Here is a 144,179-nt window from a genome sequence, read left to right as displayed (position 1 = left end):
ACATCCTTTAGGATGTCTTTCACTATGAAAGATGTGCTATAAATAATCATGTCAATTCTCTAACAAGTACACCTTAAAATCATCATCTACATCAAGGGTTGTGTCCAGTGCTGAGTTATGTGGGGACATGTCCCTTATAAGTTTTTGAATCTTCGGAGGGGGGGGGGGGTAGAAGCTAAATTTTATTTATATTAAAAGGAAGATAAACCATACATTAATGATATTATTAGCAAAAGTAGGCAATGATACTAGATTTTTTCTGTATCTAGGGCATTTGTAAATAGTATTTTTGTATTTCTTTTAGGTGTTATGGCAGCCAGTTTCACAGCCTATTTGAAACATGTCTAGAATATCTGCCTGTGCAATATTATTGAAATTGTTCTACACATGATTGTCAAGAGTCAAGGAAATAGGGCACTGCTTTCATTTTTATGCAGTCAAGTAATGTAATTTATTCACCTCTGTATTCAGTGCTGAAAAGGTTAAAGTGAAGTGTGGAATTCTATTAGAGGTTCAGAATCAAAATGAATGTTAAAATTGACAGTATTTCTCACCCTTATGAATAAAAAGGTCAAGTTGTTTGAGGATGATGATCAAAATGACAGAGGAGATGAATGAAGGAAAGAAGTGTGGGAATGAAATAGTATGTACTGGAACTGTGCTATTCAAGTGTGAGCCTACTTCTGTAAATAGTGTTGACTAATCTTCCTGACTGTTGGACAATGAAACAGAAATTGGAATGCAGAGCTTGGGAGAAAGTTGGGACACTGGGACTAAAGAAAGGGAACCAAGGAAAGAATATTTACCAACCGTGGTTAACCATTTCAGTGTCATTATTTGGAGAAAGTAAAGCAGGATAGATGACATCTCCCTGAAAGAAAATCTCTTAACACAATGGAAATTCAGCCCATAAAACTGAACTGACAGTATTATCCACAACAAGTATAAAATTTTTGAAACCTATCTGTTTTAAAGCATTGGAGAATGGAAAATCAGTAGCAGCTAATGTTTACAGAACTGCCTACAAAGTTTCCAAAAGGAATCACCATTAAATGATTCTGAGCAAGAAACTAATGTTCAGAAATCAAATAGTGTGGACATGGGATGCATTCTTCATTCCAGGCTTGCATGTGTCAATATGTTATGACATACTTTTGTTGCTGCAGAAATGAAAGCCAGAGTCATCAAAAATATGAGAGAATGCTGAAAAGTAATACCTCCAAATTTCTTTAAGTGCAAACTTGCTAAGCCTTTTAAATAAAAACAAATGTTATTCACATTCTACATCTTTATTCTTCATGTCTATCTATTTGCAGCCCTTTGCTGCCTAGAGGGCTCAGAATTGTAGCATGTAACTTAACTATGACTCTGCATGAGAAATAGTGCTGTATTTTGGATCTGGGTTTAATGTGTGTTGCACTAGAGGGGTTGTCAGACCATAGTTTAGAACTGGATGGTCACAATATCAGTCTTTACTTCGTTAGGGGAAAAAACCCCTTAGTGTTTAGAAAGAGGAAGGTAAACAGAGGATCACATTATATCAAATATTTCAAACAATTACAGTTCATGGGAATTTCTATTCAGACATAAATGACAAGAGGTGTACTGATACGCCCAGTTACATTGACCCAACGTAATTTGATGAAAGGTTATGCAAGAAAATGGAAGACTGATTGTTAAGGGATGAAAATGATATTTCTTGATACAAAATGGTTAAAATGGCTCTCAGCACTATGGGACTTAACATCTTAGGTCATCAGTCCCCTTTCTTGATACACAAAAGCACTAGATTATTCTCAGTGGCCTGACAAACCTGCAGTAACTTTTGGTGTAAAAAGTTGTGGCAACACTGACTTGCCATAACATCTCTGGTCCGCAAAAACTCTTAGGGCCAAGGTGGCCATTATGTTCTGTCTATGTGATACTTTTGATGTGTAATGATGTATGACGTGAAGTGTGACAATAAAAATGTGCTCATTGTTTTAACAAGTGGATCAGCGGGTTGTTATTTGTAATTTTTTTTTTTTTTTTTTTTTGTGGTTTTAGGGCGCAAAACTGCTATGGTCATTAGCGCCCAGCCCGTGACTTAAGACAGTAAAAAACCGAAATTGAAAACCAGCAGCAATGGAAACAAACTCATAAAATTGGAGAAACTAAAAGTAGAAATAATGCTTAAAAATCCACTACAGAAAGGGGGTGGTTGTCCCCAAAAAAAGCTTCAAATGACTGACGTCATTTCACTGTCACTAATAAACTGGAGAACGCGGTCGGCTGAGCGCGTGTCATCTGCTAAAATCGACGATAGATCAGGCGATAGCTGTAGATGGGAGCGTAACGGATTAAAATAGGGGCATTCAATTAAAAGGTGTCTGACCGTCCACAGCTGAGAGCAGTGGGGACAGAGTGGAGGAGGATCACCGCTTAAAAGATGTCTATGGCTAAAAAGACAGTGCCCTATCCGGAGTCGAGCTAAAATTACCTCCTCCCGACGACGCGTTCGGGAGGAAGAAGTCCAAGCGCAAGGAAGGGCTTTCACTTCCCGCAATTTATTACGGGGAAGTGTTGACCAATGCGCATGCCATAAATGAGCAACTTGGCGACATAAACCGCGCCGTAGATCGGTGAAGGGAAGCGACTGAATAGCTGGCCGAGGAAGAGAGACTGCAGCCTTGGCCGCCATATCGGCCGCCTCATTCCCACAGATACCAGCGTGTCCCGGGAGCCAGAGGAACGCCACCGAGACGCCCCCCAGGTGGAGCAAGCGCAGACAGTCCTGAATCCGGTGGACCAGAGGGTGCACAGGGTAAAGAGCTTGGAGACTGAGGAGAGAGCTGAGAGAATCTGAGCAGATAACGTACCGTATCCGCTGATGGCGGCGGATGTAGTGGACAGCCTGGAGAACAGCGTAAAGCTCCGCAGTATAAACCGAACACTGGTCGGGAAGTCGAAAGCGATTTGGGTGTCGCCAACAATATAGGCGCTCCCTACACCTAATGATGTTTTCGAGCCGTCGGTGTAAATAAACGTGGCGTCTGTCATTTGTGCACATAGAGCAGCAAATGCCCGACGATAAACAAGTGTAGGGGTACCATCCTTGGGAAATTGACAAAGGTCACGGAGCAGGCAGATCCGGGGACGGAGCCAAGGCGGTGCTGTACCCCAAGTTGTCAAAAAGGTTTTCGGAAAGCGGCAGGAAAGAGAATCGAGCAATTGACGGAAGCGGACTCCCGGGGGTAGTAGGGAGGAGGAGCGGCCTGCATACCCTACATCAAAGGAGGCGTCGAAAAAAAGGTCATGGGCTGGATTAGCAGGCACGGAAGACAGATGGCTAGCATAGCAACTCAGGAGGACTGCTCGCCGATTGGACAGCGGAGGTTCAGCAGTCTCAGCATAAAGGCTTTCCACAGGGCTAGTGTAAAAAGCTCCAGACACTAAACGTAATCCACGGTGGTGGATAGAGTCGAGACGCCGAAGAATAGACGGCCGAGCAGAGGAGTAGACTACGCTTCCGTAATCCAATTTTGAGCGCACTAAGGCGCGATAGAGGCGGAGAAGGACCACTCGGTCCGCTCCCCAGGAGGTACCATTCAGGACACGGAGGGTGTTAAGCGATCGCAGACAGCGAGCCGAAAGATAGGAGACGTGGGAGGACCAGCACAGTTTTCTGTCAAACATAAGACCCAAGAATTTAGCGATGTCTGAAAACGGAAGGTTGACAGGACCTAGATGTAAGGAGGGTGGAAGAAACTCCTTACGTCGCCAAAAATTGACACAAACGGTCTTACTGGGTGAGAAACGGAAGCCGGTTTCGATGCTCCACGAGTGGAGGCGATCAAGACATCCTTGAAGACATCGTTCAAGAAGGCTGGTCCGTTGAGAGCTGTAGTAGATCGCAAAATCGTCCACAAAGAGGGAGCCTGAGACATCAGGAAGGAGACAATCCATAATTGGATTTATGGTGATGGCAAACAGTACAACACTCAGCACGGATCCCTGGGGTACCCCGTTTTCTTGGGAGAAAGTACTGGAGAGAGTAGTGTTCACCCACACCCTAAAAGTGCGCTCTGCCATAAATTCGCGAAGAAAAAGGGGCAGCCGGCCTCGAAAGCCCCAAGAGAACAGTGTGCGGAGGATGCCTGTCCTCCAACAGGTATCGTATGCTCTCTCCAGATCGAAAAATATTGCTACCGTTTGGCGTTTCCGGAGAAAATTGTTCATGATATGAGTGGAGAGAGCAACAAGATGGTCAACTGCAGAACGATGCTTCCGGAATCCGCATTGGGCTGGTGTTAAAAGACTGCGGGATTCCAGCCACCAAGCTACACGGTAATTCAACATACGCTCCAAAACCTTACAGACACTACTCGTGAGAGAAATGGGGCGATAGCTAGAGGGGAGATGTTTGTCCTTTCCAGGTTTCGGAACAGGATCGACAATAGCTTCCCGCCACCGTTTGGGAAAGGTACTGTCGGTCCAAATTCGATTATAAAGGCGAAGGAGGTAACGCAGACTAGGGGTTGATAAATGCAGCAACATTTGGACATGGATACCATCCGGTCCCGGGGCGGAGGAGCGAGAAGATGAGAGGGCATGTTGGAGTTCCCGCATGGAGAAAACAGTATTGTAGCTTTCGTGATTTTGAGAGGAGAAAGCAAGAGGTCGCACTTCCGCTGCACGTTTCTTCGGGAGAAACGCTGGTGGGTAATTTGAAGAGCTCGAAATCTCAGCAAAGTGCTGACCCAACGAGTTAGAAATTGCAACGGGGTCCACTAAGGTATCATGCGCGACAGTGAGCCCAGAGACCGGGGAGAAACTAGGCGCGCCTGAGAACCGTCGAAGCCAACTCCAAACTTCCGAGGAGGGAGTGAAGGTGTTAAATGAGCTAATAAAGAATTTCCAGCTTGCCTTCTTGCTATCGCGGATGACGCGACGGCATCGCGCACGGAGCTGCTTATAGCGGATACAGTTGGCCAAAGTAGGATGGTGACGGAAAATGCGAAGAGCACGTCGCCGCTCACGTATTGCATCACGGGCTGCCTCGTTCCACCAAGGAACTGGGGGGCGCCGGGGCAATTCGGAGGTGCGTGGTATTGAACGTTCCGCAGCTGTAAGAATAATGTCGGTAATATGTGTGACCTCATCGTCGACGCTGGGAAAGCGACGGTCATCGAATGTCGCGAGAGACGAAAAAAGTGTCCAATCGGCTTGGGCAAACTTCCAGCGTCGCGGGCGCATATATGGCAGTTGAGGCTGCAATCTGAGGACACATGGAAAGTGGTCACTCGAGTGTGTATCATCAAGGGCGAACCATTCGAAGCGCCGAGCTAGCGGAACAGTACCGACCGCAAGGTCCAAATGAGATAAGGTTGTCGTGGAGGCAGACAAAAATGTGGGGACCCCAGTGTTGAGGCAAACTAGATCCACTTGGTGGAAGACGTCTAGCAATATGGAGCCACGTGGACAAGGATGTGGAGATCCCCAAAGCGGGTGGTGGGCATTGAAGTCCCCAACCAGCAAATAGGGGGGTGGAAGCTGACCAAGAAGATGAAGGAGATCAGCTCGTGCCATTGGTGTGGACGATGGAATGTATACAGTACAAAGAGAGAACGTGTGTCCGGAAAGGGACAGACGGACGGCGACAGCTTGGAAGGAAGTGTTTAAGGGGATTGGGTGATAATGGAGAGTATCATGGAGAAGAATCATGAGTCCTCCATGGGCTAGAGTGCCTTCAACAGAGGGGAGGTCATATCGGACGGACTGAAAGTGAGGGAGAACAAAGCGGTCATGGGGACGCAGCTTTGTTTCCTGAAGACAGAAGATGACCGGCGAGTAGGAGCGTAAGAGGACCGACAATTCATCCCGATTGGCTCGAATGCCGCGGATATTCCAGTGGATAATGGACATGAGGTGAAAAGAAAATGGAGGAATGTGACCAAAGTTGCTGTCAACTCAAAGACTGCTCGGAGCTAGCAACCGACAGCATGGAATGGCATTCAGCCGAAGGCAGAAGATCCTGATCCATAGGTTGGTCAGGAGCAGTCCCTGCCACCAGCGATCGGCCGGTTGACCGGCCACCAGCAGTGCGCCTCGGCGACACAGAAGATGGCCGAGGGCGATTTCCGCCAGGTGGTGCTGTAGAGGGGGCACGCCTTGGCGGAGAAGGAGAGGAACTGGGTTTCTTCGTAGCCTTCTTGGAAGAATGTTGTTTAGATGAAGAAGGAACCGATGGTTGTGAAGTTGCGGTACGTAAAAACTCTTCACGAGTATGCTCTTTTTTCGAAGACTTTGCGTCCGACTTTTGGGCTCGAGATGTAGCAGAACCCGACGAAGGGTGAGCCATAGAGTGGGCAGGCGAAAGTGGTGAGGTTGAACGAGCGATATTTGCGCTGGCCGATCTGACGACCGTGGTACTAAAGGTGAGGTCGCAAGTCTGCGTGGCCGCCTCCTTTGTTGGCCGAGGAGAAGCAAGGACAGTGCTGTATTTTCCTGTCTGAGGCACGGTGGGCTTGCGACTGGCGAATAATTTTCGAGCAGCAAAGGTCGACACCTTTTCCTTCACCCTTATTTCCTGGATGAGCTTCTCGTCCTTAAAAACGGGGCAATCTCGAGAGGAAGCAGCGTGGTCACCCATACAGTTGATGCAGCGAGGGGATGGAGGTGGACAAGCACCCTCATGGGCATCCTTGCCACACGTAACACATTTGGCTGGATTGGAACAGGACTGGCTGGTGTGATTGAACCGCTGACATCGATAGCAACGCGTAGGGTTTGGGACGTAAGGGCGAACGGAAATAATCTCATAGCCTGCTTTGATTTTCGATGGGAGTTGAACTGTGTCAAATGTCAAGAAGACAGTGCGGGTTGGAATGATGTTCGTGTCAACCCGTTTCATTACTCTATGAACTGCCGTTACGCCCTGGTCAGACAGATAGTGCTGAATTTCTTCGTCAGACAATCCATCGAGGGAGCGTGTATAAACGACTCCACGCGAGGAATTTAAGGTACGGTGCGGTTCCACCCGGACAGGGAAGGTGTGGAGCAGAGAAGTATGCAGCAATTTTTGTGCCTGGAGGGCACTGTGTGTTTCTAACAACAGGGTGCCATTCCGTAATCTGGAACAAGACTTTACAGGACCTGCTATTGCGTCGACACCTTTCTGAATAATGAAAAGGTTGACCGTGGAGAAGTCGTGACCTTCATCAGACCGAGAAACAACAAGGAACTGTGGCAACGATGGAAGAACCGTCTGTGGCTGAGACTCAGTATACTTACGTTTGTGAGCAGACTTAGTGGAAGGTGAGGAAACCATTGCGGAAGAATCCCCCATGATTACCGGCGTCTCCGATGGCGCGCTCCTCCCTTGTGGGGGCCCTCTCTGAGGGCACTCCCGCCTTAGGTGATTGTTCACACCTCAGGTCACACCTCCCGACAAACGGACGGAGGGACCAATCGGCATTTTCGGAAGGTATCAGCTCGGGTAATCACCCCTCCCTGGGCCTGGCCGTTACCAGGGGGTACGTACGTGTCCTACCTGTCTACCCGGGGCGGGGAATTACGCGTTACCCCGTCACCGGCTACGCACGAAGGGCGTGGGTCGGCCTTCAGACACGCACAGGGAGGAAGAAAGAGAAAGGGAAAGGAAGGAAGAGAGGTCTCAAACGCCGCAGCGGAGAAAAGGGAAAGAGAAGAGGTAAGGAAAAGAGAAGGACAAAGGAAGAAAGAAGACATAAAAGCAAGGAAGGCAAAGAATGCAGTACATTTACGAGCGTCCGTCTCCGGATGTAGGCACAAACCATACTCCCAGGTGGGGAGAAAGGGAAGGAAAGAGCCAGTGGTGAGGGGAGGAGGGGCGAAGATAGGGATGGGGAAGGATGCGGAATGGGAAGGTATGCAGCCCGGAAAGGAAGGAAGGCCACATTAGCTCGGGGTCCCGTGCTCGCTACGCACGTATCCACAAAAGAGTTGTGGACCCCCTGGGGGGATTGTTTGTTATTTGTAATGATAAGGATCCAAGTTCCCACATTGGTGACCCCGATGACAGTTTGTGACGCTCTTCCCATGTTCTACGGGAGTTCAATAACAATAAAAATTGTGTGTGTATGAGTGAACCACCTGTATAGGCATGTGGCCTACGCAACGAGGTGTACCGCTGTACAATTTCTACCATCAGAATCCGACCATGCCACCCACCTGCACTACACATGGACTCTATACATCAAACATTTCGAGGCCCTCTGACCTGTGAGTGGATTGCAGTACCACAACACTCACAGACAATGCATATGTACCGCCCGCCATCTTGCCTCAAGATTGTTCTTTCGAACATACAGGACAAAGTGTGAAAAGAGATCCGGGCATTCCACTGCTAACGTGACACGCTCAGGGGTGTGCAACCCCCTCAGAACTTTGCACCAACTTTTGGAGCAGTGCCACTACACGGCTGCTACATCTTCTGAGCCACGAATTGGTTCCACACCTGGCTATGCACAGCCTCAATTTTCTGATCGAACTGAACAGTGTATAGTGAATGTGACCTCTCCTAGTACCTCGCCCACTTTTGCTAGACATCAGACAGCAATAACAACTGATCCAATAACACTGATTGGGACTATGGTGACGACTTCACACTCTTGCACCTGTGGATTTGCTACCCGATACAGCATTATGGTCGATGTGGCTCATCAAAATGCTGGAAGCATTACAACTACAGCTCCTGCTGCTCACCAACAGCACCTTGGATGAGAAGCTTTCGGTCATGGATCGAGCTTTTAGGATTATTAACAGGCACGCGCACAGCATGAAGAGTGGGGGTAGTGATCTGAACAGCACGCCAACCCCCCTTCCCCCTCCAGAATTCAGGTGAGCTTGCTTCCTCAGTGCTCAAGCTATGACAGCAGTGACATCTGCCTGCCGTCGCGGGGAACCAGATACAGCCTCCATGACATCCGCCATGACAACCGACACTGCACTGCAGCACTCCAAAACGGACACAGCCAACACCAGGAGCTCTACAGCACCCTTGCCTAACACAGCCTGGCTGCTGTGTTGTTTCCACGCAACTTCGGCGACGCGGCCAGGAAATGTCACAGCTCTTGCATGGCGGGAAATGCAGCTCGCGAGGCGCCATAGGCGCAGCGTCTTGTGCACAGAAAAAAAGACGCCTTACGACAGCAACAGCATCTAACATGATAAGCGCCGACGGTTGTCTATTCGCTCTTGACCTCATCTCAGGAACTGAATTCCTCGTTGACAGTGGTGCTGATACGAGTGTAATACTGCCATACCTACCGTGTTAACTTCCTCGTTCAGACTGTTACGCGTGGCTAATGACTCATATCAAAGTGCTAGGTACGGCACCTTTAACACTCAAACTGTCAAAAGACTTGAAGCTTTCATGGGCTTTTCATGTGGCACTGGTGACCTGTCCAGTCGTAGGCATTGACTTCCTGCGACACCACAAATTTTCGCTAGACATTCTGTGAAGTACATTAGTCCACCAACCTTCGCAAAAGACTATTACCCTTACGGCCACTGCATCTGTATCACCCATTTGGTCAACAAACATTGACATTTCACTATTGCAGACTGAATGTGCTCTTCTTGCAGCCAAGTTAACTAGTAAAAGTTGCGACGTGCTACTACAACAACAAGAAATCAGTGAACTCAAGCAAACGCAGGCCAAGTTCACCTCCCTTATCGAGCGTACCAAACAGACATTACAGAGCACATAATCTGAACTCGCCTCACTTCGATGTATTCGCTCTTCACACAAACCGGTGTGCGCTCAAATCTTTGACTCATTGCACGAGTGTTCGAACGCTAATGACGCACCCCGCGTGCATAGCATATTATCAATCATGAGCGGCACATGTCACAAACTCAATACAACTGAGGGCCCTCTGGTCAGACACCGACCATGATGTCTGAATCCACACAAACTCAAAGCAGTGAAAGAAATAATCTTGGACCAACAAAAGCAGGCATTGTACGCCCATCTTCCAGTGACTGGTTCTTACTGATTCATCTCAAACTGAAGAAGGATGGTTCTTACAGATTCTATGGCTACTATAGACGTCAATGACCGCACAATCATGGACAATTATCCAGTACTGAACATTCAGGACTTCGCTTCTCAGTTGGCAGGCGCTAAAATTTTCAGTGTGGTGGACTGTGAGAAACCATATCACCAAATTCCAATGTACAAACAAGATATCCCTAAAACAGCCATCACCACACCCTTCAGCCTCATCGAATATGTTTACATGCCTTACGGATTGAAAAATGCCGCCCAAACCTGGCAGAGTTTCTTAGATACAGTGTTACGACCCCTGCCTTTCTGCTACGTGTATCTGGACGACATTTTGATCTTTTCTTCCTCTCGGGAGGAACACAAGCTTCACATCCAGACGCTGTTTGACACATTACAATCCCACGGTGTGATCATCAACAAAGACAAATGCAAACTGAGATAGGATTCTGTTGCTTTTCTGGGCCACACAGTTTCAGCCGATTGTATCCAGCCCACACAAGAAAAAATAGACATTATCAAACAGCTGCCGATACCAGAAACATACCATGAACTCCGCCAGCTCTTAGGAATGATCAATTTTTTCCACCGCCACATTCCAAGAGCCGCTGAACTACAGGTGCCCCTCACAGACGCACTGCGCGGGCAACAAATGTCAGGCGACAGGCGCGTGCTGTGAACAGAGACATGCGTGCATCTTTCAAAAAACTCAAAACTGCACTCGCGGAAGCCACCACGCTTGCCCATCCACACCCGGGTGCAACACTTTCACTCACCATGGACACTAGCAAAATATCTATCGGCGCAGTACTTCAACAACACAAAGGAGAGGTGGTGCAACCTCTCAAGTTCTTTTCAAAAAACTTTCTCCCTATCAGTGCAAATGGACTGCTTTCGACAAAGAGCTCTTAGTTGTCTATGAAGCCATTAGATATTTCCATGAAGACATCGAGGGACGCCCCCTCATGATCTTTACAGACCACAAACCTCTCGCCCAAGCACTCACAAACACTCCAGCTGACCTGCCTCCTAGGAGGTTCCGTTATTTCGACCTCATTTCACAATATACAACTAATGTCCAATATGTTCGAGGATCTGACAATATAGCCGCTGATTATTTCTCCCGGATCTCGGGCATATCTTCCTCAATTGACTTCGATGCTCTTGCTCGAGCACAAACAAATGGTGACTCCTTGGCAAGCCTTTTATCTGAAAATAATCACTCGCTGCACCTGGCGTGCAAGACGATCCCCAGCACAAGCTCAGAGCTATGGTGTGACACTTCCAATGGCGTGCCAACCCCCCCTCGTCCCCTCCTCTTTGCGTCGCTCAGTGTTTGACGCACTGCACAGTCTCACCCACCCAAGCATTCGTGCAACTACGTGCATCATCGCCAAGCGTTTTGTATGGCCTTCATTTTGCAAAGACTGTCACGACTGGTGTCACACTTGTATTTTGTGCCAGTGGTCCAAAGTCTGATGCCACTGCATGTTCCCCCTCAAGCGTCTTCCGCTCTCCTTCTGGCAGACTCCGCCACATTCACATCGACATTGTTGGTCCCCTTCCCCAGGTGGATGGTTACCGATACTTGCTTACTTTTATCTACAGAACAACTAGATGGGTCGAGGCAACACCTCTAGCCGATATTTCGGCCGAAACAGTTGCCAATGCTGTCCTCTCCACATGGGTCACATGTTTCGGCTGCCCCGAAACCATTACTACAGACCAAGGCCGTCAATTCGAGGCTGTCCTCTTCACAAAAATGTGCAAGCTCTTCGGCATCGGCCACATTCGCACGACAGCCTACCACACCCAATCAAACAGCTTAGTGGAATGATGGCACCGCACATTAAAGACAGTGCTAATGTGTCACGAGGAACGGTGGTTACACGCCCTCCCGTGGGTACTGCTAGGCCTCTGTTCTGTATACAAAGATGACCTTCCGAGTTTGTCGAGCCTTGACCGCTCCAAGATACCATCCAATACCCTGTGCTAATCTAGAACATACGACAGATGATACGAGCACAGAGAGCACCCACTTCGAAAGCACACACTCTACCTAAAACATTCGTGCACCAGTGGTTAGACAATGTGAAGCTGTGATGCTTAGGGATGATACAGTGCGTGCTGCCCTGCAACCCCCATACACAGGCCCTTACAGGGTATTTAGGTGCTCGTCGAATACATTCAACATCTGTATCAAAGGAAAACCCTCGACAGTGACAGTGTTTCGACTCAAGCCGGTGTGGATCACTGCAGACGATGACAACTCCAGCGACCCGACACCACCGACCACGATGGACGACGACCTCCACACCGCCGCCTGCTCCTCAAGGGACGACACGCCGGCCACGCCCCCTTCCCCAGTGCTGGGAACCCTCACTGGGCAAAGTCCAAGGTCCATGCCCTTCACCCCACCCTCTCTTGCTACGCCCATCACACACTTCTCACCCGACATTCAACAACTCGCTATCGTCTCCGTCTCACACTTTTCACCGTCTGACATCTGTATAACTACCACAAATGATTCTCTCTTAGTCATACACACTCCCCCCTGCTCCGCTGACGATGACACCTTTCAACTTTCCATTCTCCACTCCTCACCGATCCCCAATTCCTTACATCCTTCCCTCATTCAATCTTTCATTGACGCCACGGTGTCACTGTACGTGTTGTACCTCGTGTCTCCGTCTATTCCCCCCACCCCCTCTGTCACCTCATGAACAGGTCACCACATACTCCCACCGGTGTGGCACCGTGATTACATTTTTCCATCCAAAAGGGCTCGAACCCTGGCACTGCCCCGCCCAGTTCCCCCTCCGGACGAAGATGGCATGAGACCTGCATCCTCCCCCCTACAATTCACCAGTAATTTGAGAGGCGACTTTTGCAAATGAACCTTCTTCCAACTCCATTAAGAACATCATTGTATCTGAAGACTGTTGCCAACTTAATGTTCATCAAACAGGTAGTACCGCCTTTACAGCTGTTCAACGAATCTGTTTATGTGGGGACCTTGTTCCTGAAGGGAACCTGGCTACAGACAGCAAAAGTAAGGAGAGGAAGGAGAGGAAGGAGAGAAATATGGTTGTGATATTCTGATGCCAATTTGGAACCTGCTTTAAACAAGCAGATTCATCTGCAAGCTATCTCTTTTAGACTTAGCTGTAGACATTATACTGCATATAAATCTGTATTATCTGCTCCCTTTAAGGTATATGTTAAAACAATGAAATTATTTATTACAACAATAATTTGTGATCATTAGGCATTGGCAATACATTACCAGTAGTAACTTTACTTTTTTTTCCTTCAGAAAAATCGGCAATAAAGATTTTATGCAATTTAATTTAGTGCAGTTTACAATGAGGTTAGTATATTTAATTTATTAAATGACAAACTCTGATGAGGGTTTGTATTATTTTCTACTGGGTGGTAGTAGTAATGATAATAATAATAATAATAATGATGAAGACTAATATAAAAACATATATACTTACCTGTTGTAGCTTGAGATAGTAGCTATTAAGAAGCAAACCAAAATGACACACGTTTTAAATAATGATAATTAATTAATGATGCTGTGCTCAGTGTATAGTCATATATGAATGAGAAATATGTTTATTGTCTGAGTTAATTAAATTAGGAAAATGTAACACTTACACATTTGTGTATTGAGGGTACAGAAATTTTGCAGAATTAAATATGGTGTATTTCCTTAAAAGTTAGGTGAGGAGTTTTCTGTATTCTTGTGATCTATAAATGAGTAAATGTGTTATCAATGTTATGTTAAAGGATATGATTTAAACACACACACTTTTGTCTGAATTTTTGCAGATGATATGTTAGTACAAATATATATTTGTATTTTAATATTAATTGTTTGAGATACTCCTTGGGCAACATGTGGCAGTTGGAGTTTATCAGCAGATGCCTTTACTTCAAAGTGAGTGATGAAGCTTCCAACACTGTATGGACCACTTAACAGGAGCCTCAGAGTAAGCAACATTAAGCTTTGTCACTGAATATATTATTCAACAACACAACTGTGAAGACATAAATATCTGAGAATCATTTTTCCGCACTGAAAACATGGAACATGGACATGTAATAAATGTTCATGGTTATACAACCCAGTGGAAACTTAATTTAAAAATACAGTAGAAAAGTAAATAACTAATATATTGAAATTTAAATCTGCATCGAAACTATTATGATTTTGCCACCAAGAACCCTCTCAATAGGCAACGATATCCCCACCTGATTAGCTGATCAGAATAGCTAGGAATGAGCCAGAGGCAACTCTCATAGACATCACTTATGGAAGACAGCACCATATGGTGGTAGTGAATAAGTAGTTAGCTGGCTGCATGTTACACCATTTAAGCGAGAGTGTGCGTGGTAGCCATTGTAACTCATGTTGTGTCCCTATTTAAAATGTGTGACAAGTACCCCTACTTGAAATGTGTGAGACAAGTACATGCAGCAAATAAAATTTTGTTTTGCTATGTTGTTTCTCAGATTTACAAAATGTGCACTAAATAAAGGGCGTTGTTTACATAAATATTTGTGGCCTTTGTAATTTTTAATGAACACCTATTAGTACGCAAAAAATGTAATTTGTTTTGGAAATTGTTAACAATATTTATCAGTTTTAGTGTTGGTGCATCTTACATTTATCTATTCAATGTAAGAATAATTTATGTTTGTTTACACTAACAATTTTTTAATTTGAGCATCTGAGAAAATATGTTTGTTGACTGTCTTATAATTTTGTTGTGAGGTGTATTTTTATGAATCCTAAATGCATTTCTATAACTGAATGTTGACATTTCTTTATTTAAAATTTGGTGGTTTCTTATGTATAAACATTTGAAAATTTAGAGGGAACAGTTTTGGAACATCGTGTGAAATGTAATTTTGATTTTGTACTTTTTGTAATGTTATTTATATTATGAAAACTTTTCAAATACTGACACGTTGAGGTGTCAGAGTTCTGGCAGGTAGCAGTGTCACCCATTCACACTATTTCAGCAGTATTACTTGTCTTCATCAGGTGCCACCTGTGACTGTTTGTCAAGTGGAATGGGTCCAATAATTGTACCTACTACCTTCCCCAGGATCAGTTCCAAGAGCTCCATCTGTGATCCCTTCCCACTAAAAACATCTGGCAGATCTGTTTCTGTCAAGATGAACAGGATTCTCAAGAAGTGTAACATCTAGCATATGTTACGTCTGTCCTACCAAAATAACAGCGCTAATGGGAAGTGTGAAAGATGACATTGTTTTACAAAAAGCAGGAATTTATAATATAGCTTACCAATGTGGCAAGTTGTATACTGACCAGACAAATAGGGCAGTGGGAATCAGAGATCAAGATCAGATGCACACCTGATCTATACAGATGATCATGTCAGCCATTACTGACCACTGACTGGAACTTAATCATACCATGATCTATGAAGAAATGGGGGTTCTGGTCCAAATGCCCAGATACTGGGACAGTGTTACAAAAGTGTCAATAGAGATAGAGGTGGCAAAACCCCACAGTCATGACACTGGGTATCAGCTCAACAAAGTCTGGGATTGTGCACTGGTATTGCTAAAAGCACAATTGTTACAACAGCAGAACTCAACAAAAAGAAGAACTGAGAATGTGCATACAGGAAACAAGGCCCTCAGAAATAGCAACAGTTACACCATACTGAGAGCAGAATGTCAGATCGCAGTCAAGTGCACCAAACCAAAAACTAAAGCCAACTCATGGCCAGGCAAACCACACCGAAAATGAAACATCTCATGGTGTTTCTAGTGCAAATGAACCAAAAATGGAGCCCTTTGAACTGACCACAGAGAGGTTAGGCAGTAAGTATAAGTACTGGGTCCATTCCTCTGTATGAGCAGTCTCAGGTAACAACTGATGAAGATAAGGAGGCACATTGTCAAAACACTGTTCATGGATGACAGTGATACCCAGCGGAACACCAGACATCTCAAGATGTCAACAGATTGCTCGGAAAGCCTGAAGAATTCCATTTGGGAATACTATTGTAAAATGAATGGATGGATATGGATAGAAGCACATTGTGAATGTTTTGAGATATTCATGAAAATTTCTCAGTGCACTATTGAGAGTAAAGGGAGTCATTGCTGTTTGTAACTTTTAGGGTTTTTTCTCAGGGTTTTTTTCTTTCTAGAGGTTTTTGTAAGTGGTTCTGAGTACAGAGAGATTTTTCTTTATTTTTCCCCAAAAAATATTTGATGCTATTTCAGAAAAACTTTAGTGTGTGGACATAAGAGTAGATATATCTATACTGCCACTACATATTGAATCTTGATGTTATCTGTGGTGGTAAGTTCCTAAGGGACCAAACTGCTGAGGTCATTGGTTGCTAGGCTTACACACTACTTAATCTAATTTAAACTATCTTACACTAAGGATGCATGCCCAAGGGAGGACTCAAACCTCCACTCTTATCTGTCTCTCAGGACCAAAGATCCCATGTGATGGGAGGATGCCCTATCAGCTAGGGAGAGGTGGGGGTGAACGTTCAGTGCCTGCACAAAAAGGCTTTTAAATAAGCAGCCTGTGGAGTGTGATCACAGAGTGAATACATATGAGCCAAGCTGCAGCCCTGTTAGTGTACATATTATTGCACACACTGGACTGTTTGTGGTGATGGTGTGTGGCATTTAATGTTGAAACTGTAACAACCTTTATGGTTCTTTTTGATGAAATATCTTTTAAGCTATTTTAGTATTATTCAAATGTATAACTGCAGCGCCATATTATGATAAAAGTGACAAATTATACTTTGCTTGTAGCAAAATGATATTCAAAACAGAACTGGCTACATTCAGCAAACAAACTGCAATGCATCCACTGTTCCACTTGAAAGTGAGGGTAAGCCCTTGAAACAGGTTGCAGAGGGGGGAAGGGAAGAGGAATAAAAATGACCAACAGAGATAATTGTTTTAATTTATATTTTAGGACTGAAGATATAATCAACTCGGTATTGCTTACAAACTGTCTAATTTCAAGAGCCTATTTACCATCATATGTCTAATGAGAGAGAGATACTGAAGAGATTCAATCAGGGTCTTAAAGACATGTATGACAGGTGCATACACCCATAGCAAGAAAGATCTAGTGATACATGTACTTGACGAGTAAATTTTTCTGGTAACATTGTCTATATACATCCTGACGTGAAATCAAAATAACCGCAAATAATAGGTAATGTAAAAGAATGTTAAAATAATATCATTGAACTAACCAGATATCTTACTGTCTTGAAGTGCTATTTCAGATTCTTCTTGACTTATTGTATCTAACAACTGATCTTCATTTATTTCTTCTTCTCTTTCCATAATACTGCCTTAAAGTTCCCTTGTATAGACCCTCTATATATGGTGCCCCAGGAGGAGTAGACCATGTTCACGGATGTGATAAGAATGATCATTTGAAGCATGAAGTCTAATAAGCTTTGGCTTCAAAATGCTTACCTTAAGAGCTATGAGCATTTGTTCATCTTCACTATTATGAAACATTTCTTCTGTGGAAGAAGTGTGCATAGCTCTTGAAGTATGCATTTTAGAGCCCAAATTTTCTAGTATTTTTCCTTCAAATGACTGTTCCTGTCATATCCTTGAATACCGACCATTCCTCCTGGGATACCCTGCATATTCCATCTACTTCTAAGGTTTCCTTTCTTTGCTTAGTACTGGCACATAGTTGCTTATCTTTAACTCAATGGGGTGTGTAATTTTCCTATAGGTGGCATCTGTCTTCCCCTAGTTATGCAGGTTTCTTCAGCCTTAATTTGGCATTTAGCCATTCCTGTTTAGTCATTTTCCATTTCCAGTCAATCTCATTTTATACACATCTCTCTGTATTCCCTTTCACCTAATTTGCTGCATTTTCATATTTTCTTCTTTTTGACAAACTCTCCAGAGCTATTCAAGGATTTCTACTGGGAATTGTCTTTTTACATATTTGATCCTCTGCTGCCTTCACTATTTCATCTCTCAAAGCTACCTTTTCATTGTCTGTTGCATTCCTTTCCTGTGTCTCAATCCATCATTACTGTGAAACTCTCAACAAGCTATGGTTCTTTCAGTTTATCCAGGGCTGAACTCCTTAATTTCCTATCTTTTTGCAATCTTTTCAGTTTTCATCTACAGTTCATCACCAATAAACTGTGGTTGGAGTCTGTATCTGCCACTGGGAATATTTTTCATTTTAAAATCTAAATTTTAAAACTTTCACACCATTATGTAATCATTCTGAAACCTTCCAATTTCTCCAGGTCTCTTCTGCACACATGGCCTCCTTATGTAATCCTTAAACCAAGTTTTAGACACTAGGTTGCACACAACTGTACTAATAGCCAGTGTGCATATGTGGTGCACTTTTATGTGACTTGGTGGTGAAACTAAACAACTTTAGCTTGTTTCAAATTTGGTGACACTGGGTGCACAAGTATTGAGGTTAGGTCTGTCAGTAGAGTGTAAACAAATTGAAATATGAAGTGGGGTACATTTGGGTTTTGGTTATCTTTGCTATGCATAGGTGTCTGTGGGATTAAAGTGATGTTGACTACAAAAACAAGCAGTGCCATGCTCCTACATGTGAGGCCGTGGTATGCAATCTGAACATGGATGGGTTCACAATATCTGAGGAAAAATTCATTCAATTAGGAGAAAATATACAAATTAAGAAACATACAGGCAAGCAAAACATCTGGATGTAGAACAGCCCACACCTATGATACTGAAATGCCACAGTTCAAGTTGGCCAATTCTACTTTAAGAAAAACTGTTGTCAGGAGTAAAGGCTTCACAAATCATAAAGCTGAATTCTTTATCCAGTATTCATTTATTTAAAATGTTACAGTAATGTTTCCCATTCATAAATTGCAGTACATATGCTTAAACTTCAAAGTTTTGCTCCTGTACAGACCCTCCTACAGAAAAGTAGTCTGCAAACCATTCTCTACTAAATGAGAACTTTCCTATTATTATTACTACTACTACTGGACTGCAGTTTTAGATCTATCAGCCCACCCAGCATTTATGCTTCTCCATGTTCCTGGCTGGTATACTCTATTACCAACATGCTCCTAAAATATAAGCTATGGCTGTCAAAATTTGAGAAATTTTTGCTTTGCCACTTATGAATTGTGTGTGTAGCTCTGACAATTTTTACAACTATCTGTTGTAGTCACATAACTGGCTTTTCATACAAGTGAAATTAGGACATGAGAATCCCAATGCATTTCCCACAACAAAGGCTTAATTAAATGTGATGTTAATAGACATATATCACCACTAACTAAAATCTCATCATCTAGCTGACCAAGAGATCTGGAGTCTATTGCATGCAACATGATTTGTAATTTCATTTATGGCAACAATGTTTCTGGCATTATAATATCTTTCTTCCTTCTTACCTCCTTAACTCTATTTAGAAGGAACACTAACTGTTCTGATGTCATTCTAAGTTAATCAAAATAGCTTCTATGGTCTTCCACTGAAATTTCTTTCATCAATGTTGCAGAGCCACTGAGCCGATGTCATTTCTTTATCCAGTCATAAACCCAATATGTTTCTCATTTCTTTTCTTATGCAAAAATTTCACCTAACCTAACATTAACTCCACCGTAACTTATGCAGCTGCCAAAACTTTCATTTTAGAAATGACTACAGCACTCTTGAAAAGACAAAAATGAAGTTCACAGAGGTGATGCCATGTGTATAGTCATGTGCAAAACCATTTGTGTGCAACTCATTCAATGTATTAAGTCGTGCAACTCAGAGTCATGTAAACTAGCCTTTATGCTCTATGCAAAATTCTATCAGAAAGCTACCTATTACAGCATTATTCCTACCTACCCAAACACCCACCCATCCACCCACCCAATTAAGGGATCTAAACTTCCAAGCACTGACCCATGGAATGCCCATTTTGTATTCTCTGATGATGACAAGCTCCTGAGTAGTTCCCATCCAGAGATCAAAATGGGATACTGCTTTGTCTTTGGAATATTTTACCCACGAGGATGTCATAATCATTTAACAATGTTCTAAAGCTGCACGTCCTCAGGAAATGTGGCAGCAGTAGTTCCTCCTTGCCTTCAGCCATTTGCATTATGAGTTACAGCAACATATTCACTAATGTTCAAGGGCAGGGTAATTATCCAAAATTTTATCCTTTCAACTACTGAAAAGGATACTGCCTCCCTCCAGGAATTTTAGGTTAGCCTGGCCTCTTCACAGGTAAACCTCCATTATGATTGCACCTATCTGTATCAATAAGGCATGCAAGCCACTCCACTTTGGCAAGGTCCATGCTCTATGCAGTTATTGGGAATGTTAACAACTCAATCCATGAAATTGGCCTGTAGTTTCTTAAAACAAATTGTTTCTCTGCTTGAAGACTGGCTTTCCTTCACTTATTTTAATCATTTAGAAAAATATGTTCCCCTGTTTCAGTATTTAATGTGTGTATTAAGTCTTTAGTTACCTGTCATTGCGTTTCCTCATGAGATACAATGTAGCGGGCTATCCATGGCAACAAATGAATGTCATATTTTGTTATTTTAGTTTGTTTGAAACCCATATCAGTAATAGTTGTGAAAGAGAGAGAGGATAAATAAGCTGGATATGTTTCATATCAGTGCACACTCCGCTGCAGAGTGAAAATCTCATTCTGGAAGCTGGATTTATTTATTCATTCATTTATTTTTTGCAGTGTATTCAATTCGTCTGCTTAAATTTGTGTTCTGGGTTTATATGCGATAGTTAAAAAATATCTGTTTAATGAGATTGCTGTGTCTTTGGAACCTACATGATAGATCAGAAATTCCATGCATTTTTTCTCCTTTACCTGTTGTTCCTCTCACAAAGAAAATATTTCCTTTGCTGGTGAATCTACATTGCTCTTTCCTTTGTATATCATGCAGATTATTGTATGTCCAAGTGTGTGTCTGTTTAGAGAGACCACAGTACAAGAGAAGTATGTGTCCAGTGACCCCATTTTCTGCATCTGGCACTTTTTATTAGCATTTCTTGTGTAGTAAATCTACTGTTACAGCAATAAGTAAATAATGGGAGAAATGAAATGGGAGATATGATATTGCATGAAGAATTTGATAAAGCACTGAAAGATGTAAGTCAAAACAAGGCCCTGGGAGTAGCCAACATTTCATTAGAATTACTAATAGTGTTGGGAGAGCCAGCCATGACAAAACTCTTCCATCTGGTGATTATTATTATTATTATTATTATTATTATTATTATTATTATTATTACTATTATTATTATCTTTTTGACTTTTTTTTTCTCAGACTTAAGTCTGGTTAAAAATGGAACGTGACGCGGACCTCGGTCAAGCGTGACTTCCTTGTAACTGTATGGTATATGTTATATTGCATTTAGGAACTTTCGGGTAATTGAACATGTATCAATAATTACAGATTTTTGTAGTTGTATATATATGTTTGGATGTAGCTGTATTGCATTGATGTACTGGTGAATATTGTGAGGTATGACTCCTGTAGTTGATAGTATAATTGGGATAATGTCGACTTTATCCTGATGCCACATGTCCTTGACTTCCTCAGCCAGTTGGATGTATTTTTCAATTTTTTCTCCTGTTTTCTTCTGTATATTTGTTGTGTTAGGTATGGATATTTCAATTAGTTGTGTTAATTTCTTCTTTTTATTGGTGAGTATGATGTCAGGTTTGTTATGTGTTGTTGTTTTATCTGTTATAATCGTTCTGTTCCAGTATAATTTGTATTCATCATTCTCCAGTACATTTTGTGGCGCATACTTGTATGTGGGAACGTGTTGTTTTATTAGTTTATGTTTTATGGCAAGTTGTTGATGTATTATTTTTGCTACATTGTCATGTCTTCTGGGGTATTCTGTATTTGCTAGTATTGTACATCCGCTTGTTATGTGATCTACTGTTTCTATTTGTTGTTTGCAAAGTCTGCATTTATCTGTTGTGGTATTGGGATCTTTAATAATATGCTTGCTGTAATATCTGGTGTTTATTGTTTGATCCTGTATTGCGATCATGAATCCTTCCGTCTCACTGTATATATTGCCGTTTCTTAGCCATGTGTTGGATGCGTCTTGATCGATGTGTGGCTGTGTTAGATGATACGGGTGCTTGCCGTGTAGTGTTTTCTTTTTCCAATTTACTTTCTTTGTATCTGTTGATGTTATGTGATCTAAAGGGTTGTAGAAGTGGTTATGAAATTGCAATGGTGTAGCTGATGTATTTATATGAGTGATTGCTTTGTGTATTTTGCTAGTTTCTGCTCGTTCTAGAAAGAATTTTCTTAAATTGTCTACCTGTCCATAATGTAGGTTTTTTATATCTATAAATCCCCTTCCACCTTCCTTTCTGCTTAATGTGAATCTTTCTGTTGCTGAATGTATGTGATGTATTCTATATTTGTGGCATTGTGATCATGTAAGTGTATTGAGTGCTTCTAGGTCTGTGTCACTCCATTTCACTACTCCAAATGAGTAGGTCAATACTGGTATAGCATAAGTATTTATAGCTTTTGTCTTGTTTCTTGCTGTCAATTCTGTTTTCAGTATTTTTGTTAGTCTTTGTTTATATTTTTCTTTTAGTTCTTCTTTAATATTTGTATTATCTATTCCTATTTTTTGTCTGTATCCTAGGTATTTATAGGCATCTGTTTTTTCCATCGCTTCTATGCAGTCGCTGTGGTTATCCAATATGTAATCTTCTTGTTTAGTGTGTTTGCCCTTGACTATGCTATTTTTCTTACATTTGTCTGTTCCAAAAGACATATTTATATCATTGCTGAATACTTCTGTTATCTTTAGTAATTGGTTGAGTTGCTGATTTGTTGCTGCCAGTAGTTTTAGATCATCCATGTATAGCAAATGTGTGATTTTGTGTGGGTATGTTCCAGTAATATTGTATCCATAATTTGTATTATTTAGCATGTTGGATAGTGGGTTCAGAGCAAGACAGAACCAGAAAGGACTTAATGAGTCTCCTTGGTATATTCCACGTTTAATCTGTATTGGCTGTGATGTGATGTTATCTGAATTTGTTTGGATATTAAGTGTGGTTTTCCAATTTTTCATTACTGTGTTTAGAAACTGTATCAATTTAGGATCTACTTTGTATATTTTCAAAATCTGTAGTAACCATGAGTGGGGTACACTATCAAAGGCTTTTTGGTAATCAATGTATGCGTAGTGTAGGGACCTTTGTTTAGTTTTAGCTTGATATGTCACCTCTGTATCTATTATCAGTTGCTCTTTACATCCTCATGCTCCTTTGCAGCAGCCTTTTTGTTCTTCATTTATAATTTTGTTCTGTGTTGTATGTGTCATTAATTTCTGTGTGATGACTGAAGTTAATATTTTGTATATTGTTGGTAGGCATGTTATGGGGCGATATTTAGCTGGGTTTGCTGTGTCTGCTTGATCTTTAGGTTTCAGATAGGTTATTCCATGTGCAAGTGTATCAGGGAAAGTGTATGGGTCTGCAATGTAACTGTTAAATAATTTAGTTAGATGTGAATGTGTTGAGGTGAACTTCTTTAGCCAGTAATTTGCTATTTTATCATTTCCAGGGGCTTTCCAATTGTGTGTAGAATTAATTGCTCGGGTGACTTCATGTTGCAAAATTATCACTTCAGGCATTTGTGGTATCATCTTGTATGTGTCTGTTTCTGCTTGTATCCACCGTGCATGCCTGTTATGTTGTACCGGGTTTGACCATATGTTGCTCCAGAAGTGTTCCATGTCTGTTATGTTTGGTGGATTGTCTATTTTAATGTGTGTGTTATCCATTGTTTGGTAAAATCTCTTTTGGTTTGTGTTGAATGTTTGGTTTTGTTTCCTTCTATTTTCACTTTTTTTGTATCTTCTAAGTCGTTTGGCCAATGCTTGCAATTTCTGCTTTTTTTTCATCTAATTGCTCTATTGCTTCTTGTTGTGAGATTTTACCTAACCTTTTTCGTTTTTTGTCTGATATTTCATTTCTTATAAATTGTGTTAACTGTCCGATGTCTTTTCTCAGTTTTTCTATTCTGATCTGTAACCTGTGTTGCCATGCTGGTTTTGTGGGTTTCTTCTGTGTGTTGGTTTGTTCTGATCTCTGCCTGGTGTGTATATTTAGTGTAGTGAGTGCTCCTATATTAACCAGTAGTTGTAACTCTTCCATAGTTGTGTTTTCATTTATTTTGTTGTGTATGATTGTGCTGATAGTTTTTATTATTGTTTCGACTTGTGGGTTATTTGGCGGTCTATGCAAGAATGGTCTAATGTCTGTATTTGTGTCTTTGTATTCTATATATGTCAGCTGAAATTTCTCTTCTATATCTAACACGTGTCTCTCTTCGTGTTCTATTTGTGCTTGTTCTGGTGGCTGTCTTAAGATTTCGTTTTCCTCTGATTGTTTAATTGATGCGTGTTGGTCTTTGTTTGTTTGCTCTGGGATGTTTGAGTCCATTACTGTGTTTTCTTCCTCTTCTGATTGCACATTATTTTGTTCCAGTATTTGTTGTACTTGTTGTTTGATGTTTTCTAATTCTGACTGGGGTATCCTGTTATTTTTGATTATTACACGGATCTGATCAGGTAGTCGTTGTTCTGTGGGGCACTCAACTGTGTGGTCATCAGTGCATGTACAAAGTCCCACTTTTTACACACTCCAATTTTTACACAGTCCAATCTAGTCACTGTCAAAAACGATGATGATGATGATGATGATGATGATGATGATGATGATGGCAACACATATACCCAGTCCCTGGACAGAGAAAAATCACCAACTCATCTGGGAATCGAACCCAGGACCCCGTGATCCAGAGGCAGCAACACTAGTCACTAGACCACGAGTTGCGGACTCTCCCATCTGGTGGGCAAGAGGTATGAGACAGGTAAAATAACCTCAGACTTCAAGAAGAATATAATAATTCCAATCCCAAAGAAAGCAGGTGTTGACAGGTTTCGGAATTACCAAACTATCAGTTTACTAAGTCACAGTTGCAAAATCCTAACACGAATTTCTTACAGACAAATGGAAAAGCTGACCTTGGCGAAGATCAGTTTGGATTCCATAGAAATGTTGGAACACACAAGGCAATACTGACCCTATGACTTATCTTAGAAAATAGATTAAGGAAAGGTAAACCTATGTTTATAGCATTTGTAGAATTAGAGAAAGCTTTTGACAATGTTGACTGGAATACTCACTTTTGAATTCTGAAGGTGACAGGGGTAAAATATAGGCAGAGAAAGGCTATTTACAATTTGTACAGAAAACAGATGGCAGTTACATGTGAACAGACATGAATGGCAAGCAGTGATTGAGAAGCAAGTGAGGCAGGTTTGTAGCCTATCCCTCAATCAGTATATTGAGTGGACAGTAAAGGAAACAAAAGAAAAATTTGGAGCAGGAATTAAAATCCATGAAGACAAAATAAAAACTTTGTGGTTTGCTGCCTCTGGCAAAATTGCAATGTTGTTGGCAAAGGACCTGGAAGAGCAGTTGAGTGGAAGGGGCAGTTCCTCGGCAGACAATGTAAGAGAGGATATAAGATGAACATCAACAAAAGCAAAATGAGGATAATGGAATGTAGTCTAATTAAATCAGGTGATGCTGAAGGAATTAGATTAGGAAATGGGATGCTTAAAGTAGTAGATGAGTTTTGCTATTTGGAAAGCAAAATAACTGATGATGATTGAAGTAGAGTGGATATAAACTGTAGGCATTTCTCAAGAAGAGAAATTTGTTAACATTGAATATAGACTGAAGTGTCAGGAAGTCTTTTCTGAAAGTATTTGTGTGGAGTGTAGCCACATATGGAAGTGAAACACAGATGATAAATAGTTTGGACAAGACGTTAATAGAAGCTTTCAAAATGTGGTGCTACGGAAGAATGCTGAATATTAGATGGGTAGATCACATAATTAATGAGGTGGTACTGAATAGAATTGGGGAGAAGAGGAATTTGTGGCACAACTTGACTAGAAGAAAGGATCAGTTCATAGGACACATTCTGAGGCATCAAGAGATCACCAATTAACTATTGGAGGGAAGCGTGGAGGGTAAAAATCAGAGGGAGACCAAGAGATGAATACACTAAGCAGATTTGGAAGGATGTAGGTTGCAGTAGTTACTCAGAGATGAAGAGGCTTGCACAAGATATAGTAGCATGGAGAGCTCCATCAATGCACACTTTGGACTGAAGACCACCACCACCACCACAAAATAACTGTAAAATTTGAATCATTGTCTTGATGTGGTGATTCTCCTTTTCCAGGCTGCAACATGTCTGTTTTGTTTCCCCCATCATTTCCTGCACTTAGTAAGTTAGGCAAAAATAAATTAGGAAGAACACACAATTTTTAGCAATAAACTGTAGTTTTACAGTTGGTTCATTCAAATTTGTGATTTAGAAAAATCTATGAAAAATCAGTAATTCTGTGTGTGTTGACGTATATCATTTTACTTGAAACTGCCTTGTTTGTAAGTCCTCATTTTCTGATCATCAGAGTGTATTTCTGTGTGAGGGAGAAAAATTGGAGGCATTTGTACTTTTACTCACTTGATACGAGCAGGATTCTTTCACACTCTACTCTCTCACGTGATGATATAAACTCTTTTGACTGCTCACAAACATCAAGTGCTTTGCTTGCTTGAATAATTATTGACATATGTATGTCTGCCTGTAAAAATAATTAAATTAATTATACACAAACGAGTAATTTCAACTGAACTTTATTATTCAGATATAATAATGGTGAATAAGCAAACCTTTGAAAGTAGTGACTGCACTGCAGCTTGCACCTGTTTTTCTGTGGGTGATGTATGTGCATCAGAAATGCACATTCTCACTGATGATAAATGTGGTCTTATTTTCTGCAATTTTTAAAATAAAAATAATCCACTTTTTATGCAATTAGTGCTTTTTCTTAAAAGAACTTTTGTTTGTTGTAGTTTTAAATGGTAAAACTAGAAACATTACATTAATATCCACATCCCTTCCCCCTCATCCTCTGAAACACCAAATTCCTTTTCATCTGCTTTATCATCAGTGCTATACCTTGCAATATATAAAAGCACGAACTACATCACAATGGAGTCAATTTTCAGTATTTAAATTTATTTGGTATTTTTTCTTGTTTTGAAAGATCATATAAAAGTATCCAGTGATTTGTATTTTTTTCCTTCTTCACTACATTCACGAATGCCCATAGGGAAAATTACTGTGCTCAGACTTCACACACAAAGGGGACACTTTGAAGCCTCTGGTTAACTATTACCCCCAAAAGTCTAGACTGCCATTCAAACAAAATAAACAATAGGTCATTTAAATAGGGATCATTTTCTCTCATTGTTTGAAGGATGGTAGTGGCTGTCATGATCTCCTGATCCTTCATGTAGTATTCCAAAGTGTTCTAGTACCCAAAAAGGTAAGATCATGATGGATAGCTTTGTGGGGAGTAATATGGATGGACTGCTTACTAACTTTTACTATGGATACCATTTGAAGTTAGTGTCTAGAACTGTTTTCACTGGAATGCTTCAAGAGTCATGCAAAGACTAATTTACTGGCAGTCTTTCTGCTCTCAAATGATTGCATTGATCCCCCCATTAGTTAAGCCCACAGTGTGGAGTGATATTACTATGACCATAAATTAGTGCTCTTCATATGTATTGTGTTACTATTCAGGACTAATCAGGCTAATTCACCACACAGTGTTGTATGAAGGCCTTATTACCTTGCGTAAGTCTATGAGATGTAGGCATTCTGGTAATGGTGAAAAGATGATGATATGGGTTCAGTTTTGTGACAAAGACAAGGACCCTCAGTTCTACTGTCCAAAGATTCAATTGTACACGCATGACAATGATATGATACAGGTATTACAATAATTGACACTTCCTCCAAAAATAAAAAAGTGAGTACTGAATTTCACATGGATTTAATCTTTTGCACTCCAGTTCTTTCGTGCAGCATCTCGAGTCAAACCCCATCCAGTGGCTTGGTTAATAGATCAGCTATCTGGTTGGTCCTGTCAATGTGTTCTAATTCAAGATCCTCATTCAAGAATCTTTCCCTGATGTGGAAGTGATGAACTTTTATGTGCTTTGATTTTCAATGATATGTGGGGTATTTGGACAGTTTTACTGTACTTGCATTGTCAACGTACAGTTTAGAAGGTTTCACTTGTCTGGAAGTTGCAATCAATCCATACAGCAACCTTTTTAACCAGATCTGCTCCTTTGCTCCTTTACTGGCTGATATTATTTCTACTTCCACAGTAGATGTTGCCACTGTCTTTTATAATTGACTGATCTGTGATGCAGTCCCATGACTGATAGTTGCAACAACACCTGTTGTTGAATGTCTCATGCCCTTGTCACCAGCATAATCATTGTAGACTTTCAATCTCACTTCGTTGTTGTAGGTAATTCCATAGTGCACTGTATTCTTCAAGTACCAAAAATTCATTTTACTTGATTCTAGTCTTGAACTGTAGGGTCTCCCATTGCTTTAGCTGTTTTGCTCACTGTGAAAGCAATGTCCTTTGTGAGACTGTTTCCAAATTCATCAGACAACCCATTGTCTCTTGATATGGAACTTTGGCTGTGATCTTCTCTTTGACATTATTTTCTTTGTGTCCAATTGGAGTAGAAACTCCATTAGACTCAGCCATTCCATACAATTTCAGAATTTCCTTTGTGTAGTCTTCTTGGAGCACTGCTACTGGCCCATCTTTATTTTGCTGTATCCTCATACCGAAGAAATTGTTGAGACACACTCTGGTTGTAAGAAACTCCCACTTCAACATTTTCAAGAACTCTTCAATATCTGCTCTGTTGCTGCACACAACTAAACCATCATCAACATAGATTGCAATATATAGACAGTTCTTGTTGCTCCGATGGTAGAAGAGACATATAGATCAGCATCACTGTTTGTAAATCCAGCCTGCATTGTGAAGTCTAGGAAATGTTTGTTCCAACATTGTGGTGCCTGTTTGAGACCATACAGACTTTTCTTCAGCAAATAAGCTAACCCAGTACCCTCTCAAAAACCTTCTGGTTATTCCATGTATACACCTTTTTCAAGTACACCATTTAGCAAAAGAGTTTTGACATCAAACTGATTAAGCTTCAAATTCTGTGCAGCAGCCCAAGCCAACAGTGTTTGAATTGTATCTTTACACATGACAGGGCTGAATATTTCTTCATAGTCAATTCCTTGTTCTTGTATGTGTCCTTTGGCCACAAGTTGACACTTGAAGTGAACTATCTCATTTTCTGCAGTTTTCTTCCACAAGACCCACTGATTTTGCAAAATCCATACACCACTTGGATGGTAAACTCATATCCAAGTATTATTCTCTTTCAGGGACTTTAATTGTTCGTGCATGGCCTCCAGCCACTGAATTTTATTGCTAGAGTGCAAAGCTTCTGCATGTGATGTTGGATCCTTGTCCTTGATGTTCCAGCCATGTACACAATCTCCACTGGTCATCCATTATGGTTTCTTCTTCTTGTATTTGCTTCTTTGTTTCTCACTCAAAACTTTGTGCCCACCAGAACTTGATAACATATGCACATCTTCTTCCTCCTCATTACTTCCCCCAGAACTTGACATTGTCTCCAAGTCTTCTTCCACTTTACTTACTCTTTCTGTTCTCTCATCATGGCTGACAGCTTTGCTTCCGATTCCTTTTTCTCATCAGAAGTCTGATTAGGCTGACTCTGAAGTTGCTGGTGAAGACATTGTTCTAGAAATTCAGTAGCACTGGTGTGCAGATTGCATACAACTTCAAGCTTGAATTTTACATCATAACTTAGTACAACTTTTCTTTGAGATGGAAACCAAACTGTGAAGCCATCTCTGTCATTTACATACACCTTCAGATGTCCAAGCACAACTTTGTCATCAAATTTTGAATAAAAATTCTTGTTGTTGTTGTTGTTGTGGTCTTCAGTCCTGAGACTGGTTTGATGCAGCTCTCCATGCTACTCTATCCTGTGCAAGCTTCTTCATCTCCCAGTATCTACTGCAACCTACATCCTTCTGAATCTGCTTAGTGTATTCATCTCTTGGTCTCCCTCTACGATTTTTACCCTCCACACTGCCCTCCAATGCTAAATTTGTGATCCCTTGATGCCTCAGAACATGTCCTACCAACCGATCCCTTCTTCTAGTCAAGTTGTGCCACAAACTTCTCTTCTCCTCAATCCTATTCAATACCTCCTCATTAGTTACGTGATCTACCCACCTTATCTTCAGCATTCTTCTGTAGCACCACATTTCGAAAGCTTCTATTCTCTTCTTGTCCAAACTAGTTATCGTCCATGTTTCACTTCCATACATGGCTAAACTCCATACAAATACTTTCAGAAACGACTTCCTGACACTTAAATCTATACTCGATGTTAACAAATTCCTCTTCTTGAGAAACGCTTTCCTTGCCATTGCCAGTCTACATTTTATATCCTCTCTACTTCGACCATCATCGGTTATTTTACTCCCTAAATAGCAAAACTCCTTTACTACTTTAAGTGTCTCATTTCCTAATCTAATTCCCTCAGCATCACCAGACTTAATTTGACTACATTCCATTATCCTCGTTTTGCTTTTGTTGACGTTCATCTTATATCCTCCTTTCAAGACACTGTCCGTTCCGTTCAACTGCTCTTCCAAGTCCTTTGCTGTCTCTGACAGAATTATAATGTCATCGGCAAACCTCAAAGTTTTTACTTCTTCTCCATGAATTTTAATACCTACTCCGAATTTTTCTTTTGTTTCCTTTACTGCTTGCTCTTATTCACATGCAAATAACATTCTTTTCCAAAGAATCTCAGGTGGTCCAAGTTATCTACTAGTCATCCACACCACAGTTAGTATGGAGGTTTGTTCTCAGTAGAGGCCTTCACAGTGAAATTTAAAAAAAATTATGCAGCAGTATTGTACATTTCTGCCCATAGTCCCTTTGGAAATTTACTGGGGTTCAAGATAGAATGTGCACACTCCACAAGAGTGCAGTTCTCTCTTTCTGCAACACCATTTTGCTGTGGTGTGTAAGGCAGAGTGATGCCATGATCTATGCCTCTGCTTGCCAGCAATTCCAAGGCTCTCTTGTTATCAAACACTCTTCTTCCATCACAGCTGAACTGTTTGACAACATGACCATTTGTATTGGCTTCATTCAAAAACTGTTCCAGGACTGTGCTGACTTCACTTTTCTGCTTAAGAAAGAAAATTTTACAAAACTTGCTAAAATCATCTTTGAAACATATGTAATAGTGAGCGTTTCTGAGAGACTCTAAACGTAGATCCATTTACATCAGGATGGATTTGTTCACCTGTAACCATTCATTGATTCATTCTATTCCTGAATGGAAGTCTATGCATTTTTCTAAGTGTACATTCATCACAGAATTGTTCTTTGCATCCATCCACATTGATGTTCATCTGCTTCAAGAGGCGTTTCACATGGTGTTTGTGCTGATGTCCAAATCTCTCATGGTAAATGTACGATTCGCTGAATAGGTCAGGAGTGCGTTACACATAAGATACTGATATCCAGGTAGCTGACTGTATGTGGGATGCATAGAAGTCTTTTTATAGATTACACAACTTTCCATTCAGTGCAGATAATGATAGTTGTAGGAGAGCTGGAAGTATCATTGGAAGATCCAATTACATGCCTCCACAGATGGAAGTACACTGAAGTGACAAAAATCGTCTGATAGCAATATTCACATATGGCAGTAGTATCATATACACGTAATAGAAAAGGGCAGTGGTTTGGCGGAGCTGTCATTTGTACTCAGGTGATTGCTGTGAAAAGGTTCCTGACATGACTATGGATGCGTGATGGAAATTAACAGACACAATGTGGAGTGCTAGTGGGAGCAAGGTGCATGGGACATTCCATTTTGGAAATCATTACGGAATTGGAGTACTTTGGGATCCACAGTGTCAAGAGTGCCGAAAACACTAAATTTCAGGCATTATCTCTCACAATAGGCAATGCAGAGGCAAAGTGCCTTCACTTAATAACTGGGAACAGTGGCATTTGTGTAGTTATCTGTGCTAACAGATGAGCAACACTGCATGAAGTAATGACAGGAATCAATGTAGGAAGAATGATTAGCCCATGCAATAGGACAGTATGGCAAAATTTGGCATTAACAGGCTATGGCAATGAACAGTCCATGCAAGTGCTTTTTCTAAGAGCACAACATTGCCTGCAGTGCCTCTCCTGGACTCATGGCTATATTGGTTGGACCCTAGCAGACTAATCTTTCCCAAAACCCAAAGAAATTCTTGCCATATGTGAAAGCTGTTGGTGGTACCAAAGTTAGTGTCCAGAAACTCATAGACCAGACATAAAAAGAAATTTGTGACAGCAAAGCAAAAGTAGACATGCTGAACTGCATTTTCAAATATTCCTTTCCATAGAAAAACCCAGGAGTATTGCCAGCTTTAAGTCTTCTACTACTCCAAAGGTGAGTGAAAGAGACATTAGAGTTCAGTGACAGTGAGAAACAATGAAGTTGTTGAAACTTAAAGTTCTAGGGACTGATGAAACCTGTACCAGATTCTGTACTGAATACATTAAAGTAATGAGGTACATCGTCCATGTCAATCAGCATAGAGTCCAAAACCAACTCATGCTTTTATTGCGTAACATCCTGAAAGTCATGGATCAAGGTAGTCAGTTAGGTACAGTTTTATTGACTTCCAAAAGATATTTGACTCATTACCACACTTAAGCTTATTATCAAAAAAAGAGGGAGGACACAGCATGTCATCTTGAATGGAGAATAACTGACAGATGAAGTAACTTCAGTTGCTCCAGGAAGTGTGTTGGCACCTTCCTGTTCATGTTTTATATTAATGACCTTGGAGGCAACATTAACTTAATTGTAACCTCAGACTTTGCACTGACAATGCAGTTATCTTTAATGAAATACTGGCCCAAAAAAGCTGCACAAATATTCAGTCATAGTGATGTAACTACTGGCAACTTGCATTTAATGGTCAGAACTGAAAATGTGTGTACTTCACAAAATGAAAAAAAGAAGTATCCCATGACTATCAGTGACTCACAGCAGGAATCAGTTAACTCATATGAACTTTGATTGTTGCTCCTGAAGGATACTGTTTAACACTATGGGGATGACCGAGTCGACTGCAGAACTGCTGGGTCAGCCCTATTGCCACCAGCAAGTGAACATCTAGATCAGTGGCTCTGCCACTGTCATGGTTTGCCTACACCCTCCATAACTATGTTCTGGATTATTCTGCTGCAATAACCATATCAGATCCTCCGCATCCTTTTCAGTGCCTGCTGGTAGGGATACTTGAGTCAGTATCATGACATGCCTATAAAGGTTGATTGTCTCTATGTCAAATTGGGCCAGTAGTTTAAAAGACTCCTTGAAAAGGCACTGTTAAAAGGAGTGTTGAAGCTCATCAAGCTATTGGTATCTTTAATCTTAAAGTTGTTAAGGTGTCCAACAAAAACCATGGTGGTGTGAATGTGGCGCAGATACTTCCTGAAATGAGGTCTATACATATCCGTCATGTATTTAGCAAGCTTGCAAATGAGTACATCAGGGTACCAAAATTGCTAACAATGGGGCATAAAGGCATACTATCTTTTTGAGCTTCCAGCAGTCCATGAAGTCCCAGTGGGACTGGTGCTCTCTGTTGTGGCTTTTTAAGACTGTTTTTTGGCAAGCTGGATTATTTGGGAAGTTCAAGTCTTCCCCTCCATCCTCTTGGTAGGGTCAGTTCCTGTCTTCCTATAACCATGGTCTTCTAGCCATCCCTGTATTTTCTCTATGTAATACTGGTGAGATAGGAACACAGTTGTGTTTCCTTCATTGAGCAGTAAGGTCACACTAACTGGATCTTCCCACAGTTTCCATATGGCGCCTGCCCTCTCCTTGCAAGAGGCATTTGGTTTCATACATTTTGTTCACACAAGTGGATCACAGGTTTTGCAGTTTACCACTTCAACCACTTTAAGTGGAAAACTGCCTGCTGACCATTCTATATATCAGCTATACAGTGAATCATTATCTACATTCCTTGCAATCTTTGTATTCCACCCACAATGTTTTAGTATCATAATAATGTCAAATCAGATTTCACAAATGCAAGAATAACTAAATAAACTAGGCACAACAAACATACGAAATAATATGAATACCACATACTTGAAGGACAATGTTTTGTAGTTTTCTTATTGTTTGCATTTTCCATGTAATGAACTGAGTGTGCATCTTATATTTTACCAGCAAGTGGAAATGTTAAAATCTCATGAAAGTAGAATCAAGACATAACAGAGAAAAATAGCTGAATGTGGTGTGTTGTCAGAGAATTCAGATAACATGTTAGAGGTGGCCAATGCTGAATTCAGATTGTTTTCCTCTGTGGCATTATGAAGAAGCGAGTTACACCTTACCAACAGGGTTTTATATATCAGAATGTGTAAATAACTTTGAAACATTCTATCAAACCTGTCTTTTGAGGTTGGTTAACATTCGGTAACTGCTAACTGTGTGGAATAATGGTTCTCCATGGTTAGATGCACAGTATTCCTCAGGAAAATCTGGCTTTATGACTTGGCCATCATGACTGTCAGTGCAAATGGAGATGTCCATTTCATCACCAAGAGCATCCCTCAGAAACCAGTCTACATTGTATGTGGTTGCATCAACCAGCTGTGAAGAAGGAAAATAGAAAAGCAAGTAAAAGAAACTTAAATTTTTTGTGTAATATTACTTACAAAGGCTGAATTAACAATAAAATTCAAGGAAGTAACTTCTTGTTTTAGTATTTTCCACCTATACACAATATATGTCAAAATTTGTAAACTACAAACGAGGGGGAGCGAGGAAAAGATGTGGTGGAGATGGATGTGGGAGAGGGGTTGGCTAGCTTTTCCATATAGCTTTGTTTACCTGTGTCACATTCTCTTCCATGTTCTCTCTCTCATTTACTTCAGCAGCATGCAGAACCATAGCCTCCAGATCCTTATATTCCTGTGTTTCTGAAAGAGATGCACAATCAGTTTGTTTATCAGGTATTGTTGAAATGGATTCCATTGATGTTCCATTTTCCTCTTGTTCATGCCTCTCTTGCTGTGAAACTAGAAACTCAGTAGTTACAGATACTTCAAGTTCAGGTGATGATGACCTTAGAGGACTTTTGAATCTTTTACATGGTCTCAATTTAGATCTTTGCAGATCTCTTGTGATAAAATCTCTTTCTCTTAGTACAAATGAAGTCAGATGCTCCTGGTCACAGCCCCAGGTATTAGTAGATTTATCACTGGATACACTAACTGGGGCTTTTTCTGGAGAGTCCATTTGAGCAGATATTGCTTTCTTCCATTTACGCAAGTCCTTATGAACCAACATAGCATTGCAATGGAAACAATCAGAAAATTCAGTATTTCCCGTCTTATCGACACTGGTATTTCCATTTGGACTTGTGATGGAAGAATCTGTCCTTGAACATTTGTGTTCAGTGTTAAGATCTTCTAAACTACTTTCATTACTCCTTGGGGAATATTCAGTGATGGATTCTTTAAAATTTTGTGATGTCTTCTGTGTAGCATGATGGACTGGAAAACCTGTAGAAAAAGAAAGGCTGAATTTTTGCTCTTTTTAGTGAAGGAAAACATTTATTTATATGGTTAGTACTTACTAACAATACTAGATTGTTCCTTTTCAACTTCCTCAACAGAACAGATATGCTCAGTCAATGAAAAAGACAATCTATTCCATGGAAAGACACAATGAAAATTTTTGTCTTCATAATTAATTCTTTGAGAGACCAAGCACTGTGGATGTTTTGCAGTGCAGGAACCTGAAACTTCTGAAAAGATAAATCAAAATGAAATGCAAGAGCAATTTGATAAATTACAAATATACAGTAGCAAAATTCAAACACATTTTCAGGCAGTTATCACAATGTAACATCTCTTAAGGAATATTCTATTCATTGTGTAACAGGTTCACTTCTCATTTCTAGAAAATTGTTTGTTAGAAGGAGTAAGGATGTGTTTAAGGGGGATGTAATGGATTTTGTTACAAAAAATCAATTTTTCAATAATATTATTTTCTTGATCTACACAGTTTAATCTATGTTGTGTGTGAATTTTATCATGATAGCAGCTTTAGAAATGCCTTTAAATTGCTAAACTGTAACTCTGCACTGGCAGCCACTCACACCTTTACTGAAATTGGGGAAACTGCTTGTTTCAGTGGAATTTGTCAGTGTAAAGGCTATTTTCTTTTGATACCTTTGGCTGTCATCTATATCTCTGGCTGACACCTATTTCTTTGACTGAAAACTTTCTTGCATGTGGTTTATTTATTTTTTTGTCAATACTAACACATATCAGTAGGTGGAAGGTTGAATTCACAAACCTTTATGTGAAAGTCAAGATTTATGCATAATGGGTGGTGGAAAAAGTGTGTTTATGAAATGGAGGTTTCATGGAAATTGGTTTATCAACAAAAAAAGAGGCAGCAGCTTGAAATGAAGAACATAAGCTCTCAGCTTCAGCATCGAAACTTGGGACAGCAGAATTTTACAGGTGCATGAATTATGTTGATATGGATTTCACTGGATTCAGACTTCTGATATTGAGCTTGTCTGCCAGGCTATAAAGTTTTCATGCTCATGTGTTAGCTGTAAAAATACAGAATGCTTGATTGTTGTTGAAGAAAGAAGAGGGGGAATAGCTTATGATTTTAAATTAATTTGTAATTCGTGTGGCTATGAATTTTCATTTTCCTCCTCCAAAAATCTGACACTGGTACCTATGAAAGCAATTTTAGGCTAGAATATGCTCTGTGATGCCTTGGACAGGGCAAGGAAGGAGGTAATTTATTGTGTGGTTTCCTGAACATGCCTCCACCTTGTGCAAGGTTTGAAAAAATAAATAAACAAATATCTGATGCTGTATGTGATACTGCCAAAGTTTCTATGAAGAAAGCAGTGGAGTAATTGGTGGAAATAAATCAAAAGGAAAGAGATCCTGGCATGGATATTCATGGCAGTGAATCTCCTACAAATGTTACTGACCTGTGTGCATCTGTAGATGGGGTCTGGATGAAAAGGGGTCAAACATCTCTGTTGGACTTACATCTGTTATTGGTGCTGACTCAGGTAAAGTTTTGGATGTAGAAATTATGTCTAAATACTGCCACCAGTGTGCAACAAGGAAAATGTCCAACAATGAAGACAGTGAGAAACTGTGGCAAGAAAAGCATGCAGTAGCAAGCTCTAAAAATTATAGTGGCTCAAGTGGGGCACGGAGACTGCTGAAGTTGTGAGGATGTTCTGTGGACCAGTATGACCTTAGATTTACTAAATACCTTGGTGATAGGGACTCCTCTTTGTTCACAATTGTAACAGATAAAAATCCATACAGTTCAACAGAAAAGTTGGAATGTGTTGGTCACATCTGAAAGAGGCTTTGTGGTGGGCTTCATCACTTGCTGAAAGAAGAAAAGTGAAGTACTTCAGTATGGAAAACCACTAGGAGGAAAAGGCAGGTTTACCCCAAAAGAAATTTATGCTCTTCAGTTATTTTATTGGAGAGCTATCAGGAAACACACACAATTTAGAGGAAATGATGCGTGCTATGTGGGCAATTTTTTTCAACAAACTATCCACTGGCCGAACACCAATGTAAAATCTGTGTACGAAAGACGATTGGTGTAGGTTTGACAACAGAATTGGGATGTATTCACAGAAACACTCATTACCAGAACTTGTTATGAATGCAGTTAAGCCCACATTCAGGTTACTTACAAAGCCTGATTTATTGAGGAAGTGTCCTCATGAAAAAACACAAAATGCAAATGAAAGCCTCAGTAATTTGGAGTAGATGCTCCAAAAGTACATTCCATGAAATTTAAGTACTCAAAATAGGTGTCTATGATGCAGTTTTATGTTACAATAATGGAAATAATGGAGAATTGAAGTGCTGAAGAGAGTTGGTATAGATCCTGGTGTGTTTACAACAAAAGCATTTTACACCATCGACGAGAGCAGGATCAAGAAAGCTAACAGATCAGTGCGTTACCTGCAAATACATGCCAGGCAGATTCAAAGAGAAGAGAAGAGAAACCTGTAGGACGAGGAGTATCAGTATGGAGGATTTTAAAATTGAGGTAAGCTAATTACATGTGGAAGTACGAGAAGAAAATCTTCAAACCTCATTTTCCCTGTTTTACATTTTTTGTTGTTGTTAGAAGCATTTTCTGAAAAAGGCTATGTGCTAATGCTATGAAAATTTCAGGAGCTATTTGCAATGTGTTTATGGTTGCTGTCTCCCTGGAATTAAAAAATACAAGATCCTGCAGTTACATTCTGATTTTTAGATGGTTGTACATAGAAAAAAAGTTAATTTTGGATGTGCAAAATTAAAAACTCCATTAATGATACAATTTGTACCATAAATTAATAACTTAAGTTTAGTGGTCTTACAACCTTCTCAGGACACTACAATCAAATTCACACATTAATTGCACGATTAGTATTTGAATTATGGCTTTTTATAAAAAAAAGAGACAATAAAAAAATTAAAAATTAAATCCTGCATATTTTATTATGTTTTTCCGTTAAAGCAAAGCTCTTTTGCTTTACATGTGCAAAACTTTAGATTTGCACATTTATAAATCTGGCTGTAGTAGTTTTTAAATAAATGTTTACTTTTTCCATTACTTCCCCCCTCAAAAGTGTTCGTGCAGCAACGCATATTACATTAGCCAAGTAGACACCAAAAAGTAGATTAACCAAATTATGAATAAATTGGTTGGCAGTTGCGGCATCATTAGTCCAAAGACTGTTTTGCTGCGGCTTTCCAAGATGTTCTATGCTGTGCAAGCCTCGTCGTCTCTGAGTAACTACTGCAGCCTACATCATCCCAAATCTGCTTACTGTATTCATACCTTGATCTCCCTCTATGATTTTAACCCCCACAGTTCCATCCAGTAGTAAACTGGTGATCTCTTTACGTCTTAGAAAGTGGCCTATCAACTGATCCCTTATTTTGGTCAAGTTGTGGCACAAATTTCTTGTCTCCCCAATTCTGTTCATTACCTCCAGATTAGTTACGTGATCAACCTATCTAATTTCAGCATTCCTCTGTAGCATCACATTTCAAAAGCTTCTATTCTCTTCCTGTTTAAACTGTTTATTCTCTATGTTTAACTTCCATACATGGCTACACTTCACACAAATACTTTCAGAAACATATTCCTGACACTTAAATCTATACTTGATGTTAAATTTCTCTTTGTCAGTAATGATAAGATGGATAGTTTTTATGATGCACTCACTCAGTGATGTAGTTGTTAGAGTAAAGGACAAGGACAGTGTTCTGCTCATGGGTGATTTTAATGCCAGGATTGGAAATTGAACAGAAGGGTATGAGAAAAGGTTATGGGTAAATTTGGAGAGGATATGGAGGCCAGTATGGGCTTAGTAATCACAAACTCCTTTTTTAAACATAAGAACATTCTCCGGTATACTTGGGAAGGCAGGGGAACCAAATCTGTCATTGACTATATAATAACAGATCAGGAATTCAGGAAGGCTGTGAGGGACACACGTGTATTCAGGGGATTCTTTGATGACAATGATCACTATTTAATCTGCAGTGAAATTGGTACTGTGAGGCCAAAAGCGCAGAAGGTCAGGTCCATATGTAGGAGGATAAGAGTGGAGAAACTTCAGGGTAAGGCAATCAGGCATAAGTACATAACAGAAAGGTACCAGTTAGTTGAATGTAGTCAATTACAGTCATTGGAAAAGGAATGGACAATGTACAGGGACACAGTACTAGAAGTGGCTAAATAATGTCTTTGAACAGTAGTGCATAAAGGTAGGATGAAGCAAACAGCTTGGTGGAATGACACAGTCAAGGCAGCCCGTAAAAGGAAAAAGAAGGTGTATCAAAAATGGCTACATACTAGAACTCAAGTAGACAGAGAAAGTTATGTTGAAGAAAGAAACAAAGCCAAACAGATAATTGCAGCATCCAAGAAGAAATCTTGGGAAGACTTTGGAAACAGGTTGGAGACTTTGGGTCAAGCTGCTGTTAAACCATTCTGGAGTGTAATTAGCAGCCTTCGAAAGGGAGGTAAGAAGGAAATGACAAGTATTTTGGACAGGTCAGGCAAACTGCTGGTTAATCATGTTGATGCCTTGGGCGGATGGAGGGAATATTTTAAAGAGGTGCTCAATGTAGGTAAAAATACGATCAATAGTGTTTCAGATTTCAATGTACAGTGGGATAGAAATGATGATGGAAATAGGATCACACTTGAGAAAGTGGAGAAAATGGTCAATAGATTGCAGTGCAATAAAGCGGCTGGGGTGGATAAAATTAAAATGGAACTCATCAAATACAGTGGAATGTCAGGTGTTAAATGGCTACACAGGATAATTGAAATGGTGTGGGAGTTGGGACAGGTTCCATCAGACTGGACAAAAGCAGTAATCACACCAATCTTTAAACATGGAAACAGAAAAGATTGTAACAACTACAGAGGTATCTCTTTAATCAGCGTTGTGGGTAAAATCTTCTCAGGTATTGTTGAAAGGAAAGTGCGAGTATTAGTTGAGGACAAATTGGATGAAAATCAGTGTGGGTTTAGGCCTCTTAGAGGTTGTCAGGACCAGATCTTTAGCTTACGGCATGTAATGGAGAAGTGTTATGAGTGGAACAGGGAATTGTATCTATGCTTTATAGATGTAGAAAAGGTATATGACTACATTCCTAGGAGGAAGTTATTGTCTGTTCCACGAGATTATGGAATAGGAGGCAAACTTTTGCAAGCAATTAAAGGTCTGTACATAGATAGTCAGGCAGCAGTTAGAGTTGACAGTAAATTGAGTTCATGGTTCAGAGTAGTTTCAGGGGTAAGACAAGGCTGCAACCTGTCTCCATTGTTGTTCATATTATTTATGGATCATATGTTGAAAACAATATACTGTCTGGGTGAGATTAAGAAATGTGAACGCAAAATAAGCAGTCTCGATTGTGAGTATAACTTAGTTGTGATGGCAGATTCGATTGAAAGTTTGCAAAGTAATATTTCAGAGCTAGATCAGAAATGTAAGGACTATGGTATGAAGATTAGCATCTCCAAAACGAAAGTAATGTCAGTGGGAAAGAGAGATAAATGGACTGAGTGCCAAATAGGAGGAACAAAGTTAGAACAGGTGGACGGTTTCAAGTACTTAGGATGCATATTCTCACAGGATGGCAACATAGTGAAAGAACTGGAAGCGAGGTGTAGCAAAGCTAATGTAGTGAGCGCTCAGCTACGATCTACTCTCTTCTGCAAGAAGGAAGTCAGTACCAAGACTAAGTTACCTGTGCACCGTTCAATCTTTCAACCAACTTTGTTGTATGGGAGTGAAAGCTGGGTGGATTCAGGCTACCTTACCAATAAGGTTGAGGTTACGGATATGGAAGTAGCTAGGATAATTGCAGGTACTAGTAGATGGGAACAATGGCAGGAGGGTGTCCACAACGAGGAAATCGAAGAAAAACTGGGAATGAACTCTATAGATGTAGCAGTCAGGGTGAACAGGCTTAGATGGTGGGGTCATGTTACACGCATGGGAGAATCAAGGTTACCCAAGAGACTCATGGGTTCAGCAGTAGAGGGTAGGAGGAATTGGGGTAGACAAAGAAGAAGATACCTGGATTCGGTTAAGAATGATTTTGAAGTAATAGGCTTAACATCAGAAGAGGCACCAATGTTAGCACTGAATAGGGGGATCATGGAGGAATTTTATAAGGGGGACTATGCTCCAGACTGAACCCTGAAAGGCATAATCAGCATTAAAAGATGATGACAATGACGACGACGACGACGACGACGACAATGACGACGACGACGACGACGACGACGACGACAATGACGACGACAATGACGACGACAATGACGACGACGACGACGACAATGACGACGACGACGACGACGACAATGACGACGACGACGACGACGACGACGACAATGACGACGACGACGACAATGACGACGACGACGACGACGACGACGACAATGACGACGACGACGACGACGACGACAATGACGACGACGACGACGACAATGACGACGACGACGACGACAATGACGACGACGACAATGACGACGACGACGACGACAATGACGACGACGACGACGACAATGACGACGACGACGACGACAATGACGACGACGACGACGACAATGACGACGACGACGACGACAATGACGACGACGACGACGACAATGACGACGACGACGACGACAATGACGACGACGACGACGACGACAATGACGACGACGACGACGACAATGACGACAATGACGACGACGACGACAATGACGACGACGACGACGACAATGACGACGACGACGACGACAATGACGACGACGACGACGACGACGACAATGACGACGACGACGACGACGACGACGACGACGACGACGACGACGACAATGACGACGACGACGACGACGACGACAATGACGACGACGACGACGACGACGACGACAATGACGACGACGACAATGACGACGACGACAATGACGACGACGACGACGACAATGACGACGACGACGACGACGACGACGACAATGACGACGACGACGACGACGACAATGACGACGACGACGACGACAATGACGACGACGACGACGACAATGACGACGACGACGACGACAATGACGACGACGACGACGACAATGACGACGACGACGACGACAATGACGACGACGACGACGACGACGACGACAATGACGACGACGACGACGACAATGACGACGACGACGACGACAATGACGACGACGACGACGACAATGACGACGATGACGACGACAATGACGACGATGACGACGACAATGACGACGACGACGACGACAATGACGACGATGACGACGACAATGACGACGACGACGACGACGACGACGACAATGACGACGACGACGACGACGACGACGACAATGACGACGACGACAATGACGACGACGACGACGACGACAATGACGACGACGACGACGACGACAATGACGACGACGACGACGACGACAATGACGACGACGACGACGACGACAATGACGACGACGACGACAATGACGACGACGACGACAATGACGACGACGACGACAATGACGACGACGACGACAATGACGACGACGACGACAATGACGACGACGACGACAATGACGACGACGACGACGACGACGACAATGACGACGACGACGACAATGACGACGACGACGACGACGACAATGACGACGACGACAATGACGACGACGACGACGACGACAATGACGACGACAATGACGACGACGACGACGACAATGACGACGACGACGACGACAATGACGACGACGACGACGACGACAATGATGAATGCTTTCCTTGCCACAGCCATTCTACATTTTATATCTTCTCTATTTTGACAATCAGCAGTTATTTTGCTTCCCAAATAGCAAAACTTGTCTAGTACTTTAAGTGTCTCATTTCCTAATCTAATTCCTCACCATCACCTGATTTTATTTTACTACATTCCATTATCATTGTCTTGCTTTTGTTGATGTCCATCGTACATCATCCTCACACACAGCTACTGCACCCAAGCCAGTTACGCTGCAGAGCTATGGACAGGGAGTGACAGTTTCTGACAAACAGTTACGCCAAGACTCCCTGATCTGCGATATTGTGGCTTTGCCTCCCTATTTGGACAAATATGCATTTGCCCAATGCACCATCCTCGAGCCCCTATCCAGATCTACAGAGGAAGCTATCTGCCCAATCATCAGTCATGAGTTGCTGAATTCCAGATCCCTCTCATATCTCTGGCATCATCTCTGTTATATGATTGAGACGCATCATATGCCAGACGCTACACTTTGGACCATCTGGTTGCTCAAACTTCCTACAGAAGTTCTAATTCACTTTCTCCATTTAACTTCAGCCCCACTGGATGATAAACTGAAGATCGCAGACCAGGTTTACAACATCCTGCTATCCCTGCGTGCCCTGTTTCATTTGACCTGGGGTGATAAAACAATGTTTCAGTTGGGTGCGAGCATGTGTGGCTTGTCAACATGCAAAAGTAGGATGTCATGCAGTTCACCAAGGGTACATTTGATGTGACAAAAAGAAGATTTCAACATAAATACATTGATATCGTCTGGCCCTTACTCCCTCAGGCCACATTCGTTAAATACTGTCTGCCATTGACAGGTTTACCCACTGGGTAGAGGTAATTCTACCTCACTACTATCACACCTGATGTAGTGGCCCTTGCCCATTTATTAATTTGGATCTCGCGCTTCAGCTGCCCAGCTTTTATCACCATTGACCAGGGGTGCCAGTTTGAGTCCACCCTCTTTCAGGAGCTTTGTGAACTGTGTGGGGTGAAACTATTTAGGACAACAGCATACCACCCCCCAAAGCAAAAGGCTTATCGAATGCTGGCGGTGAATGCTTAAATCTTCACTGATGTGCCATGGAGGTGAGTGAGCCGATGCCTTACCATGGGCAATGTTAGGCATTCAGGCCGCATACAAAGAGGAGCTTCACACATCTCTGGCAGAAGTACTATACAGAGAACCCCTCACATTCCCAGCAGAGCTAGTCGAGCCTTCACTCCCTCCAGACCTAATCTGCGACTTGACATTTGTCAGGCATGTTAAGGAGCTAATCACTAACATTTGCATGCTCCCTCCTCGGTCGCACTCACTTCCTCCCATATTCCTGCATAAGCACTTGGCGGCATGCACTCACGTCATGATCTGCGATGACACCATCTGACCGGCACTCAGCCCTCCACACTCAGGCCTGCACAGAGTCATATTGAACCGTAACAACATGTTCAAAGTGATCATTAACCGCACAACTCAAACTGTATCTGTCTGTCACCTCAAACCGGCATGGTCTCTGGGAGAACTGCCCAATACCCCATCCAGTCAGCCCCCTACCTCTGTTACATTTGCTTTTAGGAAGCTTTATTTTTCGAGTGCTCTTAATAGTGTTCCATAGATTCCGTGTTTGTTTTGAATACAGTCAGAGAGAGTCCCTGTAGTCAACCATAGTGCCACTAGTGCTAGAGTTTGTTTTCAATACAGTCCAGAGACAGGTAGTGCTATTTTCATTGTTTTCTACAAGAAGTGGCTAGCAACCACAGTTTAGTGAATAAGCAGCCGCCTTTAGTGAATTAGCAGTCTAGTTAAAGGTTGATTAACTCTCTTCAGTAAATTGTTTCCTTAGGATGGATAGGATGTGTGACTGCTGTGTACGGACGCAGGAGGAGCTGGCCACTGTTCGCGAACAGCTGAGCGTGTTGATGGCCGCGGTCAGCCGTCTTCAGGCTGCTGCCTCTGAGTGTAGCGGCAGTGGGGAGTCTGGTGCATCGCAAGGTACACCACAGGTGTTACATGCTTCACCCACTGTCCCTGCTGTCGAGACATTTTCGCGGGTACCGGGCGCGGTTGGGCCACCCTCTCCCCAAGGGGAGTGGCAGGTTCAGCGGCGTTCGCGGCGCACGAGGCGGAAGGTCAATGTGGAGGCTGGCCGTGTGGCATCGCCCGCTCTGCCTGTGAGGGGACATGTGGCTGCTCCTTCAGCAAGGTCCGAGCAGGCACACGGGGGGAGGGGTTTATTAGTTATTGGGAGCTCCAACGTTAGGCGGGTGATGGAGCCCCTTAGGGAAATAGCGAGAAGGTCGGGGAAGAAGGCCAGTGTTCACTCTGTCTGCTTGCCGGGGGGTCTCATCCGAGATGTGGAGGAGGCCCTACCGGCGGCGATAGAGAGCACTGGGTGCACTCAACTGCAAATTGTTGCTCATGTCGGCACCAATGACTCCTGCCGTCTGGGTTCAGAGGTCATCCTCAGTTCGTACAGGCGGTTGGCGGAATTGGTGAAGACGGAAAGCCTCGCTCGCGGGGTGGAATCAGAGCTAACTATTTGTAGTATCGTTCCCAGAACCGATCGCGGTCCTCTGGTTTGGAGCCGAGTGGAAGGCTTAAACCAGAGGCTCAGACGATTCTGCGGAGATCTGGGGTGCAAATTTCTCGACCTCCGCTATCGGGTGGAGAAATGTAGGGTCCCCCTGAATAGGTCAGGCGTGCACTATACGCCGGAAGCGGCTACAAGGGTAGCGGAGTACGTGTGGAGTGCACAGGGGGGTTTTTTAGGTTAGAGAATCCCCTCCCTAGGCCCGACAAGACGCCTCCTGAGACGCGGCAAGATAGGAGTAGGCAAAATGCAACAGGGAATAACAATATTAATGTGCTAATAGTAAACTGCAGGAGCGTCTATAGAAAGGTCCCAGAACTGCTCTCATTAATAAATGATCACAACGCCCATATAGTACTAGGGACAGAAAGTTGGCTGAAACCAGACGTAAACAGTAACGAAATCCTAAACTCAGATTGGAATGTATACCGCAGAGACAGGCTGAACAGTGAAGGGGGAGGCGTGTTTATAGCGGTAAGAAGTGCAATAGTATCTAAGGAAATTGACGGAGATCCGAAATGTGAAATGATTTGGGTGAAGGTCGCGGTTAAAGCAGGCTCAGACATGGTAATTGGATGTCTCTATAGGCCCCCTGGCTCAGCAGCTGTTGTGGCTGAGCACCTGAAGGATAATTTGGAAAATATTTCGAGTAGATTTACCCACCATGTTATAGTTCTGGGTGGAGATTTTAATTTGCCGGATATAGACTGGGAGACTCAGACGTTCATAACGGGTGGCAGGGACAAAGAATCCAGTGAAATTTTTTTAAGTGCTTTATCTGAAAACTACCTTGAGCAGTTAAACAGAGAACCGACTCGTGGCGATAACATATTAGACCTTCTGGTGACAAACAGACCCGAACTATTTGAAAAAGTTAACGCAGAACAGGGAATCAGCGATCATAAAGCGGTTACGGCATCGATGATTTCAGCCGTAAATAGGAATATTAAAAAGGGTAGGAAGATTTTTCTGTTTAGAAAAAGTGACAAAAAGCAGATTTCAGAGTACCTGTTGGCTCAACACAAAAGTTTTGTCTCAAGTACTGATAGTGTTGAGGATCAGTGGACAAAGTTCAAAACCATCGTACAATATGCGTTAGATGAGTATGTGCCAAGCAAGATCGTAAGAGATGGAAAAGAGCTACCGTGGTTCAACAACCGAGTTAGAAAACTGCTGCGGAAGTAAAGGGAACTTCACAGCAAACATAAACATAGCCAAAGCCTTGCAGACAAACAAAAATTACGTGAAGCGAAATGTAGTGTGAAGAGAGCTATGCGAGAGGCATTCAATGAATTCGAAAGTAAAGTTCTATGTACTGACTTGGCAGAAAATCCTAAGAAATTTTGGTCTTATGTCAAAGCGGTAGGTGGATCAAAACAAAATGTCCAGACACTCTGTGACCAAAATGGTACTGAAACAGAGGATGACAGACTAAAGGCCGAAATACTAAATGTCTTTTTCCAAAGTTGTTTCACAGAGGAAGATTGCACTGTAGTTCCTTCTCTAGACTGTCGCACAGATGACAAAATGGTAGATATCGAAATAGACGACAGAGGGATAGAGAAACAATTAAAATCGCTCAAAAGAGGAAAGGCCTCTGGACCTGATGGGATACCAGTTCAATTTTACACAGAGTACGCGAAGGAACTTGCCCCCCTTCTTGCAGCGGTGTACTGTAGGTCTCTAGAAGAGCGTAGCGTTCCAAAGGATTGGAAAAGGGCACAGGTCATCCCCGTTTTCAAAAAGGGACGTCGAACAGATGTGCAGAACTATAGACCTATATCTCTAACGTCAATCAGTTGTAGAATTTTGGAACACGTATTGTGTTCGAGTATAATGACTTTTCTGGAGACTAGAAATCTACTCTGTAGGAATCAGCATGGATTTCGAAAAAGACTGTCATGTGAAACCCAGCTCGCGCTATTCGTCCACGAGACTCAGAGGGCCATAGACACGGGTTCACAGGTAGATGCCGTGTTTCTTGACTTCCGCAAGGCGTTCGATACAGTTCCCCACAGTCGTTTATTGAACAAAGTAAGAGCATATGGACTATCAGACCAATTGTGTGATTGGATTGAGGAGTTCCTAGATAACAGGACGCAGCATGTTATTCTCAATGGAGAGAAGTCTTCTGAAGTAAGAGTAATTTCAGGTGTGCCGCAGGGGAGTGTCATAGGACCGTTGCTATTCACAATATACATAAATGACCTGGTGGATGACATCGGAAGTTCACTGAGGCTTTTTGCAGATGATACTGTGGTGTATCGAGAGGTTGTAACAGTGGAAAATTGTACTGAAATGCAGGAGGATCTGCAGCGAATTGATGCATGGTGCAGGGAATGGCAACTGAATCTCAATGTAGACAAGTGTAATGTGCTGCGAATACACAGAAAGATAGATCCTTTATCATTTAGCTACAAAATAGCAGGTCAGCAACTGGAAGCAGTTAATACCATAAATTATCTGGGAGTACGCATTAGGAGTGATTTAAAATGGAATGATCATATAATGTTGATTGTCGGTAAAGCAGATGCCAGACAGATTCATTGGAAGAATCCTAAGGAAATGCAATCCGAAAACAAAGGAAGTAGGTTACAGTACGCTTGTTCGCCCACTGCTTGAATACTGCTCAGCAGTGTGGGATCCGTACCAGATAGGGTTGATACAAGACAGAGAGAAGATCCAACGGAGAGCAGCGCGCTTCGTTACAGGATCATTTAGTAATCGCGAAAGTGTTACGGAGATGATAGATAAACTCCAGTGGAAGACTCTGCAGGAGAGACGCTCAGTAGCTCGGTACGGGCTTTTGTCAAAGTTTCGAGAACATACCTTCACCGAAGAGTGAAGCAGTATATTGCTCCCTCCTACGTATATCTCGCGAAGAGACCATGAGGATAAAATCAGAGAGATTAGAGCCCACACAGAGGCATCTTCTTTCCACGAACAATACGAGACTGGAATAGAAGGGAGAACCGATAGAGGTACTGAAGGTACCCTCCGCCACACACCGTCAAGTGGCTTGCGGAGTATGGATGTAGATGTAGATGTAGATGTACACATGCCGTGCACGAACCATCTCCTGATGGTCTGTGGGTGAGTGACAACCATTCCTGCATGTGTGACGTTACCTACTCCCAGTCATGTGACAGGGCTACAGGTGTGTGTGACATCCCCCTACAGAGTGATGCATGTGATGCATGTGATGACTGCCCCCTCCTACTGTCAGCTCCTCCCCCCCCTCCCCCTCACCTCTCCACTGTTAGGATTTAGTGACATATCAGGGGCCAGCCTTGGAATGTGTGGCATTGCCGACGATGACTCGTGTGGAGATTCTGTCAACCCCTATACAGAAGTGGTCGTTAATGTCAACACTGATATCATTTGTAGTTCAAAAGTGTTTTTGTTGTGCATCATGATAACGTGTTTGTATTTTACAAACAAGCCACCTTCCCCAATGACAACTTGACCCACATTCACCTTCTCCAATATGTCCCCTTGCCTGTTGGTACTGACCCATTAGTGGTGAAAATTCTTCATACCACTACAGGCATTCAGGTTCACTACGCTGGCTTCTCACAATCCACCGCCCCCTCCCTGGACTCCTTCACTGCTGTACGAGGATTCACCCGGACCATCCGGACGCCCTCGCTGGCTTTACTAATGTAATGTGATGTAATGTATTGTTTCTGTTTAAACCCCTCTCCCTCTCCCCCTCCCCCCTGGGTGCTTTGTATACCCTCATATTTGTGTTTGTTCTCCACACTTAAAAGGGGGGGGGGGGTGGTTCTAAGTTGCTGGTAACATCTTTGTTTGGCAAACTCTTTGTGAGCAGTCTATGGTTGCATGTGAAATGGAAAACAGGTGTACCAAGAATCAAGAGATGTATATATCTGTATATGTGCTCTTTGGACCAATAAAATAGTGCTTATTACATGTGGTATAATCTACATCATTGGATCCAGCAATCCTACAACACTAAACACATACATACATACATACATACATACATACATTTTTATAGCATGTGTGGTTACCTTTGTTTTGTGAGCCAATTTTAAATAAATAAAGCTTATTATGCTGACCAAATATATACTCAAGTTACCTATGAAAACCATGTGTAAATTTGTCTAGTAGTTTTGGAGATTAGTGTGTTTACATATAGACAGTGGTTTTACAGATTCATTATTAGTGTATATAGTTTTGATCAAGGGCCTCTAGAGCTACTGATACCCTGCTTTTGTTTACACCATCAGTAACATTCCCAACAAGAATAGGAGATATTGCAACAACAATTGATGAATTATTTTTTAATTGAATTGTCTTTTGCAAAAGATTTATAAGGACCATAATATATAGTACATTTGACTATGACTGGCACGCAGGAGTAACCAGGCACCCCAGTAAATCCACTTTAATTAAGGAGGAAAGGTAAATTTCATAGAATCTTAATTGCTGACTCACTCTCTCAAATCAAGGATGAAAAATGTCAAGAAATTCACTGAGACACACAGTAGATGAGAAATTTAATCATATCCTAAAAAAATTCTTACCACACTTTGAATCCAGTTTTCCTATTCAATGAGTCAGAGATAATTATAGTAGAAGCAGATAGAAAGAATGGTTAATGCATGGGATTAAAGTTTCATGTGTTAGGAGGAGAGAACTTTAACACAGAGGACTACTGCTAATAAGACTTAAAAAGGCATTACAAGCAGTATTGCAACATTCTTGAACAGGTCATCAAAAACCCAACAACCATGCAGTACACACAAAAGGAGTCCAAAAACAAAGATAATTAGGAGTACTATTAAGCATGAAATGAATAAAATAAGCAAGGCAAATGATAATCAATTCAAATTACTGGCCTCTAAATTCAACGATTTTGATGTGGATAGTGGAGGTTTGCTAAAAAAGAGATTAATAGAGCTGTGTATGAAATTATTTTATTAATTAACATAACTGGCTTTCTTTACAATGGCTGACTTTTCACATACAACAAAATTGGTTACAAAGAATACTATTACTGCGCTCACATAAATAAACTCTATGCACTAGTGATCAGAATGTGAGCATAAACAAGAACTGCGAACCCATGCAGATGCAACTATGCAAAACCTTTCTAACAGAACACTCCCCAACAGTAGCTGATGAACTATGGTCCATCAAAGGTAGACTCATTAGATTTACTTTAACAGGCATTGCATACTCCACCAATAGATACCAGTTTTGCCAAATTGCCTATTAGACACATCACAAAATCATGAGGTCACTAAAAAACAGTAACTCTTCTATCTATGATGTCATTTCAAATACAGTATTAGAATTTTGTGCAGATTTGGCAACACACTACTTGCATCATCTTACTTACCAAGTGACAAATCTTTTCTGGGAGACTGAATATTTAATAGAAACACCCATTTACAAAACTCACAATAAGGAATTGATTTAATGTTGTGCTTTGGGGCATACTGTCCTGTATACCTGGAAGCACACCATTATTTAATCACGCCAAGAAAAACTGGGATGTTGCAATTGATTTCTAAATATAGGCTCAAAATTGTTTTGAGAAAGTAGTTTACAATGTAGTGTCTAACCACTTCAGTTTGGTTACATGAAGGCTACTCTGTGGACACATTTATTTATAATTTCACAAAAATTGATCTGGTAGAAATGAACAAGAAAAATTACCTATGGGTCTTTCTGTGATGCCATCTTATTTTTATAACTCCGCCTGGGGTCAGTTGCCTTGTAACAGCCACTGCCGGTCCCAAGCCCGGATAGAGGAGGGGGGTTGGGCATTGGGCTAACAACCCAGTCCTGTAAAAAAGTCTGTTACGAAAAACATACTTGCCTCTGACGTGGATGGATACAATGGAATACGAAAATTGCAAAGGACAAACAGCACACGATTTAGAAATTTTAATTTTGGATCTTGGAATGTTCAGAGCCTGTATAGACCAGGAACCATCCAGACTATGGTCTCAGAAATTAGCTGATATAAACTGGACCTGGCGGCAGTACAAGAGACAAGATGGCTAGGAGAAGGAACTCGCAGAGAGGATGGATACACACTATTCTACGGCGGACATGTAGATAAACACACATTTGGCACTGGTTTTGTAATACACAAAAAAGCAGCAAATTCAGTGAAGGAATTCAAAGCTGTTAACAAGAGAATATCCTACATAGTACTTTGAAACCAAATGTCAGATGTCACATTCATCAATGTTCATGCCCCAACTGAAGATAAAACAGATGAGGAAAAGGAAGAGTTCTATGACCAACTAGAACAAACAACTGAGAGCACACCAACTAGAAATATCAGGATAGTGCTGGGAGATTTTAATGGAAAAGCAGGAAAAGAATAATTCTACATACCAACTATAGGAAGGCACAGTTTGCATGATGAGACCAATGAGAATGATCAGAGAATGATCACCTTAGTTATCTCAAGGAACCTGAGAGTAAGTTAGACTTACTTCAAACACAAGACAATACATAAAGGAACAGGGTGTTCACTGGATGGAAGAACCACCAACCAGATAGATCACATCTTGGTTGACCAGCGCTATAGCCATAGAGTCATGGATGTCAGGTCGTATAGAGGAGCCGACTGTGCGTCAGACCACTTCCTCATTGTGCGCAAGCTTAAACTCATGTTCACCTATATGCATAAGAAGAAGGGGACACTAGAACCTGCTTTGAATGCTGAGAAACTACAAAAAAGTGCCATTAAAGAACAATATGCTATAGAAATCAAAAACCGTTTTGAGATCCTAGAGACCCTAGAACCAAGAGAGAACATGGAGGAAAGGTGGAAAGAAATAAAGTCCACGGTACTAAGTGTAGCGGAGGATATATTGGGAAGAAAGAAGATAATGAAGAAGAGGAAATTGTTCAACGAGACATGCCAGAAGGCTACAGAAAAGTGAAGGAAGATGAGAGAGAAGTGGCTAGCTGGCAGGAAGAATGAGCAGACAAGGGAACATTTTATCAACATCAGAAGGGAGGCAAAGCGAATCCTAAGAGCAGAGAAGAGAAGAGAATATATCTAACCAGTTTGCTAGAACAAGTTGAGGCAGAGAGCCAATACAAGAACTCAAGGCAATTCTTCCAATACATAAAAAATCGGAAATGTGGATTTCAGAGCCCAACTTTTTTCATTAGAGATAAGAATGGCAACATGATAAATGACAAGGAAACAATTGTAAAAGAAGGAAAGAATACTTCTCAGAACTGTTGAATCGCCCAGACCAAGATGAGATATTACCTGCAAACACTACGGAAGAAAGGAAAGATGAAGAATGGGAAGTTAGTGAAGAAGACGTGAAAATCGCAATCAAAGGACTCAGAAACAACAAAGCCCCAGGGGAGGACAGAATAACTTCAGAATTAATCAAGGAGGGTGGTGAGACTTTACACTTGGAGATATATAAACTGACCAGTTGATATGGGAGAAGGAGACATTGCCAGAAGAATGGAAATTGGCTATAATACACCCAATATACAAGAAGGGAAGCAAAATGGACTGTGGTAACTACACAGGAATCAGCTTGTTGTATGTAACATATAAGGTGCTGTCCATCATTGTCCTCAGAAAATTGCGACCATTCATAGAGAACAACATACAGGAGTTTGGCTTTCGATCAAACCGACTGACAATAGATCATGTTTTCACACTAAGACAATTGTATGAAAAACATTGGGAATATGATAAAGATATCTACAGCCTGTTCGTTGATTTTTAACGTGCATATGACAGCATCCATAGGAATAGTCTATACAATGCAATGTGGGACTTCAGAATCCCTGAGAAGCTAGTGAGCATGTTGCAAGCTTGTATGGAAGGGTCAAAGGCAGCAGTACGTTTCCGAGGAGCCACATCAGAAACATTTGAGATTGAGACAGGCCTCAGACATGTGTTCTGTTCAATCTCGTCTTAGAGAAAGTAATAGAAGAGTGTAGGCAACAGACGTGGGCTGGAGTAGAGATGGACGGTAACTTCAATTGTCACACATATGCAGGTGATATAGTACTATTCAGTGAATCAAAGAATGAGTTGAAAGAAATGTACCAGAAAATGGACAGTTATGCACAGAAGGTAGGACTCAATGTGAATCGAGACAAAACAGAGTTCATGCAATTAGGAAGAAGACAAGAGCAGATAGAATTTCTTGAGATAGATGGCAAGAGGTTCAAGAGAGTAGACCAGTTCAGATACTTGGGATCATGGTTTACCACAGACAACAACATAATAATTAACATGTAGGAAAGAATAGCAGTGGGAATGAAATGTATGCATACCCTCAGAGAGACACTTGGCTCTAAATCAATCTTGGTAACCACTAAAATGAAAATCTACAACACAGTGATATGCCCAGCAGTAATGTATGGTTCAAAACACGGAGCATGACTAAGCGAGAAAGGGAAAAACTATTAATATTTAAAAGAAGAGTAATGAAGATATGGGGACCAGTTTTAGATAATGGAGGAGGAAAATGAAATTTGCCTTCTTATGCAACAACCAACAATGCTACAGAAGATAAAGAGCAAAAGGATACAATGGGTGGGCCATGTAGCCCGTATGCCAGATGGAAGACAGGCAAAGATGGCACTAGTGGGGAAACCAAACACCCCATTGGACGACCAAGGCAGTGCTGGATGGATGACCTGGTGAAGGACCTAGCAGACCAGAGAACTGAAGACACCTGGTGGAACTGGGCACAAAACAGCGAGGCATGGAGGCAGTAGATGGAAGCAGTGTGTGGTCTGTAGGGCCTGTGATCGCTGAATATCTGTCTGTCAATCAATCATCTTATCTTTATAGTGGTAAACAGAGCGTCACAAACACAACAGGAATAAAGTTTAGAAATTTCTCTCACTAAGCTGACCCACAGACAATATTGCTAGCATACACTGAATTTTTCACTCACTCCTGTCCTATGGTTTAATATTTTTTGGAAAGGCTGGTAAGGTCAAAGAAATATTTGTTCTAGAGATGCATGCAATACAGTAAGAATATTGGATAAAGTTGTTATCTGAACGTTTTGCAAAAGCCTCTACAGAAACCAATGGATTCTTACACTTTCATGTTCATACATCATCTCCCCAATTGTATTTGTGATCAATAACAAGGGAAATTTGCAATGAAGAGTGAATTTGAGAACTAAAATACCAGGAGTAAAAATAATCTGCATATAACATGGTTCAGAGGAAACTTATATATTCTGGTACAAATGTCTATACCACATTGCTGGTAGAAGCCTGACAGCAAATCTAAAATTTCTGGATATTAAAAAATATTTCATTAACACACACACACACACACACACACACACACACACACACACACACACACACACACACACACACACAGACAGACAGACAGAGTATTTTCATTGTGCCTGTCCGCAACTCAATGTATCATCTTTTTGGTGAGAAGTAATCTATTTTTTCCTTATATTGTTAATACAACATAATATATGGACTTTCAGGACTCCACTTTTTCTCCATTACTGAAGCATAATAAAATTAAACACCTGCAGCCATTGTTTTGATAATATTTTATTATATTTCAGTTAGTTTTGGTGACTCAATGCACCACTTTTGGGCCTTAGCTGACACCGAGGGAATGAGCTAGAATCGTATACATGATTCCATCAACTGCCTTCTGCAGAATGCTGTAAAAGCTTTTTCCACTATTCTACGGAAGACGGTTAATAGATATAGGCCTCTAAGGGGATTGCTTTTTGATCTGAGTCCACCCCCATCCTCATCAGTTAAGGCCTGAAGATGGTGCATTCAGCTACCAAAATGGGCTGTACTATAATAAAATATCAAAACAATGGCTGTAGATGTTTCATTTTAGTACATGTGTGAATGGCCAAAGTCCCATAAGTCATAATGTGTGGTCAGTATGCTCTACAGAATTAGCTAGCAATACCAGCTTCTGCTGGTCACGTACAACTTTACTTGTTTCATGTCCCTGAAAACTATTTCATAGAACCTATGGAACTACAAGTAAGAATGAAAAGTGTTCTGCAAAATGTTCATTGAAACTATGGCTCTATACAATGAAAAATGATGAATTGTCTGTGAAAAAAATTTAAGATGTTCAATCTGCTGAGAAAGAATAAGTAAAAATAATGATGATGCTATGGTATCCAAGAGACCCAAGTAAAAACAGAAATATTGTGCAGCAATTATCTGAAATTAAGATTTCATGAAATATCGCATTTTAATGACAATACAAAACTGTCATTACCCAGATTCTTAACTTCTATTCTTTGGAAAAAAAATTAAATTAACTTTACTTTAAACAGGAAAAAATTCATTAAGGCTGAAATATGTTAAGTGTTACTTAAAAATATTGATATAAGACAAACTAAATGTATGATAATATATGCAACTGAAATGCTTCTTGTTACCTGAACAGATATGATTAGCAGCAACAGCATTTAAAATCACTGCCCTCTCTTCATCTCTGTCACTATTTGCTGCTGCATTGCTTCTTAGGTTATTGCTTCTTTGTATCATTCTCTGCAAATTAAGCATTACTTGATAACTCATGGTTTGATAGAAAGGTGACAAGCAAACACAGGAAAGCCGAGAAATGAAAGTACAGACACTGAGTAATGTGACGTGATAGATAATGTTAACGACAGGAATGACTGGGTTGGTGGTGGTGGTCGAGGCAGGGGAGGGGGAGGGGGGGGGGAGAGGAGGGAAACTGTTGTGCAGAATCAAACAATGGAAAATCCAGGGTGGAATAACAATGGTATTGAAAGGACAGAGTCCTACTCACCCCAATAGAGGCACTGAGTCACAGTGCCTTATTAATATCACAACAAAATATAAAATACAGCCTTGTTTCCAATTTATTTTATAAAATCAAAATAGTGTCTCTTATGAGAAATTTCAAATATTTAATTTACTAACTTATATTGTGCTCATTTTATGACATGGCTCAACATCTATATTTTTGAAAAACAGTTAATTTTTTGTCACTTTTGTAAACATATTTTACTTCCATAATATTTTTGAAGTATTGTCCTGTGTAAAAGACATGAACTAATTTTGTTCAAATACAAAATTAAAGTGTGAATAGTATTCAATTGAATTATCAAATGTTCTGGATATACTCTGATATTCTGGGACCAGTATTTATTACTGTGCTCAAGTACAGATCATGAAACATTGTTATGAATGGTCTGAACAAAATGTTTCTATGTACAAAGTTTTGTTTTGCAAATGTTTGTGATATGTCCACTAAATTGGAAGAAATGCAAATAAAAGGTTTATATGAAAAAATTAATGAATTATATTTCAGTCACAACTGAAGACAGCCTTGTACCAACTTCTACTTTCATTGAAGTTATCAACTTGACAACAACTCTAGATGCTGATGCCAACTGCAAGGTAAACAAATTAAGCTTCAATATAAAGTTATCTTCTTAACACATTTCTATAATATCGCAGTATAGTGTTGCTCACTTATGTGCAATAACTTTGGACTTTTAACACAGAGTACTGATTATTATGGGGGAAGTTTGTAAACTACAAGACAGTGACTTATACTGTGTTCAGTTTAGAGCTTTACATCAACAGAAACAACCTTTGCTTTTTATGAAAAATGAAAGTAACTTTTTTGAGAAGTGCTGGTGGTGTTGACAACGTCCCTCTGATATCTGACAATGTTCTCTGACTCCCAGTCTTCTGGGTGACTGGTAATAAATACAGCCTGTTCACATAAAAGTAAGATTCCATTCAACATACTGTCACACAGACACAGTGGAATGTTATTCAATTTCATAACATATACTGCACTGAGTGCAGTTCCACTGAACCGGTTTGCATCATCGTGTGGAGTCTGGTCAGGCCATGCATGAACAGTTTCCCTCTACATCACATTCAGTACGTAAGAGCTCATCCATCATAGCTCTCAGATCAGTAGTGTCACATAAATACCAAAATTTTGATGATAATTATTTTCACCCCAGCTCACAGGCTATCACCCTTTTGGTATGAGCAACCAGCTACGTAGTTTTCTATCACAGATTATTCTACACAACCATGGAATTTCCAATGGTAACTCCAAGTTAATCACATTACTGAGCCATCTTTATGAACACACCGACACCACTAGTGACATTTTTCTGTCAACCTCAGCCACTAACAAACATTACATGGCAAAGACAGTATCACTCCAGTGACTAGCTGAGACACTGGAATGGCAGCTGTGTCCAGTTATTTATGATGAATGTCTAGGCACCAGGATACCTTCTCAACTCTTGAGATGCCTCCAAACATTCAATGATGCCAACCTCATGCCTGATCACACCCTTGGACACTGGATCATGGAGGTACTACTTCAGCTGCAACTAGCAATGACGTTGTATGAGAATGAGACATTAGAACGAACTAATTTTGGAAGAGACTTCTAGCCATGTTATATCAACAGTGCTCTATACCTTGGACAAAAATGAACAGCTCTGCCTCAGTCACAGATCATGTCATGACATGCAGCAAGCAGCTCAAGCAAACAAAGTTAGCATGGACACCGTCAAGTATGATGTCACTCACAACTGTCTGAGTAGAGACCTCCAAACAGTCAAAACAAACATCTGGCCAGCTGTCTACACTTCTTGCTCAGACAACATATGGCCACACATCTATTGTGTTTCATGTGCATTTTGACAAACATGCTACTGTACAGCTCCTTGTGAACACCCAAACAAGAAGAACAATCCATGATAGGTGCACTGGATTGCTGCACTAGTGCAAGCCATCTGCCGCCTCAGCACAAGCCAAGCCAGCTGCACATCAACCCCATCTGAGGGCAGTAGACTCTACATCCTAGGTCATATGTGCAATCAATATTTTCTTGTTGACACAGGGTCCGAAGTGAGTAGCAAGACCTCATGTGCAAACACCATCAGACTGATTGATTGAGAGGGGTATGAACCAAACGGTGATCAGTCCCGAGATTCCAAAGCGAGTTACAGAAGAAAAAAATGTGGTGTCACCGCCAGACACCACACTTGCTAGGTGGTAGCCTTTAAATCGTCCGCGGTCCGTTAGTATACTTCGGACCCACATGTCGCCACTGTCAGTGATTGCAGACCGAGCGCCGCCACACGGCAGGTCTAGAGACACTTCCTAGCACTCATCCCAGTTGTACAGCAGACTTTGCTAGCGATGCTACACTGAAAAATACGCTCTCATTTGCAGAGACGATAGTTAGCATAGCCTTCAGCTACGTCATTTGCTATGACCTAGCAAGGCGCCATTACCAGTGTATATTGAGATTGCACTTATGTATCATCAAGAGCGATGTACAACAATTATGGATTAAAGTTAAGTATTCCAGCAACTACGTTCTTTTCTTACTAGACTCAACTACTTTACTGTTCCAGACCTCACGCCACAGTCTGCGTGAGATTAACGCGTGCTTTTCGGCATCCTCGCATAGTGACTTGGCTGTCTTGCCAAGTCACAACAAAAAAGGTCTGCTAAAGAGAACATATCCAGTCAGGAGAGTCAAATTATAAAGTAATGAACATAAAACACACACAGTAAAAGCATAAAAGGTGAGGCCAAATCTAAAAACTGGAAAACGGGGGGTGTCATGAGGTCACAGACTGAGAATACTATAAAAGAAGTCTCAGCGACAACCAACCCACCCCTGCTCCAAGACTAAAGGAGAACCTTATATCTGGAAATAAACACCACATTCACGGAGGAAACCGAGGACCAGTTCGAACATTTGTATAACATCTGCTAATATTAAATTTCAGGAATCAGGAAGACTATACGTAGCACAAAGGGCCAAAAGAAGGGGACATTCCACCAATATGTGAGACATCGTCAGCCTGGCTCCACAACCACATTGTTGTGGTGGATTGTTGTATCGGAGGAAACTGGTTGAGCCAGGTATGACCAATGTGTAAAGGGCATGAAACCTTGGACTCCTCCTGAGAGGAGTGGAAAGAAGAGTGCCAAACTGTAGTAGACTCCTTGATTGTGCAGAGTTTACTAGTATGAGCCAGTAGCACTCCAGATGGCATTCCACTGTTGGGCAAAGAGAGATTTGATGTAGATCCCCATATCCACAGCTGGAATCATGAAAGGAAATTGGGGGGTAAGTATCTGCTTCTCTAACCAAACAGACAGCCAATTCATTCCCTGGGATGCCCACATGACTTGGGACCCAGAGAAAGATGACTGAACAGGCAGAGAGAAGGTCATGGATAGCAGAGACCAAAAGATGATGAGAGTAGCATCGATCAATAGGCTGAAGGCTACTCATGGAGTCTGAACAAATTACGACACTGTGGAGGGACGCCTGAGAAACAAAAATGAGGGCCCTGTGAATGGCTAGAAGCTCTGCTGTGAACACACTACATGATCATGGCAATAAATGGTGCTCGAAGCCAGTAGGAGATGTGAAAGTGTATCCCACCATATCAATCGTCTTAAACCCATCTGTGTAAAAGATGGTGTCACCCTGGAACTCTGCAAGAATGGCACATACAAGACGCTGATAAACCATACGAGCAACAGAGACCTTAGGACCCCGGAATAGATTGGTTCTAATCCATGGTCTAGGCATCATCCAAGGGGGGAGGGGGTGGGGGTAAGGGAGGAAAGACACGGGGTGCAGTCCAGTGAGTGAAGATGGAGATCCGATGGGGGGTAGTGAGACGCATGGCAACCAGCAATCCCATCCATGGGTGGGTGTTAGGAGGGAGACATCCCTCATTGGCAAAGATCACAGGGTACACAGGATGGTTAGGGAATTCATGAATAGTGATTGTGTAAGAAACAAGGAGTTGGCTCCATCAGATGTGTAGAGGGCAAATACAAACTTCTGTGAGGAGACTGTCAACAGGACTAGTGCAAAAGGCACCACTAGCCAGACACACCCCTTGAAGACAGACAGGGTCAAGGAGTTTCAAAGTGGAAGGAGCTGCTGAGCCATAAACCTGACGACCATAATCTAGTCTGGACAAGACCAGGGCACAGTTAAGATGGAGAAGAGTGGAACAGTCTGCACTCGGAGAGGTGTGGGCCAGGAGGTGGAGAGCGTTAAGCTGCTTCTTACCTATAGTCTTTAGGTGGCAAATGTGGGGCAGCCACGTCAGCTTGTTATCAAAAATAAGGGCCAAGAAACGGGACTGGGCTACAACATCGAGGAACTGGTTGCCTAAAAAAAAGTTCTGGATCAGGGTGTACTGTGGATTGACAACAAAAATGCACAATTCCCATTTTGGAGGGATAAAACTGGAAGCAATTAACAGTGGCCCCATGCAGAGGCCTGTCAAATGGCACCTTCGAGTCGGTGCTCAGCACACACTACCGAGTGGGAGCTGCACCAGATACAAGAATTGTCAATGTACAATGCTGGTTGGTTGGTTGGTTGGTTGGTTGATTGATTGATTGATTGGTGTTAAAGGGACCAAACAGCAAGGTCATCAGTCCCTTGTCTCAAATGTGGTCCATTCAGATAGTGTGACATTTCAGAAAAGTCAGAACAATAAAAGGGGAAAAGGCTAAAAAACGTAGAAGTGCAGTCATGTCGTCAATGGTGAAAACAGAATTAGATAAGTCAGCAAGAGAGTGATCCCAACGCTATGCTAGAGGCAGGAAATATCCCACCTCTGAAGCAGTAGAGGCAAGACCACCTGCGACTTAAAAGCGTGCAACTGCTAAAATGTAGAAGTGCGTATGGGAAAAGGAGACTAACCAATCCTAAAAAGTGATAAAAAAAGAGTAAAAGTGGATGAAAAGAGGATCTTGGCCAGGGAGGGGAGTCGGGAATCTCCAAACACAGCTTACAGTGGGAGATACCTCAACGCTCACCGCCCTGCCCCAACACCAAAGTGAGATTAAAAACCTTAAAACTAAGAATAGAAACCACTTTCCCGGAGGAAACCGAGAACCAGTTCGACCATCCGAGAATTGTCAGCCAACATCAAAGGTAGCGTGTAGGGGAGTCTGTACTTAGCACACAGAGCCAAAAGAAGGGGGCATTCAACCAAAATGTGGGCTACTGACTGGAAGGCTCCACAACCACAAAGTGGGGGTGGCTCATCACACAAAAGAAAACCATGGGTCAGCCTGGTACGGCCAATGCGGAGATGACACAGTGTGGTAGAGTCCTTTCGGGAGAGGCGAAAGGAAGAATGCCACGGGCCTGGTGTCACCTTAATTGCACGAAGTTTATTAGACAGGGAGGTAGCCTGCCAAGAGTTGGCCCATGATTGTGCGAAGGGGATTTGATGTGAAGCCATAAATCCACTGCAAGAGGTGTTATAGAAAACGGGGGTAAGTGACTGCTCCACCAGCCAACTGATCAGCAAGCTCATTACCTGGGATACCCATATGGCCAGGGACCCAAAGGAAGTCAACAGAACAAGCAGCACTGTGAAGATCAGCGAGATGATCATGGATGGCAGAGACCAAGGGATGGTGCGAGAAACACCAGTCAATAGCCAGAAGGCCACTCATTAAGTCCGTACATAACAAAACGCAGTTGTGTTGGGACTGTTTAATAAAGGTAAGGGCCTGGGAAATTGCCATCAATTCCGCAGGAAACACCCCACATATAGGTGGCAGCAGATGATTTTCTGTTCCATCAGAGGACGTGAAGGCATATACCACATGGTCAGCAGATTTAGTGCCATCGGTGTAAAAAACGACAGCATCCCGAAACTCCCATAAAATTCGGCGGAAAAGGAATGGAACACCATCAGGGGGATGGAATCTTTCGGACCTCGCAGAGATCCATCCGAATTCGGGGCCATGGAACTAACCGAGGGGGGTGGGGGGGGGGAGGGAGCGTGGAAGACAGGACAAAGGAGGAAGCTGAAAATCACGGTGAAGAGACGCAAGGCAGAGCCCAACCATAAAGCTGCCTGAGGGCGAGAATCAGGTGGGTGACGTCCATGGTCTTGGAACAGGATATAATAGGAAGGATGAGTGGGAAAGGAAGGGACAGTGATTGCATAAGACACCAGAAGCTATGGCCGCCGAACAGAAAAGGGGAGGGGGAGATCCCAGCTTCAACCAGGAGACTAACAGGGCTAGTAGGGAAGGCACTGGTGGCCAAACGTATATCACGATGGTGGACTGGATCCAGCAGGTGAAGTGGGGAAGGAACAGTCGAACCATAAACTTGACAACCATAGTCCAAGCGAGACAGAACCAAAACACGATAAAGGTGGAGAAGGAGGGAGCGGTCCGCACCCCAAGAGGTGTGGGTAAGGAAGCGAAGGACATTAAGTTTACGGAAACATCCTACCTTCCGAAGTCTGATATGGGACAGCCAAGTGAGATTGTTGTCGAAAAGAAGACCCAGGAAATGAAACTGTGGGACCACAGGCAATCGTTGTGCATCAAGGTAGAGCTCTGGATCAGGGTGGATCGTAGTACAGCGACAGAAGTGGACCAATCAAGATTTTAAAGGAGAGAATCTAAATCCGTGTGAGAGGGCCCATGCAGAGGCACGTCATAGATGGTTGGTTGGTTGGTTGGTTGTTTGAGGTTTAAGGGACCAAACAGCAAGGTCATCAGTCCCTTGTTTCAAATAGGCTCCATTCCGCTAATGGGACTTCGCAGTAAAGTCAGAAAAATAAAACGGAAAAAGGTAAAAACGTAAAAGGGTAGTCATGTTGTCATTGGTAAAAAACAAAATGAGGGAAGTCGGCAAGAGAACGAACCCAGCATAGGCAAGTAGTAGTAGTAGTAGTAGTAGTAGTAGTAGTAGTAGTAGAAGGGTTTTGTGGGTGCACGACAGCAAGGTCTTCAGCGCCCGTGCAGTATCATAGTGAGACGGGTGTCAAGAAAAAAACTCAGAACATTTACATCATACAGAACATAAAACACAGGGAACAATCATGGAAAAATATGTGCTCACCCACACCGAAGCGTGGGATGAAGCAGGGCGTCAGCAGTAAAACATGGACAACACAGGAAGAAAAAGGTAGAGGGAGCTAAAACAATGGAGCAGATGGAAGTGGCTGGCTGACTGCAAGGAAAAAAGGAGGAGTCAGCCACTCTGCAATACACTAAAACCGCCAGCCTAAAAGTTTAGGCCAGAGTCCAGACACATCACAAAACTTAAAAGCCCGAGACACACACGTCTCATCGTTAGCTAAAACACAGGGCAGATCCCCATCAACTTGTGCTTCTGCCCTTGCATCACGGTATAAAACGCAGTCTGTTAAAATGTGCCGGACAGAGATGTGCACACCACAAGCAGCACAAAACGGAGGATCCTCCCGCCGTAATAAATAGCTATGTGTCAGAGGACAGTGCCCGATCCGAAGACGTGTGAGCGCCACCTCTTCCCGCCTGAGCAGCCGGCAGGAGGAACGCCACGGCCGAGTGGTTGACTTTACCGACCGCAGTTTATTGGCCGTCACCGCCAGCCATTCGTCCTCCCACAACTCCATGCACTTCCTGTGGAGTGCAGCGATGACTGACTGCAAGGGGATAGGACACTGGACCACATCCTACTCTCTGCAGGCCTCCTTGGCAGCCCGATCAGCCTGTTCATTGCCCCATATGCCGACATGACCAGGCACCCAGCAGAAGGGTACCTCTTTACCCCGCCGGTGGAGCAAGTACAGTTGGTCATGTGTCAGCTAGACCATCTCTTCAGTCGGGTACAGGTTCTGCAGTGACTGTAAGGCACTAAGAGAATCAGAGCAGAGAAGAAATCGATCGCCCCGAACACGATGCATCTGCTCCAGTGCCATCAGGATCGCATGGAGCTCCGCTGCGTAAACGGTATATTCTGCAGGAAGGCGAATCCGGGTAACATGATCAGGGAACACCACAGAACAGCCAAGGAAAGTCTCCTGTTTGGAGCCATCAGTATAAACGACAGTGAAACCGTGATGTACATCTAAAACGTTAAAAAACAGAGATTGGAACGTAAAATCTGGTGTGCCAGCTTTCTTAAAATTAGTCAAATCTAAAATAAGTTTGGGTCTCCGGAGGAGCCAAGGTGGAGATCTGCTCCAACCGCGACGTAAAACACGAAGACCAGCTATATACATCGCACCGAGGCAATCCTGTGCGCGAATCCCATAGGGCTGCGTCGCACGTTGCCGGTTATGAAACAATCGTGCCAGAGGAGGCTGAGCAACGGTATGGTATGCAGGGGTGTATGGTGTGGACAAAGTTTTATACGCCTGGCGCACTGTAAGTAGCCTTCGCCGCATATGAAGTGGCGGTTCACCAGCCTCTGCGCAGAGGCTGGGTATGGGGCTAGTTCGGAATGCCCCAGTGGCCAACCGAATTCCTTCATGGTGCACAACGTCCAACATTTTTAAGTAAGAAGGCCTCGCAGACCCATACACTGTGCACCCATAATCGAGCCGAGATCGCACAAACGCCCTGTAAAACTGGTGCAGACAATCCCCATGTACTGTGGCTAAGACATTTTAAAATACTTAAAGCCTTAAGTGACCGCCGTTTCAGGTCTTTAAGATGAGGTAACCATGTGAGCTTCGAGTCAAAAATGAGCCCGAGAAATCTCACCGTGTCTTTAAAAGTAAGAATAGCGTCCCTCATCCTCAACTCAGGAAAGGTTAAAATCGAACGAGAACGGTTAAGAAGAACACATACAGACTTCTCGGTGGAAAACTTAAAACCACTCTTCTGCGCCCAGTCATCCAAACGCCTAATCGTAAGTTGCAACTGACGAGTTGTCGTTGCAAGGCTTGAAGAAGAGCAAAACAAGGAGAAATCATCCACAAACAAAGAACACTGGACAGGACTTTTCACTATGGACGTAATGCTATTAATAGCGATGGCAAAGAGAGTCACACTTAAAACGCTACCCTGAGGGACACCGTTCTCCTGCTCAAAGCGATCAGACAGGACGTCACCAATCCGGTATCTAAAATATCGTGGCGAGAGGAAAGAGTGAATAAAAAGAGGAAGACAACCACGAAAACCCCATTCGTGAAGCTGCTCCAGGATGAGACGCCTCCAAGTAGTATCGTAGGCCTTCTCGATGTCGAAAAATACACCTAGAAGGTGATGACGGCGTAGGAAAGCTTGTTGTATAGCCGCCTCCAGGAGGGCAAGGTTATCGAAGGTGGAACGAAACCTCCTGAACCCACACTGAAAGCGACTAAGGAGTTGCCGGGATTCTAACATCCACACAAGGCGGCGGTTGACCATCCGCTCCAAGGTCTTCCCTATGCAACTAGTGAGGGCAATACTACGGTAGCTACTTGGGCTCGTGCGGTCTTTCCCAGGTTTTAAAAAAGGGATTAAAACTGCCTCACGCCACGCGTCAGGAAAGTGACCCGACGCCCAAATGGCATTAAAAAGTGCGAGGAGGAGTTCTCTGTTGCGCATTGTGACGTGCCGTAGCATACTGTAATGGATCCTGTCGTGACCAGGGGATGTGTCACGAGCCCCAGACAATGCAGAATCCAGCTCCCACATAGAAAATGGGCAGTTGTAAACTTCATGAGAGGTGGACTGGAAGTCCAGTCTACATCTCTCAGCAACCGCACTATGGCACTGGAAACCGGGATCCTGACTGGTTGTTGCAGTAACTGTGGCAAAATACGCTGCCATAGTCTGGGCAATGTCTCGCAGATCCGTGTGGAGAATGTCGTTAGTCATTACAGCAGCTATGGGGCACCTCCCTCCTCTGCCAGAAATTCTCCTGATGGTCTCCCACACAATGGAACTTTTGGTGGAACGATTAATGGTGTTCAGGAACGTTTGCCACGACCTCTTCTTACTCTCACGAATAATGCGGCGACATCTTGCCCTCGCCACCCGAAAGGCTGCAAGATTCTCAGCAGTCGGCCGACACTTGAACCGACGCAGAGCCACACGCCTGGTCCTGATTGCAGAGCAGCATTCGGCACTCCACCAAGGCACAGGTGGCCTCTTCCGGTGGCCTGTGGACTGTGGAATGGATGCTGCAGCGGCGTGGTGGACCGTTTTGGTAATATGATCCACCCACACCTCAACATTCGCACAGTGTTCGAATTGGGCCAACTGGCTATAAAGTGTCCAGTCAGCTCCACTGAGCACCCATCGTTGTGGTCTCCTTTCGGGGCCCACGCCATCTGGCAGGTGAATCCAGATTGGGAAATGATCACTGCCGTGCAAGTCAGCGACCACTTCCCAGTGAGCACTGGCGGCAAGAGCTGGAGAGCAAAGCGAGAGATCAGTGGCAGAGAACGACCCAGTCGCTGTGGAGAAATGAGTACTCTGTCCTCCATTGAGCAAGTAGGCACAGGATGACAGGAGAAGCCTCTCAATTGCTCTACCCCTGGGGCAGGTAATTGCAGAGCCCCAAAGCACATTGTGGGCATTAAAATCACCACAAATAATGAATGGCTGGGGGAGCTGGGTAAGAAGGTCGGTGAGGGCTGCTTCATCAAGAGCATCATTTGGGGGCAAGTAAAGTGAACATACAGTCAATGGATGACGCACGTGCATGGACACAGCGACGGCCTGTAAAGTCGTCATAAGTGAGAGAGGCGAGGAGTGGTAGTCCGTCCTGACGAAAATACCTATGCCTCCTCTAGCTCTCTCTCCACGCAGGTCGTCCTTTTTGTGGAGTGTGTAGCCTCGTATCTCAGGGCAGTATGATGCATGGAAATACGTCTCCTGGAGACAGAGACACAGTGGTCTACCCTGAGAGAGTAGACGAAGTTCCTCCACATGCGTCCTGAACCCTTGCAAGTTCCACTGGAGTATGGGAGCCATCTATGTTGGGGGTAGCACCTTCATCCTGTCTCTCTGACGGGGCGGGGAGACCGCAGCAGGTTAAGGGGCAGGCGTGGGACGAGATGATTGCCCCACACATACATCGTACTCCATCAACTCTGCGGGAGAGTCAGATGAAGCCTCACGTAAAACAACATCCGCATGGTCAGATGGTTTACCACGGGATTTGACGCGCTGTTGCTGCTGTACGGTAGCTTTCTGTGGTTTGGTGGACTTTGGGGGAGCTGATGTGGGAGTGGTAATTGGCGCACTGGGCTTGGGAACAGCCTCAGCCGTTGGAGGCGCCAGGGGCTGGCCCAAGTTCGCCACTGTACTTTTGTCTGCCGTTCGAGTAGGGGCTACTGGCTCTGAAACACTGGCTGCGTTGCAAGTGCACTGACAGCTGCAGGTGTTAGTGCCACCACTCACCACCTCAGTCTGCGTTGAGGCATCGACTTTTGGAGTAGACTTCTGAACCAGGATTGCAAAAGATGTAGCAAATGTGGGAGGTTGCATCGACTTATAGATCTTCTTGGCCTCACCATAGGGGATACGCTTGGATGTTTTTATTTCCTGGACCTTGCGTTCCTCTAAAAATATTCGGCAGTCCCTACTCCAAACAGGGTGGTTCCCAGAGCAATTAATACATTTAGCTGGAGACGAGCAACCAACTCCTTCATGAGCAGCCTGACCACAGTTTCCACAAGTCGCTTCGTCTTTACAGCCTAAGGTTGTATGCCCAAAACGCTGGCATTTAAAACAGCGCATTGGGGTTGGGAAATAAGGCCTCACGCTAAGGCGAAGGAAGCCAGCTTTAACATGTTGACGAAGTTTTGTGCTACTGAAGGTCAGAATAAAGGAGTCGGATTTGACAAGAGTGCCATCAACCCTCTTCATGATGTGTTGGACATCAACTATACCTTCTGGAGCCCACTCATGTTGCAGTTCTTCCTTTGGAATGTCAACTAGATCCCAGCATGTCACAACACCTTTGCTGTAGTTCAAGGTGCTGTGCAGTTCAGTGTCTATGGCATACTCTCCAAGGCATTTAGCAGATTGGAGGTTAGTTGCTTGCTGGGAAGTGGAAGTTTCGACTAGCAAGGTCCCATTACGTAAGCGCTTCACTGATTTTAAGGAGCCACAGATTCCCTCCAATCCCTTTTATATATAGAAGGGCGAAACCTTCTCGAAACTACCCTCCCTCCGTTTCACAATGAGAAACACATTCGGATTACCAGAATGCATTCTGTTACCTAAGACTGGACTTTTCAAAGAAGCGCCGGAGTCAGGGGGACTGACTGCACGGGCCCTCTTAAGAGACTGGGTGTTAGAACCTTCCAGCAGCCCACCCTTTCCGCTGGGAGGAAGAAAAGAGGATTTCGAAGGATCCATCTCGGTCCCACGAGCAGCTAGGGAACTAGAAGTCCACCTAGACAGAGCCCCGGGTGTCTAGGTAAGCCTTATACAACTGAGGTGCGGCAGGTTCCCCAGAGGTTGCCCGCTATCGACTGTTCCACCTCAACAGCCATGCATCTCATCAGTGCGCAGCACACCTTGAGATTGAGGTTTTTTTTATAGAGGTTTGTTCCATCCTCGCGATCCGGGCGGTCAAGCCAAGATCCCCATTCCCTGAGACACACAATGTTCCACCGCCGCGCCGCACGGTGGTTGCTGAAGTATGCTCAGAGCTTACAGTGACAGGGGACTGGTGGCGCTTACCAGTCCCCAGCTCAGGAACCCTGGGGTCGCCAAGCCTGTACCCAGCAAATGAATGCTGAGCCCCTGGGGGCAGCATAGGCAAGACCACCTGTGACGTAAAAGGTACAACTGCTAGAATGTAGAAAGTACGTATGGGAATATAAAGACTAACCAAGCCTAAAAAAACGGGTAAAAACAGAGTAAAAGGGGAAGAAAAGAGGATTTCGGTCAGGGAGGGGAATCGGGAATCTCCGAACACTGCTTACAGTGGGAGACACCCAAACACTCACCGCCCTGCCCCAATACCAGAGAGAGGGTAAGAACCTTAAAACTGACAATAAAAACCACTTTCCCGGAGGAAACCGAGAACCAGAGAGACCATCCGGGAATCGTCAGCCAACATCAAAGGTAAAGTGTTGGGGAGCCAAAAGAAGGGGGCATTCAACCAAAATGTGGGCTACTGACTGGAAGGCTCCACAACCACATAGTGGGGGTGGCTCATCACGCAAAAGAAAACCATGGGTCAGCCTGGTATGGCCAATGCGGAGACAACACAGTGTGTTCGAGTCCTTTTGGGAGAGGCGAAAGGAAGAACGCTATGGGCCTGGTGTCACCTTAATTGCACGAAGTTTATTAGACAGGGAAGTAGCCTCCCAAGAAGTGGCCCATGACTGTGCGAAGTGGGATTTGATGTGAAGCCGTAAATCCGCTGCAGGAGGGGTTACAGAAAACGGGGGGTGAGTGACTGCTCCCCCAGCCAAACGATCAGCGAGCTCATTATCCGGGATACCCACATGGCCAGGGACCCAAAGGAAGTCAATGGAACAAGCAGCACGGTGAATATCAGCGAGATGGTCATGGATGGCAGAGACCAAGGGATGGCGCGAAAAACACCAGTCAATAGCAAGAAGGCCACTCATCGAGTCCGTACATAACAAAACGCGGTTGTGTTGGGACTGTTTAATAAAGGTAAGGGCCTGGGAAATTGCCATCAACTCCGCTGTAAACACCCCACATGTAGGTGGCAGCAGATGATTTTCCGTTCCAACAGAGGACGTGAAGGCATACCCCACATGATCAGCAGAATTAGAGCCATCAGTGTAGAAAACAACAGCATCCCGAAACTCCCATTAAATTTGGCGGAAAAAGGAACGGAACACCACCGGGGGGATGGAATCTTTCGGACCTCGCCGGAGATCCATCCGAATTCGAGGCCGAGGAACTAACCAAGGAGGGGTAGAGAGGAGGGAGCGAGGAAGACAGGACAAAGGAGGAAGCTGAAAATCACGGCAAAGAGACGCAAGGTGCAGCCCAACTGGTAAACCCACCCGAGGGCGGGAGTCGGGTGGGCGACGTCCATGGTCTGGGAACAGGATAGAAAAGGAAGGATGAGTGGGAGAGGAACGGATACTGAGTGCATAAGACACCAGAAGCTGGGAGCGCTGAACAGAAAGGGGGGGGGGATCCCAGCTTCAACCAGGAGACTATCAACAGGGCTAGTGGGGAAGGCACCGGTGGCCAAACGGATACCACGATGGTGGACTGGATCCAGCACGTGCAGTGTGCAAGGAGCAGCTGAACCATAAACTTGACAACCATAGTCCAAGCGAGACAGAACTAGAGCACGATTAAAGACGGAGGAGGAGGAGCGAACGGTCCGCACCCCAAGAGGAGTGGGCAAGGAAGCGAAGGACATTGAGTTTACGGAAACATCCTACCTTCAGTAGTCTGATATGGGGCAGCCAAGTGAGCTTGTTGTTGAAAAGAAGACCCAAGACACGAAACTGTGGGACCACAGGCAATCTTTGTGCAGCGAGATAGAGCTCTGGATCAGGGTGGATCGTAGTACGGCGACAGAAGTGTACCACTCGCGATTTTAAAGGAGAGAATTGAAACCCGTGTGAGAGGGTCCATGCAGAGGCACGCCGTATAGCTACCTGGAGCTGCCGTTCTGCAGATGCCATCGAGGAGGAACTAACTCAAATGCTGAAATCATCCACATACAGGGCAGGGACGACCAAGGGACCGACAGAGGCCACAAGTCCATCGATAGCAATGAGGAAAAGAAGGACACTCAAGACAGAACCCTGTGGGATGCCTGTCTCCTGGGTCCGTGGAGAACTAAAAGCAGTACCAACTCTGACTATGAATGACCTATGGATCAGGAACTAGCGGATAAAAATCGGGAGTGGGCCCCGAAGACCCCACTGATGAAGGGTAAGTAAGATGTGATGGCGCCAGGCCGTGTCATAGGCCTTGCGAAGGTCAAAAAACACTGCAACCAAATGGCGGCGCTGGGAAAAAACCTGCCGGACTGCGGATTCCAAGCGGAGTAAATGATCGATTGGAGACCGTCCATCTCGAAAGCCACACTGGTAAGGGGACAATAGATCCCGAGATTCGAGGACCCAATTGAGCCGACGGGCTACCATCCGTTCAAGTAACTTACGAATAACATTGGTCAAACTAATTGGCCGATAGCTGTCAACAGATACGGGGTTCTTACCAGGCTTAAGTACAGGAACCACAATGCTATCCCTCCACTGAGAAGGGAAGTCACCCTGGAGCCAGATACGGTTAAATACCCGAAGAAGATGTTGCCGTTGTGGAGCACTGAGATGTTGAAGCAGTTGGTTATGAATGGAATCTGGGCCAGGGGCCGTATCATGAGAAGAAGAAGCAGAAAGAAATGCCCATTCAGTAAAAGGTTCGTTTTAAGATTCTGACTCACAAGGGATGAAACATAAGGTGGAAGCTTCAGCCCACTGTTTTTGATGAAGGAAAGCAGCTGGATAGGAGGCTGACGCTGATGCCACAGCAAAATGGGTCGCTAGATGTTCTGCGAGAACTAATGGGTCCGTACAAATGCCATCCGGGAGGTGAAGGCCTGCGAGGGTGGACTGCCGATGGCAACCTTGGAGAGAGCAAAGTGTAGCCCATACCCGTGACAGAGGGACAGTAGAACCAAGGGAAGAAGCGAATCGTTCCAACATATCCGCTTGCTCTGTTTGATTAAATAACGGGCTTTAGCGCGAAGGCGTTTAAAGGTAGTAAGGCTGGATACGGATGGGTGCCTCTTGAAGTGTTGCAAAGCTCGACGGCGATCACGGATGGCAATGGCAATAGCCGTACTCCACTACGGGACTTGCCGGCGACGAAATAGTCCAGATGAGCGCGGGACAGCAAGGCTAGCAGCGCGAACAATCGCGTCAGACACGTCACGTAGGACGTCATCAATACAACCCGACAAAGAGGGAGAAAACGCGACCTGTGCAGTGTATAGAGGCCAATCGGCGCGTTGGAAAGACCAACGAGGCAACCTGTCCATCGGGGAGCGGGAAGGGAGCGTGATAATCAACGGGAAATGGTCACTATCACAAAGGTCGTCGTGTGGCGACCAGTGTAATGAAGGGAGGAGAGAGGGAGAAGAAAGAGAAAGATCAATGGCAGAAAAGGTACCATGATCGGCACTGAAATGAGTAGGGGAGCCATCATTAAGAAGGCACAGGTCGTGGTCTGCAATAAATTGGTCTATAAGAAGACCTCGTCTAGATGGAAAGGCACTGCCCCACAAAGGATGATGAGCATTAAAATCCCCGAGGAGGAGGAAGGGTGGAGGGAGTTGAAGCAGGGCGGTTAAGGTAGCAGGTGTAAGAGTCCTGTCAGGAGGGAGATAAAGATTGCAAACTGTGATTGCAGAGTCAAAGTGGACCCTAACAGCAACCACTTCCAATGTAGTTTGAAGAGGAATCCACGTGCTAGTAATGTCTGTACGGACCAATGTACAAACGCCACCAGAAGCCCGCAGGGGTCCGACTTGATTTCGACAGAAAACACGGAAACCACAGAGGGTCGGTGAGTGAGCATCAGTAAAATGAGATTCCTGGAGAACCACACAAGCTGCAGAGTAGGACGAAAGAAGGGACTTCAATTCCGGAAGGTGGCGATAGTATCCATTACAATTCCATTGGAGAACCACAGAACGATGGTTTAAATGAGGGCTGAACACTTTAAATCCAGTCATACCGCCGGGTCCCCACCCGTCACCGACAAGGAGGGGGCGACATCCATGAACGACAGGTCAGAATCCGGTTGTGAAGTCGGGGAAGGGACCTCCGGTGACACCAGAGGCTCTTTGTCCCGGGACTTATGTTTCTTCTTCCGTTCAGGCTGCGATCGAGGAGGGCTGTGTGGCATGAAGGAGCCAGCTGCAGCAAGATCAGGAACAGAAAGAGACCGGTCGACCTGGGGGCCGACAGACCGCGGCTCTCGCGGTCGTCGCGCGGCAACAGACCTTTGGCCTGGAAGGTGCCGGGAAGGGGCATCCCGGGAGAGGCGCCCTTGACCAGCAGACGCCGAAGGAGTGGGACACTTCTCCGGCTGGGGAGGAGGAGCAGCGCCCATAGGAGAAGGTGTGGGAGCCGTAGGGGTGGGGGGGAGGAGAGGGGTCCGGGATGGGGGTAAGGAAGTGGGAGGAAGGGGTGAAGATGTAACCAAGGCGTAACTAGATGTCATGGACACAGGGTGCAGTCTTGCATATTTCTTACGGCCCTTGTGTAGGTTAAACGATCGTGGGACATACTCCTGTATCTTTTTTCCTTCTTATATACTGGGAAATCTGGTGAACGTGGAGAATGACTACCATGACAATTTACACAGAAAGGAGGGGGAACGCAGGGACTTCCCTCATGGAGTGGACGTCCACAGTCACCACAGAGAGGGGCCTGTGAACAGCGGGAAGACGTGTCCAAAACGCAAGCACTTAAAACACCTCATAGGAGGTGGGATGTACGTCTTCACATCACAACGATAGACCATAATCTTAACTTTCTCTGGGAGGATATCCCCTTCAAAGGCCAGGATAAAGGCACCAGTATCAATACGATTGTCTTTAGGACCCTTCTGAACACGCCGAACAAAGTGAACACCCCGCCGTCCGAGATTGTCCCGAAGTTCCTCATCAGTTTGAAGGATGAGGTCCCTGTGAAAAATCACACCTTGTACCATATTTAGAGACTGGTGGGGGGTAATGGACACAGGTATTGTGCCAAGATGGGTACAGGCACGAAGAGCCGCAGATTGGGCAGCTGAAGCAGTTTTTATCAGCAACGAATCCGACCGCATCTAGCTCAGGGAGTCCACTTCGCCAAACTTGTCTTCAATGTGTTCCACAAAGAATAAAGGTTTGGTATTGGTAAAAGTATCTCCATCAGTCCTGGTGCAAACTAGGTAACGGGGGAAAGGTTTAGTTCCTAGCTGACAGGCCTGAGCCTCTTCCCAGGGGGTAGCCATGGAAGGCAAGGCCAAAGGGGCAAGAGAAGCAGCACTTGAGGAATCAGTTCCACGCAGAGAGACGGCCGCAGAAGAACGGCCAGATATCTGGACCCGTATGCGTTTCATTTGCATAGCGTCTGCCCTGATACCACCCACTTCGATCAGGGGCTCTCCTCACGGGCGCCACCCAGCCACAGCAAGGGCCGTCTGGCATGGCGGCCATTGCTGGGAGTTCCGATGCTCCAGGAGGACGAGCAACCACTCCAAGGCATGCATGAGGAGGTCACAGCTCAGGTATCAGAAGTGTGATCCGTGTGTGTTCAGGGGGCTCAACCAAAAGGGTACATAGCGACCCCACCACACGGGCTGGCTACCGTGCTGGCTATGCACCCTAGCATCAGACAACGACGTGAAAGAAAAGATGGAATGTACTAGGAGGGCTCACGTCGGAGACACTAGGTAAGGTGCTCTTCCCCAAATGGCTCACACTATGGAGGAGAAATTTTGTAATGGAGGTCAAACCCCAGAGGGGGAGCAAGGAATGCCAAAAGGAGGAGATGATTATGCAACAAAGCCGAATTAGAAAACCAACAGAACCAGGAGGATAGCGGGGCCAACATAAGCAAGGACACCAAGAGAGGGAGAGGAGAGGGCGAGGGGAAAGGAGCAAGGAGGGGAAAGGAGGGGAGGGGAAAGGAAATGCAGCCCTGGAGAGAAAGAAGGCTGCAATGGCTCGGGGCCCCGTGCTCGCCACGCACGTATCCACAAAAGAGTTGTGGACCCCCTGGGGGGGCACGCCATAGAGCTCCCTGGAGCTGCCGCTCTGCAGAGGCCATCGAAGAGGAACCAACCCAAATGCAGAAATCATCCACATACAGAGCAGGGGCGACCAAAGGACCGACAGAGGCCACAAGTCCATCTATAGCAATGAGGAAAAGAAGTACACTCTATACAGAACCCTGTGGGATGCCCGTCTCCTGGGTCCATGGAGAACTAAAAACAGTACCAACCTGAACCCTGAACGACCGGTGGAACAGGAACTGGCGGATAAAAATCGGGAGTGGGCCCCAGAGACCCCACTGATGAAGGGTAAGTAAGATGTGATGGCACCAGGCCTTGTCATAGGCCTTGCAAACGTCAAAAAATACTGCAACCAAATGGCGGCGCTGGGAAAAAGCCTGCAGAACTGCGGATTCCAAGCGAAGTAAATGATCGATCAGAGACCATCCCTCCCGGAAGCCACACTGGTAAGGGGACAATAGATCCTGAGATTCGAGGACCCAATTGAGCTGACGGGCTACCATCCGTTCAAGTAACTTGCAAACAGCATTTGTCAGACTAACTGGCTGATAACTTTCAACAAATAGGGGGTTCTTACCAGGCTTAAGGACAGGAACCACAATGCTATCCCTCCACTGAGAAGGGAAGTCATCCTGGAGCCAAATACGGTTAAACACCCAGAGAAGTTGTTGCCGTTGTGGAGCACTGAGATGTTGAAGCAGTTGGTTATGAATGGACTCTGGGCCAGGGGCCGTATCAGGAGAAGAAAGTGCAGAAAGAAATGCCCATTCAGTAAAAGGTTCGTTGTAAGATTCTGACTGACAAGGGGTAAAACATAAGGCGGAAGCTTCGGCCCGCTATCTCTGGTGAAGGAAAGCAGCCGGATAGGATGCTGATGCCATTGCAAAATGGGTCGCAAGATGTTCCACAAGAGCCAACGGGTCAGTAGAAAGGCCATCTGGGAGGTGAAGGCCTGGGAGGGTGGACTGCCGATGGCAACCTTGGAGAGAGTAAAGTGTAGCCCATATCCATGACACAGGGACAGTAGAACAGAGGGAAGAAACAAAGCGTTCCCAACACATCCATTTGCTCTGTATGATTAAATAATGGGCTTTAGCGCGAAAGCGTTTGAAGGTAATAAGGTTGGCAACGGATGGGTGTCTCTTAAGGTGTTGCAAAGATCGACGGCGATCACGGATGGCGATGGCAATGGCAATGGCTGTACTCCACCACGGGACTTGCCGGCGGCGAAATGGTGCAGATGAGTGCTATACAGCAAGGCTAGCAGCGCGAACAGTCGCGTCAGACACGTCACTTTTTTTTGGTTGTGGTTTTTGGGAGCAAAACTGCTATGGTCATTAGCGCCCGGTCCGGGACTTAAGAAACAGTAAAAAACCGAAAATCGAAACCAGCAGCAATGGGAACGAAAGTCATAAAATTGGAGAAACTAAAAACAGAAGAAAGGCTTAAAAATCCTCTACAGAAGGGGTTGGTTGTCCCCAAAAAAAGCTTCAAATGACTGATGTCGTTTCACTGGCACTAATAAACGCGAGAACGCGATCGACTGAGCGCGTGTCATCTGCTAAAATCGACGATATATCAGGTGACAGCTGTAGACGGGCGCGTAACGGAGTAAAATAGGGGCACTCAATTAAAAGGTGTCTTACCGTCCACAGCTGAGAGCAGTGGGGACAGAGTGGGGGAGGATCGCCGCTTAAAAGATGTCGATGGCTAAAAAGACAGTGCCCTATCCGGAGTCTAGTTAAAATTACCTCCTCCCGACGACGCGTACGGGAGGAAGAGGTCCAAGCACAAGGAAGAGGTTTCACATCCCGCAATTTATTCTGGGGAAGTGTCGACCAATGCGCGTGCCATAAATGAACAACACGACGACATAAAACGCTCCGTAGGTCGGCGAAGGGGATCGATTGAATAGCTGGCCGAAGAAGAGAGACTGCAGCCTTGGCTGCAATATCGGCCGCCTCATTTCCGCAGATACCAACGTGTCCCGGGAGCCAGAGGAACGCCACCGAGACGCCCCCCAGGTGGAGCAAGCGCAGACAGTCCTGAATCCGGTGGACCAGAGGGTGCACAGGGTAAAGAGCTTGGAGACTGAGGAGAGAGCTTAGAGAATCTGAGCAGATAACGTACTGTATCCGCCGATGGCGGCGGATGTAGTGGACAGCCTGGAGAACAGCGTAAAGCTCCGCAGTATAAACCGAACACTGGTCGGGAAGCCGAAAGTGATTTGGGGTGTCGCTAACAATATAGGCACTCCCTACACCTAACGATGTTTTCGAGCCGTCGGTGTAAATAAATGTGGCGTCCGTCATTTGTGCACATAGAGCAGCAAATGCCCGACGATAAACAAGTGAAGGGGTACCATCCTTGGGAAATCGACAAAGGCCTCGGAGCAGGCAGATCCGGGGACGGAGCCAAGGCGGTGCTGTACCCCAAGTTGTCAAGAAGGTTTTAGGAAAGCGGAAGGAAAGAGAATGGAGCAGTTGACGGAAGCGGACTCCCGGTGGTAGTAGGGAGGAGGGGCGTCCTGCATACCCTACATCAAAGGAGGCGTCGAAAAAAAATGTCATGGGCTGGATTAGCAGGCATGGAAGACAGATGGCTTGCATAACGACTCAGAAGGACTGCTCGCCGATTGGACAGCGGAGGTTCAGCAGTCTCAGCATAAAGGCTTTCCACAGGGCTGGTGTAAAAAGCTCCAGACACTAAACGTAATCCACTGTGGTGGATAGAGTCGAGACGCCGAAAAATAGACGGCCGAGCAGAGTAGAAGACTATGCTTCCATAGTCCAATTTCGAGCGCACTAAGGCGCGATAGAGGCGGAGAAGGACCACTCGGTCCGCTCCCCAGGAGGTACCATTCAGGACACGGAGGGTGTTGAGGGATCGCAGACAGCGAGCCGAAAGATAGGAAACGTGGGAGGACCAGCACAGTTTTCTGTCAAACATAAGACCCAAGAATTTAGCGACGTCTGAAAACGGAAGGTTGACAGGACCTAGATGTAAGGAGGGCGGAAGAAACTCCTTACGTCGCCAAAAATTAACGCAAACGGTCTTACTGGGAGAAAAACGTAAGCCGGTGTCGATGCTCCAAGAGTGGAGGCGATCGAGACATCCTTGAAGACGTCGTTCAAGAAGGCTGGTCCGTTGAGAGCTGTAGTAGATCGCAAAATCGTCCACAAAGAGGGAGCCCGAGACATCAGGAAGGAGACAATCCATAATTGGATTGATGGCAATGGCAAACAGTACAACACTCAGCACGGAGCCCTGGGGTACCCCGTTTTCTTGGGAGAAAGTACGGGAGAGAGTAGTGTTCACCCGCACCCTAAATGTGCGCTCTGCCATAAATTCGCGAAGAAAAAGGGGCAGCCGACCTCGAAAGCCCCCAAGAGAATAGTGTGCGGAGGATGCCTGTCCTCCAACAGGTATCGTATGCTCTCTCCAGATCAAAAAATATTGCTACTGTTTGGCGTTTCCGGAGAAAATTATTCATGATATTAGTGGAGAGAGCAACAAGATGGTCAACTGCAGAACGATGCTTTCGGAATCCGCATTGGGCAGGTGTTAGTAGACTGCGAGATTCCAGCCACCAAGCTAAACGGTAATTCACCATACGCTCCAAAACCTTACAGACACTACTCGTGAGAGAAATGGGGCGATAGCTAGAGGGGAGATGTTTGTCCTTTCCAGGTTTCGGAACAGGAACGACGATAGCTTCCCACCATCGTCTGGGAAAAGTACTGTCGGTCCAAATTCGATTATAAAGGCGAAGGAGGTAACGCAGACTATGGGTTGATAATTGCAGCAACATTTGGACGTGGATACCATCCGGTCCTGGGGCGGAGGAGCGAGAAGAAGAGAGTGCATGTTGGAGTTCCCGCATGGAGAAAACAGTATTGTAGCTTTCGCGATTTTGAGAGGAGAAAGCAAGAGGTCGCACTTCCGCTGCACGTTTCTTCGGGAGAAACGCTGGCGGGTAATTTGAAGAGCTCGAAATCTCAGCAAAGTGCTGACCCAATGAGTTAGAAATTGCGACGGGGTCCACTAATATATCATGCGCGACAGTGAGCCCAGAGACCGTGGAGAAACTAGGCGCGCCTGAGAACCGTCGAAGCCGACTCCAAACTTCCGAGGAGGGAGTGAAGGTGTTAAATGAGCTAATAAAGAATTTCCAGCTTGCCTTCTTGCTATCGCGGATGACACAACGGCATCGCGCTCGGAACTGCTTATAGCGGATACAGTTGGCCAAAGTAGGATGGTGGCGGAAAACGCGGAGAGCACGTCGCCGCTCACGTATTGCGTCACGGCATGCCTCGTTCCACCAAGGAACTGGGGGGCGCCGGGGCAATTCGGAGGTGCGTGGTGTTGAACGTTCCGCAGCTGTAAGAATAACGTCGGTAATGTGTGTGACCTCATTGTCGACGCTGGGAAAGTGACGGTCATCGAATGTCGCTAGAGACGAAAAAAGTGTCCAGTCGGCCTGGGCAAACTTCCAGCGTCTCGGGCGCATATATGGCAGTTGAGGCTGCAGTCTAAGGACACATGGAAAGTGGTCACTCGAGTGTGTATCATCAAGGGCGAACCATTCGAAGCGCCGAGCTAGCGGAACAGTACCGACCGCAAGGTCCAAATGAGATAAATTTGTCGTGGAGGCAGACAAAAATGTAGGGACCCCAGTGTTGAGGCAAACTAGATCCGCTTGGTGGAAGACGTCTAGCAAGAGTGAGCCACGTGGGCAAGGATGTGGAGATCCCCAAAGCGGGTGGTGGGCATTGAAGTCCCCAACCAGCAAATAGGGGGGTGGAAGCTGACCAAGAAGATGAAGGAGATCAGATTGTGCCATTGGTGTGGACGATGGAATGTATACAGTACAAAGAGAGAACGTGTATCCAGAAAGGGAAAGACGGACGGCGACAGCTTGGAAGGAAGTGTTGAAGTGGATTGGGTGATAATGGAGAGTATCATGGAGAAGAATCATGAGTCCTCCATGGGCAGGAGTGCCTTCAACAGAGGGGAGATCTATCGGATGGACTGAAAATGAGGGAGAACAAAGCGCTCATGGGGACGCAGCTTTGTTTCCTGAAGACAGAAGATGACCGGCGAGTAGGATCGTAAGAGGATCGACAATTCATCCTGATTGGCTCGAATGCCGTGGATATTCCAGTGGATAATGGACATAGGGTGAACAGAAAATGGAGGAATGTGACGAAGGTTGCTGTCAACTCAACGACTGCTCAGAGCTTGCGACCGACAGCATGGAATGGCATTCAGCCGGAGGCAGAAGATCCTGATCCATAGGTTGTTCAGGAGCAGCTCCCGCTACCAGCGATCGGCCGGTTGATCGGCCGCCAGCAGTGCGCCTCGGCGACACAGAAGACGGCCAAGGGCGATTTCCGCCAGGTGGTGCTGTAGATGGGACACGCCTTGGCAGAGAAGGAGATGAACTGGGTTTCTTTGTAGCCTTCTTGGAAGTATGATGTTTAGATGAAGGAGGAACTGATGGTTGTGAAGTTGGGGTACGTAAAAAATCTTCACGAGTATGCTCTTTTTTTGAAGTCTTGGTGTCTGACTTGGGCTCGAGATTTAGCAGACCCCGACGAAGGGTGAGCCAAAGAGTGGGCAGGCGAAAGTGGTGAGGTTGAACGGGCGATCTTTGCGCTAGCTGATCTGACGACCGTGGCACTAAAGGTGAGGTCGCAAGTCTGCGTGGTCGCCTCCTTTGTTGGCCGAGGAGAAGCAAGGACAGTGCTGTATTTTCCTGTCTGAGGCACGGTGGGCTGTCGACTGGCGAATAATTTTCGAGCAGCAAAGGTCGACACCTTTTCCTTCACTCTGATTTCCTGGATGAGCTTTTCGTCCTTAAAAACGGGGCAATCTCGAGAGGAAGCAGCGTGGTCACCCATACAGTTGATGCAGCGAGGGGATGGAGGTGGACAAGCACCCTCATGGGCATCCTTGCCACACGTAACACATTTGGCCGGATTGGAACAGGACAGGCTGGTGTGATTGAACCGCTGACACCGGTAACAACGCATAGGGTTTGGGACGTAAGGGCGAACGGAAATTATCTCATAGCCTGCTTTGATTTTCGATGGGAGCTGAACTTTGTCAAATGTCAAGAAGACAGTGTGGGTTGGAATGATGTTCGTGTCAACCCGTTTCATGACTCTATGAACAGCCGTTATGCCCTGGTCAGACCGGTAGTGCTGAATTTCTTCATCAGACAATCCATCGAGGGAGCGTGTATATATGACTCCACGTGAGGAATTTAAAGTGCGGTGCGCTTCAACCCAGACAGGGAAGGTGTGGAGCAGTGAAGTACGCAGCAATTTTTGTGCCTGGAGGGCACTGACTGTTTCTAACAACAGGGTGCCATTTCGTAATCTGGAACAAGACTTTACAGGACCTGCAATTGCGTCGACACCTTTCTGAATAATGAAACGGTTGACCGTGGAGAAGTCGTGACCTTCGTCAGACCGAGAAACAACAAGGAACTGTGGCAACGATGGAAGAACTGTCTGTGGCTGAGACTCAGTGAACTTACGCTTGTGAGCAGACATAGTGGAAGGTGAGGAAACCATTGCGGAAGAATCCCCCATGATTACCGGCGTCTCCGATGGCGCACTCCTCCCTTGTGGGGGCCCTCTCTGAGGGCACTCCCACCTTAGGTGATTGTTCACACCTCAGGTCACACCTCCCGACAAACGGACGGAGGGACCAATCGGCACTTTCGGAAGGTATCAGCTCGGGTAATCACCCCTCCCTGGGCCTGGCCGTTACCAGGGGGTACGTACATGTCCTACCTGTCTACTCGGGGCGGGGAATTACGCGTTACCCCGTCACCGACTACGCAAAAAAAATGCGTGGGTCGGCCTTCAGACACGCACAGGGAGGAAGAAAGGGAAAGGAAGGAAGAGAGGTCTCAAACGCCGCAGCGGAGAAAAGGGTAAGGAGAAGAGGTAAGGAAAAGAGAAGGACAAAGGAAGGATGAAGACATACAAGCAGAGATGGCGAAGAATGCATTACATTTACGAGCGTCCGTCTCCGGATGTAGGCACAAACCATACTCCCAGATGGGGAGAAAGGGAAGGAAAGAGCCAGAGGTGAGGGGAGGAGGGTCGAAGATAGGGGATGGGGAAGGATGCGGAAAGGGAAGGTATGCAGCCCGGAAAGGAAGGAAGGCCACATTAGCTCGGGGTCCCGTGCTCGCTACACACGTATCCACAAAGGAGTTGTGGACCCCCTGGGAGGGCAGACACGTCACGTAGGACGTCATCAATACAACCCGACAAAGAGGGAGAAAACACGACCTGTGCAGTGTATAGAGGCCAAATGGCGGATTGGAAAGACCAACGAGGTAACCTATCCATCGGGGAGCAGGATGGGAGCGAGAGAATCAATGGGAAATGGTCACTAGCACAAAGGCCGTCATGTGGCGACCACTGTAATGAAGGATGGGGATGGGGGGAATTGGGGAGGGGGATTGGGGGGAATGATGGGATGGAGGGGATTGGGGGATAGACGGATGGAGGGTGGGAGGGAGAAGAAAGAGAAAGATCAATGGCAGAAAAGGTACCATGACTGGCACTGAAATGAGTAGGGGAGCCATCATTAAGATGGCACAAGTCATGGTCTGTAATAAACTGGATATGAGAAGACCTCGAATAGATGGAAATGCTCTGCCCCGCAAGGGATAATGAGCATTAAAATCTCCGAGGAGGAGGAGGAAGGGAGGAGGAAGTTGCGGAAGAAGGGCAGTTAAGGCAGTAGGTGGGAGAGTCCTGTCAGGAGGGAGATAAGGATTGCAAACCATGACCTCAGAGTCCAGGTGGACCCTAACAGCAACCACTTCCAAAGTAGTTTGAAAAGGAATCCATGTGCTAACAATGGCTGTACGGACCAACGTACAAATGCTGCCAGAAGCCCGCAGGGGGGCCGACCTGATTTCGACAGAAAACATGGAGCCCACAGAGGGTCAGTGAGTGATCAGTAAAATTAGATTCCTGTAGAAACACACAAGCTGCAGAGTAAGACAAAATAAGGGATTTCAGTTCTGGAAGGTGACGGTAATATCCATTACAGTTCCATTGTATAACCACAGAATGATGATTCAAATGGGGGTTGAACAGGCTAAAGCCAGTCATACTGCCGGTTCACCACCCGTCACCGACAAGGAGGGCGCGACATCCATGAACAACAGGGCAGAATCTGGTTGTGACGCCGGGGATGGGACCTCTGGTGACACCAGAGGCTCCTTGTCCCGGGACTTATGTTTCTTCTTCTTTTTTTGTTTGAGATCGAGGAGGACTGTGTGGCATAAAGGAGCCGGCTGCAGCAAGATCGGGAACAGAAAGATCGGGCGACCTGGGGCCGACAGACCGTGGTTCCTGCTGTCGTCGTATGGCAGCAGGCCTTTGGCCTGGAAGACGCTGGGAAGGAGTATCCCCGGAGGGACGCCCTTGACCGGTAGACGACAATGTGGGAGCCACAGGGGAGGGGGTGGGGGTGGGGAGGGGTCTGGGATTAAGATGTAACTAACGCATAACTAGACATCGTAGACACAGGGTGAAGACATGCATACTTCTTACGAGCCTCGGTGTAGGTTAGACGATCAAGGGACTTTTACTCCTGTATCTTCTTTTCCTTCTTATATACTGGGCAATCTGGTGAATGTGGAGAATGATTGCCATGACAATTTAGACACACAGGAGGGGAAACACAGGAACTCCCCTCATGGAGTCGATGTCCACAGTCACCACAGAGAGGGGCCTGTGAACAGCAGGAAGACGTGTCCAAAATGCAAGCACTTAAAACACTTCATAGGAGGTGGGATGTACAGCTTCACATCACATCGATAAACCATAATCTTTACTTTCTCAGAGAGTGTATCCCCTTCAGAGGCCAGGATAAATGCACCAGTATCAATGTGATTGTCCTTCGACCCTTCTGAACAATGTGAACACCCCACTGTCAAAGATTGTCCCTAAGTTCATCATCAGTTTGGAGAATGAGGTCCCTGTGAAAAATCACACCTTGTACCATATTTAGAGACTGGTGGGGGGGGGGGGGTAATGGACACAGGAATTGTGCCAAGATGGTTACAGGCACGAAGGGCCACAGACTGGGCAGCTGAAGCGGTTTTTATCAACAACGAACCTGACCGCACCTTGCTCAGGGAGTCTACTTCACCAAACTCGTCTTCAATGTGTTCCACAAAGAAGAAAGGTTTGGTATTGATTAAAGTATCCCCATCAGTCCTGGTGCAAATCAGATAGTGGAGGAAAGGTTTCGCCCCTAGCCGACGGGCCTGAGCCTCCTCCCAGGGGGTAGCCATGGAAGGGAAGGCCGAAGGGGTAGGAGAAGCAGCACTAGAAAAATCAGTTCCACACAGAGAGACGGCTGCAGAAGAACGGCCAGAGTTCTGGACCTGTATGTGGTTCATTTGCATAGCGTCTTCCCTGATACCACCTACTCTGATCAGGAGCTCTCCTCATGGGCGCCACCCAGCCACAGCAAGGGCCGTCTGGCACAGCGGTCATTGCCGGGAGTTCTGATGCTCGAGGATGACAAGCAACCACTCCTAGGCTTACATGAGGTGGTCACAGCTCAGACATCAGAAGTGTGATCTTTGTGTGTTCAGGGGACTCAACCAAAAGAGTACATATCGACCCCACCACACGGGCCGGCTACCGTGCTGGCTATGCACCCTAACATCAGACAACAACGTGAAAGAAAAGGTGGAAGTACTAGGAGGGCACACGTCAGACACACTAGGTAAGTTGCTCTTCTCCAAATGACTCACACTATGGAAGAGAAATTTAGTAATTTTTTTGTGGTTTTAGGGCGCACAACTACAATGGTCATTAGCGCCCAGACTATGTTAGGAATGCACTGCAAGGCACAAGGTTAAAACAGCAACTAAATGGGACAACACTATAAAAGAGATTAACAGGCATAGGATTAAAAAAAAACAGCATAATCAAATGTCCTTAGACAGGTTTGTCAAGTGGATAAAACGAAGAACGCGAGCAGCTGCTCCTGGGTCATCCGCTAAAATGGCATCCGGAGTACATGGCAGGCCAAGATCAACTCGCAGTGTATTAAAATTCGGACAGGACGTTAAAATGTGGCGTACCGTCAGCAATTGCCCACATGGGCAGAACGGCACCGGCGCAGCCGTCAGCAGATGGCGATGGCTGAACCGGCAGTGTCCAATTCGTAACCGGGCCAAAACGACCTCCTCCCACTGAGAAGGACGTGAAGAGGTCGTCCAAGCCGTGGGAAGAGGTTTCAAGGCCCGAAGCTTGTTGTCCGTAAGTGTAGCCGAATCGGCATGCCACAGCGCTGACAACTGACCCTGCTACAATCAGATGAAGGGACACAACAAGAAGCTGTCCGAGGCTGGAGGACCGCAGCCTTGGCCGCGGCATCTGCAGCTTCGTTCCCAGGGATACAGACATGGCCAGGAACCCACATAAACGTAACCGGAGAACCGTCGTCCGCCAGCTGCTGAAGAGAGCGTTGGATCTGGTGCACGAAAGGGTGAACCGGATACGGATCACTGATGCTCTGGATGGCGCTCAGGGAATCATAGCAGATGACATAAGCAGAATGTCGGTGGCGGCGGATGTAAAGAATAGCCTGGTAGAGGGCAAATAGCTCAGCTGTGAAGACCGAACAATGGCCATGGAGCCGGTATTTGAAACTGTGTGCCCCAACAATAAAAGAACACCCGACATCATCATTGGTCTTTGAGCCATCTGTATAAATGAAGTTCGACAAACCGGGAGCGGTATACCGAAGCTGGAGTAACCTCCTTTGGGAGTGAGCTGAGATCAAGGTGAACGCGAACCTAAGCCTGGAGCCAAGGTGGCGTTTGGCTCTCGCCCACTCGAAAGGTTGCAGGGAGTGAAAAATCAAGGTGCTGAAGGAGGCGACGAAAGCGGACTCCAGGTGGTAGCAGGGCAGAGACATACAACCCGTATTGACGGTCGAGAGAGTCGTCAAAAAAGGAACGATAAGACGAGTGGTCGGGCATTGACAATAGCCGACAGGCACACCGACAAAGCAGTATATCGCGCCGGTAGGTTAGTGGCAATTCACCGGCTTCAGCATGAAGACTCTCGACGGTACTAGCATAGAACGCTCCGATCGCAAGACGTAAACCCCGATGTTGCATAGAGTTGAGGCGGCGTAAGATGGACGGCCGTGCAGAGGAGTATACGAAGCTCCCATAATCCAGCTTTGAGCGGACAATCGACCGATATAGGCGAAGTAGGACGGTACGATCCGCTCCCCACGACATACTGCTGAGAACACGGAGGACATTTAGAGAACGGGTACAACGGCAGCCAAATATGACATGTGGAGACCAGCTAAGTTTCCTGTCAAATGTAAGACCTAAAAATTTTGTCTCCACGAATGGAAGAGCAACGGGAACGAGTCGCAAGGACGGTGGGAGAAACTCTTTGAAGCGCCAGAAGTTAATACGGACCGTCTTCTCGGCAGGGTGCACCCATCTGCAGGTGGTCGCTCATGTCGGCACCAATGATGTGTGTCGCTATGGATCGGAGGAAATCCTCTCTGGCTTCCAGCGGCTATCTGATTTGGTGAAGACTGCCAGTCTCGCTAGCGGGATGAAAGCAGAGCTCACCATCTGCAGCATCGTCGACAGGACTGACTGCGGACCTTTGGTACAGAGCCGAGTGGAGGGTCTGAATCAGAGGCTGAGACGGTTCTGCGACCGTGTGGGCTGCAGATTCCCCGACTTGCGCCATAGGGTGGTGGGGTTTCGGGTTCCGCTGGATAGGTCAGGAGTCCACTACACGCAACAAGCGGCTACACGGGTAGCAGGGGTTGTGTGGCGTGGGCTGGGCAGTTTTTTAGGTTAGATGGCCTCGGGCAAGTACAGAAAGGGCAACTTCCTCAACGGGTGCGGGGCAAAGTCAGGACATGTGGGGACCAAGCAGCAATCGGTATTGTAATTGTAAACTGTCGAAGCTGCGTTGGTAAAGTACCGGAACTTCAAGCGCTGCTAGAAAGCACCGAAGCTGAAATCGTTATAGGTACAGAAAGCTGGCTGAAGCCAGAAATAAATTCTGCCGAAATTTTTACAAACGTACAGACGGTGTTTAGAAAGGATAGATTGCATGCAACCGGTGGTGGAGTGTTCGTTGCTGTTAGTGGTAGTTTATCCTGTAGTGAAGTAGAAGTGGATAGTTCCTGTGAATTATTATGGGTGGAGGTTACACTCAACAACCGAGCTAGGTTAATAATTGGCTCCTTTTACCGACCCCCCCGACTCAGCAGCATTAGTGGCAGAACAGCTGAGAGAAAATTTGGAATACATTTCACATAAATTTTCTCAGCATGTTATAGTCTTAGGTGGAGATTTCAATTTACCAGATATAGACTGGGACACTCAGATGTTTAGGACGGGTGGTAGGGACAGAGCATCGAGTGACATTATACTGAGTGCACTATCCGAAAATTACCTCGAGCAATTAAACAGAGAACCGACTCGTGGAGATAACATCTTGGACCTACTGATAACAAACAGACCCGAACTATTCGACTCTGTAAGTGCAGAACAGGGAATCAGTGATCATAAGGCCGTTGCAGCATCCCTGAATATGGAAGTTAATAGGAATATAAAAAAAGGGAGGAAGGTTTATCTGTTTAGCAAGAGTAATAGAAGGCAGATTTCAGGCTACCTAACAGATCAAAACGAAAATTTCTGTTCCGACACTGACAATGTTGAGTGTTTATGGAAAAAGTTCAAGGCAATCGTAAAATGCGTTTTAGACAGGTACGTGCCGAGTAAAACTGTGAGGGACGGGAAAAACCCACCGTGGTACAACAACAAAGTTAGGAAATTACTGCGAAAGCAAAGAGAGCTTCACTCCAAATTTAAACGCAGCCAAAACCTCTCAGACAAACAGAAGCTAAACGATGTCAAAGTTAGCGTAAGAAGGGCTATGCGTGAAGCGTTTAGTGAATTCGAAAGTAAAATACTAGGTACCGACTTGACAGAAAATCCTAGGAAGTTCTGGTCTTACGTTAAATCAGTAAGTGGCTCGAAACAGCATGTCCAGACACTCCGGGATGATGATGGCATTGAAACAGAGGATGACAAGCGTAAAGCTGAAATACTAAACACCTTTTTCCAAAGCTGTTTCACAGAGGAAGACCGCACTGCAGTTCCTTCTCTAAATCCTCGCACAAACGAAAAAATGGCTGACATCGAAATAAGTGTCCAAGGAATAGAAAAGCAACTGGAATCACTCAACAGAGGCAAGTCCACTGGACCTGACGGGATACCAATTCGATTCTACACAGAGTACGCGAAAGAACTTGCCCCCCTTCTAACAGCCGTGTACCGCAAGTCTCTAGAGGAACGGAAGGTTCCAAATGATTGGAAAAGAGCACAGGTAGCCCCAGTCTTCAAGAAGGGTCGTCGAACTGATGCGCAAAACTATAGACCTATATCTCTGACGTCGATCTGTTGTAGAATTTTAGAACATGTTTTTTGCTCGAGTATCATGTCGTTTTTGGAAACTCAGAATCTACTATGTAGGAATCAACATGGATTCCGGAAACAGCGATCGTGTGAGACCCAACTCGCTCTATTTGTTCACGAGACCCAGAAAATATTAGATACAGGCTCCCAGGTAGATGCTATTTTTCTTGACTTCCGGAAGGCGTTTGATACAGTTCCGCACTGTCGCCTGATAAAGTAAGAGCCTACGGAATATCAGACCAGCTGTGTGGCTGGATTGAAGAGTTTTTAGCAAACAGAACACAGCATGTTGTTATCAACGGAGAGACGTCTACAGACGTTGAAGTAACCTCTGGCGTGCCACAGGGGAGTGTTATGGGACCATTGCTTTTCACAATATATATAAATGACCTAGTAGATAGTGTCGGAAGTTCCATGCGGCTTTTCGCGGATGATGCTGTAGTATACAGAGAAGTTGCAGCATTAGAAAATTGTAGCGAAATGCAGGAAGATCTGCAGCGGATAGGCACTTGGTGCAGGGAGTGGCAACTGACCCTTAACATAGACAAATGTAATGTATTGAGAATACATAGAAAGAAGGATCCTTTATTGTATGATTATATGATGGCGGAACAAACACTGGTAGCAGTTACTTCTGTAAAATATCTGGGAGTATGCGTGCGGAACGATTTGAAGTGGAATGATCATATAAAATTAATTGTTGGTAAGGCGGGTACCAGGTTGAGATTCATTGGGAGAGTCCTTAGAAAATGTAGTCCATCAACAAAGGAGGTGGCTTACAAAACACTCGTTCGACCTATACTTGACTATTGCTCATCAGTGTGGGATCCGCACCAGATAGGGTTGGCGGAGGAGATAGAGAAGATCCAAAGAAGAGCGGCGCGTTTCGTCACAGGGTTATTTGGTAACCGTGATAGCGTTACGGAGATGTTTAACAAACTCAAGTGGCAGACTCTGCAAGAGAGGCGCTCTGCATCGCGGTGTAGCTTGCTCGCCAGGTTTCGAGAGGGTGCGTTTCTGAATGAGGTATCGAATATATTGCTTCCCCCTACTTATACCTCCCGAGGAGATCACGAATGTAAAATTAGAGAGATTAGAGCGCGCACAGAGGCTTTCAGACAGTCGTTCTTCCCGCGAACCATACGCGACTGGAACAGGAAAGGGAGGTAATGACAGTGGCACGTAAAGTGCCCTCCGCCACACACCGTTGGGTGGCTTGCGGAGTATAAATGTAGATGTAGAAAAACGGAAGCCATTGGCGACACTCCAGGAGTAAAGACGGTCAAGACAACGCTGAAGACAGCGCTCCAGGAAACATGTACGCTGCGCGCTGCAATAGATGGTAAAATCGTCCACGAAAAGGGAGCCTGATACATCAGCTGGGAGGCAATCCATTACTGGATTGATCGCTATGGCGAAGAGAGCGACGCTCAGAACTGAGCCCTGTGGCACCCCATTCTCCTGGTGAAAGGCGTCTGACAGGACAGAACCCACATGTACCCGGAACTGTCGATCCATTAAAAAGGCACGAATAAAAAGAGGGAGGCGACCGCGAAGGCCCCATGTATGCATGGTGCGGAGAATGCCGCCCCCCCCCCCCCCCCCCCCCACAGGTGTCTTAAGCCTTCTCAAAATCAAAGAACACAGCCGCGGTCGGGCGCTTCCGCAAGAAGTTATTCATAATGAAGGTCGACAAGATAACCAGATGGTCAACAGCAGAGCGGCGCCTACCTTACAGACACAGCTGGTAAGGGAGATCGGTCAGTAACTGGAAGGCAAGTGCTTGTCCTTTCCCGGCTTAGGAATCGGGACAATAATAGATTCGCGCCAGCATGTGGGAACATGACCCGCAATCCAAGTACGAAGAAGAAAACCTTTACCCACAGGAGAAATGTTCTCCAGCATCTGAATATGAATAGAATCAGGCCCTGGAGCGGAGGACCGTGACCGGGCAAGTGCATTTTCGAGTTCCCGCATGGTGAATGGGGCATTATAACTTTCATGATTCGAGGAGCGGAAGTTAGGTGGCCTTGCCTCCTCTGCCTTCGGGGGAAGAAGGCAGGGTGGTAATGAGCGGAGCTCGAAACCTCTGCGAAAAAGCGGCTGAAGGCATTGGAGACATCCTCAGGGGCCACAAGGACTTCATTCGCTACAGTCAGGCCAGAAATGGGGGAGTGAACCTTGGTGCCAGATAGCCGGCGCAGGCCACCCCAGACAACCGAAGGAGTAAAACTGTCGAATGGGCTGGTGAAAGCCACCCAGCAAGCCTTTTCGCTTTCTTTGATAACACGACGACATTGTGCACGGAGTCGTTTGTAACTGATACAGTTCACCATCGTAGGGTGGCGTTGGAAGTTGCGTAAAGCACGTGGTCGAGCACGAATAGTGCCGCCGCATGCTGTAGTCCACCAGTGGACTGGGACTCGACGTGGAGAAGAGGAAGTACAAGGGATGCAATATTCAGCAGCAGTGAGAATAACGTCCGTGAGGTATGCGACCTGACTATCGCAGCTGGAGAAGTTTTGATCATGGAAGGTCACCAGGGAGGTGAATAGCCCCCAGTCGGCTTTGGAGATGTTCCAGCTAGTGGAACGTGGAGAAGGGGTGTGATGCAAGAGATGGATTACACAGGGAAAATGGTCGCTCGAGTATGTGTCAGACAGAGCATACCACTCGAACCGATTTGCAAGTTGGATAGTGGATATTGAGAGGTCCAAGTGGGAATAGGTATGCGTTGCGTCCGAAAGGAAGGTAGGTGCACCGGTATTTAAGCAGACTAGATTGAGGTGGTTGAATAGGTCTGCCAAGAGGGAGCCTCTCGGGCAGGATGCTGGAGAGCCCCAAAGGGGATGGTGGGCATTGAAGTCTCCAATCAACAAAAATGGTGCAGGTAGCTGAGCAATAATTTGCATCAAGTCTGCCCTAGTAAAGGCAGACTATGATGGAGTGTAAACAGTACAAATGGGAAGTGTGAAAGTGGGGAGAGTAATTCGGACGGGATCTGCCTGCAGATCTGTGTGCAATGTGATTGGATCGTAGTAGACATCCCAAACCTGCAACATAACCCCTCCATGAGCCGGAATACCTGCCACAGGGGGTAGGTCAAAACGCATGGAGGTATAGTGTGCCAGGTCAATACGATTGCATGGGCGTAACTTAGTTTCTTGGAGACCTACGACAAGCGGGCAGTGCATTCGAAGGAGCAATTTTAGTTCCTCTCGGTTGGACCGAATGCCGCGAATATTCCATTGAAGAAATGCCATTAGGAAAACGAAAAGAAAAAGAAGAAACAAGAAAGGGTCACCTCAATGGCCACTGAGGGCCTGGCTTCGAGGGAGCACTGCTGCTGCAATCGATAGGTGGTGGGTCATGGTCCATCAACTCAACAGTTGCGTCTGCCACCTTTCCGAGCTGGTCAGGAGGGACAACTTCCTGCGCCGGTGAAAGGCCAGATGATCGGCTACCAGCCGTGCGGCCTGGCGAAACTGAATATGGCCGGGGACGGCAACTGATGGGTGGCGCAGGAGAAGAAACGCGCCTCGGCGGAGATGGAGATCTCTTTTTTCTATGAGCCTTCTTTGAAGAATTACGTTTTGTCGAAAGAACAGTTGATGGCTGTGAAGTTTGTGTAAGCAAGAAATCTTCGCGTGTCGGTTCTTTTTTGAAGGTCCGAGCATCTGATTTAGAGGACCTCGTCTCAGCAGTAGCAGATGATGTTTGAATCTTAGGTTTGTTGGGAGGAAGAGGAGATGTTTATCGGGCGATCTTAGCACTGACCGATGTGACGACCGAATCGCTAAATGTTAGATCGCATGTCTGTGTAGCGACCTCCCTGGTAGGCCGAGGAGAGGCGAGAACGGTGCTGTATTGACCTGCCGGAAGCACAGTGGGCTATCTGCTATTGAATAACTTGCGAGCAGCCAAGGTCGGTACCTTCTCTTTCATTCGAATTTCCTATATACTTTTCTCTTCTTTGTAGACGGGGCAGTCGCGAGAGGAGGCAGCATGGTCGCCCATACAATTGATGCAACGAGGAGACGGAGGTGGACATGGGCGTCCCTGCCACAGGTAACGCATTTAGCCACACTTTAACAAGACTGCCATGTATGGTTAAACCGCTGACATTGGTAACACCGTGTAGGGCTGGGTACATATGGCCGAACAGAAATGATCTCATAACCTGCTTTAATTCGTGAAGGCAATTGCACATTGTCGAATGTCAGGAATGTGGTTAGAGTCGGTATGAGGTCCTTGTCGACCCTTTTCATGACCCGATGGACTGCCGTCACTCCCTGATCAGAGAGGAAAGACAGAATCTACTCATCAGTCAGTCCATTGAGTGACCTGGTATACACCACGTCATTCGACGAATTCAAGGTGCGGTGGGCCTCCACCCGCACAGGAAATGTGTGCAAGACAGTGGCTCGAAGTAATTTTTGGGCTTCCTGGAAGGTGCTCTCTAACAGCAAGGTACCGTTGCGCAACGAGTACAATATTTCACTGGTCCTGCAATCACATCTGCACCCTTCTGAATGATGAAACGGTTGACTGTTGAGAAATCGTGACCGTCAGATCTTGTGACAACAAGAAACTTTGGTGCTGATGGTAGAATTTTCGGGGCAGGAGTTTCATCTAGCTTTCTTTTTTTGGACAGAGGACAGGGAAGAAGATGAAGAAGAAGAGAAATCCATTGCGGATGAATCCCCCATGATTGCCAGCGTCTCCGATGGCGCGCTCCTTCCTTATGGGGGCCCTCTCAGAGGGCACACCCACCTTATGTGATTGTCCACACCTCAGGTCACACCTCACGAGAAACGGACAAAGGGACCACTCGGCACGTTCGGAAGGTAACACCTCAGGCAATCACGCCTCCCTGTGCCTGGCCTTTACCAGGGGGTATGTGTGTGCCTTACTGGTCTACCCAGGGCGGGGAATTACGCGTTACCCTGTCACCGGCTACACGTGCGAACCTGTGGGTCGGCCTTCAGACACACACAGGGAGGAAAGAAGAGAGGAAAGAGAGAGAGAGAGAGGGATAGAAGGATAGACGAAAGAATCTCAAACGCCGAAGTGGAGAATAAGACACGGAAAAGAAGACAAGAAGAATAGGGCAAGGAGAATGAGGCAGAGAGAGAAGTAAGGACATGAAAGCAAGGAGAAGAGTGAACGCAGAGAAGAAAGCGTGAGGATGGAGAAAAACAAAGGAAACAGGATCTTGGAGTTTTCAAACGTCCGTCAGGGAGGTAAGGGGGGGGGGGGGGGTAGGGCAGCCCGGAAAGGAAGGAGAACTGCACTAGCTCGGGGTCCCGTGCTCGCCACCCACGTATCCACAAAAGTGTTGTGGACCTCGTGGGGGGGGGGGGGGGGTCTGCAGCATAGTCTAAAACAACCGTGGTTATGTGTGGGCTCGTATAATGACCAACCTATTCCTGACCAGCAGATAGTGGTCTGCTATGCCCGCATCTCGTGGTCGTGCGGTAGCGTTCTCGCTTCCCACGCCCGGGTTCCCGGGTTCGATTCCCGGCGGGGTCAGGGATTTTCTCTGCCTCGTGATGGCTGGGTGTTGTGTGCTGTCCTTAGGTTAGTTAGGTTTAAGTAGTTCTAAGTTCTAGGGGACTTATGACCACAGCAGTTGAGTCCCATAGTGCTCAGAGCCAGTGGTCTGCTATAGCCTGTGTGACTTAGGACGACGCTTTCGTGCACAGTGGATAGTGGTGGAGCGGATAGGAGGGGGCGTTGGGGGTGGGGTAGATGACAACTGCACATGCGCGGCAGCAGAGAGCGGGCAAACAAAATCCACGTTACCGAACTGCGCTGCTATGGACAACAGTCACGCCCGTTTGCCTAGTGTACATTGTATTATAAATTCAAATCTATGAGGAGAATAATAACTATTAAAACCAGTATCGATCAATCGTCATGATAGAAATATTAATTCACGTCTTGACGACGCTGTGTCCACAGCTCCACAGATGTACTCTGCGTGACGTCGGGAGGCGACAACAGCTGACAGCCTTGTGAAGACGTGAAGTACAATTTCTCTCAAAATGAATTCTCTAACGACAAGGTCATTGAAACTGCTTGCAATAATTATTTATTGCTATTTGATGTGCATTATAAGTAAAAATTTCAAACAACAAAATAACTTCAAGCACAAAGCGAAATCATTATATTTGCTTGACAACTGCTTCTACTCACTACAATTTCCAAAAATGTGTGAGGTGTTTGTGTGGATGTGTTTGACTATAGTTATGTGTAATCACTGTGTGTAAAAAAGAATTAGTGATAGAAAAATCTAATGTAAAAGAATATCATAAAAAGGTCAGTAAGTTGTCATACTTTCCACTGTTAATGGGCATTATGAGTGTAAACTAACGCGTTCGACATTGCAGTGACAGACCGCATTTATAATCAATTGAACAAGCAAACAATTAACCATCATCTGCGAATAACTCCAGGAAATGCTGACCGATAACATCGGAAACCACCGATATCTCGATCAGTAACAGTTACTGTCATTTTAGAGTCTTATCCAATTCGTACCTTGAAAAGGACATAGGTTTACATTTGGAAATATCGGACTTCTGACGAATTTATCCAGCTGCATTCCCGTGTGTTATTAGAGCATACAACATGGTATAAGAAACTTAACTTCTCTTTGGGCAATATGATGAACATTATAGCCCACATAATTAAAAAGATACGAAGTTCACATCAAAAAGGCTAGGAAGTTATTATTGTGTATGCAACTGATATGTTGACAGACAAATTTTTAAACCACGAGTCTTTAAAACTAAGAAATATTATTACTTTGTTCCTAAGTCTACATCATAATACCATCGTCACTTCTATTTGAGTGTTTTCAACTGACTGTAAATTTACGATGATAGGTTCAAGGCATATATCAATCATCACTTCTGTCAAGTTGTTCTTTCTGAAGCTTTTCAGCATGCCCCACAGACTGTGCCCACACTACAGGTGGGATGTTGTCTATTGCCTCATGCAGAAGTGATGTTATCTTGAATTTTTTTTTCTACCACAAACCCTTAAAACCCTTCGCCCAAATTAATTCCATGGGGGTACGCTGACAGTGACATGTGTAAACGCAAAACTGTGTAACCCCATTCACATGCAAGGAAGTCAAGTTTGTACAGTCTGTCACGTGACTTGTATAAATTAACGAGATGTAGGAGATCGGTCCGAGTGTGGATTATACTGTGCTTAATATTTTTATTTTTAGCTTTTCTGTTGTTCGTACGTGAGGTTTTCTCTGTAACAGTTGAATTATAACTGTTACAATCACCGACTTCGAAGCAAGTTATGACAAGAATTGTGAATCATTTCACGAAACTGACAGCGTTCATTTCTCAATGGTAGTCAGTGCCGTTTTTCTTAGAAGTAAATGCAAGTTTATTCTCAGAAGCAAAACTAGGAGAAGAGTCAGCATGTAGAATAATTATCCGAGAACGTATTCCTATGGAAACTTTAAAACCGCCAATACAATCACTCATTTTCCAGCAGATTTTTCTGGAATGGTTCTAACTGACCTACGTTTCATCAAGGAAATACACTGTTGAACTACCTTTTGTGCTGCACCTATGCCACTTCTTTGAACTAGAAACACTCTTCTTAACATATCTGGAATCAACGTCTTTTAAAATTCTTTACATCGACGAAGCGCTTACCATGAACCCTGCATAACTGTAACACGTTTTTTTGACGTTGGGCATTCATCATTTACATGGAGCACTTTAAAACATCGTTATTAAAAACTAACCATTTACGTTAAAGTTTCCTTGCGATTTCGGTGCTTTCCAGGCGACACGAAACCAACTTTTTTTACGGTTCTTACAGCTCTGACACTTTCGTTTACAGCTTTTACAGTTCTCTTGTCGCTACGACGAGATTCTGGAGTCCGTTCTCGTGTTTTCAGATGTCAACAGTAGGAGACCTGCTTTCAAATTCACGTTCGAAAATAATCCCTCTCACCTGCTTGCGAAGCGCTTCACACTTAACTGGCGTCACGTGGCTTTATTTTAACCGCACTTAAACATTTACAAATACACATTCAGAGCTATACTGCCGCAAGAAAAGAAAAAAGGAAAAAAAATTGACAGTTGAATGACTAATTCGGTTGTTGCCAAGTACGGCAACAGTGCAGCATGTAGGAGCGAGATTCTCGCTGTCTAGCTGTAACTCTCTGCTTGCCGCTCAGAAAGAGAATGATTATTATTGGTTGCCAATGGCTAGAGGAGGGGGATGCGCAGAACGGCTGAAAATTGGGCTACCTTCTTAGATGACGCGAAGTTTAGTTAGACGCGCAGTAGACAATATCGTCCAAGAACCTGAGCTAGGGGGTGGCGAAGGGGGATAGAAGAGGCGTGGCGTTTAAGTTTCGCGGTGAATGACGAAGTAGTCTTGAGATTTTATGAAAAATGTGGGTATCCTTCCTACTAGTCAATAAACATTAAATAACCTGCATCTCTCTAAAACCGGTAACTGATTTGGGTGTCTGGCGAGGCAGGTTGCAGAGAGCAAGTTTAGTTTTCAAAGAATTATATCTGGATTGGGGGGGGGGGGGGGGCGAGGGAACCTACCCCCACCTGTCTCTAGCTGGTATCCTTTGGCCGGAGACAATACAAACGGCGTTAATATAGATGCCTTCCTTCATAGAAACTTTCTGTCACCTCCATAGGGTAGCCGTCAGGCTCTCCAACATCAGAAGATTAATTAACCCATATTTTTCTTTCCCCTGAGTTACCGTGATCAGCATCCTCACATCAGAAAATAAAACTTGTATAAGTTGGTGCATAAGTTCGTAGCGTTTTCGTTTAGTATGTTGGTATTACAGTTGCTATGGTTTTATTTATCGATTGTTATTTTTATCGGTAATTCACTGTAGCCACTCGAGTTAACGTATTGTCATTCTGTCATTTGGAGATAATGAATGGAGCTGTGGGCGCTAGAAAATGGAGTGCCAAGTGGTGAATCAGAACATTTCCGACGTATTCCGTGTGACTGCAGTGGAGGAGTGACTGCAGTGGAGGCAGGCAGAAACGTTTGCGCCGTGTAAGGGGATAATGCCATTGGACAGAGCGCAGCAAGAAAATGGTTTTCTCGTTTTTTAGTAGTATCGTTTTGATATTAGTGACTCTCCACGTTCAGTAAGATCTTCGGGTTTTGACATATAGCGTTTAAACGCATTAATCTACCATGATCCGTGTTGGTGTACTCGAGAACTGGCAAATGTGAACAGTGATCACTCCACATGTTTCGACATTTGTATGCAATGGGGAAAACTCAAAAATCTGAAGTATGCGTACCACACGCTATAAGCTAAAATTAGAGAAATCAGTGGGTGACCATAGGTGCCTATACGCTTCAATTGGCTCTTGAACAATACCAAACACTCCTATCATGTATCGTCACTGGTAGTGAGAAATAGTGTCTTTATATTGACGTAAGGAACACGAAGGAATGGCTGAGCCCAAACAAAACAGCGACGGCCCATACGAAGAACTGCGCGCATGTGGTGGAACAGTGATGATGAGTACTACGAATTGCTTCCTGGAGGTGTATCCCTCACTGCTGACATTTATTAACAACTGAGGCGTCTTGCAGACGCAACTCAAGAACAACGACCAGGAAGACTGCTTGAAGTGATGCTACTCCACGATATAGGCCGTCCACAAAACACTTTAAAGGATTTGGTTTGAGAAGTCATTCTGCACCTATCTTCTTCACCTGAGCTAGCACCCTCAGATTTTCACCTCTCCGCGCTCTATCTAACAACCTTCAATTAACTTCCTTCCCGGATGAAACTGCGCTCCGAACGTTAGCTCGACGAGTTATTTGTCTCAAAATCACGTTATTCCTACAGAAGCGGAATTGAAAAGTTACCCCAGCTTTGGCAGATGGTTGGAAATAGTGAAGGACAATATATCATTTATGATATATCTATTACGTCTACCTGTTATTTTCGTTAAACTTATGGAAAAACGCTACTAACTTATGTACCACAATAACAGAATCGTCATAGAATGGTAACCTTCACATATAAATGAAGTAGTTCGAAGGAAATCATCCTATCTCGTAAACTAGCACGCGATAGTGCTGTATCTACAAATCACTTAATCTCTATCGCCTGGCAGCCATAGCCAGCAGCTGTGGCCGAGCGGTTCTAGGCGCTTCAGTCCGGAACCGCGCTGCTGCTGCGGTCGCAGGTTCGAATTCTGCCTTTGGCATGGAAGTGTGTGATGTCCTTAGGTTAGTTAGGTTTAAGTAGTTCTAAGTCTAGGGGACTGATGACCTCAGATGTTAAGTCTCTTAGTGCTTAGAGCCATTTGAACCATTTTTTGGCAGCCTTAGTATGAGAGCTGTTCAATAAAGAATGATTGAAATTTTTTATGGTCATAATTTCTCGCACTAAAATTTAATCTTATGGTATTCTGTTAGCATAATGTGCAACAAACACGCCATAGTAGTTTCATTGGTGGGACTCCTGGTTCCCGCCTGTGAGAGGCAGGCAAGATAAGACGTTCAGTATCGCCTACCGCTGCAATTGGAGATAACACGCGAGGAACAATATGCGGCTTTGAAATTCTGCTTTAGTCTCAGCAAATCTTCAGCTGAGGCCTATACAATGTTACAGGAGGCCTGTGGAGATTCTGTTCTTCCCTATAGCACAGCTCGAAGGTGGTTTAAAATATTTAAAGAGGGTAGAAAATTTCAAAGGAAGGTGGACCCGGTGCTCCCAGTTACTGCTCTTACGGAAGAAAACCTCAACACTGCTGCTGTCATTGTGAGAGAGAATACACGAATTACTTTAAGATCACTTTCTGAAATACTGAACATTTCACTGGGTGCCACGCACACATTGGTAATAAAAAATTACACATGACACGTGTTTGTTCGCGATGGGTTCCAAGACTGTTGATTGACGAACTAAAGGACACTGGCGTACAGATCTGGATGAAGTTAAAGTTGGTGTTAGAGGAAGATCCGGAGTCTCTTTCAAATGTAATTACTGCTCATGAAACTGGGCTACATCATTTTGATCCTGAGAGCAAACAACAAAGCTCAGTGTGGAAATCTCCATCACCAATCCCCAAAAAAGCAAAAGTAAGTTGTTCTGCTGGGAAAGTTATGGTCATCTCATTCTTTGATATTCATGAAATGGTTTATCAGCATGTTGTACCTGCACACACATCAGTAACTGGACAATACTAGAGGGATATCCTGAAAACATTGCAAGTTCATATCAGGCGCAAAAGACCACATTTTCGTAGAGCAGGCTGAATGCTGCACCGCGATAATGCGCGGCTGCATATTGCCAATGTTGTTGCTGAATATCTTGCAAAAAAATCAACTTGAAATGCATCCCTTATCCTCTCTATAGAACGTATTTAGCCTCCTTTTTATGTCTTAACATGAAGAAACGCCTTCGTGGGAGGCATTATCAATCATCAGAAGCAGTGGCGCAGGCTGCGGAGGCGATTTTGAAGGACCTCTCAAAAAATGGTTTCCAATATGTATTTGAAGACTGGCAGAAACGCTGGGGCAAGTGCATCGCATTCATGGGAGACTACTCTGAGAAGGACAATCAAAATTATGAGGATGAATAAAGGTATGGTGTAAAAAAAATTATGATCATTCTTTACTGAACAGCCTTCGTATAACTAAAGATGTCGCTGATCACTTCAGAACCACTTTTGGGAATCTTCCCAGAATAAATTTTCACTCTGCGGCTGAATGGCGCGCTGATATGAAAGTTCCTTGCTCATTATAACTGAATGCCGGACCGGGACTCTAACTTGGTACCCATTTCTATAGGAGACTATAGAAGCAAAAATTATCCAAGTGAAAGGCAAGGGATACAGGTTCGAATCGCGGTCTGACAAATTTTAGACCTGCCAGGAAGTTTCAAATCAGGGCTCACTCAGCTAGATAGTGGACGTTCAGTCCGGAAAAAATCCCCTAGCTTGTGGCTTTCTTCGAGGAGTGGTAGTCTCTCAAGCTATGCAAGAGAATTTCTGAAAAGTTTGGAGGGTAAGGATGAAGTGCTGGAGGAAACAAAGCTGTGAGGGCAGGTCGTGGCTCCTGCTTGGGAACCAGGCATCAGCTTCTGTGAAACTTTTAATTTTTGGTATTTTAATACAATAAAATATTTTAGCTAAAACTTCGTGCACCAGTCTGTAGAGCAATTTACCACCAAAGTTAAGGGTCCCAGGTTCGATCCACAGCCGGCACAGTCTTAATGTTAGGAAGTTGCAAAACTGTTGGGAATGTGTTACAGTTTTTCCCTAAGTGACATACGAGGGCTGTATTTTTGTAGTTTACCAACACGTCAAGATCTGTTAGTTGCTATGCTCTCTGTATGTCGCTCCACAAATTTGTATTGAACCGTCGTGTGTTCCACTTCAGATGGTCAAACATGTAACTGCAAGCTTCACAACCATGCATCAAACATTTTGTTACAGCATGCATGACCGTCTGTAACGACTGTAATGCCAGCTTGTTCGTAGCGGCACAGCGAAGAGTGATGTGAGGCACATCAATTGAAAATCAGCTAAAAAAATTATTCCCGTGTATAAAAACCCCCTTCCAGGGGGACAGAAAGACGTTGCATACTTTATACTTATGTATATAAGAAACAAAGCAACTGACCTTGTTACAGGCAGACATGTTATTAAAAAGAAGTTCTCTCAGAAGCCAGAACAAAAACCCTAAGCGATATATTAATCTTGGGTAAGAAGAACTAAAGCTCACAGGGTAACACTCGCGTGTTACTGATGCATATAGAAGCTGATTTGAAGTTTTCATGGTCTCTTCACCTGGCTCCTGTGACCGTACAGTGATGTTATGAGTGACGATAGGTTCAGATGTGTTTCTTCAATGATCTTTATGTAATTATACCAATCATGTGGGCTGTATATACATCACCCATCAGGTTTCCTCCTCAGTTTTTTTTCGTCGAAAACGAATAAATCTTCGTCTTTCAAGATCCGCGTGTTCGGAACACGAACTAAAGCTTGTGCAAGGATTCTTGTACCATGTGAAGGCGAGCTGGATTTTTCATGCCGGAGCAAAATATTTATCAAGCTGGCAGTTCAGTATGTGGCCGCCTTTATGTAACGGGATGTTGGTTGCGTGATCTGAACACGAATCGGGTTAACTTAACCTACCGATACCGGATTCGGTCTTCCGCCTGTAGTGTATTAGTGTTGTACGCGCGAACACGTAGAGAAGGAACACTGGCAAGCAGTTTTTTTTGCGTTGATATTAGTTTTTGGAATGTAGGTTCCGTTGAGACATATGTAGCGTAGCACAAGGTAAAGTTATGGTGAAAGGTGACAGTTAACGATTTTGGGAAGTCCACGAATAACACATCTTACATGTAGTGATGTACTGATCTGTAGCGTAACTCGAGGTTCAGATCAGGTTTGAGTTAAACGCACGAAACAAATAACGCCGCCCAAAGAACTCTGACGTCTGCCACTCAAACCTAGAAGACTTATACTCCAAGTGTTCTCACAGCAGATGACAGCTAAATTCTACGTTTGCCCAAATGAGTAAAAGCAGAAACGCTGAAAAGTCACTCTAAAGTAAGAAGATCTTTATGGTTCTTGAAAGACAACTTCTATTCCGTAGAAAAATTTCTATTATTGTAACGTGTTAAAGATTGTAGGTAGGAATTACTAACTCAAATCTGTCTATTTAAAAAATCTTATAAATGTTCAGCATTTAGCCATCTTAACCAATTCATTTGCAATGTGAATATAAAATGACTCTTTCCACATCATTACGATTTATCGCACGAAATGATTCATGGAACATCAACCTCCGATCAGAGGAGAGAACTATGGCTTAACGTCCCGTCGAGGACAAGGTCATTAGTGACTGAACAGAAGGTGAAGGACGGGAGAGGAACTCTGGAAAGTGTTTTACAAATTATCTTGTCCGGTATTCTCTTCCATTATGTGAGAACCACGGGAAGCTGAATTTGGATGGCTAGACTGGGATTTGCAACACTCCCCTGCCGAACAGGAGTCCATCGTCTAAACATCAAAATAAAGTTTTTGTTTCCTTTCAACACAAACGTTAAGATCGTTTGTTCGCCTGATATGCACGACAGGTCTTACTAATTCCACCAAACATTTATTATAACTTGGTACTACTGAGTCTGTATACAATCAGTTTTAGATTGATCTGAGTTACTTTGAGCTTACATTTTTATATGGATTTTATGTTACCTAAGCTGCATCAGCTTACAGTTTCGGAAGTATGCCAGGTGACCGCTTTTGTTACCTTTATGCTTTTACGTCATATCGAGGAAGATACCCGTGGTGCAATGTTAAACCTATTTCTTGTGGAGAATAACACAGTCACGTCTAGAAACAATTACTTTTATTTCAGCATTCCGCCTGCATTGCACTTAATATAACATAAACCTCACGTAATAATATAAAGAGTTTGTTTACGATGCTTGGTCGTGCGGATAACATTGAATTCATACAGAGTGTAAAAAGTAACTTCAAATAATCTGATGATGGCTTGGATCGAATCATGATTGCGCTCGTGGTTTATGTAATACCAAATTCAACCTGGGCGGAACTGTTAAAAGTGCCAATTATGATCGCGGACACTTGTTTGGATGAGATTTCTTTATTAATAAAATTATCATTAGTTTAACAAAGTCAGCAGTAGTTCACACCGAACCCAAAAAGTGTAACACTGACAACGATCAATGCAGACCCCCACAACCCTCCTAATGTTTACCGAACGCACAACTTACCTCTAAACATAATGTGACTAACACTAATTTAAAGCTACAGTTTTCTATTACCGGACAACTCAGTGCTGTTCGTTTCAAGTTTAGTTTTGTGGGATTAAAGGGACCAGACTGCAACGGTCATCGGTCCCTTGTTCCAAAACTTAAAAACACCAACACAGAGTAAAAAAAAAAATAAAAAAATAAAAAAATAAAAATAAAAAAAACAGACAATAGAATGTTCGTTTCAGGGAAACTGGGAGGATGGAAAGAACAGTGGTAGGCGGAGGGCACGAAAAAGAATGAGAAAACCATCATGCACGGTGACAATTGTCAAACCAATTTGTTGACCGATGTAAATATAATACTAAGCAATTTAACGCTATGATTTTACAAACGACTGTACATGAACTTTTTCTGTCTTTCAGCAACAGTGTTTGGATTGTTTTTGTTTCGTTTACACTAACAGCGGACCACTGATATTCAAAACCCTAAAGTAAGAAATAGAGCTAAAAATACTAAACAAATTATTCGTTTCTCTAAATATAAAACAGTGAAATTCTAAGAAAAACCAGATAGCTTACACACCTGAATGATAATAGATGTTATTTCTTCGTCTGCGCCCATCGTCGACTATCAGTTCCTCAGGACGAAACGGTTCTTGCCGGAGCTTGGAAAGTAGGCCTGAAGAACAGCTGTTGATTTTCGCGTAGTCGTATGAAACGCGCCCGAGCTGCGATGTAATGGCTTACACTAGAAGTTTTTCACAAATGTCTTTTAAAATTATACTTGATCAGTCATTTCCAAGCGTTCTCGAATCAACGACTCTAGAGCAAGTCCACCCTCCACTGGTGGCAAGACGCGAGCAAACAGCGATCGCGGCGGTCCCGCTACACACGGACCTAGAACCCACTTCACTGACTCAGCGGCTCGTTTACAAAGATAACAACACTTGACAACAAACAAGCGCGGTATATTTCCCTCAGCGGCAACGCTTCTGGCTTGCGGGGTAGATCTGTCAGTTTCTGTTCGGGAAGCATATCAATCGGCACCACTTAATCCTGGAGAAAGACGAATCTGCAGGCACCTCTACATCTTATTGTAATACTGCACTACTAGGACAGTCTTTTTCTATTTTCGTCCATATTCTATAAAACCCAATAAATTATTTTTGCATTATGTACCGTATCGGTATTTACGTTTCTTACTATTTTTTACTGCGTATGTTTCGTGGGAAGTATGCCTGATTGGACTTCGGCTACACACTCATGTTTCTCATTTGCGGATATTAAACTATGAACTTCGTTACCTTATCCGGTGAGAAAGGACCCACCATCGAGGGAGGCTTATATTGCTTTCCGTGCGTCACAATTGGCTTTACCATATCGCACCCCGGCAAGAAAAGTAACAAGACGAGAAACGGCAATTTTTAGTTTATCACTGATAAAACGTATGAAGTGTCTTAAAGTACACGAAAAATATAATGGGATTTTCTGCCAACTATTCTTACTTGAAATTTAATGGAGCCTTCTAGTATTTCACTCTAAGTTTTATGGAATTAATTCTTTAAGTCGATTTTTGTCAAGTATTATATTTTTGAGTTGTGTCACTGTTCTTCCTGGGGTGCGAAATGATTTGCCCTATATCACTGTAGGCCATGAGACGAATGTGGTACGCCCTTTTAAGATTGTCTGTCATACCCAACTTCTATCTACTTTGATAAGTAGGAGATTTTATTGTGTTCTCAAGATGGATGGATCACCCATTTATTTTGTAATTGAGCAGCCAGTAACATTCCATGATATCTCGTTTTATCCTTTTTCTACTGTGCATTCGTATTTCAACTTCACATTTCAAGACAGGGACAACATGAAAAATTATATTTATATTTGAGGAGGTAAATGCGTGTAAACTTGAAGCTAGGACGACAGGAGCGAGCTTCTAATCGAAACTTTATGCTTTGAATGGCTTTATTTCAGATACTATAACCTTATTCATCTCAGACTGTTTTAGTCATGGCGCCAGTAAAGCGCTGTTCAGCACAAAAAGATTCTAAACGAATTGTGGGAAAAAGTAACCAGTTTGAATAAAATAACTATCCCGGTGTTGACCTATAATGATTTAGGGAAAAATCTAAACTAGGATGGCGCCAAACTAGAGTTTAAGAATCTATTATCTCAAGGAACTATGGAACCTATCACGATTAACATATTTCAGTGGGTACCATTACAAATCTAAATTTATTTCCACCATCCCCATGGTCATAGAATGTTACTGTATGTGCGATAGGGTAAGTACACTGGGCGAGAGGATGTACTAGAAGAGGAAAAGTCCCGTATTCTCAAGGAACTTAGTCCATCCGTCCTGGTTTATGTTCTCAATAGTTTTACTAGTAGTAAGAAGACTCTTTCTGTATTTCTAAACCTTTTTCTCTCTTCATTAGCAAAAAGGCTCTAGTAAAGATGGTTGTGAGCCGGACACTCAAAATAATATAGGAATCAAATCTTTATCGATCCTAACCGTAGACGTAACGCTGCAAGGAATGATGGATGACTTTTCGTATACTTGCGTAGTTACAAGCATGATAAATAATTTGGTTGTTGTACCGGTATGGTATTGCAGTAAATTCAGATGCGGACAGGTGTGAATACTACAGAGCCATCAATTTAGTAAGTCATGTTTGCAGAATACTGACACGAATTATTTACTGAAGAACGAAGAAACTGGTAGAAACTGGCCTGGAGAAGATCAATTTGGGTTCCAGAGCAATGTAGAAACAGGCAATACTCTCAGTATGACTTATCTAAAAGATAGGTTTATAGCGATTGTAGATTTAAAGAAGTTTTTTGACAATGTTGACTAGAACACACTCTGAATTTCTGGATGTACTAGGGTTAAAATACAGGGGGCAGGAAGTTATCTATAAGTTATACAGACAACATACTCCAATTGTAAAAGATGATGGACGCTAAACGGAGGTGCTGGTTGAGAAGGAAATGAGACAGTGTTGTAGTCTATCCCCGATATTATTCAATCTGTACATTAATGTAAATGTCGTGTGACTAGGGCCTCCCGTCGGGTAGACCGTTCGCCGGGTGCAAGTCTTTCGATTTAACGCCACTTCGGGACTTGCGCGTCGATGGGGATGAAATGATGATGATTAGGATAACACAAAAGCCAGTCCCTTAGCGGAGAAAATCTCAGACCCAGCCGGGAATCGAACCCGGGCCCTTAGGATTGATATTCTATCGCGCTGGCCACTCAGCTACCGGCGGCGGTCAACCTGTACTTGAGCAAGCAGTAAAGGAAACGAAGGAGAAATTTAGAAACGGATTTAAAGTCCAGAGGGAAGAAATAAAAACTTTGAAGTTTACCGATGGCATTGTAATTCTGTCAGAGACAGAAAAGGACTTCCAAGAGCTCCAACGGATTGGACAGTATTATGAAAAGAGGTTATCAGATGTACTTCAAAAATAGTAAAACAACGGTAATGGAATGTAGTCTAATTAAATCAGGCGATGCTTAACGAATTACGTTAGGTAATGAAACGCTAAAAGTAATTGAGGTGTTTTGTTATTTGGGCAGCAAAGTAACAGATGATGACTGACGTATAGAGAACATAAAATGCAGAGAGACAACGGCGTGAAAGGCATTGCTGAGAAACAGGAATTTGTTAACATCTAATACAAATTTAAATGTTAGGAAGGCTTTTCTGAATGCATTTGTCTGGAGTCTAGCGTTGCACGAAAGTGAAATGTGAACGATAAGCACTTAACGCAAGACAACAGAAGCTTTTTGAAATGTTGTGCTGCAGAAAAATGCTGCAGATTTTGTGGGTAGGTGGAGCAGTTAATGAGGTGGAACTAAATCGAATTGGGGAAAAATTCAATTGTGTGTGAAATCTTATGGGACTTAACTGCGAATGTCATCAGTCCCTAAGCTTATACACTACTTAACCTAAATCATCCTAAGGACAAACACACACACCCATGCCCGAGGGATGACTCGAACCTCCACCGGGACCAGCCGTACAGCCCATGACTGCAGCGCCTCTGACCGCTCGGCTAATCCCGCGCGACAGGGGAAAAATGAAATTTATGGCACAAGTCGAGTAAAAGAATGAAAGAAGGGATTGGTTGATACAACATATATAGAGGCATTTTGGTAATGAAGGGACGTTTGGGGGGAAAAACTATAAAGGGCGACCTATGCATGAATGCAGAAAGGAGTTTCAAATAGGTGTAGATCGCTGCAGTTACTCAGGGGCGAAGAGGTGCAGCAAAGCAGACTTCGACCTGACGACCGCAACAACCTCCTTTAAGGTGCTAGTCGGTTTATTGGCTACTGACATACTGTATTTTATTCATGGGATCGTATCTATAGGTATAAGAGTGAAGCATAGCAAGAGAAATTACAGTTTAACGCTCTGTTGACGACGGCTCAGTAAAGATGGCTCCCAAACCGAGCAAGGTGGTATGGCGCTTAGGACAATGATCTCGCAGATTTAGGTTTTCGATTCTTCCCAAAACTTGCTTAAGGCATATTTCTGGTAGTTGCTTTGACACACTTTCCCGTAGTTTCAGGGAAATCACGGAAAATCTGAAGCTGGATAATGGAAAGACAGCTGTAATCCCATTATTACCGAATATGTTAATCACAGCAAATAGGTACAATATTGTTTTGCATTATACCTGCTGGAAATTTCTAAATAAAAATTTGCTGAAAGTATGACAGTTGTCGAGAAGAAACATTTTCAAGTTTCTTATACAGTTGATGTCCGTAAGACAGCTTACTCATTGGACACGTGATCAAAGAGCGTTTGGTATGCCACAGTTCCCTCTTTTTGGAGGCAAAGACCAATTGGAAGATAAGTACTGAATGTAAATTTTTCACCTAATTTTATAGTTATGGAGCTACTTTGTGCGTTATTGAGTAAAAATACGCAAAATTGTTAGGTTATTGTTTTTTTGTCTCCGTAGAAAAGTCAAGAAGCGCAACGGTTATGCTGATCAGCCTGAACATTATGATCACCGACCTACTATCGATATTATCCCGTCCAAGCGATAGCAGCGTCAACGGGCGAGGAATGACTGCTAGTCAGACCCACGCACGGTGCGCGTAGTATCAATGAGCGTGCTGTCCGTGTGTAGAATGGGCAAGGCGCGCAATCTACCTTAGTTTGACTGAGGGCACATTGTGATGGCCCGAAGGCTCGGCACTAGTATTTCGGAAACTGTACGACTTGTCGGGCGTCCGAGGAGTGCTGTGGGGAGTGTCTTCGACAGTCCACCGAGGTGAAACCACATCCAGACGTTGTGCGCTTGGACGGCCACCCCTCGGTACAGATGTCGGACGTCGTAGGCTGGGCAGACTGGTGAAACAGGACAGGCGGCGAACGGTGGGGGAACCAAAAGCAGACTTTAATTCTGTGCAGAGAACAACACACAGTGCACCGAACACTCCTAACGGTGGGCCGCCGCAGCCGACGACCCATGCACGTACCAATGTTAACAGAACAATGTCGGGAACTACGACTGAAATGCGCACAGGCCTTCAGCACTGGACGCTGGCGCAATGGCAGAACGTTGCTTGATCTGATGAATCGTGATACCATCTTCATCATGCCGATTGGGGGGGGGGGGGGGTTCAAAAATGGTTCAAATGGCTCTGAGCACTATGGGACTCAACTGCTGAGGTCATTAGTCCCCTAGAACTTAGAACTAGTTAAACCTAACTAACCTAAGGACATCACAAACATCCATGTCCGAGGCAGGATTCGAACCTGCGACCGTAGCGGTCTTGCGGTTCCAGACTGCAGCGCCTTTAACCGCACGGCCACTTCGGCCGGCTGGGGGGGGGGGGGGGGGGGCGAATCCGTCGTCTTCTGGGGGAAGACACTTGTAATACAGGACGGAGATAAGCTGGCGGCGGCTCCATTAGGCTTTGGGGAACATTCACATGTTCGTCTGTTGATTCAATTGAGCTCGTGCAAGGCACAGTAACGGGTAAGGAGTATCGTACACTGTATGCAGACCATGTACACCCCTTCATGACGATCATATTTCTCGACAGCAGTGGCAATTTTCAAAAAGATAATGCACCGTGTCACAAGGCCAGGAGTGTGATGCAGTTGTTCGAGGAACACAGTTGTGAGTTCCAGTTCACGTCCTGGCCCCATAACTCGCCAGATCTGAACCAAATCGAACACATCTGCGATGTGATGGAACGTATCATTAGAGCTCATTGCCCCTCCCCGGAATTTACGGGAATCAGATGGCTTGTATGTGCAGATGTGGTGACAACTCCCTCCTGCGACCTACCAAGGTGCCAGAACTGCTGTGCTACAACGTGTGGCCGCTGTTATCCACGCGTGGATATACCGGCTATTAGGTAGGTGGTCATAATGTTCTGGCTGATCAGTATACTTAGCCTACAGCAGAGTTGGCAACAGATCCCTGACAGTTGCAACGGACGTGACGTGGCCGCTTCGCACTTCTAACGCAACCGTGTAACACGATTTTGTATACTTCTTCGTAGTAAGGCCTGTGTGTCATCGCAGCTCTACAGACGACCATTGCTTTCGACTGCAGCAGTCTTGCGCTTCACAATTGGCAGCTGGCAACAGCACTACCAGCTGCAAGTACTTCTTCCTCTGTCTCTACTTAGCTGTATGATAAGATTCATAATGCATTGTTTCTTTAGCTTCACACTACATCTTTGAAGTTTTTGATCTATTTACCAGTAACAATTCACTACATCTTTCGTTTAGGAGCCGGCCTTGTGACCGAGCGGTTCTAGGCGCTTCAGTCTGGAGCCGCGCAGCTGCTACGGTAGCAGGTCCGAATCCTGCCTCGGGCATGGATGTGTGTGATGTCCTTAGGTTAGTTAGGTTTAAGTAGTTATGTCTAGGGGACTGATGACCTCAGATGTTAAGTCCCATAGTGCTTAGAGCCATCTGAACCATTTTTTTCGTTTAGGACTCGTGTTGCATTCACTGATGTACAGGAATTACAATAGCGAAAAGATCTGAAAACATATTTAAGTGAAAAGATATTTGCAGGAAACAATAATGATTTTAAAAATATTAATTAACATTACCTCTGTTGTTGGATATCAATTAGTATAGATTACTGCTCTTGTGAGTGGAGGAACTGATGTTACACCCAAGCGTTCTGTAACCATCTATGTCGGACCAGTAGTTCGGGTTAGACAAGGTTGGGGAAAAATTTAGCTGTATTTCCTTTGAAAGTGTCATACTGGCATTCGTCTGAAGGACCATGCTGGACAAACCATGGAAAGTGACTATCAAAAGGATGGCGGACAAAGCGCAAGCAGTGAGAGGATAAGGACAGGGAAGATAGTCGACCGTATTCTGGTGCCTGCAAAAGCATTTGCCTTAACGGATTTAGGGAAAGCACAGCCTGAATTGGGGGTGACCTCACCTGGAATTGAACCCTTACCCCCCCTCCCCTCAAGTGCGAGTGTCGTGTCTTAACCAACATACCTCCTCGCTCCACTTAAAACTTCAACCAAATTGACCGAACAGGGAACTGAACCCTGATCATCGCCAATAATACCACCACTGTCTTGATCACAGTGTCCACTATGTCGTTGTATAACATTCTTGTCACTTGCTAAAATGAAACTCGTTGCTGCTTGTAGCATATGAACAGGAAGTTTCAAGGAAATGTATGAGGAACGTTAGTGAATCCAAATTCGAAACTTGAGTAACTACATTAATGATTCATCACCTGACTGAAAACTGTCTGGCCGGCTGCGGTGGTCTCGCGGTTCTAGGCGCGCAGTCCGGAACCGCGCGACTGCTACGGTCGCAGGTTCGAATCCTGCCTCGGGCATGGATGTGTGTGATGTCCTGAGGTTAGTTAGGTTTAAGTAGTTCTAAGTTCTAGGGGACTGATGACCACAGCTGTTAAGTCCCATAGTGCTCAGAGCCATTTTGAAAACTGTCTGAAACATTTAGCACAACGTAGTAGATAATAAATGCGACAAGCAAAAATGACTATTGGTAAATACTTAGTGTATGTTTACAATAGTCAGGATACTCAAATGTTCTTACGTGGTATTCTACCAGATTATCACTGTTTCCGTCTCCTGGAACCTCTTCTTACATCGTACATATATATATTAAATGTATCTTTAACACTACAAACGGAAGCCATAGTCACAATACATAAAATTTTTCTTAAAAAAAAGGGGTTACATTACTGGTTTCAAGGAACTACGTCGCCATTTTCAAATGTAAAACATCAGTTGGGAAATATATAATGGGAATTGTGATCATAAATCTGACAACAATTACGGAAAATAATGAGACCAGGAAACCGAGACAATGATGGGCACAACCAAGTCACTACAAGTTATGCCCATGCTGTCCATTGTGTGGCGTTCTCAATGACTTGACAACACATGATCATGCACTTGTTGCAACATTTCATCCTTGAGTGACACCAGAAACACAAACTGTCCGCAATCTCCAGAGCAAGTCCTCATGCATCACAGACTGTGTTTTTGACCAGAATACCTGACGGTCTTTATTGGCTGCTTATGCTCTCTACCACTTTGTTACACGTTTTTCTTCCCTTCTCAATTTATCTGCTGCATTTGTGTGCATTCTACCCACTTTGTTGCTCACATCATAATCAAACTCACTACGTTGAAGTGCCCATCTTGTTAACCGACTCAATGGGTGTCTTAGCCGCATCAGCCATTTTAATGATTTGTGATTTGTGGCAACCTTTAATTTCTGTCCATATAGATAACAATGAAAATATGCTATTCCATACATCACCGCCAACATTTCCCTTTCCTTAGTGGAATAATTATGCTGTTTCAACTAGATACCCGTGTCCCTCGATATTCTTGCTCTAAATACAACCAATTTCCCCATTACATGAAAGGATAAATTTCTTCTCAAAATCAGGAAAGACGAGTACTGGACCAGACATTAATGCTGCCTTCAACACTTCAAACGCTGTTTGACATTGACGGCCTTTCTCAACCATCGACTGAAAGGCTATGCCCTCTGCACAAAATTCTTTATGAATCTGTGATATTGATTGTATAAACCCAGGAATAATTGTAGTCGTTTTGTGGTTTATGGAGCTGCGAAATTCCTGATCGCCTCTGATAGGTGAGGATTGCGTTGAACCACTTTCCTGCTAATTCTATGCGCAAGGTGGTTTACCTGTGTTTGCACAAAATGTCACCTGCCTATGCTTAGCATAAGATGTTCGCCTGCTGAATACGTTTTACAAGTGTTTTACATGCTCTGGCTTATTCTTCGAAAATACCGTGATATCCTCCACATATACCATACAAGTTAATGGCTTTAAACCATGTAAAACCCCATCTGTTAACCTATGGGACCAGGCTGGTACATTTTTCAGCCCAAACGGAATCCTTTTATACTGGTAATGTCCCTATAGGACCACGAATGTGGTCTATGGTTTATCCTCCAGGACTGCCTCTAGCTGGTGATAATCACTTCTTAGGTCCGTTGTAAAATACTGACACTGTCCTAGATTGTCCAAAATTTTCATAATATTGACGATCAGCTTTGCAACCGCTACACTCTTTGCATTCAGGTAGCGATAACTGCGACAGAATCTGTACCTCTTAGTATCATCTGATGATGTTTTTGACACAATGACAATATTTGAGCCCCATACGCATCACTGTACTCTGTTATACCTTCCACTAACTGCTGATATATAAATTCCTCCATTACGGGATGAAGATGCTTCACTATGTGGTAATATTTTCTGTAAACCAGTGCACTGTTACCTTAAGGTATGTAGTGTTGGGTGACTGGTGTTGCTGGTAATGGATCCTTCTTGGCGGCCGGAGTGGCCGAGCGGTTCTAGCCGCTTCAGTCTGGAACCGTGCGACCGCAAGTTTCCATTGCCTGTTGATCAATGTCTCGCAGGTAACCCTTGTTTCACGTAATGCTGCTGCATCGACGGTTTGTTTTCGGCGCTGGTCAACATATGACCTGCCAGTATCTTTTAAATCTAATACCTCTAATGTGATAGACATTAAGCTGTTTGACAGACCAGCCATGTCTGTGCCGAATTTATCGAAACTTACAGGAACCATAAATCCATGATTAATATTACTTAAGCATGCTATGCTTCTGGGCACGAAGTAATGCGTTTTGCATAATTCTTCATTTTTCCTTAGTGACTCTACCACATACGAAGCTTCTCGTGGTAAATGGATATCAACAGAAACCCACACAACTTCTAGTACCTGCCGGTATTTTATTAGGGGAGTCAATCCCTATCATATGCGTTTGCAGTTTAGTTGGCAACACATTCGTGAGGGGTGTGCATGGCAACGTTGCCTTGCTAGCAGCTGTAGACCTCAATCGAAACAATGTCCCACTGAGTTCTACTGTATATTGTGAAAGACTGATTTTGTCATGATATTTGTCGAGTCATGTACCCCAAGACTTGCTGAATACCCTTCACCCACGCATGGTAACACTTCCATTCTTGTTGTTGTGGTCTTCAGTCCAAAGATTGGTTTCATGCAGCTCTCCATGTTACTCTATCCTTTGCAAGCCTCTTCATCTCCGAGTAACTACTACAACATACATCATGCTTCTGAATCTGCTTACTATATTCATCTCTAGGTCCCGCTCTACGATTTTTACCCCTGACCTCCCCCCCCCCCCCCCCGCTTCCCTCCCTATACTAAATTGGTCGTCCCTTGAAGTCTCAGGATGTGTCCTACCAACCAGTCTCTTCTTCTAGTCAGGTTGTGCCACAAATTTCTTTTCTCCCCAATTCTATTCAGTATCTCCTCATTAGTTATGTGATATACCCGACTAACCTTCAAAATTCTTCTATAGCACCACATTTCAAAGGCCTCTGTTATCTTGTTGTCTAAACTCTTTATCGTCCATGATTCACTTCCATACATGGCTACATTCCACACAAAGACCTCTACTTAATGTTAAGAAATTTCTTTCTTTCAGAACTGCCTTTCGGGCCATTGCCAGTCTATATTTTACATTCTCCCTACTTCGACCATCATCAGTCATTTTGCTGCCCAAATAGCAAAACTCAACTACTACTTTAAGTGTCTCATCTCCTAATGTGGTTCCTTCAGCATCACCTGATTTAATTCCTCTACATTCCATTATCCTCGTTTCGCTTTTGTTGACGTTCGTCTTATACCCTCCTTTCGAGACACTGTCTGTCCATTCAACTGCTCTTCCAAGTACTTAGTTGCTCTGACAGAATTGTAACGTCATTGGCAAACCTCAAAGTTTTTATTTTTCTCCCAGAATTTTAATTTCTACTCCAAATTTATCTTTTGTTTCCTTTGCTGCTAGCTCAAATAACAGATTGAATAACATAGGGGATAGGCTGCAACCCTGTCCCACTCCCTTCTCAACCACTGCTTCCCTTTCATGCCCCTCGACTCTGATAACTACAATTTGGTTTCTGTACAAATGCTTCCACGTTACTTTCAGAGGTCATCAATCGGTTAAGACCATGTGACAGCGTGCCAAAAGACACAGAAAACGGAGCAAACGCCCTTCGAATGTGGAGGTGAGTGGATACAGTCGAGTACAGCGCTGTATTACGCCTCCAGATCAGTGCATTTGGGCTAGGTGTTGGCCGCTGTGCTACATTTACAAGCAATTTTAGAACACAGAACAAGAGGTTATGTCATGATCGCATGTATAGATCTAACATAAAATCGATAGATTTGCGAAAAATGACGAGGGAATAGGTATAAATTGACCGAATATACACCGAAATGCGGGGAAATTGAGGAAGTACTTGCGTATCTTCTGATTCGCGCTGAACAATTTGTGCATGAGAACAAATATGCGGCAACAAGAGGAATCCGAGAAAACGTCGACATCGAAACGAGGGGAATCAGGGAGGCAGTCAATTTTTTTCCGTCCAGGCAGTATTATACTGTATGTCTATTGAGGTACCAGTGATACACACGAGTTGAGTAGTGTATTTGATGCTTTTCAGGAAGACAGAGAACCATCCGCCTCTAAACTTACTTGCTTCTGCGTTAAAGGATAACAGAGAGTGGACGGGGTGATTGATTGAGATGGAGCTGTAACGAGGTACGATTTAATGGTTGTACTCCATCCCCCGTGTCGCATCTTGGGTGTAAAACTTCAGCGTCATAACTAAGTTAGTGATAGGTGCTTGGGAGGCGCTGCAATCCCCGTGTACACATTTGCCCGACAGATGTGCTGTTTACAGAGTCAGTGGTGGAATGACTTGTAATTTTCACATGTTGGACGCTGCTGTTATGCGTTCATCGGTTTCCTTGTAGGAGGTATCCCCCGCTACTAACGATCATTTTATATAAGTCTGATGCAATCATCATATAATTTCTGAACCATGATCGCGTGTGAACAGTGGACACTATACGTCTCTGGAAAGCTACACTGTGCTCGTATCACGCAGAGCAAGTGTTTTACAGAAGTAGTTTTTTCGTTTTATGGATCAATAACGTAGTTTATCGTAGAGAAACCGGGAAGAAGGATGTATGTCATGCGCTTGAAATATATTTCTCACAACGAAATATTAACAACGCCACATTCCATACGACTGATAGGTCGGAAACGCAGGTGATCTAACATTATAGCCCGGTTTAAGTGCAGAGCGTTGTAGCCTTAGGAGTGCATGTGTTTATGTTCTCTCTTACCAATACCTTCCAGGTACCGATCCTAGACTCTAGAACAATACTTTAGAGTTGATAGCTTGGTTGATTTACCTAAAAATGCGTCGAACTCCATCGCGCATAAAAATCATTCGTTTCTTCTTTTTCTTAACTGTCTGCTATTACATCACGGTACTTTGAAATCTGTTACTATACATCGATAAGGTGTGCTAAGCTCCTCGACATGGGTGCATCTCGAGGTGGGTGAGGACTCAGAAAGCTCCATTCATTCACGAAACGTGGAGTGTAGCGGTGTTCTTCTGGTCGGTTGCAGATTAATTCGCTAACTGTGCTGCAGGGCAGGTTGGTCAATGAAAATGTGAGGAGGGTCTTTCACTCTCTAACTTTACCCTAAGACAGCGAGAATGCTCTGTGACTCCCATACGTAGAGAGATAGATCGTAAATTAAACACTATGCTCGAGATGATAGAAATATGTGGAGCGCTGTCTGGTATACTTTAATGTTATATGTGTTCGAGAATTAACACAGTCATCTACCCGTGTTCGAAATGATACTCGCAAAGTGGAGAAGGGGTGGCTTAGCTATGATACTGAAATTGGGGAAACATGCTGCCACATCAACGGCCTGTGTTGAAGTTACTGTAAAATTGCCAAAATTGTTCGCGCTATCAACTGTGATGCTTATTATTAGAGTACATCGATGGTGTCTTTTCCATCCCATCTGTGCACTGGCACGCTGTTGGTTACCAATGATCGAATGATATCGCTTGTTTGAGTTGAGGAAAGAGTTTTTGTGGAGGGACAGCACCTTCTGGGGTGGATGGCACCGAAACACTGATCGCGCACATGAGTGCAATATGAGGAATCAGTCGAAAGGGAACGCAGAGCCATCAGCTCTTCCGTCAGTGGGACAGATGAGTCTAAATGTAGAGCTCGTGAATCACCTTTGGACTGTAGTTTGGAAACATACACCAACATCATAAAACTCTCCCAGTTTGCTTATGTTGTAACTGTCTTTTATTTAAAATCAGCTGATGTGTGGCGTGTTATGCTATCCGCTGTAAGAACATGATTTACACCGTGCAACGTCTAGTATCCTGCAAAAGGCCATGGAAAGGCCGTGGATCAGAACTTCTTAATGTCAGCTTAGAACCTGGCACAGGCCTTGAAGTCATGGCAGAAAAATGAAATGTTTGGCGTTGTACAAAAGTGTGTTAGAAAACAGCGTTTCGAACAACTAAACAGGACCAGAGGGAGCGTCTCGTGCGATTTAGTATAGTCTGTGGGGTACGACCATTTGACTAGAGTACAGGTGATCAAACTTTAAAGTGGCGCCTGCAGTGCCTGTATATTTAATAGGATCGTGCCACGCAGGCGGCAGTAGCAGCAGCAGTTTGAGGTGTTAATTCTGTGCGTGACGGGGTATACCATTAGGAATGCTTGGAGGGCTCCACGCTGCACTATTCTGGGGAGCATTGCGAAATCTCTTTCTCCACACTGGACTGCACCGCAGCTATGCGTCATTGGGCCAGCATCGGTGCCTGGGTGACTTTCATATCGGATGAAGTTAGTGGAGCTTTGCGCGACTGCTACGGTCGCAGGTTCGAATCCTGCCTCGGGCATGGATGTGTGTGATGTCCTTAGGTTAGTTAGGTTTAAGTAGTTCTAAGTTCTAGGGGACTAATGACCACAGATGTTAAGTCCCATAGTGCTCAGAGCCATTTGAACCATTTTTTTTAGTGGAGCTTTTATAGTCCGTAATTTTTCTCTATTGGGGGGGGGGGGGGTAGAGATAATGATGATAGTATGTTTGCTTGATTGATTGAATGGATGCGGATCTGCTTCGGACTGTAGTATCTGTATCTAGTTTGGAGGCGTACCACATTGTGCGCATTTCCACCGAATGGTCAAACACGGTCCTGTTGCATTAACTGAGGTCGTTCTGTTTCTACATGGGTTGCAGAAGGTGGTGGATATGTCTTTCTCCGACTTCTGCTTAGTTCCAACTTAAATTGGAACAATCACATGTGGGAAGCTGTAGAAATGGGAGCAGTTGCGAGATGCGTATGGGGTGACTAAAACCACGTTGGAATTTTACTGTAGCAGCTAGGTTCAGGAAAGGTGACTCGTTTCGAGATATGAGAGTGCCAAAAATACGACTGAGAAGTGGTTGTAATCTTTAAAGGAATTGTCAATAGGATCCAACGCAGGTATGTGCTTGAATGGAAAGACCTGATTCCAAATCATGGACATCATTTCTAGCGGATAGCGTAACACTAGAGATCTGAGAAGCTAGTGTACATTTTTTTCCTTACGATCTCCATCAGCACATCATTTACTACTAATATTTGTGTTCCTTCTCAATCAGTCATCACCTATAACTCTGATATGGTATCGAGACAGAATGTGCTACAATTACCATTGAATTATCTAGCTGGGGCGGTGTGAGGGAGTTTCAAATACCACTTACATACCACGTTACTTAGCCGAATCACTTCCAAAATGCGGTAATTTATCATGAGGTTGCATCATGGGCTACGTGTTGTCTGATAATACACATTCCTATGATCACTGTCACGGTATTTGTCCGGAAAAAACCACCTCATTGAGAGGTAATGTAGTACCTCGATTCGTAAAGTGGGTTTAGCTTTTAGCATTGATACTTGTGTGCACCTATAGAACCAAGACCGTTTGTGAAAATAACATGCAGTAGTTGTTGCGATCGGTTTTTTTAACATCTGTCTCATGACGTCTCTCGTTCTAAGACACAGTGGTAGCACTCGCAAGAAAAGCCTAAGAGACATGCCCACCCATCTTTGATTTTCTGTCAGTATCATTTTGAATCGTGTGGAATCATTTATTGGTCAAGTATTGCACTTAATAGTAGTGGGGTGTGCATGATAAGTTCGCATTTGAGCATCAGGCTTATAATGTATGTGTTTGTGTTCAGACATGTGTAATGGAAAAGACTATGTCCAGTTGAAAGGAAGGTACAGATATTTCCATTTCCAGAGCCACAGCCTTCAGCAGGGTGTATTTCTGATACTTTGCTCACTGTCGAAAGCCATTCAGTTGAGACTGTGATCACAACATTTAATTGTAAGTATAAGTAGAAAACATATGTGACCGGTTTTCTAGACTGATTCCGTGTATGCATGGTCTGTGGTGGGAATGGTTCTCGTTTCCCGTTAGTGGCAGCAGCCATCCGAATGCAGAGGCCTGTTGGAGTGTTGGTATGTATGTGAGTTAACTTTGCCATCCTCTAGACGACCGAATAGCGAACTCGTACTTAGTACGTGTTGGGTGGCTTTCATGATCAAGTGGAAATTTGAGAAGATAGTGTATTGAGGTGCGTTTGCGCTGGACTTTTACTCACTCCCATGTAAATTGTTTGGTTGACTGCTTCTGCACATATCGCGCCTTCATTTAGTTGAGAGAACATCGATTGTGGTGTGTGCATCTAGCAAGTGGAATACACGTTTGCCTGTTCTCTAGACATGGGAAAGGCCTTAGTTGGCTCGTAAATTATAGGGATGATTTGGAATCTATTACATCACCGACATCGGTATTTGAGAGTGGAAATATCAGTTTCCTTTATTTGTTTTTAGTTACTCAGTGGTGTGCAGCACGCTGCACCTCGCTAAAGTTTGGGGGTTTGTAGAGAAATAATTTCCAATCTATATCTTGGGAATTATGTTGCGCTAGGGATCAGTGGGATGCTGCCTAGTGCTTGATATAGAGAAGTACCGCAAAAATGGTATAATATTATGGCAAACCATTCGAAAAATACACGTGTTCTTGTAATCCCCAAGTCTGGAGGCCACCGTCTTGGATTATGTCACTGGAGGGATGAGAGCACCCTCTGGTTGCAGTACTGTGTACTAGGTCAGTTGGACTCTAGATCTCTTTGTGGAGAGACTGCCTGCAAAATAAAGACTCGTGTCCAGCACAGGCAGAGTCCTTTTCCCACTATTTTCCTCCACCCCAGACCATCATCTTGGATTATGTCACAGGATGGATGACAACACCCTCTGGTGGCAGTTTTGTGTAATAGGTCAGTTGGACTCTAGATCTTGTGGTGGAGACACTGCGTGCAAAATAAAAACTTATGTCCAGCACAGGTAGAGTTGTTTTCCTACCGTTTCCCCCCACCATCTTGTATTGCATGACAAAACAGACAACAGCACCCTCTGGTGGTGGTACTGTGTACTAGGTCCAGATCTCGTGGTGAACATACTGTTTGCCGCCATCTTGGATAAGTACTTGCATCATCAGCTGACATCATGGCTGCCATCTTGGAGATTACATCATGGAACAGACAACAGTGTGCTCTGGTGGTGGTACTGTGTACTAGGTCAGTTGGAGTGTGGATCTCATGGCAAACACACTGGGTGATGGTGCTGCCTCTCATTGTTTAAATAAAGACTTCTGCATGATTTTGACACTTGACGATTAGCAAGCATGTTTGCACAGTCTTTTAGATGAATTATTATTTTGACAATTTACGAGTTGTTTGGCTCTCTGGCCATAAATGTATTCCATTATGTACGAGTGGTCTGTAGGCTGTGCAATGTGTTATTTTGACAGTTTACAATTAGCAAGCGCGTGTGTAGAGCATTATACATGAATTATGTAAGAGTGGTTTGCAGGTCTGTATGATGTGTGGCATGTCAGAGTGTGTTCTTTATCACTGTGATAAATATACTTCATACCTAAATTAACTGTTCCAAAATAAATAAAGTAAATTCCTTCCTCTCCCGAGCAGCCCAGCACTGGTCGAGTCCTTTTCCCACCAATCCCTAGGAAGAAGTGGCAGCCGGGTGACTTAAGTTAGTGGAGGTGAGCTTTGTTTCCCGCAGTTTTCTTAGGTTGGTAGAGAAAACCCAAGTGACCTTTCTTTACCGCCAAAATTCATACTTGGCACCAGTTCCTAGGAAGATGTGGTGGTTGGGTGACTTAGGTAAGTGGAGATAGCCCAAGTGACCTATCTTCCTTCGATTTTCTTAGGTTAGTAGAGATAGCCCAAGTGACCTTACTTTACCACCAAAATTCAATCTTGGTGCCAGTTCCTAGGATGAGGTGGCGGTCGGTAGACTTAGGTTAGTGGAGGTAGCCCAAGTGACCTATCTTCCAGCGATTTTCTTAGCTTAGTAGAAGTGTGATGCATTGTCCTGTTGGAATTTGAACTTCCTGCCATTTTTCTGGGGGGGGGAGGAGGGGTGGGGAGCGTGGCAGTTTCCCGCCAAAAGCCGCCATCTTTGATAATGGTACTTGCATCATCAGCTGACGTCATATCCGCCATCTTGGATTACGACATGCACTGCTGCCAAGTCTACATGCCGCCATCTTGGATGACGCTATCGCCACCATCTTGGATACATCTGGCAAAAATGCAGAGAGTGCCAGAACCCGCCTTGTCCCAATACTACTGCTGATGCCGCACACGTGCAACATCAGTCTAGGACCCTATCGTACATGAAAACTTTTAACATTTTCAAGGCAAACTGTGCACTGGCATTGTTTAACATAAATCTGTAGCCAAGACTGGTCGGCATGGTAACTCACAAGGGAACTGTATGAACATCCCCTTACAGCTTTGATTCTTATTGACAGGGTATGGAGCTCATGGCTAGGACCTCAAAATACACAGACTGCAGCTCGTGGTCTGGTGGAGCCAGCATGGTACTTCAGCGTCTTTGGTCAGAGCATTAGCTGTCCTCTGTAATAAGAAAAACTGAGAGAATAGATCAGTGATGAACCTGAACAAGTGTCATGGGACGTCCGTACCGAACAAACACAACAAACAAAATGTGTTTTTTTTTAAGTGTCTAGCATTGCTGCCTCTGAATGACAGGTGCTGTTTTCGAATCCCGGCCGGGTTGGGGATTTTTCTCTGCCCGAGGACTGCGTATCTGCATTGTCATTATTTCATCATCATTCATGAAAATGGCTAGATTGGACTGTGTAAAGGTTGAGACTTTGTTCGGACGCTGATGACCGCGCAGTCAAGCGCCCCACAAACCAAACATCATCAACATACATGTATAGGAAGAAACAACTCTCAAAGGTTTTCGCGAAAACCAAGTTTGAAATTTAGAGGGTTGCATGTATTCTTTGAAGGAGCGCTAGTCTTCAAGGAGTCCACAGCCAAGACGGTAAGAGCATAGTTTCATCAGTGCAAAGTGTCTGAATCGAATTGTGCACTGGTGCCCTATTTTTTATTCCCATGTAGTTCTAACTACAAATTTATTATGAGTGTGCAAATTATCAATATTTAATGATTCATTTGTTTTTTCCTAATCTTTATCCTGATATGATGATGCAATCCCATACTCCTTGACAGAGCTTAGGTGACGATGTGGGAGACCCGCACCACTGTACTAGGCAATATCCTATAGGAGGTGGTTTGCCATTGCCTTCCTCCGACCGTAATTGGGATGAATGATGATGATGAAGACGACACAACAACACCCAGTCATCTCGAGGCAGGAAAAATCCCTGACCCCTCCGGGAATCGAACTCAGGATCCCTTGCTCAGGAATCGAGTACGCTACCTCAAGACCACGAGCTGCGAACTTTATCCTAATAAAAGGAGAAAAATTTTTCTTCTCAAATTGACTGCGGAAAAAACGATGAACGAGAACTTTCAGTCAAATCAGTATAGTCATTTCATTCGTATTATTGTAAATACATTTGTGACAAGTATAATGTGTAACCTATGCTCCACACGAATCAGGATGATACTAATCATAGGAAAATGAAAAACAATAATTATTGTGACGCACGGCACATGCAGTGAAACCCGAGTTTTTCCATATCTGTTGTTTTTTCGGTATGTCAACTACAAAACAAACTTTGTTCAGGTGCATAAACGGTTCTCGGTCGTTACATAATTTCGCTGCATACCACGCATATCGAACAACAACACCGAATTCTGGTGCAGATAGTTCAAAACAATTTATATCAGTAGCGAGATTCGATCCAGAGACCTTGGGCTTATGAACCTAAGTACAGGGTGTACATAAAGTCCGGGAATAATTTCAATTATTTATTGCACAAGAACTAAACATTGTACAGATGTCATAAATATTGCATTATGAAGAGAAACTCTGAAAGCTTTTCTTACAAACATTCGATATGCGAATCATGAGTGACCTGGCAGACGTCAATACGGTAATTGATTTCTTGCCATACCTATCCCGGCATGGCATCGTCGACTGTACCCCGGATTCGACAATTATGCCTGCTCACTTTCCCAATAGTGTGAAAAGTGGCTTCGTCGCTGAAAATTAAGCAATGAGCAATGCTATCTCCATCCTTATTCAATTGTTGCAACTGCGAACAAAACCCAAAACACTTGTCTTTGTCGTCGTCATTGAGCTTCTGCACTAGCTCCGATTTGAATGGTTTCATAGACAGCTTCTGTCGCAGGACTTTCCATACTGTCACTGGAGGCATTTCGAGTTCACGGGGTACACGACGCACCGATTTCTTTGGACTCCTTATGAATGTCTCTCATACGAACCCCACATTCACTTCACTCACACTGGGACGTCCGTTTCTCTTTGCCGGGCACAAGCAACTCGTCGTAACGAATTTGTTGTGCCAGTGGTAAATGGCCTTCCTTGTTGGTGGCTCCTTACCGTACTTGGTTCTAAACTTCCGTTTGACAGGTGTAGCACATTTGTTTTTGTCGAACGCCAACACACAGAAAGCTCGCTCCGCACCTGAACTCGCCATGTTTGCGACTAGCGTTGACTATCGGCAAATTACCAAACTACGCTGTGGCGGTATACATGAAAAAAAAAAAATAAATCTTTCTGGGTTGCTCTTCAAAATGACATATATATATGATATCTGTACAATGTTTGGTTCTTATGCAATAAATAATTGAAAGTGTTCCTAGACTTTATGTATAACCTGTACTTACTCGTTCGGCTGCACACTTCTCACAATCATAGCGTACATCACTAAGTCAAAAATTTTCCAATCGATTTCCTCGGAAACGGTTTAGAGTTGCGTCTTTGTGCTTACACGTGTTGCAGTCCCAGTCATCTAATACGAATCGAATCGGCAATGCCAGTTTCGTATGGTACCCTTGTCAGCGAGTTCTGTTAGGGGACTGGCCACCCTCAGCGTCAAGAAAAAACTGAATGAAGTTTCCAGCGACGGAATTTTAAAGAAATCATGCGACATTCACATAGAATAGCTGACAAAAAAATTACGAAGAAACAGAGAGAAAGAAAGACGACAAAAATTATGGTTAGCGTCGTTGTCTTTGTTGCAGCCCCGATTCGTTTACCGTACCTACTCAGACTTTTTTGTGAGGTGGGGGTCTGGGACAGGAGCCATTCAGTCTCGTGAGGGCAGATGAGGAGCTGCTGGAACACGGAAAGGTTGGCGACATGCTGACCACACGTCCCACGATCACAGACCGCTCCCCGTACGGCCCTGTAGGCAGCAGTGCAAACAGGCCCAAGGGCTTATCCGTGAGTGGTGTTTACATTTTAAATCTGTAAATATTAAACAATAGCGTAGTGCCCGCCTCTTCGCTCACATACACTGTATGGTCTGCAAAGACTTTTTCTTTCTTTTTTCTTTAATCAATTCGTACCTTGTTGCGCTCATTGCTCTTACATAAATCGACACACTGTGCAAACACTGTATTTAGTTTGAGCAAGCTAAGATGCAGATAGGGTATGAAACTTTAATAAAGGAATTCGTCATATAAGATTTGCACACTTTTGTAAACTTTGTTTGAATTTATATATTCTTACACACAATATTCATGTAGAAATTAACAATCTAGACACAGTCGACCTGGTCCTCAAGAACAAGGCTGCAGACAGGAAGTTCGAATTTATTGACGTACCTCTTTCTATGTCACATCGGTGGTTGTACTGGCTGGCTGCTGTTGGAACTGGCTCTTGAACAGAAGACGTAGAGCTGCCCATGTGAGAAACTATCTTTCCCCAAGGCGATGCCTGCCACCTTTAACGACCGACTCTGAGGTTTATTAATTGTCATTGCACAGCAGACTTAAAGGGGGTTCAAATGGTTCAAATGGCTCTGAGCACTATGGGACTTAAAATCTATGATCATCAGTCCCCTAGAACTTAGAACTACTGCCGGCCGATGTGACCGTGCGGTTCTAGGCGCTTCAGTCTGGAACTGCGTGACCGCTACGGTCGCAGGTTCGAATCCTGCGTCGGGCATGGATGTGTGTGATGTCCTTAGGTTAGTTAGGTTTAAGTAGTTCTAAGTTCTAGGGGACTGGTGACCTTAGAAGTTGAGTCCCATAGTGCTCAGAGCCATTTTGAACTACTTAAACCTAACTAACCTAAGGACATTACACACATCCATGCCCGAGGCAGGATTCGAACCTGCGACCTTAGCGGTCACGTGGTTCCAGACTGAAGCGCCTAGAACCGCACGGCCACACCGGCCGGCTACTTAAAGGGGGAATTGAAGGCTCTTGAACTGGAATGATCCATTATGAAAGCATTTCTGAAGCTAAATCTACGTAAATTTATAGCTGGCTTCTCGGCTAGAAGCCAACTGCCAGTGATAATATCGGCTACGTGGGATTACTGAAATTAAGCGCTGTGGAGCTTGGCTATTACTTGGGCGGGTGACCATCCGGTCTGCCGAGCGATGTTGGCAGGCGGAGTGCACTCAGCCCTTCATAGAGGGTAAAATTGCGAAAAACATCGAAACACGTAGTTTTTATTTCTAACCGAAAAGGCAAATACAAAGGCTCATTGATTTTTTTACATAAACTTTTCATTTCGTATTTCTCCATCTTACGGATAGAATTTTTGACCAAGAAGTGAAATACCAATTTTCGTAGTTGTGTCTTAAAAATTGCATTAATAGCGAAATTTTTCAAAAAACCTTTAATCCCTGTTTCATCGATTGGGGGTTTAATTTCTAAAAATGCTGAAATTGATATTTTTTATTTATGATCAAGAAAATAAATACCAAGTTTCGTAGTTCTAGCTTTCCCTTATTAGCGACATATTTTCACAAAGCGTTTCATCCTCTGTTTCAACATCTTAGGGATGGAATATCGGAAAATTCCTTCTTCAACGTCGCCTGCAGTATAAGATAAACACCCTCTGCAAATTTCAAGTTTGTATCATGAACGGTTTGGGGTGGGCGATGATGAATCATTGAGGGAATCAGCCAATCAGGACATTGCCTTTTATATATAGGGTGTTTTGATATGAATGTGCAAAAATATAAAAAGACATAGAGAAGCTCCTCTGAGCAGCAGTTTGAGGTAGAGAAACTGGGGTCGGAGAAGCCAGCTCAAGGAGATATGGAAGTAAAGTTGTCTATCCTTTTGTCTAGAATTACTGTTTTCCAGCATATTTACAATTAACATGCGTACAAATTTACACGTGCTGTTCTGTTTATTTAAAAGTAAGTTCTTTATTTCCTGATTACTTGGAAGTCATGATACTGGTTTTGCTTACATTACTTGTCCGTAAGGTGGCTCTGTTGTTTGTATTTACATTGTCCCACGACAAAACGTGCTATGAATCAACGACATACCCATTCATTACTTAGTACTGTTCAGAGACGTATAGTACAGTGTGGTGGAGCAGTACCGGTGCAGACTCGTAGAACTCACTGACATGGACCTTGGGTTTGGGGAAGTATGTTGCATCTACATCTACACGGATGCTCTGCAAATCATATTTATGTCCGTGGCATAGGGTTCATCTAACCACCTTCACAATTCTCTGTTATTCCAATCTCGTTTAGCAAGCGGAAAGAACGAACTCCTATATCTTTCTGTGCGAGCTCTGATTTCCCTTATTGTATCGTGGTGATCGTTTCTCCCTGTGTAGGTCGGCGTCAAAAAAATATTTTCGCATTCAGAGTAGAAAGTTGGTGATTGGAATTGCATGAGAAGATTCCTTTGTTTTAGGGATGTCCAGCCCAAATCCTGTACCATATCAGTGACACTCTCTCCCCTGTTTCGCGATAATACAAAACGCGCTGTCCTTTTTTGAACTTTTTTGGAAGTACTCTGACAATCCTATCTGGTAAGGATCCCACACCGCGCAGCAGTATTCTAAAAGAGTACGAACAAGCGTAGTGTAGGCAGGCTCCTTAGTAGACCTGTTACATTTTCTAAGTGTCCTGCCAATAAAACGCAGCCTTTGGTTAGCCTTCCCCATAACATTTTCTTCCAGTTTAAGTTGTTCGTAATTGTAATACCTAGGTATTTACTTGAATTAACGGCCTGATTTATCGTGTAACCGAAGAACGTATGTGGATGAACTCACACTTTTCGTAATTTAGTGTCAACTGCCAATGTTCGCGCCATACAGGTATTTTTTCTAAATCGTTTTGCAATTTGTTTTGATCGTCTGATGACTTTACTAGTCGATAAACGACAGCGTCATCGGCAAAATACCTAAGGCGGCAGCTCAGATTGTCTCCCAGATCGTTTATATAAGTAAGGAACAGCCGAGGACCTATAACACTACCTTGGGGAACGCCAGAAATCAATTCTGTTTCACTCGATGACCTTCCTTCAGTTACTGCGACCTGTGACCTTTCTCACAGGAAGTCACATAGCTGAGATGATATTCCATAAGCACCAATTTCACTACAAGCCGCTTTTGTGGTGCAGTGTTAAAAGCCTTCCGGAAAAGCAGAAATACGGAATCAATTTGAATTCCTTTGTCAATAGCACTCAACACTTCGTGCTAGTAAAGAGCTATTTGTGTTTCACAAGAGCGATGTTTTCTATGTGTTGACTGTGTGTCAATAGGTCGTTTTTTTAGAGGTCATCATAATGTTCGAACACAATATGTGTTCCAAAATCCTGCTGCATATCGACGATAATGATACGGGCCTGTAATTTAGTGGATTACTCCTACTACCTTTCTTGAGTAGTGGTGTGACATGTGCAACTTTCCAGTCGTTGGGTACGGATGTTACGTCGAGCGAGCGGTTGTATATGATTGTTAAGTATGGAGTTATTGCACCAGCATACTCTGAAAGGAATGTAGTTGATATACCGTTTGGATCAGAAGACTTGCTTTTATTAAGTGATTTAAGTTGCTTCACTACTCCAAGGCAAGTTTCGTTGTGCAAACTATTATAAGCATCTCGCATTGAAGTCCACCACTAAAATTCGAGTTTGTGTAACAGATTGACCATCTTGGAGATTTTGCGTCTGTTTAAATTTGGCATGTTTTTTTCTTTGTTTCTGCAACAGTGTTCTGACCCGTTTTGTGTACCAAGGAGGATGAGCTCCATCGTTTGTTAATTTATTTGGTGTAAATCTCTCAATTGCTGCCAATATTATTCCTTTGTTTCTTTGAATGTAAGTCCAATCTGGTCTACATTAACATTGCTAATTTGGAAGGAATGAAGATTGTCTCTTAGCAAGGCGTCAAGTGAATTTTTATCTGCTATTTTGAGTAGGTATATTTTTCGTTTATTTTTGGAGGATTTGGGAATTACAATATTCATTCACGCCGCGACAACCCTGTGTACATTAGCCCTGTATCGGTTTTGATGTTCGTTATTAAGTCAGGATTATTTGTTGCTAAGAGGTCAAGTGTGTTTTCGCAACCGTTTACTGTTTGCGTTGGCTCATTAACTAACTGCTAGAAATAATCTTCACAGAATGCGTTTAGGACAATTTCGGATGATGAAAAGTTCCTGGAAGATTAAAACTGTGAGCCGGACCGATACTCGAACTCGTGACCTTTTCCTTTCGCGGACGAGTGCTCTACCAACTACGCTACCCAAGAACGACTAACGACCCGCCCCCACAGCCTCAATTCTACCAGTACCTCGTCTCCTACCTTCCAAACTTCACAGAAGCTCTTCTGCGAACCCTGCAGAAGTAGCACTCCTGGAAGAAAGGATTGTTGTTGTTGTTGTTGTTGTGATATTCAGTCCTGAGACTGGTTTGATGCAGCTCTTCTTCCTACTCTATCCTGTACAAGCTTCTTCATCTCCCAGCACCTACTGCAACCTACATCCTTCTGAATCTGCTTAGTGTATTCATCTCTTAGTCTCCCTCTACGATTTTTACCCTTCACGCTACCCTCCAGTAGTAAATTGGTGATCCCTTGATGCCTCAGAACAAGTCCTAATAACCGATCCCTTCTTCTAGTCAAGTTGTGCCACAAACTCCTATCAATACCTATTCAATACCTCCTCATTAGTTATGAGATCTACCCATCTACTCTTCAGCATTCTTCTGTAGCACCACATTTCGAAAGCTTCTGTTCTCTTCTTGTTCAAACGATTTATCGTCCATGTTTCACTTCCATACATGGCTACACTCCATACAAATACTTTTAGAAACGACTTCCTGACACTTAAATCTGTACTCGATGTTAACAAATTTCTCTACTTCAGAAAAGCTTTCCTTGCCATTGCCAGTCTACATTTTATATCCTCTCTACTTCGACCATCATCAGTTATTTTTCTCCCCAAATAGCAAAACTCCTTTACTACTTTGAGTGTCTCATTTCCTAATCTAATTCCCTCAGCATCACCCGGTTTAATTCGACTACATTCGATTATCTTCGATTTGCTTTTGTTGATGTTCATCTTATACCTCCTTTCAAGACACTGTCCATTCCGTTCATCTGTTCTTCCAAGTCCTTTGCTGTCTCTGACAGAATTACAATGTCATCGGCGAACATCAATTTTTTTATTTCTTCTCCATGGATTTTAATACCTACTCCGAATTTTTCTTTTGTTTCCTTCACTGCTTGCTCAATATACAGACTGAATAACATCTGGGAGAGGCTGCAACCCTGTCTCACTCCCTTCCCAGCCACTGCTTCCTTTTCATGCCCCTCGACTCTTATAACTGCCATCTGGTTTCTGTATAAATTGCAAATAGCCTTTCGCTCCCTGTATTTTACCCCTGCCACCTTCAGAATTTGAAAGACAGTATTCCAGTCAACATTGTCAAAAGCTTTCTCTAAGTCTACAAATGCTAGAAACGTAGGTTTTCCTTTCCGTAACCTATCTTCTAAGATAAGTCGTAGGGTCAGTATTGCCTCACGTGTTCCAGTGTTTCTACGGAATCCAAACTGATCTTCCCCGAGGTCGTAATTTTCACATCTGTTAACACCTGCTTTCTTTGGGATTGGAATTATATTCTTCTTGAAGTCTGAGGGTATTTCGCCTGTCTCATACATCGTGTTCACCAGATTGTAGAGTTTTGTCAGGACTGGTTCTCCCAAGGCCGTCAATAGTTCCAATGGAATGTTGTCTACTACAGGGGCCTTGTTTCGACTCAGGTCTTTCAGTGCTCTGTCAAACTCTTCACGCAGTATCATATCTCCCATTTCATCTTCATCTACACCCTCTCATATTTCCATAATATTGTTCTCAAGTACATCGCCCTTGTATCGACCCTCTATATACTCCTTCCACCTTTCTGCTTTCCCTTGTTTGCTTAGAACTGGGTTTCCATCTGAGCTCCTGGTATCCATGCAAGTGGTTCTCTTTTCTCCAAAGGTCTCTTTAATTTTCCTGTAGACAGTATCTATCTTACCCCTCGTGATATAAGCCTCTACATCCTTACATTTGTCCTCCAGCCATCCTGCTTAGCCATTTTGCACTTCCTGTCGATCTCATTTCTGAGACGATTTTATTCCTTTTTGCCTTCTTCATTTACTACATTTTTATATTTTCTCCTTTCATCAATTAAATTCAATGTTTCTTCTGTTACCCAAGCATTTCTACTAACCCTCGTATTTTTACCTACTTTATCCTCTGCTGCCTTCACTACTTCATCCCTCAAAGCTACCCATTCTTCTTCTACTGTATTTCTTTCCCCCATTCTTGTCAATTGTTCCCTTATGCTCTCCCTGAAACTCTGTACAACCTCTGGTTTAGTCACTTTATCCAGGTCCCATCTCCTTAAATTCCCACCTTTTTGCAGTTTCTTCAGTTTTAATCTACAGTTCATAACCAATAGATTGTGGTCAGAGTCCACATCTGCCCCTGGAAATGTCTTACAGTTTAAAACCTGGTTCCTAAATCCCTGCCTTACCATTACATAATCTACCTGATACCTTCTAGTATCTCCAGGATTCTTCTATGTATACAACCTTCTTTTATGATTCTTGAACCAAGTGTTAGCTATGATTAAGTTATGCTCTGTGCAAAATTCTACCAGACGGCTTCCTCTTTCATGTATTACCCCCAATCCACATTCACCTACTACGTTTCCTTCTCTACCTTTTCCTACTACCGAATTCCAGTCACCCATGAGTATTAAATTTTCGTCTCTCTTCACTATTTGAATAATTTCTTTTATCTCATCATACATTTCGTCAATTTCTTCGTCATCTGCAGAGCTAGTTGGCATATAAACTTGTACTACTGTAGCAGGCGTGGGCTTCGTGCCTCTCTTGGCCACAATAATGCGTTCACTATGCTGTTTGTAGTAGCTTACCCGCACTCCTATTTTTTTTATTCCTTATTAAACCTACTCCCGCATTACCCCTATTTGATTTTGTATTTATGAACCTGTATTCGCCTGACCAAAAGTCTTGTTCCTTCTGCCACCGAACTTCACTAATTCCCACTATATCTAACTATAAACTATTCATTTTCCTTTTTCAATTTTCTAACCTACCTACCGATTAAGGGATCTGACATTCCACGCTCCGATCCGTAGAACGCCAGTTTTCTTTCTCCTGATAACGACGTCCTCTTAATTCGGAGATCCGAATGGGGGACTATTTTACCTCCGGAATATCTTACCCAAGAGGACGCATGCCCTCGGGAAAAATTACTGCTTTAGTTTCCCCTTGCTTTAAGCCGTTTGGAGTACCAGCACAGCAAGGTCGTTTTGGTTAATGTTACAAGGCCAGATCAGGCAATCATCCAGACTGTTGCCCCTGCAACTACTGAAAAGGCTGCTGCCCCTCTTCAGGAAACACACGTTTGTCTGGTCTCATTACAGATACCCTTCCGTTGTGGTTGCACCTACGGTACGGCTATCTGTATTGCTGAGGGATGGAAGCCTCCACAGCAACGACATGGTCTATGGTTCATGGGAGGGTGGGGGGCGGGGGGGAAGAAAGGATATTGCGGAGATATGGCTTAGCCGCAGCCTGGGGAGTGTGCGCTGATATGAAACTCAGTTGGTAGAGAATTTGCCCGCGAAGGGCAAAGATCCTGAGTTCGAGTCTCGGTCCGGCGCTCTGTTTTAATTTGTCAGGAAGTTTCATATCAGAGCACAGTCCGTTGCAGAGTGAAAATCTCATTCTGGCAATTTCGGATGATGGTTTATGCGTACCTCCGGTAGTGAAAATGTATTTTCGTCAACATATCGAGGGTAAAAATTGTATGAGTCAGGTACGTCTTTGAAATAAAGCTCAAGTTCTTTTGAACCTTTCAGCAATTGTATCATCTAAGTTGGGAGGCCGGTAAAAGGATCCAATTAATATTTTATTCCGGTTGCCAGGAATGACCTCTGCCCATACTAACTTACAGGAACTATCTACTTCAATTTCGCGACAAGATAAACTACTTCTAACAGCAACAAACACGCCACCGCCAATTGTGTTTAGCCTACCCTTTCGGAACATCGTTAGGTTCTTCCCAAAAATTTCGGCTGGACTTATCTCCGGCTTTAGCCAGCTTTCAGTGCCTATAACGATTTGAGCATCAGTGCTTTCTATTAGCATTTGGAGCTCTGGTACTTTCCCAACACACCCACGGCAATTTACAGCGTTTATACCGATGGTTCCTGTATCTAAGTTCTTCCTATGTTCGGCTTGCAACGTTTGTGATTGAAACCCTTTTCATGTTTTCCCGAGACCATCTAACCTAAAAAGCCGCCCAGTCCGCGCCACACAGCCCCTGATACCCGCGTAGCCGCTCATTGCGTGTAGTGGACTCCTGACCTCTTCAGCGGAACCCGAAACACAACCCTATGGTGCAAGTCGCTGCTGAAAGGCTGTACAGGGAACGATTTCCTAACAGGCATCACCAGTCACTACGAGTGTTTACTTCTCTCGGAAGACTGTTTCATTGGAAAGAAGAAACGAGGGACCTGACAACATTAGGACCACTCGCATACCCGATTTTGAAGAGGAGGTGCTCGAACGTGTTGCAGCGGACCCCACTACAAGTACTCGCCGTATTTCACGCGAAATGGGCGCTGCACATGCTAGCGTTTGGCGAATACTCCACGAACAGCAATTCCATCCATATCACCCGCGAGACCGTGCAATGCTTGTGACTGACTTTGCACCGAAGGTCGCATTGTGTCAGTGGTTGCTCCAACTATGCGTTGATCGACCAAATTTCCTCCAAATCGTGCTGTTTACTGTCGGGGTCTCATTTGATCGTGATGGTATTTCGAACAGCAGGAATAGTCATGGGTGGGATGAGGAAAATCCTCACGCTGTAGCAGAGTCACACCATCAGGTACGTTTTGCTGTGAATATCTGATCCGACATTGTAGGCGACAATCTCCTTGGGACGTATCTTCTACCTGGACTTGAGGGATGCGCAAATAGTTCTGTCTGAGTTATTGGAGAACGTACCAATGGCTATTCGAGAGAGGATCTAGATGCAACATGACGGTGCACCACCTCACTTCAGTGTGGATTGTGCAACCACCTCAATGCTGTATTTCCTTGTCGCTGGATTGGAAGGGGAGATCCTATTCCATGGCCTGCAAAGTCGCCTGACATGAATTTCCTTGATTATTTCCTATGGAGCTACCTAAAGTCACTTGTGTATGAGACCCCATTGGATACAGAGATGGAATTAGTTGCCAGAATTGTAGCTGCTTGTGATGTGATTCGAAACACACCAGGGATATTTGTCAGAGTGCGCCAGAATCTTGTTCGGCGATGTCATGCTTGCATTGAGGTTGATTGCCCCCAAGATACAGAACAAATGGTACATTCATTGTGCGAATGATGGTATTGCAGTTAATTGTAACTAATATAAGGAAAACCCCGTGTTAGAGATTACAACACTGCAGACGTAAATTGCTCAAATTCCGTAAACTAGAGCTCCAGGCGCAAAAATATCTTTTCATAATTTATTTAACTCATGAAAGCGTGTCGCAAATGCAAATTTTAAATTCAGTAGCTCTTACCTCACAATATTTTGACGTGTAATTGCCCCTGGGTCACTTTAATTGAAGTTGAAAAGGGCGACAATGAATCAATGGCTTCGAAAATTTTCTATTCGTGTGACGAACACTGTTTTTGAAGTTTACCCGTGGGTTCATAGTTAGGGAAACAGCACAAGGATTTAGCTGAACATTTAATAGAAGACATTAGAAGTATGTATGAACAATCTCATACATCTAATCGTACACAAAAGTAATCTAAATAGAGAGGGCATCAACCCACATTTAAGATAAAGGTGCATTTAAGATAAGGATGCATTCCTACATGAACGATGAATAAATGAACCACCATATTTTTGTTTTCACAGCAAAACTCCGTACTATATACTGACGATGCTGTTTGCAGGTGACCAGGTAATTATTCTTGAAAGCGAGAATAAGCTATGAAGGGCAGCAGATCAAGTACAAAGAATCTGCGCTTCTTACAACTTGCACGTACCTGATAGCAAAAGAAGGCCAGTGGCAATATAGCAAAACAAAGATAGGTCCAAAATTATAGTAAATGGGAAAACGGAAGTGCAAGGAAAAACTTTAAATAGTTTGCCTACAACAAGTCACACGAAGACGAAATTGATTTTCAAAATAAGATAGAGAAAATTACTTTGACTGTGAACATTTTGCTTTAGGCTTCACTGTGACTGTTATTGATATCGAATGAAACAACGAATATACTGTGGAGCAGTCACTATTTATTTGTTCCATAAAGCATTCCAACGGTTTAAACCTCCGTCATCAGGTGGAATTTGTTTGTGCTAATACATTTGTGTGTTGTGTTCCGACTTTGGGGTAACGTGTGGCACTGTCTAATGGAGAAACAAGACACTATTTCAGAACATGGCTCTGTGGAGACCTCTGACTAAAACTTAAACGTAACCAAACGTGAAAATAAAACAAGTAAAACAGAATAACTCCACTGTTCACATACTCCTGTCTCTGTCGTAATACATCACATACGGCTATAAAGTGTTACGCTTTGCAAACAACTACTAGGTGTAAAGAACATGTAACAACAACAGAATCACTATTCGAAAGTACAAAAAACATGTAGAAAAAAACACCATTATTTCGGAGTAAGTGTTAATGTATTGAGGAGATCTTTGGTAGAGCTGAGGAACATGTATGTCAGAGTAAACATTTCAAGTGGTTTACAAATCCCTTATTTATAAGTTTATATAGCTTAAATTTTGACGATTTTATGTAATCAGGTTGCATGTTGGAGGGATTGGTAGCAAAAAGTATTTTGCCAACACCGGCAAAATTATACATAAATAATGGTTATACATAAATAACAATTTTGGCTGGGATTCAGAGACACAGGATGAAATGGGTGAGAGAAGGAGAGCAAAGTTTCGGTTGTGTTAGACCTGTAGTGTCTAGACGAATTTTATACAGGAAAGTAAGGATAGAGAACCTCTAAATTTCACAGTCCGCTATCGCTACCAGTTGTCATACATGGAAGTAAAAATTGGATAACAACAACTAAGAGGACGCAGTGAGAATCCAGAGTGTGGAAATAAGATTTCTGAAACATGGTAGTGGGTGTTTATTGCTCCGCTGTCTAGTGAAATACTGTAATGTTCTACCAGTCTCGAAATGACTCCAGTGCTAACATTAAAATGCTTTACATACAAAAATAGGCTGTTATAATAACGCATACATATTTTAACTCACCATAACGCTACTGGACGAATCAAAGTTGGTTTTTCTCTTTTTTCTTCTTACCAGCTTATCAGTAATTATAAACTATCAGAACAGCGCACAGAACAAAAGCAATAAAGACAGCGCTTACATGAAATTCAACTACAAGCAAGAACTGAAAGTGTTAACAAAACAACTGAACTCAATAAAGCCAACAATGTGAAGTAGTTGTCTAAGAATGGATGGGCGATAGCTGATAGTGCTATCTATACATCGATAAATTAAATCTTTCGGTGACCTTCTTGACAATCGACAGTGCATTTCCCTTTTTTGTCGTATGACTAAAAATCAAAATATCTTTCAGTTCCATTACATGGCAACTAAGTCCTTGTAATTTAATTGTGATTTTGGGGGGGGGGGGGTTGGGTACCTCCTTGCTTATACAGATTGATGAAAACTTGAATTGGAAGAAACATATTACCGAACTTCTCAAACATTGAAGTTCGGCTATTTTTGCTCTTCGTATATAATTTATAATCTTGGAAACAATCGAATTAGCCTTCTGATGTCTTTTGCATATTTAAATAGTATCTGAAGTAGTAATTTTCTGGGGTAGCTCGACATTTTGAAATAAAGAATTAATTGCACAAAAGCGTGTTGTAAGAATAATAAGTGGTGTTCACATGTGGTCGTCAAGTAGACTCCTTTTCAGGGAGTTAGGTATTTTAACCACACCGTTACATCACAGTACATGTATACGCTAATGAAATTCATCATAAATAATGTATCACAATTCGAGAAGAGCAATGACGCCCATTCCTACATCACTAGACTGAAAAATGACCTTTACTACCCATTGTTAAAACTGTCAGTGGCTCAGAAAGAAGTTCAGTAAGAAAAATTTTCACCAATTGCCTAGTAACATAAAATGTGTTACAGGTAGTAAAACTAGTTTTAAGTTCAACCTAAAATCATTTCTCATGGACAACTTCTGCTCCATGGACGAATTACTTATTAAAACTGAAAGCCTGTAAAAAAAAAGAAATAAATAGAAGACCAACTTGTTTTTAAGTGTAGTTGCGCGAGCAGGGCCAAAAAAATTAGTACGCTCATTAATGTTAAGCTTATCATATATACATATCCAGTAAACTGGCTCGTTCCACCTCATTTCGATAAAAGAATAGATAAAATGATCTACTGAATATGTTACTAACTAACTGAAAATTATAACACGAATTATTTATGACGTTACTCGTCGCACCACGATCTGGCACATACAAGGAGATTGGTAATATTTCGCTTGCTGCGCTCTGGCGGCAGCGTGGAGAACTGCTAACACACCCGGCAGGTGCCGCGACTGCGAGACAGGACAGTCCCGTGATCACGCCTAGTTTGCCGCTCCGTAGGGAAATTTACGCATACATGAATCATCCCTCCTTCGTTACATGAATATGTATATGTGGGCCTGCAGCGAGGGCACAGTGCTCACATTAGGGCAGTAACAATTACGTAGTTGATACCCGAGGTCGATGCGACTCTGCGGCACCAACGTTCGTGCTCGACGGCCGCGACGCGCTTTCGTTCTGCAGCCGTACAGAGAAAGGATTTTACGACGCATGTGTAGACAGTAAGAGAAATGCCACAATATAACTTCGATTTCAATAGCTTCATTGTTCTCGTTTCTAAGCGTGCGTAATGAAAATGAGTGAAATTAAAGCATCACCATTTTCCTGAATGTATATACTTTCAAATTTTTTCTACCACCAATGTTTCTGGTTTACTATTGTTGTATGTCGTGAACACGAAGGAAACTTGCCCTTCGAAAACGTTAATAACATTCATAAAGAATTAGTCGAATAAATATGACACTGCGACGTGCACTTAGTGACTGTCCCTTCTACATGCCCATGTGGACAAGGTAGAATACTCAAAGGAGGAGAGACGTCAGCACTCGATCTAAGCTGTGCCATGAATACTCCAGCTTCCTAACGGTGAAAGTAGTACGTATTGTCGATTATATGTGGCTGAGGTCCCACGCAAAGATATGATGATGATGATGACGATAACAGCTAATTTAGTATTACGGTTCCTCAGATGAGCCGCGCGGGATTAGCCAAGCGGTCTGAGGCGCTGCAGAAATGGTTCAAATGGCTCTGAGCACTATGGGACTTAACTTCTGTGGTCATCAGTCCCCTAGAACTTAGAACTACTTAAACCTAACTAACCTAAGGACATCACACACATCCATGCCCGAGGCAGGATTCGAACCTGCGACCGTAGCAGTCCCGCGGTTCCGGACTGCGCGCCTAGAACAATTAGACCACCGCGGCCGGCTAAGGCGCTGCAGTCATGGACTGTGCGGCTGGTCCCGGCGGAGGTTCGAGTCCTCCCTCGGGCATGGGTGTGTGTGTTTGTCCTTAGGATAATTTAGGTTACGTAGTGTGTAAGCTTAGGCACTGGTGACCTTAGCAGTTGAGTCCCATAAGATTTCACACACACATTTTCTTCAGATGAGTGTCCGCTCTAGCATAACTAACAACGCATGGCAGGAAACACGCTGCTGCTGGTGTTTTCATGCCGAAGACTAGTCGTTGCAGCTCTCTACGCCAGTCTATCCTGTGCAAGACTCTTTTTCTCAGCTCGCATAATTACTGCAACCTACAGGCACTGAACCTGCTTACAGTAGTCAAATTTACTGCTTACTGTGGTCAAATTTATTTTTCTCCAACTCTTCATCAGTTATTTGACCTACCCATCCAACCTTCAGTAATCTCCTGTAACACCACATTTCAAAAGGGACAATTCCCTTCACATTTCAAAAGGGACAGTTCCCTTCATGTCAGAGCTGTTTCTCGTCCCGCTTCGATGCCGTACAAGGCAAGACTTCTCACAAATAACTTCATAAGAGAGTCCTTACACTTAAATTTATAGTCACAATTAATTTCTGATTTTAAAAGTGATTTTGTAGCTATTGCCAATCTCCATTTTATATTGTACTTCGGCCATCAATAGTTACTCTAGCGTGCTAAAGGCCAGAAAGTAACTTTCGCAAGATGTGTCACTGTCAAGAAACATGTCTCGATGAAACTTGGACCATACATACAAATAAGTCTGCACTATAGTACAGGAGGTAACTGTTACGTCTGCCACAGACGGCCCCTGCCAGGCAGACTACACTCAAGACACCCCTGTGTACCATATAACAAACACAAGCACTTGCAGGCGCAACCAAGAGGAAACAATTCTTCAAAATAAACAGGACTTGCTAGAGACTAATGCGAACTTTTTTCTACAGAGGTCACCTCACAGACACAGGGAAAGTTGGAGTACTCCGCCGGCTTTATAAGGCCAGCGCAGCAGCAAGCAGTACAGCATGTTATGTGCGCCGTGTCAACTAGTGTCAGTGATGTTTTCTCGTCCAGCGTGAACGGCTCCATGTTTTTTGTTTTTTGGTGTCTCCATTGTTTTGCCCGCCGTTTTGATTTTATTCTCTGTGCCCCCTCTATGTATTACTTATTGTAAAACTCAAGGCTGAAGAGCGGCGTACTCTGCTGCTGACAGCCCGCCTTGTGTAAGGTGATAAAAATCACAATAAAGGAAAAAAAAAGCAGTACAGCCAGTTCCTCGCCGAGCTAGGACCAGCTCCGACGGATCTCACCGACGCTCTTGATGAATAGTCGTCTACATTTTATTTGTTTCCTTTGTGTATATATAGTGATTGTTCGAGAAGTGTAGTTCACGAGAAGTGTAGTTCAGTTTCAATAAACGACATTATACTGAGTGTTCTACAATACTGAGTATTCTTCAGTAACTGAAAGAAATACGCAATGAGACTAACAGTAATGACACTTTTATTCAAAGACGATAAGTAGACCAAAGTCACCGTGATTTATGATCGTCCCCAGATCATTAAAATAGGCGGGGGGGCATGGTTCTTAATAGGATGTATCATCATCTCGGACGGCAATGCGTGCACAGCACGAGCTCTCTTGCTGAGCAAAAGGTTCGTGAGGAGTTCTTGGGGTAGAGCGTTCCATTGCACCACCAGCGCAGCTGACAACTTTTGGAAGGTAGCTGGTGCACGTGGGCGAGATGCAATACGTCTCCCCAACACAACCGCACGTGCATCGAACTGCGCACGTGCAGGAGTTCATGGAACGAGAGGATATCCGGCGAATGGACTGGCCTTTCCTTTCCCCCGACTTAAGCCCCATCGAACACGTGTGAGGTGCATTGGGAAACACTGCATCACGCCCTCATGCACCGATTACCAACCAGCAGCTGTGAGTTCCGCTCGTGAGGGAATGGAACGGCCTGCCCCAAGGAGTCCCTACCAACCTTGTGGCCAGAAAGGGAGCACGTGCTGTGTGCCGTTCGTGGTGATCACACACCCTGCTGTACTGTCAGGAACACCATTATAAAAGTCGGTGACCTTAGTGTAATTATTGTCTTTGAATAAAAGTGTCATTTCTGTTCGTGTCAACGCCTGTTTCTTTCAACTACCCTCTGTACTATAATGCAGCAGTTCTTTCTGTGTTTGATCCAAGTTTCATCGAGCCACGTTACGGGGCAGTGATACGTCGTGCGAAAGTTATTTTCGTCCTGCGCATCAGTGTATTTTGTTACCCAACCAGCTTGTAAGTAGGCTGTTTAGGTTTTTATGTTGGTGACGCCACGTAGCGCTCTGTATGAAAATCACTGACTGTGCTGTGTGCAGTCCGTGGCTGATTGGACTCATTGTTGGAATATTCGCTATCGTAGTGTTGGGCAGTTGGATGGGAACAGCGCTTAGCGTTGGGCAGTTGGAGGTGAGCCGCCAGCTTGGCGGATGTGGAGAGAGAGTTGCCAGAGTTTTGAGAGGTTGCTATAAGCGGACGATCTGGAAGTGTGTCCGCCAGAAAAAGGAAATGTGTAAAGATGGATGTCATGAATTGATTATATATATAATGATTTTTGAACATTATTAAGGTAAATACATTGTTTGTTCTCTATCAAAATCTTTCATTTGCTAACTATGCCTATCAGTAGTTAGTGCCTTCAGTAGTTAGGATCTTTTATTTAGTTGGCGGTATTGGCGCTCGCTGTATTGGAGTAGTTCGAGTAACGAAGATTTTTGTGAGGTAAGTGATTCAGGAAAGGTATAGGTTATTGTTAGTCAGGGCCATTCTTTTGTAGGGATTATTGAAAGTCAGATTGCGTTGCGCTAAAAAAATATTTTGTTTAGTGATGATCAGAATAAGTAAAGAGAGAACTGTCTGAGTACGTTCCGTTTTACTCAGCTTTCTTTGTATCAAATAATAGAAGTTTACCAGCACAGTCATTCATAATTTTTCTAACGGGATGTTTGATATTTCATAATTTTTATAAGGGGACGTTTCAAGCTCAACTCGTCTATTACTTTTAGCGCCGTTTTATTATCAAATTTTCTCAGCATCACCTCAATTTACTGGACTGCATTCCATTATCCTTGTTTTATATTCGTCCATGTTCATCTCGTAACCTCTGAGGACACACAGTATCCATTCCGTATCCAAACTTCACTTCCCACATTTTTATCCAGGAGGAGTGCATGTAAAGTTGAGAAAAACACTTGTCATAAACCTTCTGACGATATGTTAGCGGTACCCTATGATATCAGCAGCGTTGGGAAGATGAACGAAATTTGAAACTACAGAGACAAAGACTTGGTTGATTGAAAGTAGTTCCAGGTACATGTTTCTTCACCTCTGAGCGACAAATTCCATCTCAGTGAATCCACGTAAGTGAGAAATTAAAAAAAAAGTTATTTACTTAAGTGACAACAAAACTGTTACGATCACTTAGGCGTACAAAGTTAATGCTAGCAACCAAGGTGTTTAATTCACTGCATCTGCCAGTCACCTACTGGCGCATTACTCTACAATTAGGGGTGGATTTGCACACATTTCTTTCGGAAGTAAAGGCTTCTACTTAATGTTTTGTAAACTTCAAATTTTAGTGGTTGTTTTGAATCTCCACTAACATTCAAATATTGTGTTCACTGATTTAATTTAACTTATAATGCGATGTACATTGACAAGTAAGCTAATTTTTCACATGATGATTGGCCCTGGTGGTGCCAACCTAACAGCGCCGAACTCTGTCAATCTGATGTTTTGAGGCACTTCTGTCTCTAGCTCCATTGATCTGTTATGGTTATCTCTGGTATGGCTATTTATTTTAGACATATTCAGATTTAATGTTTTAGTTTTGTATGTGCCTCTTAATATGTTTGGAATTCTATGAACAATCCTTGTTATTAAGTGCGCATTTGGTAGAATCTAAAGTACATAGGTGTTTTACGATATTGACTGCGCTGCTATCACAGGCCTAAGATGTGAGATAAACGACGATAGGATTGAAAAGGTCGACACCAAGAGTAGCAAAAACGGGCATCATAGTCCCAACGAGGACATTGTGACTAACCTAAATAAATAACTTTGCGTGACACAGCAAAATTTATTTACAGTTCCAAAATTTCTGCAGTAAGTTTACAATACAAGCAACAACAGCTCGACGCAATATTCGCTAAGAAGATCGACACAGTGTAACTTAATCACAGACCTGAAAGTGGACAGGGAACTGGCATATTCAACACACGTTATCAGTATTCACGTCCCATGAAATAAAAACGCATAGTTACCATAGGAATAGAATTAATTAGAGTACTACTTCAAACGAGAAATACAGAATTACTACTGTGGTGCTGTTTGACAGCGTTAATTAAAGTCAAGCAGTTTGAAAAGCTACGCAAATGTAGAGCAGTCAGTGTAATTAAATTCAAATATGCTTTACTTGGAAATTACGATATGTGCATTAATGAGCACATTATGAAGTGTGGTCATTAGTAGCTGCTACTGCTAAATGGCTCATGTAGCGTGAAGAAGCAGGTACAATTCGGAACAGCAAAGTTATAAACACACATAAATTAAAAAAACACATAAATGTAGTACATTCAAATCTGTTCTGAAACCCACAACAAAAAGCGGTTCAGGCATATACACTTCTACTCTGCCGTTCGATGGCATAGACAAGTCTATGTCTGTACTTACAAACAAGATCTGTTTCACAACTCACATTAAGGCTATCAATTAAGAATTTGTTGCATGAAAATGGGCATTTCATTCCACAGGACAGTTACAGTTTAAGCAGTCTACTTGTACAGAAAATGTAATTATTCATAAAATATTTAACAAGATAGTTCACTTTAGGGCCTACTAAATGCATGTTACGAAGGTAAAAACTAAACGCTGGCAGACACTTAGTACATTAGCATCACACGACCGTGAAGTTCAAATTACTTACAACAACAAGCGACTCAGGATACACGTAACACCGAAAATGGTCACTGTATTGTATCGTTATAAACCGCTCGCAGGCACTATTTAGAGATTTTCTGATCATTGTACAAACTTTGGCATTTTAAACACTAACAATTTCGTAGAAAGTTAAACATGATAATAGGAATTATAGTGACACAAAGTACGCTGGTTATCATCGTCATGGGGTATTTAGTTTAACAGTCATTCTGCTTCCGTAACATCTCACACTGCATCTTATTTCGGGAGCAAAACGCAGACCTAATAATTTTTATGAGCAATTTTCCCCTCTTATCATCACGTATTTAAAACATTTATTCCAACATAAGTAAGTAGACTCACACGGCCAGTGACAGTTTGAATAAATATCTTAGGTATTAGGCCACGTTGTTACGGAACACTAAAAGCAAAGATAAAACCGACATTTCCCGT

The 144,179-nt window shown here is 43.8% G+C and overlaps 1 protein-coding gene across 1 annotated transcript; it reads right to left on the bottom strand.

The window, feature by feature from the left end:
* Positions 1–39,579: 39,579 nt before the first annotated feature.
* LOC126088330 (uncharacterized protein DDB_G0271670-like) lies at positions 39,580–125,569 on the bottom strand. The gene is made up of 3 exons (XM_049906463.1): positions 125,488–125,569; positions 41,969–43,520; positions 39,580–39,694 (listed from the first exon to the last, which is right to left on the bottom strand). The coding sequence occupies exons 1-3, from the start codon at positions 125,567–125,569 to the stop codon at positions 39,580–39,582; spliced, it is 1,749 nt and encodes a 582-aa protein (XP_049762420.1).
* Between the last annotated feature and the right edge of the window lie 18,610 nt (positions 125,570–144,179).

Source organism: Schistocerca cancellata, chromosome 6, assembly GCF_023864275.1.
Source record: "Schistocerca cancellata isolate TAMUIC-IGC-003103 chromosome 6, iqSchCanc2.1, whole genome shotgun sequence".
Classification (NCBI taxonomy): Eukaryota; Metazoa; Arthropoda; class Insecta; order Orthoptera; family Acrididae; genus Schistocerca; species Schistocerca cancellata.
Note: the sequence above shows the minus strand (reverse complement) of the source record. Positions and strands in the feature narration are given on the sequence as shown.

What these genes read in the sequence shown, in the direction of transcription:
- LOC126088330 (XM_049906463.1), bottom strand. Translation starts at nt 125,569, where the DNA reads ATGGGCAGCTCTACGTCTTCTGTTCAAGAGCCAGTTCCAACAGCAGCC. An exon ending in CCGATGTGACATAGAAAGAG is followed by an intron (nt 43,521 to 125,487) that starts GTACGTCAATAA and finishes GGCTGTGGCAAG; the next exon opens with GAAAGCATTCATCATTGTCG. An exon ending in TCGTCGTCGTCGTCGTCATT is followed by an intron (nt 39,695 to 41,968) that starts GTCATCATCTTT and finishes TGTCCCTCACAG; the next exon opens with CCTTCCTGAATTCCTGATCT.